This window comes from Ctenocephalides felis, unplaced genomic scaffold (genome assembly GCF_003426905.1).
Source record: "Ctenocephalides felis isolate EL2017-DRISC unplaced genomic scaffold, ASM342690v1 CF-g0.4_SCAFFOLD_01886, whole genome shotgun sequence".
Lineage (NCBI taxonomy): Eukaryota > Metazoa > Arthropoda > Insecta > Siphonaptera > Pulicidae > Ctenocephalides > Ctenocephalides felis.
In genome coordinates, this window is record NW_020538040.1 from 145,593,624 (window position 1) to 145,721,043 (window position 127,420).

Here is a 127,420-nt window from a genome sequence, read left to right on the forward strand (position 1 = left end):
ATTAGACCAATGATTAAAAAACATTCTGGTTCCATAAAAGAGTTGAAGATTAGTTTTTAGGTTGATTCATTTTCTTGAAAACCTTAAGAGGCAAATTCTGATGGTTTTTCTACATACAATTTTTATTTAGGAAACAACTGAGACTGCCTTTTCAAAAAGCAAATTGACTTATGACTTACCCGTTTGTATGACTCAATAATTTTTAACCATTCAAATCGGTTGTATAATTCTCTCAAAAACATTTTTTTTGTTTTTATTTTAACTACAATCTGTCACACTTTAGGACATTCAGTAATTATTTAGACTTTTCTTATTATATGAATCTTAAATGGATGGCAACCCAGTAGTTGTCCAGTCCAGTTATGACTATTATCTATACTCAAAGTATTGCTGACATTTTTTATTATATATGCAACTATACCCACGGTGGCGATTTTCACTCGAGGCTATATTTTGATATCTATAACCTCAAGTGGAAATTTGACATCATAGTTGCCTGATGTCAGGTTTGGCGTAGCGGGAATCGAACCAGCGAACCTGGGACTAGTTGGTGCTAGCCCACCTCTCGAAAACATGAACGAAATAATATATCTGATTGTACATGCATGTATACCAAACACAAATATCAATTTTCTCTAATGCATTCCACAGTGATCAGAAAATTAAAAAAAAAATCATTTTCGATTTATATAACTTACCCCACGAAAAGTTAATAAATAATTCGTTGCTTTCGTACGTTCTCCAGACCACAAACACAGACCCAACGTTGATGATGTTTTGCACGTTTTAAAAACATTATTATTTTAATTTGAAATTAATTTGACAGTGTCAGTGCTGATGAGTTATGACCGAAATAAAACGAACAGAATTGGACATGCGTTCGATGTAGTAACCGACCACATTATGCATATCTGCATAAATATAAAAGCAATAAAATTTATGACGAATGAGAACATTAAGACATGTAACATGTAACGCACGGCTCTTAACAACACATGCACGATGTTAACAATATTATACGATTGCTTTTCTTGATTGCTTCCCTTTTAATGTTTTTAATGAGATGGTAAAGATTTATATATATATATATATATATATATATATATATACCAGCTGGTCCGGCAAACGTTGTTTAGCATATTAAATGGATGGTTTACCCACTGCGACGCATGCCTCATACGTTACTGTATGTAATTGTTTTGAGATTAGTTCAGCCGATATAGCGGATAAATTCCATCTTTTCAGAAGCTCAGAAGAATCTTAATTAAAATTAAATGAAAGACGTTCGCATCAAATAGACGATAATTGATTAGTTATCTTAACAGTTATATTAATATTTTTGGGTTGTACATAGTTCATACGAAAGCGATAGTGTTCTAAATTAATAATTATATAAATCTTTTTCTTCGAAATATTTGATGTGCTAAAATCATGGTATAATTAGGTGCCAATTTTTCGAAACCCCCGACTTCACAATCTTTTACAATTATAACCTAATAACTATTTCTAATTGCTCTTTTTTTTATATATTTTCAAGACATTAATAATATATATTATATACATAATAACTTTGAAAAAAAAATTGTAGTAAAAATATTGTTTGCCCATTTTTACGACCTTTCAAAAATTGCATGAGATTTATGTCTCTAAACAAGAATACCCTCTTAAAGAATGTTGTTCAAATTTACATAAAAAATAATAAAATAAATAAATTTGAAAACGGTATAAGTAATTTTTTTGTTTCCAATATTAGGTTGGCATATTAAAATCCTAAATTTAAATTTTATAGTTAAATATTTAAGTAGCATTTTGAAATATTTTTGATATTGAAAGGTTAATGTGCCTTGTACTATTTTTAAAATTAACTCCTTAATTATAAATGAATTATATGCCCAAGAAATATTTTCATTGGAAATCAACCTGTTTTTCAAATTCATTACATTATAACTGAATAATTTATTTTTCTATATTTAGGAATAGCCATAATTGTGAAATAACCATAAAACTACATTTTTATATATCCTCAATTTTTGGGACATTTTTTATTGTGGTAGAACTAGATAGTTCCAACCAGAAATTTAATATAGCTCAACTATTTTTCTTCATTTAAACAACTCCATTATTTTACTTTTTATTTTTTACTTTTTATTTTACAGAGTTGAACAAATAATAAAACCAATTCTTGATCTTTAATCCATTTTTTAATGGCAAAAGTCTTATGAAACTTTTCAAGAGTTCTGGTTGTATTGAAATTTAAGATTTCCATAATTATATTTGATATATTTTTATTTTAAGTACGGTACGGATGATATATTTTTAATTCGATGCAAAAATGCTGAGGAAAGGCTATTTTCAATTCGAAACAAATTTTAGATCTATATTTTTAAGTGAAAGCCGATTACATTACTGCTTGATATCAAACTTTCCGAGATGGGTATTGAAAATAAATCCTTTGGTTGCAAGATCAAAGTTTTTATCGCTAAACGATAAAGAAGCCATTTATTGAACGACCCATAATTGTTATCAAAATGTTATTTACTTTTTTTTAAAAAAAATATTGTACAATATTTATTGTTAGCAGTCTTTGCTTATTGTTTATAAAAAAAACAGATTGCAGAATAAAATTTGAAAAAAAAATAATATGATAGAATAATATGAATTGCAAATACAAATGCATTGCCTGGTCTTATTTCGTATCAAAATTGTTGCGATTGATTAAGCATTATAGTTTATTACAAGTATTTTATAATTAGTTTTAATTTTTAACTTTTGCTTAATTTTTAACATTCACCTTCACTAATTAAGACTTGCTCATCTCTTTTGTTCTTTGTTAGGTAGGTTTTGGCTATTCATCTAGTATTTAACACACATTTAGCGCCATAATGTACAAAATATAAATAATACTATTCTGCTTTTAAAAACACTCTTTTACTTAAAATTATTGCCAGCTGCCACAAAATAATTCAAACTTCACGAAAATAATCTGATGAGTGCTGCATATTATCTTTGTTTTGAAAACTAATTTCATTTAGTAATTAATTAATCAATTTATTTATTTATTAATTTATTTATTATTTAAGTAATCAAATACTAAAATGGAATTAATGGAAATATTATATACGATATTACGTTCGATGGAAATGTCACTGCTTTTAAAAACACTCTTTTATTTAGCATTATTGACAACTGACATAAACAGCTCATACTTCACCTCACTAATTAGGAAAATAATTTAAGGAGATCTTTATATTTTTCTGCTGTTAAACACAAATTTTAATTCTCAATTAATCTGTAAATTATTATTTGCCTTAACGGAATTACTAAATGTCACTTATAACAATACAGTAGGCATCGACATAAAACAATGTGCAATCGATTGCTGATCACGTAGGCTCGGAACCTTTGTTTTTCATCGAATCGAAGCATCTAGCACAAAACAACAAATGTGAATATTTTCGGGCAGCAATGGATAACAATAATCCACAGAAGGTAAACATCATTTACTTAATCAATATAGAATTTTATTTAACAATAATATTTTCAGAATCATCTTGATTATTTCAACGCTCTGGCATCGTACAGAACCAGATCATCTGTATTCGAGAACCAGCCAGTAATGTTTAAACATGCCCTAGTTAGGCCTTGGACGTTGTGGCACTATCAAAAAGGAGTAGACACCAACTATTCTCTGCATCAAGTACCCGTTGTAACTTTTGACACTGTCGAAGATTTTTGGACGTGAGTTTCAACTGTCAACCTAGGCGTTCTCAATAAATCTGCCTAGCTGTCAACAATTTTAATCATTTTATTTTATTTTATTCCTCTTCTGTTATCATAGATGTCATAACCATGTGAAATTGGCCCACGACTTAGGAAACGGGTGTGCATTTGGTATCTTTAAACCAGGAATAAGACCAGTGTGGGAGGATCCTGCTAACATTCGAGGCGGAAAGTGGGCTATCCATTTGGATGTAGCCCAACGAGATATGGATTTGCACGAAACTTGGCTTAACACGGTAAGAACATTTATGATTATTATAGCATTATTGCATACCGAATATAGTGGGGCGCATGGCATCGTGCCTTAAGGCAAATTGCTGGAACTTTCCGTACCGTAATTAAACATTCAAGAAATGAGAATAATCAATAGTTGTTTAGAATAATTTCAAATAGATTATTTATTATATACTGTAAACTTATAAGTGCTTTTTAAATTAAGCCGAGCGTATTTTATGAACAACGTTTATATCTATGCCATTATATTAATTTAAGACGTATTTTATGCGTATTTTATGAACAACTTATGCGTACGTTTACAAGAGTTCATTTTTTTTAATTTGATTTTTTTAATTAAATTTATATGTTTTTATGTTAAATATATATGTTGTTTATATTAGACTTTCATACGTTTCGAGATCCTTCATCTTCAGCAAAAAAAAATTTTTTAGACATTAGTTTTACTTTACTGTATAATATGATTGTTGGTTATTTTTAAGATGACCTTATTTTTTTAAGTCATAACTGGGGCGGTTATTTTTGGTTATGCTAATCCGGGACGGGGGTTTGGTCTTTTAAATAACATATGCTATTTATATAATTTTTTTTTATATGAATAATTTTTTTTTAATCAGAATTGTGGACTTCCTTAATACATTCTTATCTATGCTATTATAATATGTCTTATATATTACGATCTATATGTTCTATTCAATTTTTTTCAAAATTCGAATAATTTAGAATTTGTTCGTTTGTTTTCATAATGTTTGTTAATTTAACTATTAATTTTCAATCGGGACAAAAAATCTAAATCCGGAACAAATATTGCTTTTAGAAAAACCCGGGACACAAGGTAGAAATACGGGACTGTCCCGGCCAAACCGGAACCTAATTATTTTATTAATTACAATATTCAGTATATTATATTTTGGAGTTTTTTCAACTGAGAATGAGTCAAACTGAAATTCAAAAAGTTTGAAAGTTTAATAATTTTTTTATTTTGGAAACATAATTAAGGTTTCATTGTATTAGCTTTCTTTTCTCAGAAAAAAATATTTATTTAAATTTTTACTTATAAATGTTGTCTACATTTCGGGGGTATGGGAAACTTTTAATTATCGAATCTAACAATACTCATTACAAATCACATGATTCAATTATTGAAAAAAATCAAATGAAAATGCAATTCATAACTCTTTATTTATTAATTTAACTAATATTTTGTTTTGAATAATTTGTATTTATTTTTTCAGGTGTTGTGCATGGTAGGTGAAATATTTGATTATTCACTATACATTTGCGGTGCTTCGGTGAATTTAAGTGAAAACGGTGACACCGTAGGTAATATATAGTTCTTATTCTTTTATTAGCAAATATTATTAACACTTGCGGGACGGCACCGATTTCAAAACAATCTACCGGCTGTAAACTTGATTTCATTGTGTATGTTATGCAATTTGTTTGATAAAAATTTGTGGTTATTGAAAGACATACATTTATAATATTAATTTATTTTTAATCATTTTATAAAGAATGGTGACGTTCAAAACAATTTCCAGAATGCATAGCTGATTGATTTTGACATGATTTGCAATAAAATGTTGTCCGCCGCCTTCATCCTGGTGCTTCTCTGTCAGAACAGACAATACGATCCGTTTTTCTTTCTCTCGCATTTAGAATATGCCACTGATTAGTCAGTATATTTGTTCATTTTTGTGCTGCCATAATGGTTTGTTTTTTCTGTTATATTGTCTAATAATTCATTTGTAAAATATAAAGTAAAATAATCTATTGGATGTCTTATATTGCTTGGTATTTGTAGTCGGGGTGTTAGTTTATGTATGTCAAACTCGATTATTGAAGGAGAATCGGCACATTCGCTAATATCTTTCCGCTCTTCATTTAATTTGTCGAAATTCTTCTTCTTTCTGTTGGTTGGATAATATCATCATCACATTCATCACTATTTTCGGTGCGAATAGTAATTTCGTAAAATTTGTCTGTATGAATGTCTATTTGAAACTCACTACTGCTTAATTCACAAAATTTTGCCATATTTAAAAGCGCTCGGTCGTTTTAAATATTAAAAAAAGACTATATAGCAAAGAACAGGGCTAAAAATACTTCTAAAATTACTTAAAATTATTTTTAAAACACAACACTGTTTATCACTGCTATATGTAATTTATTCAACTTTTCGAAGCAAACTGAGTCATTGTTTATAAAATAGCATGTGCCTCACAGGAAATGTTTGTCCACTCAGGTGGACAGCCGTCCCTAAAGTGTTAATATTGATCTACACAAGTATTATTACATAATTAAAAGAAAATATTCAGGGTGAGTATTTATATAATAAATTTTATGAGTTTTTTTGCATAGATTTATTGCCGATATATATATATATATATATATATATATATATATATATATATATATATTTGTATAAATATATAATCATTGAATGAAATTATACCTTTACCATAGCTTTATGGACAGCCGATGCCGACCACTCCCCGTCAATAGTGGCAATTGGCAGAACCCTAAAACAGCAGTTGGCAATAGCTCCTGGAAATTACATCGGCTACCAAACACACAACAACGCTAAGCTCAAGCACACGATAGTCTCACCAAGATACGCATACTTGATTTGATATTTGAAAACTGGACCAAGCATAGAACTAATTCTACACAATATCCATTTTAACATTAACGTATCGATAATTAAAAGTGTTCGCCACAAGACAAATTATTCCGCCCATTGCAAGAATGTCATGTTCACGTACCCACTTAGATATTACTAAATTATTTTTATATTAGTTTTTAAAATGGTAATTAATATAAATGTTTAAGTCCCAAAAGACTTAAATTTTTAATATATATTTTTTAAATTTTATTCTTTTATTTTAATGAAAACACGCCGTGCACAAAACTGTATATAAAATCCGAGTGTTCATTGGTTCTTCTTCTAATTATTTTATAAAGTATATCAAATTTAGTTATTTTATAAAGTATATCAAATTTTTGTTGTAAATTTTTGAATGAATTAGAAAACAGGAAAACATAATATTATATTAAAACTTGTTCTGAATTATTAACTTCCTGTAAGGTATTACAGTCTTGAGCCAAAAATGGAAAATAAAATTTTTTGCATATCTTCATGTTTCGTAGGTTTCTGAACATTCTGGCATACCTAAGAAAAAATGAAATGCGTGTATGTACGTGTGTGTGTAAGAGTGAGTGTGTAAGTATGTGCTGATACAATTGCTCGTCGACGTTTTCGGTAGTACCGCTCAACCAATATGAATGATTGAAAAAGTGCTGATTAGTTTTTGGAAAAGGTCGGCCCAGCCGTTTGCGAGACACGAAGCAAAGAGTGCAAACAATGGAAATTTGTTTTTTTACGAGAACCGGGCATCCGATTGAAATGATTCAGAAAACATTTAATTTGTGAAGATGGGGTGAAATGGTTATTAGTTTTTGGCAGAAGAAGTCCAGCCAAGATACGGAGGTAAATGTGTAAAAAATGGTAGTTTTTGCGAGAACGACGCATTCGATTTGAATAATTTCAAAAACTGTTTGCTTTCAAAAAACATTTTTTGAATATCGAATATAATTTGGATGTTAATTTGAATTCAATCTACAATAATTTAATTTTTTTTATTATTTTTTTTTCATAGCAAGCTACACAAAGTACATTCAGCCATATTGTTACAGTTATATATTATTTGACTGCGTGAGAAGGATCGCTATCCTGCAATAGCACCTTCTTAGATGTTATGTTATATTTTGTAGTAAATTATTGCAGATTCTTTTTTGAGACGCTTTGGCGGTGAAGGCTAGAGCAGATCTAACGCTAATAGGTTTGGATGACGACTTAGACGAGCTTTTGCAGTAAAGACTAATTTCTTCTTCTATAGTTCGAATTGTGAGATCTTGATGTATCAACCAATTGGGAACGTATTTTGGAGCGTTAACGATTTCTTTCAAAATTTTATTTTGGAACCTTTGTAGAATAGTTATGTTCGATTTACTGGCCGCACCCGATAGTTGTAGGCCGTAGGACCATATTGGTTTAATAATTGTCTTGTATATTAGGAGTTTATTTTCTATTGTGACTTGTGATTTTCAGCCCATTAACCAATTAAGTTGTCTACGTGTTAATTCAAGCTGGTGACGCTTCTTTAAAATATGTTCATGCCAGGTTAGTCTTCTATCTACATGTATTCCCAGATATTTAACAACATTGGATACAGGAACCAAATCACCATTCAATCTAATAGGAGGGCATGAACCTTGTCGTAAAGTAAAAGTAACGAGAGTTATTCACTTTTATTCTCTATAAATAATTTTAACATTGAAATTCAGTTTATATAATTCATAGAATTATGAGACAAGATTCAGGCCGCAAGATTCAATAAATTAACAATCAATATATTTATGTAAGGAAATTCCCCACTGGGGGAATTTCTAAAAGCCCTACACCCATCAGCCAATAACCTCATTGAACCCAAGGTTCAGATTGGTTATAAAAAATAATAATAATAATAAAAATCTAAATTTATATGTTTTAATATTTTGTCTATAAAATACGAAGAATGAATGTTACAGTATTTATAATAATATATTTAAAAACATTTCAAATTTTTCTAATATTTTATTACTGTACGGGAAGATGCAGCAATTTACCTTAAGGCACGATGCCATGCACCACTAGTTTACTTTTTTATCGTTTTTTACATTTTCCTATTTACACGTTAAATACAATCTGTTTTGTTCAGGAAGAACACACACACATACATCCATTTTTTCTAAATATAAGGTATGCCACAATGTTCAGAAACCTTTGAAACGTAAAGAAAAATAAAAAAAATCATTTTCGATTTTTTGCGATTACCATAACTTAAAGTTAAAAAAAATGTCCTATATAAAAATAATAATATTTCCTAATTAAAGTCACCAAAAACAAGTAAATATACATATGAGTAAATAATTATATTTTTATTATCCCAAACTATCCTCCGGTGTCCCTTCCAATCGTTCGCGTCGTGCGAAGACACGGCGATTCGTGCCGCCACTCGCGGCACGGTAGCTGAGAGGAGAAAAAACGGGCGGCCGTTAATTGAGCAATATCGCGCACGGAAATTGGATTCGATGGAAATGTTACAGATATAATTGTCAGTTATCACTATGACACACCATGAAATATCACTCCATCCCACAGCCCACGTCGTTTAATTTATTTTTCAGCACTGTAAATTTTATTCTTGACAGATTTCGTTCCTTTGTTTCGTCAGAGTATATACGTTTTAATGCTTGAGAATGAGATGCAATCCGAGTCTTGAGTATATTATTCTATAAGGCTTGAGTGCAAAAGTCGAAAATTACTTGTTCATTATATAATATATTTACCGTATTCATTAAACGTAATATGATGGGCGACAAACATTTTGAAAAAATGGATTGGTTTCTAATTCAGAACTAGGGCTGGCCCGTAGGTAAACGGTTAAGAACGACGGGCTTGATTCAGAAGTCCCGAGTTTGATACCCACTTTGAGCAGCCTGTTGCATAGCAATATATGTTTCCGAGTGAAAATAGCCCTCACTTGGCATTGCTGTAACGATAAAAATATCGTGCAGAGATGTGACAACTGATTGGGTTTCAATCTACCAAACAGAATTAAGGCAAATCAGCACAACAGCTTATAGAACTATTAGGTTCTGATTGCTGTTCAAAAATAACAAAAAAACAGAAGTATTGGTTCATTTACTGTTGTGATGTGCATTCCTTAATATAGTGTTTCCAAAACGCAATCCATTGGTTGATCATTCTCCTTCTTATGAGAATATATTAAATATGTTTCAAATAGTGACTTAAATTAAGGTGACCATACGTCCCGGATTGACCGGGACAGTCCCGATTTTGCGTCCCGGCTTCTTCTAAAAGCAATATTTGTCCCGTTAAAAATGTTTTGATTGCCAATATATGTTTAAATATATTTCAACGAACATTTGAACCCAAATAATGTGCATATAAGTTTTTAGCTCACCAACACCCCCCCCCCCCCGCTCGCGCACGCATTCCGTCCCGGATTTCATGCAAAAAAATATGGTCACCTTACTTAAATATATTGCAGCAACGACCCCCAAAGTCAATTTTCACTTAATACCATATGAGAGATCTACAATTTCAAGTGAAAATCTGATATCATTACTGCTTGATATCAAGCTGGCTGATTTTTTGTTGGACATTACAATAAATTAATTAATCAATAGTGTATTAGGAAATTATCAAAAATGATTCATTTTTTAAATGCATTTGAAATTTTGTTAACTTTTTGGGTTTCGCCCATCACAATCAATGGAATTCAACTCAAAATCAAAATGAGCATGTAAAACACCTTGGCTTTCATTTGGACAGTCGACTTACCTGGAAAAATTATACTAGCTATTTGGTCCGAAGACGAATCTAACAACTTATAAAAAGATTATGGTATATAAAGTAGACTTGAATCCAATATGAACATACGGCATTTTTCTTTGGGGTAGCGTAAGTCAAACCAGTTTTTTGCTAAGGCCACAAAATAAAATACTTAAAATACTAGATGCACCTAAGTATATCTCAAATTAGCTGATCCGCCAAGAATCCAATCCACTAAGTAACAGAAGAAATCAGAAGACTTGCATCCTTTTTTCGAAAAAAAAATGTTTTCTTGTATTGAATTTTCCGTTTCTCTTTCGTATTATGTATTCACTAAATTAGATTTTTGTCATCTGCTTAATCTTCACCGAAAAAGGACAAAAAATACATGTCACAACCGTACCCATAAAATTTGTAACAAAAAGTGATCTATCTATATACAATTAACAGTTATTATTAAAAGAACTTGAACATGAAAACTTACTTTTTACTCTTTAAAAGCACTTCGGTGTACAGATCATGTTAATGTAAGGCACTGACTGAAAGCAATAATAGGAACTTGTTCGAACAATCATACTTCATCTTTCTCCCTTTGAATCCTATCTCAAAATTAGTATAGTTCAGCTGTTTGACGACTGTACCCAGACACAATTTTACCCAGTCTTCATTATACCCTTTTGTCTATACTTTTTATAGATTCTGAAAAACAAAAAATGATAGTTAAATCGTAAAATGATATTAATATTAAAGTATTTTAAAATTATTAAAATGCTTTTATATGTTGATAAGTACATTTATAACCATTTGTATGTTTTTGATTTTATCATTTATCTAAATTTAAAATTAAACAAAGTAAAATTAAAAAAATTCTATATTGAATATATGAAGAAGATATGTGTAGAATTTGGCATATATATAATCTGTTGTGATAATTATTGTTTTTTGTGATAATTATTTTTTACTAATTCTAGAATGCATCCTAATGGTTATCCAGTTTTATTTTTGTAATAAAAGTATTTTTTATTAAAAATCTACCTTATTGTTTAAAACCAATATTTAAACTATTTGCAGCAATGCAATTGCTAATTTGTTTCAGCTCATACATATTACAATTTGAATTATTTTATATAACAATATTACATTGCAATCCATAAATCATCTCTTCATCAAATTCGCATCTGTGTCTTATTTACACATATTTCACAAAAAAAATCCTCACTCTGTATAATAAGAAGCGGTTCGACACCGAGTATGAAAAATAAATGTAAGTTTTTTTTATAATAATTCGTGCGTCGAATTTGTGTATCGATAAGATGAATGTCTATAAATATTTGGTAAGCATACGTGCTTGCGTCCGGTATGCCCAGTCCATGCATATCATGCGGTGCGGGTGCGATACAGCTTCCCTTGCCTTATCGGGAGCAAGTGACCGTTGACCCTCAACCTTATAGACTGAGAGCTGATGGATTAGTTTTTATAAGATATTTTATTACATTTAATATGAAAAAAATATAAAATCTATAGATTTACAACATGAATATCTATCTTCATTTGATAACAAAACAATTATTTGAACTATAATAAGCTCACTTAACTATTACTTTGATCTAAATAATATTAATTATGTGGCAAATAAGAGCTGATGGATAATACCGAACTGACAATAAAGATTATCGTACCAATATTTACATTACCCATGATACTATTGTGAAGTGATACTATTATGTAGTGATTGGGAGGTACACAAGGAAGATGTATGGAATTTATTGCGAATGATGGGTAACCTATTATTTATAACAGGGCTTCTTAAAGTGGGGGTCGCGACCCCCAGGGGGGTCGCGAGACTACTAAAAAGGGGTCGCAAAGATTTGATACTTTTCAATTATTATAAACAAAATTTTAAAATTAGTATTATTAGGCCGACTAATTTCACGATAATTTATGGCTTCTCAAGCTATGCTATTTGGCCAATATTTTTGATAAAATCAATGATATGAATTTATCAATGCAGGGAGTCTGCGTTAATATGTTTATGTTAAAAAATAAACTTGAGGCCTTTGTTAAAATAATTCTTATATGGAAAAACAGAGTAGAAAGTGGATCGCTCGAAATGTTTCCATTTACTGACGAGTATATAATTAGTAACAATATTTAAAAAAAAAGATACTTATATAACAAAAATTATAGTTAATCATTTGAAGAATATGGAAGTTTACATGCATAGGTATTTTCTCAATGATATCGATACACAACAATGGATTTGCAATCCGTTTTCAATTGAAATGGAAGAAATTAATTTTTTAAACTTAAAAGCACAAGAAGAATTTACCGAATTAACAAGTGATACTACCTTGCGACTCAGATTTTCTCAAGTGCCTGTGCATGAATTTTGGATTGAAATCAAATCAGAATATTCCCTACTATCGGAAATGGCAATAAACAAATTACTGCCATTTTGTGCAACATATTTATGTGAATCAGCCTTTTCTACATTAACTTACATAAAATCAAAATACGTTTCCAACAACTTTAATAAACGTTGAAAATTTATTACGATCTGCCTAACTTAAGTTGAGCCTAGATTTAATTATTTATGTAAAAATAAACAGTCACATTCATCACATTAATATTGTTTGATGTTAATAATAGTTTTTCATAAAAAAAATGTTACAAAAGTTTATTTTTTCTATTGAATATGTAGATATAGTTTTATGTTTTCTTATAAAGAATTTGTTACAAAAGTTTATTTTTTCTATTAAATATATATATATATATATATATATATATATATATATATATATAGTTTATATCAACGTTTCCAATTATATATAACATGAATGAGTACATATCCTTCAATCCTTATTATATTTACATTGTAAAATAGTGCGATAACGGATAATATTTTATTATATTATTTGGAGGAGGGGGTCGTTTAAAATTTCCTAAGCTTGAGGGGGGTCGCTATATAAAAAAGTTTAAGAAGCCCTGATTTATAACTGAGCGCAAAAGTTGTATAGGAAAGGAATTATTCTGAAGAGTAGTATATACCAAATTAACATTTTTTTTCCAATATGATGAATGAGAAAGAAGGATGATCTAATGGATGGCATGATCTAATAAGTTTAACCCCTTAACTTAGGATTTGATTCGAAAATATCGGCCCAAAGTTGATCAAGCTGGCACGGCGTTTGTGACTATTTTCCCTCATAGTGTACGGTTTATCACAAAAATAAAAATAATTTATAATGTTTTATAGTTTCGTATAAATAAATATTTTGTAATACTAGCGTTCACCATACAGGGCCATGCTCGTAATGCGTAATATTGGCTTCTGGCCCGAATATCGTACGCGGGCTATGCCCGTAATATTCACTTTTGGCCTAGCAATCGCACGCGGGCTCTGCTCGTCATTTTAAGTTAAGTTGTTAACAAACCAAAAATAGAAATTTTTGGCCATTAGAATTTTACTAGGGCTTGTTCGAGAGCTTTGCCATGCTACCATGATGCTTCCATTTTCGTCTCGGACAACCTGATATCAAACAGTAGCGATATTGGTTTCCATTTAAAATATAGACCAAAACATGTGGTGCATGGCATAGTGTCTTAAGGCAAATTTCTGGAACTTCCTATACTGTATTATATATATATATATATATATATATCTATATATATATATATTTTATATATACATATATATATATATATATATATATATATTAATTTTGTTTTTTGTTCAAAGCAATCGCGCTGCGTTGTTGTTTTAGAGACGAAATATCAAAGCGCGTAATGCCGCACGCAGTCTAACGGTTAAACGTTAAACATTACAAATCTTGATACGGAACCACTAGAATATTATTGAACAATTAATATTAAAATCTTTATAAAATATCTGATAAATTGTGTATGTGTTTAATGATCATTTTTGACCGCCAAAAGGCATTCTTTTTTTTAAGTTTTTCTATTGGATCTCTGAAACCGCTGGTTCTATTTTTCTAAAAATTTAACCAATTCTCCATTATATCAATGCAAATTATATGTTTTTTGAATCATTCAAACCGGACGTTCCGTTCTGTCAAAACTGCTATTTTTGGTTCTTTTTACCCCGTATCTGCGAAATGGTTGGACCTGCCTTTGGCAAAAACTAATTCAAATCGGTTGATCCGTGCTCTCGAAATTTTGGATAAAAAATTGTATCCAAACTACTACATACTACATACACACACATACATCTGTTTTTTTCTGATTCGTATTAATACGCTCTAATATATAATAAAAATAATAGTAATTATTAAGTATAAAGAACCATTCATAACAATTATCAAATTTTAATTACAGCAATCTGAACTACTATGTTCTATAAGCTGTACTGGTCACTGCTTATTACTAATTATAAGACGATGTTGTTTTTAGTAGGCACTCCATTGATTGTTCTTACTCTATCTGAGACATAGTTTTTATTTTCTATACTAGACGCAGTTAGAAGACAACCCCCGGTCGAGATATTGCAGTAATGGTAATATATTGCTATCTATATTTTCAAATGAAAACCGTTGTCACTACTTAAAAATCCTACAATTTTCACGGTCTTTAGCTAAGGTGACCATATGTCCCGGTTTGGCCGGGACAGTTCCGGATTTTCACCGTATGTCCCGGGTTTTACTAAAAACAATATTTGTCCCGGATGTAGATCTTTTGTCCCGGATTGTCTCTGGTTTTCGAAAAATATATGTTTTGAACTGAATCTTCGCAATTATTTTTTTTTTATTTATTATTCATAGCAAGCTATACAAAGTACATTCAGCTACATTTGTTACAGTTATATATTAATTAATTCGCAATTATTTGATGGTAAAATTTCAACTACCTATCAAATATCCGAAAATGATATATATTATGTTACAATTATAACAACGTTTTCATATTGTCTTGAGACAACGAGTATGCTTATTAATACGTTGAAATGAGAATGAATCAATACATTATGAATGAGAAAATTGACGATTACAAAATTCCAAAGATGGGTTAAAATAGTTTCTCACATTGTTGAGGAACTATTCACTATGATTAATTTGATATAAGCGGACTGTAAATTATAAATATTCCATCACCATAAGATATGTGAATAAAACCAGTATTTAGATTATGATATATATTGATCTTTACTCTACAACCTTCTTCTCTCATTACATTTGCTAGTCTTTCCTATTATTATAAGTTATAGGTATTTATACTCATACAATTGTATCCCCTACCCCGAAGGGTCCCAGGTTAAATAGAAAAAGCCCTGGTCAAATCTTGACCACACATTAATAATTTCGATTTCAATTTCAAGAAAATTAGCATGAATTATAAAAACGGATTTTTGACTGCCTGGCACAAGTAGTAATTTTTTTTCTAATTATAAAAAAAATTGAATAAAATTATATACATGACTCAAAAGTGAAAAAAATACATTACAAACAATGGAACTAAAGGTATTTTTAATAGTCAGTGCAGCTTAGAAAAGGTTTCTTGATTTTTATTTCAAGTATGTGATATTTTAACATCATATACCCTTCCTCATCCCCGTTCCAGTGTCGTCAGTTAGTAAAACTCAAAATAGTCGTCCCCGTTTTAACTTAAGCTCGAATAAAAAGAAGATATTATTTTATTTCTTGAGTTTATGAAAAATAGAGATAAAATTTGGGAAGATTCGACCTGTGAAATGTGACTCAGCCCTCCGTCGAATTGAGTTTTGAAGCGAAAACGCCACGAAATCAATCCCTAGGCACCCCGCCGATACGCGTGTACTCGAGGCGACCATTGTAAAGTTCGAGACCGAGGCTGGTGGGCCGGCGACCGCATCAAGTTTTTACCCTTAACTATGGCCATGTCATATAGTGATTAACGGTTTCAATTAATTACAAGAGTGGCCAACACAAATACATTACTTTCGCACATACGGCCGCGCATTACCGTGCGATTATCAATGTATTACATTATGTATAACCCTTTCGGATACAATACATCAGGCATCGCCTATAACACATAAGTATGAAATATCGCGTCAAGAATGAGTATGCATATGACTACGCCCTTTCGTGCGAACGACTCGAAGGCAATATGACAAGCCGGTCGCGGTATGACATCGGAGATTTAATTTAAATGGGAAAATGTGTTGCGGGAAAATAATGGCGATGAAAAAAAAGCATTAAAGTACGCAGGAATGCTAGAGATTCATACATCTCGTGGAATATGCACAGTGCGGCGATTCACGAACGTTTAACTACGTTAAGTAGATTTTTTGCGAGGCTATTATGATCGCAAAAAAGACAAAAAAAACTTGGCCATATACGCCTGTTGCCTCGATCATATTACTATATAGGTAACTCCGTTTGAATTTTCTGCACCCAAACAAGACAATATGTAAAATATTTTCAAAAAATGCTTAAAGCATTTGTGGGTGAAAACCATTAATATTATTATAGGGGCTTTCGGCGGTATCGTTGGATATGACTTTGTTTAATTGTTAATTACTTGACGCTGTTACATGGGGTTGGATAAGTGATATATGATCATGGTTCGGCCTCTTCAAGGGAGTTGATAAGATGATAACACGGTTATTGTAACCGAGCGTTCGGTCCGTCAACCTTGAACCAGTGTTCTGCCGCCAAATCATGCGCAGTGATGAATTCTATAAGTGTTTAGCACAGTGTTTGAATGAATTATAACAGTATTTAAAATACCTATAAAACGATAAATTTATTGATTAGTAGTATTACCATAAAAATATTATCAATATACGGTATATATAGGGTAGAGCGGGGCTTAAAGGTCCGCGGGTGAAAAGGTCCACCACCGATATCTCAAAAAACACGTAAAGTTAAGATTTTTTTTATAACATAAGTATTTAAAAGTGGAGGGAAAAATATCCATAACTAGCCGTCACCTTGATTCTTACGACGTCACTATCAGAAGATAAAAGGCAATGTCTGGAAATCTATAATAAAAGAATTTTCTTTCGTTGTTATTTTTTGTCATTGTGAACACTGTTGTTTAATTTACGAGATTTTAATATAATTTTTAAATCTACATTATTCACATGTTTTATAATTTTATGTTAGATTCAACAGTTTTTTATATAACCTCTCTAGAAGCTTACAAGTGAGTGGGATAAAAAAAACAACTAAACCTTTATCCTTGCAAAGGTGTAAACAATCAAAATAGTTAATTAAAAAGTAAATTAGGCAATTTTACAAGAGACAAATTAAATAAATAGTTACTCCAACACTGCTGATGATTATTTCTGACTAAATACCAGATCAAGGTTATATACAGTGATACCTCTGTTAAAATGGACCCATGAAAATTTATATTTTGCGTTGGTTGAATAATGTAGCTATTATTTTGTAAAATCCCTTTGAAATTAAAATAAGACATTGGAGCTGTTTGCCGTCCCAATTTACACTCCCTATGAGGCAAAAAGACCAGGTTACAAATTTTTGAAAAACAGCAAACAAAACACATTTCTACAATGACGAATTAGCTGGGATTTTACTGAACATAGTCAGATAGTTGCTTGTTTGATATGTGTTATTTGTTGTGATATATTTGGTTTGGTTTTCACAATATAATTGGTTAAGTTCAAATTGGACCTTTCTGCCCTCTACTGAAAATAAAAACCTAAGAGTTATCATTTTTTTTTGTTTTTTTTTTGTAAATATGTTTGAAAATAAATTCTAAAAATTAAATCCTTTACAAAATTATATCAATGTATATTACAAATTCCACATTACTAATTTTCCAATTATAATAAACTTCAATTAATTCTTATAATTAAACCACTTTTCATAGGCCTATAATATTTTAAGGGGTTCGGCTTGACAATCAACCTTATCACTATGCAAAGTTTCATGAAAATCCCAAAAGATTAAACTTGAGGTTCTCCTTAAAAGAGTAAAATATTTAGTAGAAATTCGTCTCTGATCTGAATGGTTCGTTCTGTATCATTCTATTGTTGTGAGGAACAATACTGATTAGCTAAATAGCTAACGCGATACCCAAAGCCTCCTCGCAAGGCCTGCAGGCGCACGATGCAATCAATCATAGGACAAGCCGTCGCACCGTCCAACACCCACCGCGCGATACCCCGAATTACTCAATTCCACCGCAAAGCCCAATAGCCAAAAGCACTTTTAACATAGGAAGAAAGATCGACATAAATATTACAATAAATTGACAAAATCATAATATAACTAGTGGGGCGCATGGCATCGTGCCTTAAGGCAAATTGCTAGAACTTCCCGTACCAAAAATTATTATTTTTTTAAAAACAATTAACATTTTTGAAAAAAAATTTCTTTATAAAAATTAGATTTTTGAGAAACTATAAATTTGACAAAAAATTACTTTTTTTGAAAAAAAAAATTATTGAAAAAAAATGTTTGCTTTTTTTGACATATTTTGGAAATTCTGAACTTTTTTTCAAAGCAATCGTACTGCTTTAACTGCATAGAGACAAAATGTCAAAGCGCGTAAGCGCCACGTCGCCGTCTAACAGATAAAGTTTGTACGGAACCCATAAGAATGTAAACAAAATTTATACTTATTGTTAAAATCTCTATAAAATATCTGATAATTTGATGTGCATATGTCTAAATGGCATTTTTTTTTACTTTTTTCATTAGATCTCCGAAACCGCTAGACTGCCTTCATGAAAATTTGACCAATTCTTCATCTTGTCAATACAAGTAAAATGTTTTTTGAATTATTACAATCGGACGCTCCGTTCTCTTAAAAACTGAGTTACAAATTTTTGGCACTTTTTGCCCCGTATCTTCGGCTAGACCTGCCTCCGCGAAAAACTAATCAGCACGTCTCCTTATCAATACGAATCGATTTTTTTTTTGAATTATACAAATCGGTTGATCGGTATTCCCGAAATCGTCGACGAAAATTTGTATCCGCACACACGCATACACACACATACATCCATTTTTTCTAAGGTATGAAAAATATTCAGAAACCTTTGAAACGTAAAGTTATATAAAAATTTTCATTTTCGATTTTTTTGCGATTACTATAACTTGTTCTACGAGAAGTTAATAAAGCTTCAATTGGTCGGGCCTTCAGTCTAGTTCGTTCAATAATATATATTATAATTACAAACAAGTGTGCCTAAATACAGATATATATCGTTCATCCTTTAATTCAATCCACAAAAAAAAATTTGTGAATAAGTACATACATGAATAAATTATGTAACACTTTATCATATTGTTATATAAAATCATCTGTAATTTTATAAAATTATGGTAAGGTAGGGCGGAACACAAAGGTTCAATTTGAACTAAACCAAATGAACTATATTGCAAACACGTATCAAACAAACAACTATCGAACTGTGTTCAGTAAAATTGCAAATAAATTCATAATTATGGAGATATATTTTTTACTATTTTACTAAAATTTGTCATCTGTCTCGTTTTACCCCAAAATTCCAATGTTTCATTAACTTTCCTAGGATCATTTATTTATAGTAATTGTCCAAAAATCTAAAATGAAAATTTTTGCATATCTTTCAAAAGTTTCTGAACATTTTGCCATTCCTTAGCAAAATTGATGTATGTGTGTATGTATGGATACAATTTTTCGGGAGCACCGAATAACCAACCGATTTGAATTAATCGAACAACATTCGATTCCTATTGATGAGGAGATACTGATTAGTTTTCGGCAAAAGTTGGTCCAGCCGTTTCGGAGATACGGAGCGAATAATGGGTTTTAAAATCTTTCAGAATTTTCGAAAAAATAGTCCGTTTTCAAAATATTACATATTATTGATGAATGATAATGAATTATAATGATGAGTTTACATTTTCACAAAATTTCATAATTTTCAAAAAAAATCATTTTTTCAACCTTTTCAATATTCAAATTCTTCAAATGTTTTCAAAATTCTCAAAAATGTTCAAATAAATTAAAAATACTCAAAAAAAATCTAATTTTACTTTTCTGAGCTTTTAAAAATTTTAAATTGCGGTACGGAAAGTTTCATCAGGTGGCGGGAATAGCTCACTCAGTAGCATTCTCGACTCTGGAGGAATTCGAAATCGGTTCGAATCTCCAGCAATACGAGAATTAAAATATAAACTATTAAATTAGATTAAGAATTGTTAATTTGTAGAATGCAAGAAAAATTGTATTAGAAGTAAGAAGGAAAAAGAAGTTTACTTTAGAAGATAAAAAGAACATATTGAGAAACAAAAAGAAGAATGGAAATCAATTAAAAGAAAAATTGAATGAAAGATAAGAATATAAAAAGAGATAGTATATATGATATGTATAAGAAATAATATATGTAAGAATTTTATACAATATAATGAAAAATAATATGGATGATGTAGATGGCTAAAATGCTGTGAAGCGGAGGCCAATAAAAAACAAAATTAAAAAAAAAAGTTCCTGCAATTTGATTAATCTACAATGTCATGAACCATTGGTTTATTATAAATGATCATTACAAAATATTAGCTACATCATTCAACACATGCAAAATACAATTTCCATGGGCGCAAAATTTAATACAGGTATCATAATAAACCTGTAAGTAAAAAAGCTCAAAACCAAAAAAAAAAACTACTAACGAAATAAAAATCTTTTGTTACATTGATACTTGGCTTATTATCTCCTGATAGCGACAACGTAAGTATTGGGGTAATGGTAAACCTTAAAATAGTATCGATTTTGAGATAATAGTGATCGATCTTTTTATCCACGGATCTTTATCACCCGCTCTATACTAATATAGTTCAAGAAGTCCTGTCTTGAACAAAAACCTCTTCTTATTTTTAGTCAGTATTTATATTATGCTATCCATAATTTTAACCCGAACCGAATATTTTTACAAATGAGTTGTACTAATTCGAGCACAAGCCATGTCATTATCATCAAGGGTTCCTAACCGATAACAGGCCAAACTGATTACCAATCTCCGTAGAAAGGAATTCGAAAGGCATCCTGAGCGCGTGGGTCAGGGCTATGGTCAGTTCCTACCCCGCCTGCAATGTGTGATGACTTTATCGCCGTATTTACTTAAAAAGGGTAAGTGTTCTGACATACAATACCCTTTTGTTCATGCAATGTATCCGTGTTTGCACACGATTGCTCTGACCTGATTATTCCCGTGCGTGTCCACTTGGAGATTTGTTTTCTGGGTACAAATTTAGCATCAATCACATAATCTTCTGTAAAACCTACATTCTAAACGATAACATTAGATATTTCAGGAGATTATAAAGTTTATTTAAAAAAATACTAAATAATGATTTAAATGAACTAAAATTATAATTTTTGATTTATACCCTTATGTATTAAAAATATAATGCAGTATTATGTACCAACAAAAATGAGCTGTAAAAAAGGATAATTAACTAGTGCGGCATATTGTGGCTTGAGGCAAATACCTAATACCTAATTTGAAAAGTTTGAAATTAATTAAAAGATTAGATTTTGTTCAAAACGATCGCGCTGCGTAGTTATTATAGAAACAAAATATCGAAGCGCGTAAGCGCCGCATTGCAAAATAACGATTAACATTTTGAACCTTGGTACGAATACCATGGAAATGTAAACAAAATTTGTACTTATTATTAAAATCTCTGTAAAATATCTGATTATTTGATTTGCATATGTCTAAGGGGGCTTTCATTAATCACGTGAGCTAGTTTTTAACGATTTTTGGACCCCCCTCCCCTTTGGTGATACGTGGTGATATACAAAATTACCCACCCCCCTCCCCCACCAAACATCGCGTGTATTTTTAGTTACTTGAAAAAACTAAAATTTTTGATTCTTTTTTTGCAAATGTTCGATTTTTTTTGAAAAAATCAGTTTAAAAATAAATACACGTGATATCTTACAATACCTCCCCTCCCCCACGTGATATTTCGTGATTTTTTGTCAAACCCCCCCTCCCCCTAAAAACCTCACGTGATTAATGGACGCCCCCTAATGATTATTTTTTATTGCCAAATTTTGTTTTACCTTTATTTATTAGATCTCCAAAATCACTGGACTCGTGCGGCTCCTCAAAAAAAATTGAATCAATTCTTCATCTGCCATTTTTTGCACTTATTGCCCCATATCGTCGAAACGACTGGACCTGCCTTTCCCAAAACCAATCAGCACATCTCTCTGTCAATACGAATCAAATCGTTTTTGAATCATTCAAATCTGTTGATCCGTGCTCTCAAAAACGTCGACGATTAATTATACCGCACATATACAAGTACACATACACACGCATGCATTTTTTTCTAATAATAAGGTATACTAAAATGTTCAGAAACTGTTGAAACATAAAGATATGCAAAAATTTTCATTTTCGATTTTTTTGCGATTACTACAGCTTACCGTACGCAAAGTTAATTAAATCTGAAAATTATTATTTTTGTAATATTATCAAGAAAAGTTGGAAACAAACAATTTTAGTCAATGAGATGATGCAAGGTAATTTCAAATTAATGAAAGTAATCCGATAAATAATTTATAAAATAGAAGCAAATTCTAATAGAAAATTAATAAATTAAATTATTTATTATTAAAATTTTAAATTTGATAGAATATCTATTAAATTAGTTTAAAAAAACAAGCTTAGAAACTCAAAAACAATAAATATAGGCTTGCACGTTTCTATATAATAATAAAAATATAATTTTAAGCGCATAAAAATACGAATCATTAAATATTTCAAGTACAAATAGATAGATCAATGTAAAAATAAAATGGCTGAAGTTTATAAGTGAGCCTTCATACACTCATGTGTCACATTAAAATATACGTTGTTAAGGCAGATATATAAAATTATACAAATACATCAAATACACGACATAACATATTAGCGATAAGGATCGCGATTTCGTACGCGCACATATCATCTGCAAAAATACTCTTAAAACGATCCCTGGAGCACAAGGCTACTAACGTCCATCCGTGTAACATATCAGTTTTATAATTCCACTTGACTGATATTTACTAAAATTTCCCGACCCCTATCAGCGTTCCTTTTGACATTTAGCAACCCCAGAGAGAATTAAGCGCAAACACACGAACTCACACCCGCCGAAGCTTTCCCATCGGCGGCGAATTAGCTAAGTGAGGCGTAGGAAAGCGGCGAGGTCGGCGAAGGCGGCTCGATCTCGGTCCGTCGGTCCGGCTGTCCCCCGCGGCGCTGACCGCGTCGCGCATTTGTCTTCGGCAATATCTTGATTGTCCCGGTAATGAGCGCGACCACGGGCCCCGGCGACGGACGCGCACCGACTTGGGAGCGTTTCTCAAAACCTACACCCTGGAAGACACTAATGTAAAATGATTAATAATACATAGGAAATGATGGGAAAATGTTTGTTGGGGATTCCGTCATAATCGTTACTACAATTTATGATAATTCTTAATTGAATCCATATAAATGAGTAGGATAGGGCGAGGCACAAAGGTCCAATTTGACTACGACAGTAATTATGTTGTCTAAACCAAATGAACTACATCACAACACATACCACGTATCATACAAGCAACTATCGAACTATGTTCAATAGAATACCCGGTTTATTCCTAATTATAAAAATGTGTTTTTTACTGCTTTTCAAAAATTTGTCATCTGTTTCTATTATACCCCATAGACTGAGTAAAAAAGAATAGCCCAAGAGCGAACAGATCCAGTTTCTTAATTTTAAATTTGAAGGAATTTCACGAAATAATAGCTAAGATTACACCGCATATAACCTCGATCTGGTACTTGGTCAGAAATATTTATCAACAGAGTTGGATTAACTGTTAATGTAATAACTATTTTGATAATAAATAAATAATAAATAGTTGGAATAACTATTTGATAAAAAATATATTCAATAACAATTCGAACTTGTTCTGCCTAACTTAATTAATTTTTTTATTTTCAATTTCTCCAGGGTAAAGTTTCAGTTGGTTCTTTTCACCCTACACATATGTAAGCTTTAATAGAGGTTATATGAAAAAAAACGCTGATTATAATTTTAAAATAACAGTACATCTTATCATACAATTAAATAACGTATACTTAAATATTGCATTAAGGTCTCGTAAACGGGCCAGCGGTGGCGTGGGCTAGCACCAACTAGACCCAGGTTCGCTGGTTCGATTCCCGCTACCGCCAAGCCTGACATCAGGCAACTTTGATGTCAAATTTCCACTTGGGGTTATAGATCACAATATAATTCCAAGTGGAAATCGTCTTTCGCGAACATAGTTGCATCATACAATCATATGCACACTATTAGACATAAGAGCTAATATATAAAAACCCCACACATAGGAGAAGGATGAACCGATGGGTTGCTTCTCATATCAATACCTTAGGTCATAAGTCATGCACAAAAACAGCTTATAGAACAATAATAAAGAGTTCTGATTGCTGTGGAAACAATAAAAATAAAAATAAAAAAATAAAAAAAGGTCTCGTAAACTAAACAAGAGTGCTCACAATCAAAACAACGAATGAAAACACTTTTGTTATAAATTTTCAAGCATTGTCGTTTATCTCGTGGTGAAAGTCATGAAAATCGAATCTTTTGCCCTCTACTTTCAAATGTTGTTAAAAAAAATTCTAACTTCACTTGTTTTTGAAGTATTGGTGGTGGACCTTTTTACCCGCGGACCTTTACGCCCCGTCCCACCCTATAACAACTCAAACAAATAATAATAATATAAAATCATAATAGTTTTTAAAAATGCAGGCTCTTAGCAAATAGAATATCCAAACGCTCGCAAACATAAGTCCAAACTGGAGTTCATCTTCATTATTAACAGTTGTTCTTACCTGTGTCGGCATGATTCAAAGATATAGCTAATTCTTACAAAAATTGAGTAATTCCTTTAGACACAAATATCCACTTGATTTTCATATTTCCTGCAAGAAAAATGAATCCCAAATGCATGCAAATGATTTTTTCCGTGATATTTCAAAGACGCCAAAAAATCTGCAATATAAAATTATTAAAAATTTAAACTTTTTTAAATTATAATTTTCATGATAATAATAATAATAATAAAATAAGCATATAATACGTGTGAGTTAACGTGGCATCAATTATATAAAAATAATAATGAGCACACACAATACAGCACATAAGCCATCATACTCGGACGGCCAATCTTTGGATTGGCATTCAATATAGACATTTTTAGTACTATCAAAAATTTGCTGTTTCTCTATATGAAATAGGTGAAAATAAATAAAAATCTATAGCACAAATAAATAAATAAAAATTCTCGCATTATAATTTTTGGTATTAGAACCAATAAATCATAGGCAAAATTAAAGATGTTGTCAGTCTGCGCTATTTTTAGTTGTCGCGGATAATTCTGGTGTCGCCCGTGGGTAAGTGGTTAGAGTTATGGGATTTGAGTCAGAAGTTTCAGGTTCGATATGAGTCTCGCGCAGCTTGATGTCAAGCAGTAGATGTCATCGGGTTTCACTTGGAAATATAGATAGCCATATGTTTCCAAGTGAAAAATTCATCACTATTACAGATGTAGTAATCAAATTGATGACATAGAGATGGGACAATTATTTGAGTTGCTATCTATAGAAACCAACGTAGATAGTTAAGTAAATCACAACAACTAATAGAACTCTTCAGTTCTGATCTGGTTAGAGTTAATATAAAAAGCTGACAATTCCATTTGGCCCTTAGAGGCGTGAATCCCCAATAAAAAAATATAGTCGCCCTTTGAAGATTACATCTAGTTCTCTCGAAATACTTTCAGGTTGCAACAATGTGTACCAGAGAAGATGGTAAGAATTTGACGTTTGCGTTTGTTTGTTTCTCCTTAATTACATTTTCCCTGTTAAACGTTCGAGCATAGTACATTTATCTTTCGCTCATATGTCTCTGTTTGCTAGAATGAACGAAGTTACGTCTGCTGTGCAACATTGAACATATTTGTGCCACATACAATACAATGTTGCAATTGCAATTTGCTTAGCTCGAAAGTTTTTAAGCAGAAATATAATTGCTCTAAACCATTTATTATTGTGTATATAGATATGTATTTTATTTTTTAGTAATATATACATATGTAATTTAATAGATATTGAGAAAATATGATGACTGGTGCGTTCTGTTAACGTCGTTTTTTAAGGAAAATAATTTATGTTTTAACGAAAGATATTAAATAAAATAATTTAGCTTAGCAAATAATACGCAACAAAAACTCATATTACATTTCATACATACAAAATTCAACATATTCATGTTACATTTAGTCTACCAGTTTTCTTGTCTTCCAGTCTACCTGTCTATATGATTATTTGTCTACTTCTCTAACCGTCTACCAGTTTACCTGTCAACCTGTCTATCACTCAACCTGTTAGTCTGTCAACCAATTCACCGGTCCACTAATTTACCTATTCACCAATTTATCTGTCCACCAGTTTATCTGTCCACCAATTTATCTGTTCACCAGTTTACTTTCCACCAGTTTACCTGACCACCAATTTACCTGTCGATTAATATACCTGTCAACTTATTTATCAGTCCACCAATATAGCTGTCCACCAATTAACCTATATCCCCCAGTTTACCTGTCCACCAATTTACCTGTTTATCAATTTACCGTCTACCAATGTACCTATCAACCTGTTTATCAATCTACCATTTTACCTGCCTACTAATTTATCTGCCAAACAATTTACTTGTTTACCAATTTACCTGGCATCCCGCTTTACATATCTACTGTCTATCTGTTCATCTGTCTACCTGTTTAACTATTTATTTTTTTACCTGTCTGCCAGTTTACTTGTCTATCAGTTTACCTGTTTACCAGTCTGCTAGCCTACCAATTACCAATAAATTAAAAAAGATACAATTACTATAATAATTCTTACAAAATATGGGAGATTAAAAATTTAGGGTTATATGTGTAAATACAAATTGGCCGAAAAAATAAACAAGTGGGGCGCATGGGATCGTGCCTTAAGGCAAATTGCTAGAACTTCCCGTACAAAAAATTATTTTTTTTAAAGATTAACATTTTTGAAAAAAATTTATTTTGAAAAATATAGATTTTTGAGAAACTATAAATTTTTGACAAAAATTTACTTTTTTAAAAAAATTTTTTCTTTATTTTGAAATATTTTGGAAATTTTGAACTTTTTTTGAAGCGCGTAAGCGCAGCGTTGACGTCTAGCTGATGAATATTGGTACGGAACTCATAGGAATGTAAACAAAATTTAGACTTATTGTTAAAATCTCTATAAAATATCTGATAATTTGATGTGCATATGTCTAATGATTATTTTTGACCGCCAAATGGCATTTTTTTTACTTTTTTCACTAGATCTTCGAAACCGCTAGAACTGCCTTCATGAAAATTTAATCAGTTCTTCATCTTGTCAATACAAGTAAAATGTTTGTGGCACTTTTTGCCGTATCTTCAAAATGGCTATACCTGCCTATGCCAAAAACTAATCACTTGAAATCGATTGAACCGTGTTCCCGAAATCGTCGACGAAAAGGGTATGGGCGTGTTTCCATACAGAATTGGCCCCACCCTGGTATTTAAATAATTTTGATGTCATTTTATAGGTATTTTCGAGAAAATACGACATACCAAATTTCAAATCCGTAGCTCATCATTTGGCCTAGATATCAGTGAAAACATGTGAAAGTGGCCCCTTTTTTCAAACTCACTTTTTGTCGGAAATATGAGAGATATCGAAAAAATGTAAACGTCATTCAATTTATACTGATCTTGTCTATGTTGTTCATAACAAATAATGTGAAAAAATTATTTGTTAGTGTGAGAAAAAGTGAAAATAGTTTTTTGTTTTGAATTTTCGGGTAGTGCGGTTGTTTGGACTAATTTTTAATTAGCATCATTAGAAGGGCTATTGAATTTTCTTTTGGCGTGCAAAATTTTGTTTTATTTCATGTGGTAGAACACATTCAAAATTAGAAAAAACCTGAGCAAGTACATGCTCGCGCTCATATAGCGCCCGTGTAAGTCGTCTCTCATTCGCAACGGCTAGCAACAGCATTGCTCGCCGCGCGTGTTGATAAATTAAAACATTTTTAATAAAACACAAGATATATACATTTATATTTTGAATAATTATATATTTATATGTATATGTATAATAACTATATTTTTATATAATTAAATATATATTATTTATATATTGCACAAGTATATTATATGATTTAATCATCATTAATAATTTATTAATTATTAATATTAATTATTAAGACCACTAAATAAATAAAATATAGATTGATAAAAAATATACATAATAATAGTATATCGGTATAGGATTACCATTCATGCTACAGTAATGTATACAAATGCAAGTATGATATACTAAGTTAGTCATAAATATATTAAATAATATCTTGAAGTTTTTTTTTAAATTAAATAATATATATTATTATTTAAATTAAAGATTATATTTTCAATATATTCTATGAAATGGAATTACTCTACTTATAAATACTCATAATAATTATTGAATTACTGCACTATTGTGTATCATCCTTAATTAAAACGATATTTGAAATTTTGCTCGCATAAACCACACATAATATAACAAAAAACAGATAGAATAAAATTAATATAATTTTCGAATTTAACTAATCGCGAAGTTTTTAATAATTATTAAATGAATAATGTTTTTTTTAATTTTTGTATGATCTACACCTTTGTACCAGTCGATTTTGCACTTTTCTTATATTTTAGTATCAATTTAATTTGATTAGTATATAATTTAGTTGTTACCACAATACAATATATAATCATAATGCCGCGAATTTTCTAATATCGTTTATAAGTAGAGTAATTCTATTCAATAGAATATATTGGATATATAATCTTTAATTTAAATAATAATATATATTATTTAATTTAAAAAAAAACTTCAAGATATTATTTAATATATTTATGACTAACTTAGTATATCATACTTGCATTTGTATACATTACTGTAGCATGAATGGTAATCCTATACCGATATACTATTATTATGTATATTTTTTATCAATCTATATTTTATTTATTTAGTGGTCTTAATAATTAATATTAATAATTAATAAATTATTAATGATGATTAAATCATATAATATACTTGTGCAATATATAAATAATATATATTTAATTATATAAAAATATAGTTATTATACATATACATATAAATATATAATTATTCAAAATATAAATGTATATATCTTGTGTTTTATTAAAAATGTTTTAATTTATCAACACGCGCGGCGAGCAATGCTGTTGCTAGCCGTTGCGAATGAGAGACGACTTACACGGGCGCTATATGAGCGCGAGCATGTACTTGCTCAGGTTTTTTCTAATTTTGAATGTGTTCTACCACATGAAATAAAACAAAATTTTGCACGCCAAAAGAAAATTCAATAGCCCTTCTAATGATGCTAATTAAAAATTAGTCCAAACAACCGCACTACCCGAAATTTCAAAACAAAAAACTATTTTCACTTTTTCTCACACTAACAAATAATTTTTTCACATTATTTGTTATGAACAACATAGACAAGATCAGTATAAATTGAATGACGTTTAAATTTTTCGATATCTCTCATATTTCCGACAAAAAGTGAGTTTGAAAAAAGGGGCCACTTTCACATGTTTGCACTGATATCTAGGCCAAATGATAAGCTACGGATTTGAAATTTGGTATGTCGTATTTTCTCGAAAATACCTATAAAATGACATCAAAATTATTTAAATACCAGGGTGGGGCCAATTCTGTATGGAAACACGCCCATACCCTTTGTATCCGCACACACACACATACAACAATTTTTTCGAAGGCATGCCAACATGTTCAGAAGGTTTTGAAACGTAAAGATATATACAAATTTTCATTTTTGATTTTTTTGCGATTACTATAACTTACTCTACGGGAAGTTAGAAAAAAAGTATTCGGGGCAGCCAACCCATACCGCTTGGCTTCAATCAAAATATGCGGAATCCCGTCCGAGGATTTATCATAATTTCCCAAATTTTAACGGCGATTGGACGTAGGGTTTATGAATGCATAACAATTGCACACACAGAGACAGACATACATTCATTTAAACGAAGATTTGCATGTCAGAAAGTATACATATAAATATTGAGATGTGCAACTAAGTAAGTAAGTACTGATGTATGTTTGTTTATTGCTGAACACTTGAACGCAATTCGCAATTCGCAATTGGCGTTATATTATTCTTTATTAGTCGGCATCACCATCGCCGCTCCGCAAACACTGCAAGCATGTTGCAAGACTCCTATCCTATCCCCAGGCGATCTCGGGGGATCTAATTTATCGCCTTTAAACCATTTGTAATTTATGATTGCCGGTTGAATGTTATGATATTATAATAAATTTGTTTATACCCCAAGTGAACAGCCGAGTGGACACTGAGCAAAAGTACGAGAACTGAGGACATAAATAATAACACTGAAGTAATGGTCAGTTCAAATGGAACATTAAAATTAAGCAAAGTGGTCACTTATCATCGTTAACTGATTTATTGCGACTGAGATCGAATAATAAATTTAAGATTTATTAAGATATAATTAAAATCGTTAACGTAACTGGTTTCAGGACAATTGAAAAAATTAATAGTATCTTTTAATTTCCCGTAGGGCAAGTTATAGTAATCGCATAAAAATCGAAAATGAAAATGTTTGCATATCTTTACGTTCCAAAGGTTTCTGAAAAATATTGCATTCCTTACGATTAGAAAAATTTGACGTGTGTGTGTGTGTTCGGACACAAATTTTCGTCGACGATTTCGGGAACATAAATCAACCGAATCGATTCATATTGATAAGGAGACGTGCTGATTAGTTTTTAGCAAAGGCAGGTCTAGCCGTTTCGAAGATACGGGGCAAAGAGAAACAAAAATCGTACATCCATTTTTGAGAGTACGGAATGTCCGATTTCAATAATTCAAAAAACATTTTATTTGTATTGACGAAAAAAAGAACTGATTAAATTATTGCAAAAGCGGGCCCAGTGGTTTCGGAGACCCTATAAAAAATTAAAAGATGCCATTTGGCAATCAAAAATGAACTAATGAACATTAGACATATGCACATCAAATTATCAGATATTTTATAAAGATTTTTAGGGACGGGGTGCTTTCGCGCTACTATATTTCGTCTCTAAAACAGCAATGCAGCGCGACTGCTTTAAAAAAAATTTCGCAAATATTCAAAATATAAAAAATCTTTTTTTTTCAAAATTCTCAAAAATCTAATTTTGTCAAAGTTTTTTAATAAATTTAATTTTCGGCACGGAAAGTTCCAGCCATTCGCGTTAAGGCACGATGCCATGTATCCCCTAATTGGCTTTTAAGTTTAGTATAAAATTCTACACACCATTTTTCGTAATTAATGTTAGAAAGTAATATGCCTTGTATATTTCAAATTAAATCGTATCCTTCGTCCAAAAGCTATTTAAATATGATTTTTTCATTTATTGTTTTGATAAAAATCATAAATAAAAAAGTTATTTGCGTATATCCGCTGTAATAATTAAACTTTTTTTAACCCTCCGTCGGTCGGATATTTTTTCACCTTCGAACGGTCGGAGTGGTCTGGCTGGACCACCATTCATTTTACATGCATTTATATGGGATAAATGAGTTTTTGGTGTCTTATATATTAACGAATATTAGTAGTAAATATTTATAGTTTAGATTTTTTCTTTTTTTACCGTCTTTGCATGTGTTGAACTTGCTTATAATAAAAAAAATTATATATTATATTATATAAAAAAATCAAAGAATATAAAAAAAAAATCGTTGCCTTTTTTATTATTTTTATTTTTCTGTTTTATATTAATAAAAAACAATATTTATTCTTTTTCGGCTTCTTCGAAATGAATGTGAAATTCAAATGAAAACGAAATGAGGTGCGTCGCCTTTGAAATGAGCTGTAAAATTCAAGTTGAAAATATAATTTCACTACAGGTTTGCCAAAAAAAATTCGAACGCAGTACGGGTAGAAAAATTGTTGATAATGTGCGCATTACTCATCCGATTTTCAATGTTTGCGATGACCAATAAGTTTGGTAAGTTTTCAAGGAACTCTCGTCGTGAAAATACTAACATTCATGTTACAACACATAGCAAAGAATATATAAAATGCAGTTTGAATAGAAAATACCAGAAAAAAGACAAAATACTGGTTTACATATATCAAAAAGCGTATATTTCATACAAAATGTATGGGTGGTCTAGACAGACCACTCCGACCGTTCGAAGTATAAAAAAGTTAATATCCTTATAATTATCCTTCTGTACATTTTTTCGTCCTGATTTTTTCATTGATCGACAGCTAATGAAATTTTAGGAAAAGTCAAGAAATTTCAAGTCGATAGGATTACTAGAAGTATTTTTTTTTTAATTGAAGTCGAAAAAAGTCTGGCCAGACCACGCCGACCGACGGAGGGTTAAATAGAAAAAACTTTTTATGTTTTTCTAAACTATAGATTTTGTTGACTCGTTTTTTTTCGCTTTAGGTGTTGTTTAAAATTCTGCACAAATAGAATATTTTTTCATTATCAGAATTGAATTGTGCCTCGTATTTTGATATGCACAATTTTTGCGAACGAAATGCAAAAATAATTCTGGTTGAATAATATAATAAAAAAAAATCTTTCGAAATGAAGGGATCTTTCCGGAAAAATTCTAGATAAAAAATCTTATTTTGCGACAAATAATGCTTCTAAAAAGAAATCAGGAAACAAAGTGAAAATAGTGCAATTAATAAATTTTACTTATAAAAGCAAGTATGTGGTCTACTAAAATAATGATCTTAATTTTAGTAAAATGATTAAAGAACGCAATTTCTTCAATTCGTTTCAGGTAGAAGCATGTGTATTTATTAATTAGATAGGATTGGTTTACATAAGGGTCCATATAGAGACATTAATTATTATATCGACTCTCAGAGAGAAGACCCCACAGAAGGGAGAGTGATACACGAAGTCCTTCGATGATTAAAACGTAACCGACAATTGGATGAAACAGCATTACTGCTGTGCCAGAGGTGAATTTAAAAGAATAAGGAAAATCTTTTTACTATTTTTTTTATAATTTATCAATCAAAGTTACAAAAGTACAGAATAAAAATAAAACAAAAAAAATTAAAAGTTTCAAAAAATAGCAGTGTTTGAAGTGGGGGGTCTCAAAAAGTTGAAACGTGACAGTGTACACGATTGCAACCCTCCTAGTAATCCAAAATGAAAAAAGAAAAAATTAAAAATCTAAACTAATGTCGCTATGGTACATATGTCTAGCCTAGTATACTAGGATTACGTTTAAAACTAAATTTTTGACAAAATGGTGAATCTTACCACTTTTTTCAGTTTTTCGATTTTTTTAAAAATAGTAAAAAATTGAAATTTGGGGATGAAGCTAGTATATATATACTAGAGAGAAGTTTATAAAGAAGATTATCTGAAAATTCCAAGTAAATCGACCCGGTAGAACTTGAAAAATCGTGTATATCGTATTGAAAAAGACAGTTTAGAAAAAAAAACACCTTTAAAGTTGCGCAAAAGGAACGAAACAGAAAAAAATTATCATGGTCAAATTAGCTGTATCTCCGAAAATAAATATAAATTTTAAAAAATCCTTTCGTGCGTATATTCTTAAATAGATAAGTTTTGAAAATATGAAAAAAATAAAAAGGAACGAATTTTTGGGATTTCTATACTAGAATACCCTTTTAATCCCTTACAACAGTGATATTATTTTTAAAGCTAGCATGTTTTCTTAAGTCAATTTGCATAAACTTTCCGACATGTTTACATCAACTGAATCATTAAAAATTAACATTAACAACTTTATTAGAGAAGTTTTTAATTTAACAAAAAGCAAGTATAATTGTTACACCAACACGCGTTATGTACATACACACAATACACAGTGTCCTAAGAGCGCAACCTATAAAATTTCAAATTTGAATGATTTTTATAATTAAACCACTATTAGGCTTATAATACTTTAAACTTATTGCTCGATTATGCCACCATGCAAATGAAAATTGAAATCGTCAAAAAAAAATCAATACTTAACGATGAAACGGCCATCGGCCCATTGTTATTGAAAACTGATCAGCACGATTTTCAAAGTTCTGAATTTCTCAAAATGTGTTTAAGTATTAAAAATTTCAAAATCGGTTCAAGATTGCAAACGTAATCGACCCGACTTCTTATTTATTTTAATGAAATGCCTTTTAAATTTTTTATATCAGTAAATTTTTTTTTATTTTTTAACAGCAGTAGAAGTTAATCCAACGGTTGACCTATTCGCTATCATTACAATTTTTCGATTTGATGCAGCAATGCCGAGGAAGGGTCATTTTACTTGAAAACATATTTTAGATCTATATTGAATTATTGAAAATTGATATTGCTTCTGCATGATATCAGAGTGTTGGGTATTAAACCTGGAATCCTATAATTGCAAGATTACCACTAAGCCACGATAAACCTTACATCGACGTAAAATTTTAAGAACCATTGTGGCTCACAAATTACTACGCTTCAAAATTCGAAAATATTGTATTTTTTTCCTACACGAATTGTTTTAAAAACAATTATATTGTTAATTCTATTTACTAATATTATGAACATACCTGAAAATAGGTAAATAGTAATAAATTAAATAGGTAACATCAAATGCAGCCCTGTATTATATATACGTGACAGAGATTGCTTAATGATGTAAGAAAATTCGTCCGCAGGAAAAGATGAGTTAATGGTTCGCGCCGTAATTTGCAATGTTGGTCAACGGGCACATCAAGTAGAGCAATCATCCCCAAAAACTATTAATGCTTCTTGAGTAGAATGCAACCGTAATATTAATATATATTCATTGTTATTTATTAACTTAACTTGGCATGCTGTACCAAGAATTAATGCCCAACTAGTTGTGTGTTTATATGGTTTCGTTTTTTTCTAGCGCATATGCCATCCAAATATTTTAGAAAAATATATAATGATTTTCTATAATATTTAATTCCACCAAATACATATTATCGTCATAGTATCTATTAACTTCCAGTAGGGCAAGTTATAGTAATCGCAAAAAAATCGAAAACGAAAAATTTTATATATCTTTCCGTTTCAGAAGATTCTGTACATTTTGGCATACCTTAGAAAAAATTGATGTGTGTGTGCGGATACTAATTTTCGTCGACGATTTCGCGAACACGGATCAACCGCTTTGAATAATTCAAAAAACATTTCATTCCTTCCTACTATAAAGAGACGTGCTGATTAGTTTTTGGCAAAGGCAGGTCTAGCCGTTTCGAAGATACGGGACCAAAAGTGCCAAAAATTGTATTTCAGTTTTTGTGATAACAGAGCGTCCGATTTGAATAATTTAAAAAACATTTTACTTGTATTGACATTGAAATTAACAACTGGTAAAATTTGTGTAAAGGCAGATCTAGTGTCTCCGGAGTACCTATAAAAAAGTGAAAAATAATGCCATTTGGCGGTCAAAAATGAACATTAGACATATGTACATCGTATTATCAGATATTTTATAAAGATTGTAATAATAAGTACAAATTTTGTGTACATTTATATGGGTTCCGTACCAATGTTTACACGTTAGACGACTACGCGGTGCTTACGCGCTTTCATATTTCGACCCCAAATCAGCTATGCAGCGCGATTGCTTAAAAAATGTTCAAACTTTTTAATAATTTCTCAAAAACTTAATTTTTTAAAAGTTTTGCAAAGTTTGTTTTAATAATTTTGTTTTTGGTACGGGAAGTTCCGGCAATTTGCCTTAAGGCACGATGCCAAGCACCACTAGTTTATACATTATTTTTGACACAGAAACAGATATATGGATATAACAAATTGAATAAGAACTAGGTGTAAGTTAAATATTCCCTGAAGGCAAGTTGGATAAACTTTCCGATATGTGTAAATATTTATGTTTTATAATAATGTGCTTTCGTAAGCACTCGCTTATTCAACTGCATGAACTTAAGAGTCAGACCCAATATTCGAAAATTTAATGATTTTTTATAATTAAACCACTTTTCCTACGCCTACTTTTAGACCTTTTCACTAGCAAAGTTCTATTAAAATTGTCGAAAAAAAAAAATTTAATTGCGAAAAAACGGCCCGGCCTATTTCTCAAAAAACTAATCAGCAAAGTTCTCAACAGTTCTTCGAAAAGTCTACAAATTTTCAAATTCGGTTTAGAATTTATATATTTACTCATTATAAAGAAACGTCTGGATCAATCGTACCTCAAAATTAAACAACGTTAGTCCTTATCGAGTTTCATCAAGTAGCTTTTAATCAAATTCAAATAAAAGTCAAATTGCCGCTCACAAACACATATATGTTGTTTTCAATTTTCACGTCTAACAATTCAGAATGACTTGAAAAATCAAGCAGTAATAGAATTGGCAAATCGAAGTTCCTGGCGAAACCATTCTCCTTGAGAATTTAACAATCTCATGAAAAATTTATTTAAGCAATGAATTGTAAGATTATTTTGTTCAACTATTTAGGGAAGTCTAATAGACTAAACCACTATTTAACTCCGGAGTTTCCATCCCAGAACTCTATAATTATAGTTGGCAAACATTGTGCCAAATTCTAAATCCTCTTATAAGCTCCAGATCAAGTTCTGTGGTCAATTGTAAGACCTCACAAGCCTAAGATGAAGAAACCCTCAATAATAGAAGTCTATATCGCCATTATGCTCATTAAGTTTATAATTTCGGACCATTATATTCGTCAAATTAGAAGTCACCAAAAATGTTGAGTAACTATAGTTACAGTTATACTCATTATAATGAGTTTTACTTTGTTAGCTTTAAAAGATCAAGCTTTTTTTTATTTATTATTTTTATAGTCGTCATATTATATCACTATATGAAAAATGTACATAACTAAAAAGAAAACGGTTCTTAGGACGTATCGAAAACTAGAACGATAAAACGATCGGTAATTCTACGGACCCGTAAAATTAATTTATTGGAAACTAATATATCAAATGCTTTTTTAATTATTCATAAATAATATTAGTTTTAAAGTTTTCTTCACTTATATTTTATTTTAAATCAATTTTACATATATGATTTTAATTTACACAGAGAATCGATTTCAAAATATTGTAAAAACGAAAATGACTACTGATTTCTAATTAGCGTAATTAGATTCATAAATTCACAAGACTATCAACTATTAACAATTCTTATTTTTATATTACAATAGACAAAGAGCTATGATAATAAACCAGAATAGTAAAACCAAAGAGATCTACGAAAAAATTAAGATTATAAAATATCAAATAAAAAATTGGAAAATAAATTAAAGACAATCTACCCGTATGTGTACTATACTATCTAATATATATTAATACAACAGAACTGATGCTTAGCATTACATTTTTTTCCATAATAGATCTAAAATGCACTTCATAAAACGACAACAACATTAACGTTAATTTTAACGCGTTAAAAAAATCACTTTTAAATATCAGAAGTTATAGCTAAAATAATAACATTTATTATTAGAATATTAACTAAATTCATCCCAAATATTAAACAAACACAAAAAATCACAATGTAGTAAACAATCCAATTAGATTAGAATCAAATTAGTATGAAACCAATTCGAGTAAAATCCATACATAGATGTTATCTAGAGCCATTAAGAGTAGAACATAATAATTATAGTTAAAATGCATAGAATTGCCTCATCAAAAATCAACATTAAATGTTGTATTTCCGATGATTTGAAATCAATTGCACCACAAATTATCTCACCAACAATTTGCTTATATTTATATTTATATTGACATATATTCAGGTAACTACATCTTATCATTTAACAAGTCTCAAATGATGTTTATACACAAATATTGCTCACTCGTTTATTGAATCGCGAACGAAAACATTAAACCTTATAAAAAATGAATAAATATTTTATATATTAACCCTTTATAATTTAATAACCGTCATAGTGAATGCTTATAATTTAACAGTAATTTGAAATTAAAACCTATGATAATGTCTACATAATTCTGATTTAACTTAATAAGAAATGTGTAACAGTAACATTTCAATTAATTTATTATTAAAATTTAATAACATTCGTTATAGTAACCATTTTTATTCATTGTTGGCATTAATTGCTATATTTTAAATTTAATATATAGAATGCATTTGTACAAAAATTAATTGTACCCATATAAATTACACTTGGAATATTAACAATGTACAAGGAATGTGTATTTGCTATTAAGCATTTCATAATTCATATAGTACGAATAGCATTTTTTAAGTAACAATTTTTCCTGCGTACATAAAACCTTAAATCACATAATACACATATTAACTCTCCTATTCATACTTGCAAATTATTGATTGAACTCACATTAATCAGAAGAATTCATATCAAAAAGCACTACCAGTTTATATATAGCATTACTATCTCAATTTAAATTGACATAAAAGAATATTCTGCATACCTTCAACAAATGTTAATTCTATTCTCATTATTATTAACCATTGTCAATTAATTTTGTTAAGAATTTTAAAAAGTAATAATAAAAATTTGACTAAATGAACAACTAATATTGACAATCGTTCCCATTCCAGAGACTCAACAGGTACTTTTATCAAAAACACTAAATAAAATCATTTGTACAAGTTCTAACTATTCAAATCTAAAAATAAATAAGTCAAAAATATTCTTGACATGTACAAAACACTGTCCATGTCTAATAGCATTATTTAATAAGAACCTCAAAACAAAATAAGTAAAAATATAAACAAACATAAATACCTATATTCCAACATTGTAGTTCTTTGTTAGTAGTAAATCAAATTCATTGTACTGATGTTCCGCAGTCTAAACCACCATCTTCCTCTAATTTAGTCAAAAATTTCATAACTCTGAAATTGTCTTCTATTTGTCTCGTCATATCAATTAAAGCCAAAAGTTTTTTAATTCCAATAAATATTCTGAAACAAAAGTAAATGTACAACAAATTTAATGCTTTCATGTAAACAAGTGTTGTTATTTGTTGAATTATATTATGAATATATCAAATGAAACTTATAAATATCAATCTTTATAGTAAGATGAGCATCTTACCTAAAGTGCATTTAAAAAAAAGAAAGTATAGCTATATGAATCTAATCTAATCTAATAAATTAAATTTGTGTGTAACATCAATTTGGAAATCATAATAATAATATTGATGTAATACATGTTATGAGAATCGACTATAGTGCTTTGCTTTTACAAAATATCTTGTGTTTTCCATTATTATTATTAACTATATCCTTCTAAAATTTGTTTATAAAATTGTGCATATATGTATTTAGATTTAAATCTCTAATCTATTTTATTTATTATTTACTTGAATATGAAGTAATCTTTACCTGTGACCTGATATTTTGCTATTTATACTAGCAAGCTGCTTTTTAGAAAATATATCTGAATCCTCCAATACAGCCATAATATGTTCAGGTGATGATAAGTTGTGAACATGCAATACTGCTGTAAACGCTGATAGCATTTCCATATCTTCCAAAACTTGACTAAAAATATATTAGCAAATATTACAGAAACGTAAAGCATTATTCAAATTGAAAATAGTTACAATAAACAATTTCAATTTGAATTCAAACAGAAGTTTGCACAATTATTTCATGTTGTATTTATTATGCAAAACCTTTAGAGTAGAAAACTCTCAATAATATCACCACTAAATTACCGAAAAATGAATACTTACCGTCTGCTGGTAGTGCAGAATATAAGTAGCTTCCTCCCCTTTGGAGGCTGCTTCTTGAGCAGAACCAATAATGCTTGCAATGTGAGATTAGAATATCTGGGTCCAATAGACCCATAATCTAACAATCGTTCAATATTATCTACCAGTATGCAACTCAATGTAGATCTGTAAGCATCATCAAATATTTTTCTTATGTACATACATTTTGCTGACTCAGTAAACCCAACCATTTCTTCTGGTGATATTACTTTAACAAATGGAAAATCTGATAATTTAGCTAATTGAGCCGCTAGGGCTGTTTTTCCAGAGTTTGGTGGACCTTCTAATAAAACAGAAACAAGTCCAGAGGCATCTGGTGCTTTGGCTTGTTGAATAAATAAGGAACCATCTTCTAAAAGATTGGACACTGGAGTGCCCCAATTGATAATACCACGTGAAAGGAAATGTTCTAAAGCTTCAGCTGAAGTTCCAAATGCAGGTTTGATATCATTTTCCAAAGCATGCAAGAAATCAGAACGATTTACTAATAATTTCTCCATTGCTTCTGGATCAACTTCAACTTTGGATGCAGCTTTAATCAATCTATTCATTGCAGTACTTTGCGCAGCACGTACTAAACCTTCTAATTCAGCACCAGAAAAATTCTTTGTCAATGCTGCAAGTTCTTTATTATCGACATCTGGATTGATTTTATTAAATTCTCTCATTCTTTTTGTGTGTATATTTAAAATCTGGTGACGTCCTGCCTCATTTGGGAGGCCTATTTCCATCTGAACTTCTAAACGACCAGGACGCAACAAAGCTTCATCAATCATATCTCTGCGATTTGTCATTCCTATTACAAGAATATTATTCAGCTGCTCCACACCTGTGAAATAATATCAATAAATTTTGAAAATTGAGGAACTTATAAGAATTAATATGTTTATATACCATCAATTTTAGCCAGCAATTGATTTACAACAGTATCGTGAACGCCTGTATTTCCAGCAACAGATCCACGTGATTTGCATATGGCATCTATTTCATCAAATATTATAATATGTAAGCCACTGTTGGGTCCACACTGTCAGAAAAAGAAATAAGTCATAAACTTTTCATAGAGCAATGTAAACTAATTTATAAAACTTGATAAAACTAAACTATATTTGAAAAATAAATCAAAAAAGAAAATATTAAAAAGAGAGATGAAATAAAGGTTTTATAATCTATTAAATTTTTTTAAACAAATACCAATAAAAAATAAGTCTGTAACAAACTTTTACATATTAATTATTGTGTATTAAAATACCCTCTTTTCTTCCTCCTCTGCATCAGCAAATAATCTTCTGATATTAGCTTCAGATTCTCCAACATATTTATCCAAAATTTGTGGGCCATTAACAATTTTTGGTTCTCTTGCATTTAACATAGTACCAATCTGACGAGCCATCAATGTCTTACCAGTACCAGGTGGTCCATATAATAAAATTCCTTTAACATGTTTGCAACCTAAATATGATTAGAATAGATTATTATTGGAGTGCATTGTATCAAGACATTCATAGATATTTCTTTTTCAATAAATATCCAACCTAGCTGTTCAACTATTTCTGGTGGAAAAACTCTTGAAGCAAATGCTCTCCTGAATATTGCATTGAATTCTTTGTCCAAACCACCAATGCCCATTTTACCAAAGTCCCAATTTGGATTGATTATAGATTGTCTGGGCTGTACTCTAAAAATTAAAATATGAGAGTTGAATTTAAGCAATTTATATCAATATCATAATCTACAAAAGAGATAAATGACCCTTTAGATTTTCCAACAAGATTGAGGGAAGAATTTTCTGCTTTTTCAAATTGAATGACAGTATCTGGTAAGCATCGACCCATCTTAGTCTTACGTGGTTTTGCATCCACGCCTTCCTTGATTGCACCAACATCAACAGCTGAAATTTATATAAAAACAAATAGCCATAAATTCCAAGTAAATAAGAATAAAACAGTTAATGTACCTTCCAGATCTTTCACAACCAATCCAAGTAATTTCTTATCTTGAAAAGCAAATGCAAGTTGTTGGCCAACTGTAAATGCTTGACCAGAAAACTGTTGAAGGAAGTGTCTGGCCATTTGATCAGTATCATAAGGTTCTAAAGTAGTCCTATAAAATAAGAATTTATTTTCTATAGGATAAAAAAATAAAGTACTAGAATGATAAACTAATTATTATACATTTTTTCATTTATAGGGTATTAAAATAAAAGTTAAAAACGTAGATATTATAAAAAAAAAGTTAAAAAACATAAAAAAATGCACAAGAAGACAAGAAGACAAATGCAAAACTATTTTTCCAATAAATGAAATTTATATGTTACAATAAATTAAAATAAAAACTTATAAATTAAATTTAAAGGAATAACATATCTTGAATGTTATTATTGTTATAAAAACACTAGAAAAATATCTGTTTCAACAGCTTAAATCATCAGTATACAGAGTTAATATATTTCTTACGTCTTTTTCTGCAAAAAATCGGCTTCTAACATGATATTACACAAACAATCTGAGCTATTGTTTCCAAATCGATATGGCTTGACATCTATTTCTTGATTCAACGAAAGAGCAGCCCACTTTCTTTGAGGAAGAGAAAACCCAACTGTTCCCCTGGGGACTTCATGATGTTTACCAACAGTAAATATAAAGTGCTGAGATGGCCCTGTAGTTACTTCAATGTGTCTAAAACAAAACACGAAAGTAAAATATATGTATAATAAGAAATATCAAGTAATTATTTGCATACTTGATATCATCGCTCAGGTCTGAATTGTTTACAATTGCACAATTTGTAAGTGATAATTCATCAGTAGGGCAACGAGATACTTTCATACGCTGAAATAAAAAAATATATGTTTGTAAATATTCGAATAAGTAAACAATATTTAAATGTGGGTAACTGGTAGCTAATCATTTAATTTTATCTATTTGGTTAAATTTAATTTATTCAAAATGAAATTTGTTTACCATTCCAGCCATTTTGACTTATTATAAAATCAAAATAGTCTTCTGTAAAATCTATTTTAAAAATTTCTCCGCAATGCAGACGATCAATAATCACATCTGCTTGACATTTAGCAGCCCCCTTTGACAGTTGACAGTTGACAGTTGACAGTTTGACGTTTGTGCAAATTTTTGGATAACACTTTGGTTGTGGTTTTACTGCTATGTTGGTGTTACTGTTCTTTTGTGCGAATGGTGACTAAATTTGACACACAATAAGCTTTTTGTAACTTAACCAGGTTCTACACAATTGATATAATGCCACGCACCTAGTTTAAGATCATAATTGCTTTAATTAAAGAAAAAATATTAACTTAATCGACATTTTCAATTTGTTTGGTTTATTTGCTTGCGACTGCAGCGCTCTATCGGGCGTTGTTCGCAACTTAATCATTCTTTTAACTCTAAATGCTTATTTATCTATGCCTTGAAAATGATATCCTTCAAAGCTGTCATTGTGACATTTAGTACAAACGTCAAAAATAATGTGTTCAAAATAAACAACTCCTTGTGAAGTTTAAATAATAAATAGATTAAGTAAATAAATTTATTATACCTAGATAATAAGGCATTATCATTAGTTTCAGTGATGTTCATTCGGTAACAAGTGCAAATTGAAAGAAATGATGATTTTATGACATGGGGTAATATTATCATATTTTATTTATTTATTTCATTTATTTATTTATTATATATCTTTGTAAAATAGGCACAAAAATATAAAGTTAATGTTATTAAGTTTCGCTCACATTATTTTTATTTTAAATGCTATATTTATACTAATGTTACTATTATAGTGTTGCTTACTATTAATGAAAAAACTGGATTTATTAAATTTGCAAAGTAATTAGACTTAATTTAAAACTAGTTTACAGCTGTTTTTCTGGTTGCTTTTTAATAATTTAATATAACAAATTTGGTAAATATAGCTTTACAGAGTAGTTGGACACAATATCTTAATTTTGTTAAACTATTTTAAATCTGATTTCTGGTTGCTTTCTGTAGACTCTGTTTATAATTAAATTTAAAACTACTCACCTACTTTAAATTAAAACGAACCATGCAAATTTAATTTATTGCCACTTCCTTATTAGATAAGTTTTATTAGTGTACACTTAGTTAACTATATATAGTTATAAAGTTATAAAGAGAATAATTTAATCTAGACATTATCCGTTAATTAAATTTTTATTCAAAACCTTCACATCACCTCTATTCTATTCATAAATTAAAATAGACTCTCGATTTTAAATCATTCATATTTATAATGTACTGTTTTCTGTACTGATATCAATTAACAATATAAAAACCTTTAAATTGTTGCCACTCAGAAATTCAACTGAAACATAAGACTAAAACAGTCTGTTGCTCACTTTTAACCAACCCCACTTAACTGATGCAATATTTTAGAGAACTTAAGTAATTACTTGCTCATGAAAGATTTCATATATTCTTGAAACAAATAAAAACAAGTTATTTTATAATATTTCAGTTGTAAAAGAAGCTCGTACTCGATTGATTACTAATGCAAGTCAAAAATTAAAACTATGTATATGCTTTATCTTAAAATAATTCCTTCCAGTGCATCGTACGTCAATTAAAGTATCACTGGAGTGACGTAATTTTATAAATATGTTATTCATTTGTATGTAATGATTCATATGTCTGCATATAAAGAATGACGAACCATAATGACATAAAAATAACGCATACAACTTTTTAATACTGATTAAACCTCGTGGGCTATTTCACCATTTACCATCTTAATAATTGCATATGGCCCACCCGTTATTTTAATGTCCATAATTATATTTATTTTATTATAATATTTTAATTTATTATCCCTAAAATTACTGTGGTGTCTCGTATAACGTGCTTAATTAGTTCCAGAAGTAAATTCTCTAAGTTAAAAATTAGTTATGAAAATTTTTTTGTCCATAGTAACTCTTAACATGTTAACTCTTTCGCCACAAAAGAGTTTTCCGCAAGAGTGGCACTGCTATTTGATCCATCAAGCCGCCCAAGTATTTGAAGCATTTGAAGATTTTTCAATCGTTATCAATAAAAATGTACTCAAAAATTAAGAATTACATTTCTAAGGAACTAAAACCCGCAGTAATAAATAAGTATTTTCAATAATTTGACTCAGAGTGAAAATTTTATGTCATGGTTAAACGACACCCGTACACACAGGTCGTCAACCTGATGCGACTTCCGTAGTAAAAGAGTTATTACAATTGTTCGTTACAGTATGAAATATGGTCAAAATTCAGGCATTTAAAATAAGCATATTTATAACTTATTAACAAAATACGTTAATTATCCTTTATGTTCAAAGGAGTAGCCTTGCTCCATTTAATACTCTTTTAGCATCTGCATTTTTTTAAGACCTACCGAAGATGATGAACAAGCGTATCATTGTACAAATATTTCATTCTATTACCTCAACCATGTTTGGATACTGAACATTTGTGAATTCAATTTGACCAAAATGCAAAATGTCTTTATTACTTTTTTTATTTTTTCTTGCTGCCTTTCACAGCACCTTCTTTTTTGCTTTTTTAGCACCTGCATTTTTAAAGAAACTGTCGTTAGTTGTTTGTTTCTGCATATTTTTTAAGACCTGCCGAAGATAATGAGCAAGCGTATCATTGTACAAATATTTCATTCTATTACCTCAACCATGTTTGGATACTGAACATTTGTGAATTCAATTTGACCAAAATTCAAAATGTCCTTTAATGTTTTTCTCATTTTTTATTGCTGCCTTTTATGCTCTTTTAGCGCCTGCATTTTGAAAGAAACTGTCGTTAGTTGTTTGTTTCTGTATCTTTTTTAAAACCTACCGAAGATGATGAGCAATCGTATCATTGTATAAATATTTCATTCTATTACCTCATCCATGTTTGGATACTGAACATTTGTGAATGCAATTTGACCAAAATGCAAAGTGTCTTTTATTACTTTTCTCATTTTTCTTGCTGCCTTTTATGCTCTTTTAGCGCCTGCATTTTTAAAGAAATTGTCGTTAGTTGTTTGTTTCTGTATCTTTTATAAAACATACCGAATATGATGGGCAATCGTATTATTGTATAAATATTTTATTCTATTACCTCAACCATGTTTGGATACTGAACATTTGTGAATGCAATTTGCCCAAAATGCAAAATGATAATTCTCTTCCAAACTTTTCTCAAAATACTTGGGTGATTATCTAATAACGTAATTGTTGTTTTTTCTCCAACAAGTATCCACTCTTTAAATACAACGTGGGTCACCTAAATTCTAATTGGGTCTAATTGGACTTCCGCTGAGTAGAAGTGACCATATTTTATTTAATGAAATGCGGAAATAAATGAAACGGATTATATTGTGTGAGAGAGCGGGGGTGGGGGGTGTTGGTGAGCTAAAAATTTATATGCACATTTTTTTGGTTCAAATTTTCTAGTAAAAATATATTAAAAAAAATATTGGCAATCAAAATATTTTTAAAAATCCGGGACATTGCTTTTAGAAAAAGTAGGGACGCAAGGCGGAAAATCGGGACTGTCCCGCCCAATCCGGGACGTATGGTCACTTTATGAGTACGGACAACTTATTTTTCACTACAAAAAATGGTAACGATGCAGTACGTTGTGTGAAACATTTATTATATGAAGCGTTTGTTGTGCGATGCACCACCTATTTTTCTGTAGTCTTTAAATTGTTTAGTCATTTAAAAATATATATGCAATTCTACAGGGTCCGGCACTCGAAGTGTAACCAATTGAAAGAGCCATAAATTCAGTTTGGAAAATCAATTTTACTCGATTCAAAGTACAAAATGTGTAAAAATAATACAAAATTTAAGAACAATTCACTTTTGCTCGACATGACCACCTTTTGCTTTGACTATGGCCTTTAGACGGTCCAAAAACAAATCGCATTTGGCCGAACGTGATTTGCAGGTATTTTGGCCCACTGGCGGACAACGGCTTTTTTTAGCGCCTCGAGACTGATGCACCCCTTAGTTCGGACCTTGCTCTCCGAAATGGCCCAAAGAGAATGATCCATAGGATTCGCGTGTGGTGAATTTGAGAGCCATTTTGCGGACGTTTTGAAGTTCGGAACGGTGTTTTTCAGCCATTCTTGGTTCACTCGAGCTTTATGATACGGTGCCGAGTCCTGTTGAAACGTCCATGGTCTGCCACCGAGATGTTGATCTGCCCATGGCTTCAAAGCAACCTTCAGAATACTTTCCCGATGATATCGCACATTTACCTTGACGCCAGGCTCGATGAAAACGATTGGAGATCGCCCATCCGCGGTTACAGCGACCCAAACCATTATCCGTGGCTGGTGTTGCCTCCTGGTGGCCAGTCGATGGTTCAAATTCTTGTCTGAACGTTCAGTCAAGTAAACCCTATCGTTTTGAGAGTGTGCGAATTGCTTAATTATGAAAATTTTCTCGTCGGAAAACACAATGTTCGGAAATTTACCACTCTCGGCCAGGCGAAGCAACTCCTTAGCTCTCTGAAGTCTCACTTGCTGCTGCTTCGACGTAACATCATGTGCCTCTTGGATCTTATAAGGCTTGACCTTGAGATCATTTTTCAGTATGCGGCGGATGCTACGATCAGATGTGTTAAGTTCTTCTGCCATTTAATTGGCACTTCGTCGGGGATTTCGCTCGAGTCGCTTTCTCACTTTTTTGACCATCTCATGTGACGTTGCAGTCTTTTGGTGACCACCTCCATGACGTTTTGCGATACTACCGGTTTCATTGTAACGAGTTATGGTGCGATAAGCAAAAATTTTATTCACTTTAAGGTGTTTGAGTCCTCGAACTATCGCTGGTTGTGATTTTCCAGCTAAATATAATGTAATCACACTGTTACGTTTGAAATCCATTACTGATTTCTTTTTTTCGCGTTCACTGTCGACTAAATACTTTCGTACGCTTATAAACAATAGACTAAACTATCATTTAGCTAACTTACTGACAGTTGGTACACGTGCATCAGCTACGCGAGCTGTTTGAAATTGGTTACACTTCGAGTGCCGGACCCTGTAGTTGCAAGTAAAATAGTAGCACGTGTCGAAGGTATGACAAAAATATGATAAACATTTCGAATTTTGAGGCCAACAAACATTCAATTGTCTATTTTTTGTTGTTCTGTTGGACTAAAATGTTCTTTATAGCTTTTCCCATTTTTTTGATAATCCTCTTCCATTTTTTTTTTAAATCCTTGAGTGATCTAATAACAAGTATCCATTGCTTGTAAGTTTTTTTTCCAACAAGTATTCACTCCTTAAATACAACGTGGGTATGGTGATCAGACATCAACATATTCTGATGTGTTGATGTCTGATATTCACATATTCACGTGGCTCAAGTACATAGCATACTTTAGTTTGTTTTTGATATGTAAAGAAAGTGGGATATTTCTTATACATTATCTTTCAAAGGGGATGAAACCTTTTCTTCTACTGCATTTCTTGCTCATCAACATCGTACATCTTTTTTGCATGTGTTATTAGAACTACAATATAGATATTGGTGACAAATATAGACATACGATATAGATATACATGACAAATATTTAGTGTCGAAACGGCCAAAATATATAATTTTTAAAACCTATCGTTTACTTATTTATATACATGTATTTGTGTTGTAATAGAAGAAGTTGATTGCAGGTTCAAATTAGAAAAATATGAGTTCTACACATTGGCGGCATTTTTGCTTTGTTTCATAATTGCCTTTTTAACATTTATGAATACCAATTCATTAAAAAATGATTACGATACAGGTAAAACACTGAAGTTACACAATTTAATTTACACAATAGTATTGTCTAACATTTTAAATCTATTTGTAGACACCCTTAAACAAAAATTGGTATGTTATTACAATCTACCACATATAAACCAGTCTCTTCAACCTCAACGTTTAGATCCTTTTCTATGTACGCATATTATTGTTGGATTTTTGGAAATCAATAACAATTCAATTATTATTGAAGAAAGGGATATACATGTAAGTTCATTTCATATTGTATATCGCATATATTAATAATTATATATTGATTAAGATATTTTTAAAACGTAAATTCGGATGCTTAATTATGATGTGATAATGCTGTAATATTGACGACTGTAACATCAAATTTTTATTAAAGAAATTACTCTTCATTAGTGCAGAAACGGTATGGGCTTCATAGATAAGCAAGTATGAGCTTGAATCGTATTTAAACGATTTATACGTAGATTTATTTCATAGGTCTTCTTGAAAAAAATCCGATATACCGATTCTCAATTTCCCAGCTAAGGCCCCAAAAATCCAAAATCATTTGGTGATCATTAACGGAGGGCGTTCATTAATTAGGTGAGCCTTAAAGAGGAAGACGAGGTTTGACAAAGAAAAAAAACATAGATATCACGTGCATTTATTTTTTACTTCAATTTAAAAAATACAAGTGATATTTGGTGAGGGAGGGGGTGGTAATTTTAAATATCACTACGTATCACTAAGGGGGGAGATCCAATAATCCTTAGAAATTGCTCACGCCATTAATGCAGGCCCCCAAAAGTAGACGTATATCATTAAAAATTTGCGAAAGTGGCCTCATTCATAATCGTAAAATAATTATGTAGATCAGTTAAATAATTATTTGCTCGTGTATAAAACTGTGGACTAATTGTTTGAACTCATAGCATATAATTGAAATAATCTCGACAAAGGAAAAATGGGTGTAAAATAGACAAAATTAGAAAGTCTTTAGAGGCAAAAATATGTCGAAAATAATGAAATTTACGTATAAATGTAGGTTTTTTTTGATAATTTGTTATACTTTTATATGTATTTTTCATAATTTGAGATATTATGAAATGAGAGATTTTTGTAAAAAAAAAGTCTTTTTTTTAAATATCAATATTTTTTGAGTTTTAATGCAATTAAACTGTTGGAATACATCAAAGTCTTTCCATTCAAATTAATTCTTATAGTTTTACACACACAGAGAATTTTGATGATGTAAATATTGAATAATTAATAACAACTGTAATTATTATAAATAATATTCTTAACACGAATTTTTTTTTACTGAAAACTACTCAAAAACTTATTTCCTTATATAAATATCATACATATTTAAACTCAAAAAACTATTGTCCTTTCTGAAATGTGTCTGTTTTTGAATAATATTAAAAAACTTAAAAAAATGAAGCTATTTCTGAAGACTTTCTGCAAAAATCTTTTATTGGCTCGACTGTAAGTCAAACATTTCTGCACTAGAGAAGACGATACTTACTAAAAGTTAGATATTTCAACATAAACACAAAACACGCACTAAATATATATACTAAATATAGTTTTTGTACTTTTTTTAAGGTATATGAGACTGTAGTTAAATTGAAACAAATTAATAAAAACCTGAAAGTAATGCTTTCTGTTGGCGGAAATAGAGAGGACAGCGAGTTTTCTGCAATGATAAAAAATCATGCAAATCGTAAAGAGTATGTGCATTATATGAATATAGTGCTTGAAAATTATAGTGCACAACAATTAATTATTGCACTGACTAACTAATATACTATTGTACTAACTAATTTCTAATCCAGGTTTATAGGTTCATTAAAGAATATTTTGCGAAAGTACAAATTAGATGGGGTTGATTTGGATTGGGAATTTCCTGGCCTTAATCCTGGTAGTGACGGAATGTTTAATAATCGTGAGAGGCAACATTTTTCACAATTATTACGTGAAATCAGAATGGAGTATGTCAGAGAGAAAAGGGATTATATTTTAAGTACAGCTGTTGCAGCTCCTAGAACAATTGTGGACATATCATATGACGTATTAGAGTTGAATAAATATGTAGACTTTGTAAATGTTATGACATATGATTTTCATTTCTATAGCAAATTCACACCATTTACAGGTTTGTTATTAAAGTATATAATATACTTATTTTAAAAGCATGAGCAACTTGTTTAGTATGCGCAATCCAAAAAGCAATTTCTTAAGGAATATGATAAATCAAGTTTTTCTTTCTGAAATTTATAACACGTCCTGGCATCATTCGGTTATCAAGTATAAGTTCTGGTTATATTCCTTTATAAATATATGGACACGCTTTCATACTCCTCATAAATATCACTATTTTCCTCCATTACTCACTCATGTTTATAATTTATATTTGTTTTCAATTCTAGTTGCGCCGTGCAGCAGGCAGTTCTTTTCCCAATATGGACCGAGTATAGTTTCCTTTTTCTTTAATAATTCTGGTCCTTTCATCTACCAATTTTGAACGCACTTCCCTGTTTGTTGCTTTGTAGGTACATATTATCTTCTTCATATTTCTCTAATCCATTTAGAGCGCTCAAGATTGTTTCATTGACCTTCTTTAGATAATGTAAATTACAGAATAATGTAATTGGTAAAGTATGTTTTTATAAAATTTTGCTTTGTAACATGAAAAATAAATACACTTTTTGACCTCATCATTTACTTCATTAATAACAAATTTTATTTTGTTGCTCTGCTGACTTGTATATTATAGTTTTTATCAAAAATTTACCAATCAAATATTTTATATTCTGTGAGCAACTTAAAAAATAAATGCACTTTTAACTTACTCATATTAGTTTTCTCTCTAAAATTGTGTTTTAAATTATGGTAAAATGTTATATAGCATGATTTTGTACAATATTGGCAAATATTCTATTTATATTTAATGCTACAAGATCTATGAAATGAAATTCACAACAACTGAGGTTGCTATTCAAATGGATATAGTATAGTATGTGTTAAAACCTAATGCTTACTGATCTTGAACCCTTAAAATATTGTTGCATCAATAACCAGTAATATTATAAATACATTTGTACATATTTTAACCAGCAACCTTAAAAACACAATGTTATGTTAACAATTTTGATAAAATATTAAATAGAGTATTTTAATAAAAAAAAATGTAAAATTGATAGCTTTATTTTTTTTTTACTGCAGGTTTGAATGCACCACTATATGCTAGTTCTAATGATATTTTATACTGGTCTACACTAAATATAAACTTCACCATAAATTATTGGTTAAACAGTGGTATGCAAAAAGAAAAGATCATGGTAGGACTCCCAACATATGGGCATTCATTTACGTAAGTGCTTTTGTAATTATATATATATATATATATATATATATATATATGATCATGTAAAAAAAATCCTGCATTAATTAATACATAAAGAAAACTACTTTATAGTTTGTTGAATCCTCTTAATAACAAAATTCAAAGTCCAGCTAGTGGCTATGGACGTTTAGGTGAGAATGGCTTTGTGACCTATCCCGAAGTAAATTGGTTCATCAGACACAATATATTTGTTGATCTTCAATTCGATAAAACTTCATGTTCTCCATATGTATCTGGTGGTAATGAATGGATTTCATTCGAGAATACAAGAAGTATTGAATGCAAGGTTAGTCTCATGAATATTAATTATTACACAATAGTAATAATTCTCATAATAAAAATAATAATTCTATTCAAGTCAAAATATATTAAAGACAACAAATTTGGAGGAGCAATGATTTATTCTCTCAATAGTGATGATTTCCAAGCAAATGCGAATACGTTTCCATTGACAAAAATAGTAAAACAAATATTAAAATTATGATGATAATTTTAGCTACAAGAACTTATAGGAAATCAATATTATAATTATTAGTATACAATAATGAGAACAATATACGAGGAACATACTTCACATTTAAAAATTTGTTAATAATTATTAGTATTTTGAAAAACATTATCACTGGGTGTTTAATTGCATTTAAAAAAATATATACCTTCTGAATATATTTTAGTGCAATATTCATTATTGCAAATAAAATATTTTTCATATTTTGAATAACCAAGTACATATACATTCCACAAATAATTAACTTTAATTCAAATTAAACAGAACTTTTGTCTTTTCTAGCCAGACATTGTACATTTAAAACAAACAAAGATCTTACTCTGTTATGTAGTCTTAAGTTCATGCAGAACCATTTGTACAAATTATTTTGTAAATACATATTAATTCAATAAACTATTGCGTGTTACTGTAAATTTTTTAGAAAATATTTGCACATATACAAGAATATCGATTAATAATTGGAACTATCAGAACTAAGTACACATAAATTCATCTCAATTGCAAAACTAATAAACCTTAAAACATAGCCACAATTGTTAAAAATAATGACTTCCATTTAGCTTATTAATAATGAAATATAAATAAGTAAACATATACCATATTAAAATGTGTTAACAATATTTTATAATGACTATATCACATAATAAATAATTATATATTATGATTATATCTAAATGACTTAATATAAAAACTATTTGATCAACAGAAGAAATTTTTTTACCTGATTACATATTATATATGTAAATAAATGTTTTTGGTCACCTGATTTCTTCCGTAAATAAGTAAAAGAAAAATAGATGAGTATGATTGCTAGTACTTGTTTTTTTTGACATAAAACATGATTGACGTATGTCAATTTAGTGAAGGAATACGACCCAGCCAATTAATCTCAATGTTTGGCCACTTTGTTTGGAGACATGTAAGCATTGTATTTGAAGGGCAAACACTTTTCAAATCACATTCTAGCAGAACAGCCATACCTCGTTGATATGTCACCTATCAAGCAAAATTATATATTAAATATAATATACAACATGATGTCACAGAACTCAACATTTCCTAAAAACTTAGGCAATTGTGTAATTATTTTTGACTAGAGACCAATTATTACGATTACGAATCCAAAGGTCACAGTTTGACCAAAGGTCAAGACTGCACTAAAAAAACTAAAATAAAACTCATATTTTTCAAACTATGCGAGATTTTTTTTTCTAATTTTTTTCATGATAGTTATGATCAATATTATCATTTCTGGGTCACCCTGTATGATATCTTCGTATCTATAGTAAGAAAAAGATATAACAGGTATCTTGTTATTGTCATTAGATCTTGGCAATTCATTATAGTGATATAATGAGACCAATTATTTATATGATCATGAATCCAAAGCTTAAATAAACAAAGTTAATAAAAATAGCCAAAAAATGGTCACAGTTTGACCAAAGGTCAGAGCTGCACTTGAAAACTCAAATATAATTTTCAAACTATGTCAGATTTTTTTTTTCTAATTTTTTTCATGATAGTTATGATCAATACTATCGTTTCTGGGATACCTCGAATGATATCTTTGTAACTATAGTATAAAAAAATGTAACAGGTACCTTGTTATTGGCATTAGATCTTGGCAATCCATTATAGTGATATAAAGTGAAACAATCAGGAGTAGAACGCTTTTCACCAGAAAAAAATTCATCCATAAACGCATTCAATAATATTATACCTAAGTTCTCTGCATCCAACTTTTTACGCATTATATCAACACTGTGAAATAAAAATCAGTTAAAATTGAATTTTTTTAAAATTAATGCATAACAAATGTTTATACTCACTATTCTGGATCACTAACTAAATTTAAAGCACATAAAACATCCTGTAATAATATACTAGAAATGAAGTTATTTCCTTCTGGATCAAACTGTTTAAAAACTCGGCGAGCAGACTCACTGGCTGTCTCTGGAGACACCAGTAACTTCTCAAAACTGAACAGAACTGTATTCAAAAATGCATGAAGATTATGAGTAATATATGACGATATGAAAAAAAATATATAAAATAACTTACCTGTTAAGTGAGTTTCTGAACCCATTACCCAGACAGGATTTTTTGGATTTTTGAAAAATGAGCCAACAGTACAATACCTCATTTGTTCCATGAGGGTTATGAAACCTATATCTGCTTGTTGGTCAATGCCTCGAAGCTCTATAATAAAATATTAAATTAGTCAATTAAAAACTACTGCGTAAAGCTCTTACTTCAATTTAAAAAGCAGTATTTTCTTTCCAAACCATACTCAAAGAAATTTTTCCCATATAAAACCAAAAACGCAAACTCAACATAAAAAATGTATTACTATTAATGTATAGTAAAAATTTCAAATGTTAAAATAATCCTCAGTATATTTGCATGAATAAATTATGACTATATAATTAATATACATTTGAAGTGACAAATTACAAAATGAATCACTATCATCAAACCATCAAAATATTTCTATGGAGGGAAATTCATTGTTACAACTGACAAAATTTTTCATTTCTGGCTCAAAGCTCTTATATCTAAGCAACGATTCACTTCTGTGACGGTTCGTATCACAAAACACTGTATTTGTACAATGTTGATAATTGTTATTTAGTTCAATTCATATATGAAACTAATGGGAAGCTTGTGATAAAACCTTAATATATAATATTAGCCAGGCCTTATTCATTGAAAACAAAACCAGCATTCACTAAAATTTGCCTAGCTTCAAACACCCAGCGTCAGTGAATCGATGTGTAGCAACAAGTTCTTAATGCTGGTATAATAATAAATAATTTAAGCTTTCATATTGAGATTAATGGCCGTCACTAAACTAAAATTTGATATTCAATTTTATTATAACTTAATCAAAAGACAGCTATTATGGTACATTATATGTAGTTCATATTTACACCAGAGCGATGATTGCTGGTTGATTTTACACTATATTGTATTGCATTTCAGCTTAATAGTTTTGTTATATTATTATTTGGTATATTATGTAATTATTGTATAATTACATATTATATATTGTGAAACAAAATTCAAATTCAAATAGTAATAACAATACTTAAATTTAAAGGGTATGGGCGCATTGCCATATAGAATCGGCCCCACCCTGGTATTTAAATAATTTATACGCCATTTTATAGGTCTAAATGATAAAAACCGATATACCAATTTTCAACTTTCTATCTCATCTTATGGCCGAGATATCATTGAAAATATGTGAAAGTGGCCCCTTTTTTCAAACTCACTTTCAGACGTAACCATAAAAGATATCGAAAAAAAATTTACGTGGTTCTATTCATATTGGCTTAGGCCACATTATGTAGAACAATCAATTTCAAATAATCAATTATTATTAGCTGAAAAAGATAAAATAATTTTTCAATTGATGTTTTCCGGTAGTGCGTTCAGTTGGACCACCTTCTAATTACCTTTATTCGAAAGATTATTGTTTTTTCTTTTAGTACTGAAAATATTGTTCAAATCAATTTGAACAATATTGGAACACATTGGAAAATTGAAAAAACCGGAGCCAATACAACCGCGCGTAACGCTAATAGTACCCTGCAATTGCATAGAGTTCGTTCGAACGCAAAGCTGTGCGCGACGCGCCCGAAACGATTTCTAAGAAATTCTGAACTTTCATTTCTGAATCTGAAATACAATTTCATTTATCACTGTGAGTAATTCAATTAAACTAATAAAGGCATTTTAATTATAATATTAGACATAAAAATTTATTGGTGTCTCTTAAAATTTACAAGTGTATCATATGATTTACACAAATACTTCGGTATGCTAAATAAATAAATAATCAATTAAAATTATATTTTGTTATTTTAATCGTCATCACTGTCGTGGTTAATAGCAACCGAAGTTTCCTCTATTATAAAAATTTTCGATAGTATTTCTGATGGACGTATAATACGTGATAAATACCTCGCAAATGACATATAATATATAATAGCTGCAATATGTGAACAGCAACCAACAGTCCTCAATCCATTGGGACAACTACAGCAATACCTTAAAATACTTCGATAGTTGGTGCCAAGCGGAGTATATATTCAATATAAACAGTATATTTTTTCCTATTTATATGCCGTGATTGGACATCAATTCTAATTATATTCCTATGTTCTTTTACGTAATATAACTTCGGCTGATTTTGGTCAGACAGCATTTCAGCCAGGTAAGATATTGCTTGTGATAACTGGTATGACCCTGTGAATAATATTTTAAGTTCTCGTTCATTCAAATGTGGGAAATCTAACAACTGATCTGACTGAAGAAGTTGAAGTGTTTTTGCTCGTCTGGTCCATCGATTTTCAATAACTTCATCATGTAAGGTGTTGGGTATAGTCCGTTCATTCATATAGTTGATCACTTCATCAGCTAAATCTCCATCCGATGATAATCGTTTTCCATACTTATTATGTAAAAAACCTACAATTTTACATAATGTTCGGACTTTAGGCAATAATTTATTATTTAGTGTGTTGTGTAAAAGCCGATATCTTTGCGCAATATTACCATGCACAGCTTCAATAACCCATCGAAGTTTTGTAATTCTTCTCGATTCGTTCGCCTCTTCTGTTGTGAGTTGTTTTCTTCTACCCCTGCAGCATGGCATAAGAGGCACATATCCTGCTGATTTTATATCTGTTAGAGCATCACGAAAACCGCGATCTACCAATAGAATATCATCAGGTTGCAAAAAAGTTCTGATGCCATGCGCATCTTTTAATATAATTTTCATGATTGTGGCGTCATTTTGTGTTGCCAGGTATGGGCCTAAAAAGTCAACTATGAAGCCATTTGTTGTACAAATTGTAAATGGTTTGCATAGTGGTACCCGTTTTTGGCCAGAAAATGACTTTCTTTGGTAATCATTATTTGTGCTCTTTTCGTGTCGTATATATGTACCATCACATATTAATGCCAGTTGCTCATTGGTTAATCCCAGAATTTTTTGTGCGTTGTATGATGTCTCCGATATTAATTGGGTTCTGGTAAAAGACTCTTATCCAAAATTTTGATCCAATATATCTTTTTCGAATCCAATTAAAATTTGTTTATAATAATGAGAGACTTGTCTCTTTGAAATATTAAAAACGCCGGCGATGACTTGATTAGAATTTCCCGTTTTCAATTTGAACAAAAAAATAACTAATGCTTGGAAAACGTTTCGATTATTACTATTTTTCATTGATCTAAGCATTTTACTTATTTCTGCGATTACTTCTAGATTAAAACCTGTTAATATTTTTATTTGTTCAGACGATATAGATAAATTATCTATCTGCTTAAATAATGAAACACTTGTATCTGCCAAAGCGTTTAAAAATATTGATATTTCCTTCTGAGGGACGAGACTAGTGTTTGAATAAATACGTAACTGTCGTATATCTTCTTCATACAAAATTTTTCCAAAAAAATGCTTATTGCATGCACGATTTCCAAGCGGTATATATATATTCTGACTTTTACAAATGCGTGAATCCTGGCTTCTAGAGGAATTGTAATTAGGTCGGATTTATTACTGCAAATAGAACAATGTCTATGCGTCGATGCAACTCGATTGAGACAAAGATCCACGGATAAATCAGTTTTCGAAGGTAAATTACATTCAAATTCACTGCAAGAATCACTAACACATTTGTTTTCAGTACTACTATGCGATAAATCATTAATATTGTCTGTGCTTGCTTCTCCTCTATAAGGAATTAGTCTACAAGTGGAACACAAAATATCACCAATTTTAATTATTTTTCCTATTGAACTACTATACAACTGTTCATCATCCTCGGTTAGAATGATTTTCGTTCTATTACGCATTTTGAATAAATATTTATCACAGTTTTTGCAAGTTTTAGACATTATTAGTTCTACTATGTTAACTAAATCTTAACTAACTAAATCACTAAATCAACTAAATCACTAAAATATCACTATACTCACTAAGTAATCACTATACTAAATAAGCCACATAAAAAATACAAACATAAAAATAATGTAATTTTTTAAATGAATTAACTAAAAAATTTTATGTGATGAAAATAATTATTAACACACTATAGGCGGGCCCCGTAAAAATTCTCGTCAGACCAAACTGATATGTGTAGCGGGCAAATCGCTTGCTCGACACGAGTGCTCTTTCCGTCGCCTCGCATGAACACAACTGGCTGTCACATTGAACATATTTTTTTATAACTCTTTTTTTTTAAAAAAAAAACCGTCTAGTTGTTTTGAACTATAAAAAAATTATTTGATTTATGCATAATTAAATATAAAACTAACAAAAACTAGTAGCATATGGCATCGTGCTTTAAGGCAAATTGCTGAAACTTCCTGTACCATATCGAAATGTTTGAGGAATATTGAGTATTGAATGAAATATGTTTTTCCTAAAGCAATTGTTATGTCAACACAATCAGAATGTTTTTTGAATCATTCAATTCGGATGCTTATTTCTCTCAAAAACTGCCATTTTGTGTACATTTAGCTCCGTATCTTTGAAATGGTTGAACCTGCCTTTGCCAAAAACTAATCACCACTTCTCCCAATCATTACTAATTTAATGTTTTTTAGATCATTCAAATCGGATGCTCCGTTCTCTCAAAAACTCGATTTCTATTTTCTGCACTTTTTGCTCTGTATCTCCGTAACGGCTGGACCTGCGATTGCCAAAAACTAATGAGCACATCTCCCTATCAATAGGAATCGAATGTTTTTTGAACCATTCAAATCGGTTGATCCGTGCGTCCGAAAACGTGAACGAAAAAATGCGGCCACCAAAAACACACGCACACACAGAGACACATCCATTTCTTCTGAGATATGCCAAAATGTTCAGAAACCTAAAAACCGTAGAAAAATGGAATAATTTTCATTCTTGATTTTCCGCCCATTACTATTATATAGGTTAGTTATAACTAACCTACGGAAAGTTAAAAATTTAACGTACAGTAAATATATAAACCACTTTTTACATACGTGAAATTTATGGAAAAAATCACCCCTTATGAAGAGGTGCTGGGACCCGAATAGCAAAAATAGCTGACCACTTCAATTAAACTATTTGGTTTCAAAACAACGCAACTTTGACCCAAAAATGATTCAATAATTGGAGGATTGTCAAATTCTGACCACTCCACTTCTTCATTGTCATTATTTTCAGAATCTCTGGAAATAATCGGCAAAACTCTACGTCTTCTAGGATGAAAAAAAATTTCATCCACATACACTACCAAAATCAGTAATATCAAAATCACTTCCAATTTGTGATAAATTATTGGCGCAAACTTTACTATCGCTATCCGATGCTATTATTTCATTATTGCAAATAACAATGTAAAAAAGAGTTGAACTATACAAATCTGACTAATAACTAAAATATTTGATAAAATATATATTGAACACCTTTTTATTGTTGTAAATTCTGCATATTTATCTACAAAACAAATTGCGAGTAGCTTGAATGAAAAGAAACTTGAAGATAAAACATATTGTTTCTTATCCTTATTCTTATTCTAAAAGTCTTTCAATACGTAAATCAATTGAATCTAGAGAAAAGTATCAGCTATTCTTTCAATATCATATGCAAACCGATCAGATAAAAGTATTTTGACTCGCTTTTAAAGTTAGTCTGTTCAAAGCGTAATAATACCTTGCCCGCCGATAAGCAACAGTCCTCGCAGAGCGTAATTTTACGGGGCCCGCCTATAGTGTGTTAAGATACTTTCAGTATTAATTTTTGTAAATTCCTGAAGTACTATATAGAAAGTTTCCGCATCAAATGGCGAATAATTTTTGAAGAATTTTAAATAACAAAAAGCAAAGAATTTCAGATTACCATTTGTCATATTTCTTTTTGTATTGTAGTATTGAGTAGTACTGATAAAGATAGGCCACAATAAGGGCTTTATAATCACAATGTTAAAATTATCATTCAAAAAAAGAAAGGTTTCTTGGGTTTGTTGAAATTACAATGTTTCATTATATCGTTATTTCATATGAATACATATAACTATATAATAAATATTGTCACATTCAGAATTTCTTAGAAATCGTTTCGGGCGCGTCGCGCACAGCTTTGCGTTCGAACGAACTCTATGCAATTGCAGGGTACTATTAGCGTTACGCGCGGGTGTATTGGCTCCGGTTTTTTCAATTTTCCAATGTGTTCCACCAAATTGATTTGAACAATATTTTCAGTACTAAAAGAAAAAACAATAATCTTTCGAATAAAGGTAATTAGAAGGTGGTCCAACTGAACGCACTACCGGAAAACATCAATTGAAAAATTATTTTATCTTTTTCAGCTAATAATAATTGATTATTTGAAATTGATTGTTCTACATAATGTGGCCTAAGCCAATATGAATAGAACCACGTAATTTTTTTTTCGATATCTTTTATGGTTACGTCTGAAAGTGAGTTTGAAAAAAGGGGCCACTTTCACATATTTTCAATGATATCTCGGCCATAACATGAGATAGAAAGTTGAAAATTGGTATATCGGTTTTTATCATTTAGACCTATAAAATGGCGTATAAATTATTTAAATACCAGGGTGGGGCCGATTCTATATGGCAATGCGCCCATACCCTTTTTAATTAATACTTCCCTAATATTATGGCAACATTAGATTCCTGAATGACTTTAGACATCCTGAATGTGAAAACAAAGAAAGGGAAACACCTATGCATCATGCATTATCTGAAGTATCAACTATAAATTCATCATTTCTTTTCTAAAAAAAATTTTTTAACTAAAAATAAATGATAAATAAAATAACCAAAAACTAAAGAGAAATCTAAATAGGTTGTCTTCTTCCAACATAGATATACAGTACAGGCCAAAAGTTTCCGGACACATAAAAAAAATCTCATTTTCTGAGTTTTTAGCTATATTTTTCATATAAAAATAATTTTATTCAAGTTAGTTTTGTACATTCTATGTAGTATTAATATTTAGTGACTGATTTGTAACCAATTTGTGAGAAATGATAGACTAATTAGCAATGAAAATGTTAAAATGTCACTGCAGTCGATTTTCCTGAATATGACCACCCTTTGCTTTGATCACTGCAGCGCATATTTTTGGTAATCTTTCGACGATTTTTTGCAATGTTTGCGCAGGTATGTTCTTCCAGGACTCGTTAAGGGATTCCACAGGGCAGGAAAGCTGTTTGGATGCAAATCCTTCACGCGGCGCTTAAGCTCGTCCTATAACAGTTCTATTGGATTAAGATCTGGCGATTGTGCAGGCCACTCAATTATTTGAAGTATTTTTGAAGAATTTATCGTCTGAAAAGTTATTTTGAAAGAAACAGGCAAATCATATCGCGATATCGCCAGAATACTACAGGTACTTAAAAGTACAGCACAAAATGCAGTGGCAAGATATCATGAAACAGGCATCAATACTGATCGAATTCGATCTGGTCGACCTCGGAAAACCTCAAATAAAGTCGATGACAAGATATACAACATCAGCAATGCAAATCGATTCAAGTCCGCTTCAGATATCCGGGCTCAAATCAATGAACGGTTAGATGAGCCAATATCACTCACGACGGTCAAGCGCCGGCTTCGAGAAAAAGGTATGATTGGTCGTGTTGCCATCAAAAAACCACTTCTGCGAGCAGTAAATAAACAAAAGAGATTGCAATTTGCCAAAACCCACTTAAATTGGACCATCGATCAATGGAAATCAGTGTTATGGTTGGATGAGTCAAAATTCGAACTTTTCGGAAATCATCGACGTCAGTATTGTCGTAGGAAGGGTAATGAAAGACTCAATTCTAAGTGTATTGCGCCGAAGGTGAAGCACGGTGGTGGTTGAGTGATGGCTTGGGGTTGTTTTGGATTCAATGGAGTTGGCTCGCTTGTCAAAATAGATGGAACTTTAAAGAAAGAACAGTATCATAGCATACTTCAGCGCCACGCCATTTCATCTGGTCTTAATTTAATTGGTCCAAAATTTATTTTTCAACAAGATAATGACCCTAAACACACTTCCCGACTCTGTGCCAATTATTTGGAGGAAATAATTGAGTTGCCTCCACAATCGCCGGATCTTAATCCAATACAACTGTTGTGGGACGAGCTTAAATGCCGCGTGAAGAATTTGCATCCAACCAGCTTCCCTGCCCTGCTTTAACGAGTCCTGGAAGAACATACCTGCGCAAACATTGCAAAAACTCGTCGAAAGATTACCAAAAATATGCGCTGCAGTGATCAAAGCAAAGGGTGGTCATATTCAGGAAAATCGACTGCAGTGACATTTTAACATTTTCATTGCTAATTAGTCTATCATTTCTCACAAATTGGTTACAAATCAGTCACTAAATATTAATACTACATAGAATGTACAAAACTAACTTGAATAAAATTATTTTTATATGAAAAATATAGCTAAAAACTCAGAAAATGAGATTTTTTTCATGTGTCCGGAAACTTTTGGCCTGTTCTGTATGCTCGCATATATATATCACTCAGTTAAAAGTCCTAAAGAATAAACCAAATGTTTAGGCACTTACTAAGTCCTCCGATGTCTTGCACATGATCCCAAACATGAGCAACAGCTTTACCAGTTAGCATAAGATTTATCAATCCTTGAGATCCATATCCGTAAGTATCATGAATAAGAGGTTCCGAAGTGTCATTTAATTCATTTTTAACTTGATCAATTCCCTAAAAAATGTCACTATCACTAAACAGCTGACAAAACATACTGATCAAATAATATACATTATGGTAAATATAGATATATACTCAAGAATCGGAAATGTTGAATTAATTATTGCTAATACTGTAATAATATGTACTAAAATTAAAACTGACAAAATACTTTCACTGAGGTTTAGTTGTAATTTTATGTTTGTAAATTAACTATAAGTACTGTACACTTACAAGGTGTGTTCAAAAAGTACCCGGAATTACTAATAATTAAATTTCGCGGGTCTGGAGTGTCTGATTGTCAAAATTTTTTTTTTATTGTGTTGGTATACATGCCCCTAAAGTATGATGAAATTTTCAGCTATATTCACTGTTTACTTTGTCTGTGGTAGTCGCTAAGGTTCGACGTGTTTTTCTGAGCTCGGCGATTTTTACAATGGAAGAATTGAAAAGTCAAAGAATTTGTATTAAATTTTGCGTAAAAAATGAAATAAAGTGTTGCAGAGTGCAAAAATTCACCAGATATGGCTCCGTGTGACTTTTTCCTATTCCCAAAGTTGAAGAGACCCATGAAAGGACGGCGGTTTTCCTCGATTGAAGAAAATCGCTGAGAGTGCTCAAGGACATATCAAAAAGTGAATATCAAGGGTGCTTCGAAAATTGGAAAAAACGCTGGCATAAGTGTATTATATCTTGGGGGGACTACTTTGAAGGGGACCACATTAATGTAGACGAATAAATAAATATTTTTTTGAAAAAACGAAAATTCCGGGTACTTTTTGAACAGACCTCGTACATTATTCTACTCATAAATTAACTCACTTTCGTTAATCTTTATATTTACACTAATTTTCTAAACATTATGTTGTTTCATGTGCATTTACTAAAAATAATATCTTTACCTTTGTTAGCAGTACAGAATATAAAAACAGCAAAACACCATGCCGGTCAAACAAAACTTTAGGATTATTATTGTAAAATAATTCCACATCTTCGATAGTTTCTAATGTATGAATGCATATCCTTTCATGAAAATTTTTTGCACTTAAAACAGTATCAGCTGCTTCAGGTTCAATTTCAGGGCTTTCTGAAATTTCTGGTTTGTTTCCATCACTATTTACAACCTTATTTTTGGAATGTGCCATTAAATTACTTAAATCTAAAATTTTGTACTTTTTTGATACACATTTAATTAATATGTTACACAAAGCTTGAACCAAAAGTTTATTGCATTTATCTTCGGTTAACTAAAATGAAAAAAATAGCATAAGCATCACACAGGATAAAAATAAACATAACATTCTTACATCTTGAAAACTAGGTCCAGATGATTCAGATAATAAGGTTTTCAATAGGAATGCTTGCACCGGAGCTATAACGGCGCAAGGGCCGCCTTCATTCTGTACAAGAGCGCTGGGTTCATCAGGGCTGAATGAAAACCCTTAAAAAAGATCTCCGTTAGTTAATGATCAATTTACAATAAGCATTCTTATATACCTTGTGACCAACGTTGAAAAACTTCTTGCTTAATTTCTGAACCCCAAAGAAGTTGGAGCACAGCAGAGACTTCTTGCATTTCTTGAACTCTACTGCTTTCCCCAATATCATTCTTCAATTCCATAGCTGTCAACACACTCATTTAGTTTAAGGTTATTGGATTAAACCAATTGTTATTGAAAGAATTAAGTTGTAAAATAATATAACTTCACACAAAATCATTTAAATAAATAACTATCTATGGTTTTCAATATCTCAATAATAATTTGTTACGCTTAAAACAGACATTGATAACAGGCAAAAATAAATGGTAAGACAAAAAGCGCCATTTTTAGGCAGTATGTATTATCGAAAGACAGTTTCGATAGATTGAATAACTATCGTTAAGGCATGGGCGAGAATGGTAGCAATGTAGCAATGTACAAGAATTTTGAAATTTTCCGATGACAACTTCACAGTTATTTGGTTGGCACACTATGCATTATTGCATATATAACCGCGATTTTTGTTTCGAGTCAATCCTCAAATTGAATTCAATAAATGATTTATATAAAATATAAACGATAATATGAAATTCCATTTTGCCATGGAATCTTTATATTAAAAAGTTTCATAGGTATTTTATTATAAATATATAGAAATAATATAATTTTGCTTTTTCAATTTTGAATTGTCCACATTTTAGTTATATATTTTACATTATATTCATTTAAAGTTTGCTATACATTCAACAATTTATTCATAAATACTATGATGTTGATTTATTTGAAACTGTTACAGAAAAAACATTTGTCTTTTATCTGGACATTTTTATATATGAAAAAAACTATGATTCTAGAATGTCAAAAGAAAGTGAGATAAAATAATGAAAAGGCTTGAGCACATTATGCCTATACCATAGATAAATAAGGCCTATATCAATATATTAGTAAAAATAGTTCCATCTAGAGAATAAACAGGAGTATGCAGTAACTGGATGTTATATCCCCCTCTTCCGGAATGGTTTTCCTACAAATACAATAAATTATAAATTGCACATAATGAATAAAAATTATTTATACAAGTAAGAATTACTTACCTATAATTTTACTCTTCTTTTCATTAAAGAGTGGAGAACTGGGGATAGAAGATATTTTTCTTTACGGAATAGCGAAACATAGATTTCTGAGAAATTGAAAATATATGAAATGTGAGAGCATTTGAAGGTGAAGGCTAATTGAGAGGTGATACCAATCATGTGTACCACGCCTCTAAGAGAAAAGATGGGCAGGAGCAGAAGGAACATTATGATGATGAGTGAAATAGTTTGTTAATGAGTATTTTAGTTTAAAAATTTTGTTATGGAAGTCACAGATGTTGGAATGAACAAGATTCCTACTCATATTTTTTTAAATATTTCAGTATAAGGAGTTTCGAGTATACTATCTATGACTAATGAATACATATATGTTTAGGACGAATGCTCCGGTATCATTTTATATTATAGTATGAAGTACAATTTGTGTTAGAGCAATATAAAATTGTTATAATTATAATAATTATAGGGATGTAAAGAATGAAATTATGAAATTGTACTAACAGACAAAACATATAAAAAATAGTTACTTCATTATTTTGTAATCATCTTGTTCATAGGTATAGTTTTTTCATTAATAAAATTAATTAAAAGTTATGCTTTTTTATTAACAATATTTCACAACTGCATATGCAAAACTTTTTTGTTAATTGATTTATGAAAAAAGAATTCATACCATTCTATTGCAAATTTTATTAATATTTTTATGAAATATGCGAATTGAAAGATTTCAAAAAGGTGAAGATGTAAATAAATAATTTAGATATTAATACTGTCTATGCTCTTATTCACTGCTTGACTACTATGAATTATTAATTACTGAAGCGTGTTAACTAGCTTACATTTATGACCAATTGTGAAGGTATTTTTGCAGTAAAAATATGATTTATAAAATCAATAGCATGCAAGATCTTCACTGTACTAATGAAATGCATAATTTATTTCTTTAATTATTTTTTTATTACTTATAATGAACCGTAAAATCAGTCTTTATGAGACTTTTTTACAATATAATTTCATATAAAAATAAAATATAAATGAATTTTCTTTTCAATTCATGTGTGAGATGAAGGTGGCAAAAACTTATATAACACCTAACTTCACGGATCTTTGCCCTCTCCCAAAAAAAACTAAATGATTTGTTTTCAATCTTTGTACACTTTATTAAATAATTAAGTTCAAAGTAATCAAAAATACATAATTAACTATTTAATAAAGTGATTATATAAATCAGTAAATTTAGAACACATTTCACATAACAATATTATGTACATTAAACCTAGAGTTCAAAGTTTTTAACTTTATAACAAATCTTACAAAAATTTTAATCTAGAACAATTTATCTGCTGGATGACAAACATGTAATTACAAGTTAAAATGATTGTACCAATAATTACATTTAATTGAAAGTGTCATTAAAATATTGACCATGCATTATACAAATTATATTTATAATTATAGCGTTAACAAAATAAAATAATTTTGTGCTAAAGCCTCTGCAATAAAAAGAACTGACTCATATGTATAAAGATTTAATTGTATAAATGCAATACAAATTAATTACAGTTAAAATTTAAGAACATATTGCATGACAGTTTGTTATAAAGCATAAATGACTGCTTAGTTTTTTTTTTTTTAATGAAAGTTTAAGACATCTATTATAGGAAGATATATGGCGGAAACAGAATCATTACATATACATCAACATCAATGTGCATTACTTTTTTTTTTAATTTCTCTTCAGATAGAATACGATGAATATAAACATAAGTATGAATTATAAAATTGTATTGTATACTGTATAAAATTAAATGTACATGTCTTCAACCTTTTGTAGATCTAAAATTATTTTTTTTTTTAACTAATAAAACCTACTCATTTGCTTTTCGAGGATGTGTTTAAAATGTACATTAAATCATGCACAGCAATACATTTAATTTACCATTCATAAACATATTATATATGTTGCAAAAAATAAATTGGAATAACAAATTTTCTAAGTCACCAGATTTATATTATGCGATATTGCAAATAAGGATGCAAGTTGCTTAAATTTAAACCTAATATATAATTATTATTTAATCCATTCTATGAATATACAGAATAAAAATGTAAAAGATATTGGAATAATATTCAAGCCCCTACATTTTCCTTATCTTGTATAACTTTATATCCATAATTTCAACCAGTGCGCACCTTCTTCAGCATCAATATATGTGTTGACTTGACAACTTGTTTGAGTTGAAAAGTATCATTATTTCTTGAACTAAACCTTGTAATAACTGTCAATAATATTACGTCTTTGTGTCTGACAATAATTATATATTTATATATTTATATAATTTCTTCATCTTTTACAAAAGTGAACAAATAGATTTCTTTTTCTGTTTCTGTTTCTTTTCTGGAGACTTTTTATTTATTTGCCGAACAAGATCAAAAAATATCTGAAAATAATGATTTGTTAAAGAAGTTGTTGAATCATAGAAACATCATAAACAACAAATGAATCATACTAACATCATAAACAAATATCTTTGCCTTGGCAGATGATTCCATAAAAGCGCAATTAAATTGACGAGCTAAATTAACTCCTTGATCCTTGCCAACCACACGTTCATCTTCTAAGTCGCACTTATTCCCCACTAGCACCATGGGAACATCATCAGTATCCTAATAAAAATTGAAATTAAAATAAAGAAATCTTTAGATTTTATTAGCAAGTATCCTTTTTTTTGGAAGATTTTATTTTAATCACTTTACCTTTACTCTTAAAATTTGCTCCCTCAAATCTTGTAAATCATTAAATGTAGACTGAGCTGTTATGGAATATACCAGCACAAAACCCTGTCCATTCTTCATATATAAATCTCTCATGGCAGTGAATTGTTCCTGAACAAATTTTTTTGTAAATTATGCACAAATTTTAATTTTACCTAACAAAATTGCTAGTGACTTACAGTTCCTGCAGTATCTAATATTTCAAGCATACATTGCTGTCCATCTACTTCTACTTGCTTTCTATAACTGTCTTCTATTGTTGGATCATATTTTTCAACAAATATACCCTAAAGTGATACATTTAAAATATATATTATAATATACATATGCATACATATGTGTACAAGCATAACTATAGACTAATATAAATAAAAAATGATATTATTGTACTTGTTGACAATTTTGAAACTGACATGATAAGAATGATGTTCATGTGTAAATTTATAAATGTTTACACACATAAAAGAAAGTTTTGAGTAAGTTGAATTATAACTTAAAAAAATAAACATTATTACCTGCACAAATTGCACAGTAAGTGCTGATTTTCCCACACCTCCACTTCCTAAGACCACAATCTTGTATTCACGCATTTTAGTTTGCTATAATATTGGTTATGGTGAGTCCTTACACGATAAATTCTTCACCTAAAAAACAAATATGTATGATAAATATATTTAGCAAAAAATATTAAAAATTGAGTATTTGAAAAATACTACTATATCTACATAAACTATAAATTTGTGTAAAAAAAACTTCCAGCATTCTATTCCATCCATAAACTATAAATTTGTGTAAAAAAAATATCCCAGCTATTCTATTATTACATGAACCCACAAAGTTCAATATCAAACTCTACTTGCACTGCCCGAACTAATCTCAAAAGTAGTTGGCTTTAATTTACCAAAGTCTATAAGCACATGGCATTTTATTAAAAAATAAATATTGCTATGACATTTACTAAGTTTTATTATTTTTGGCAAGCCTTCACAGTGAAGAGATAAAACGCTGTAATATCGCAACATTGTCAAACATGTATATAACAGGCAACATGTGAACCTAAAATACGCATTGAGTGCTGATGCATTAAATTTTGATCATGTTCAATCTAAAACTATGATGACCATATGATCAATTTTTCAATTGTAGATAAAACTATCATGCACACTGCCACAAATATATACATGTTGTAAGACTGACTACATTACGGGAGTTTTCAGATATTTAAAGCTTCTGGAATAACATATGAGTTAAAAATTTTATGTAAATAGCATAGTTTAAAAATTTGTTTATTATTGTAACTTAAAGATATCTTTACTCATAATTTTTCAAAAGTAAACAGCAGCTGAAATTTTTGTTTATATTTTACTAAATAATGTATATTTATAATAATATGTATTACATAAATAAAGAGATCAAATCAACTCTTCAAACTTATGATACTTGAATATTTGACAGACTTGGATATTCAACAGTAGCAACGGTGTATTACCATAATGTCAGATATAAAGATTGGTAAATCTTATAAAAGGACTTACAATGCAATGCTACTAATTAATTATGAGTCACAACTGTGATTAATATTTAATGTTGCCAATCTCTTAAATTAAATCATAATATTTGTATTATTAATATGTATTTATTAACGAGCATCTTCAGTGCAATATTTAGGTGCACATCAAGAATACACATATTTCAAGAAAGATCAAATAGTTGAATTTGTGTTATTTTATTTTATCTTCTAGTTTAGTATTAAGGTGAACATCAATATTACACATATTTTACTGAAGAGAAAACAATTGAATTCGGCGTTTTTTTATTTGCTAATGAACCATTTTATACTGGTATAGTTTTTGTGTAAAAAATAATGTACTTTGTTATTAAAAGTTTTCCGATTCGGGCCCTTGAAGAACTAATATTTTAGTAAGTTATTTTCTATTTTTTTATGTATGTAATGCGGCTCGTAAAATGTTTTAAATGCAATAATAGAAATTTTTACTTCGGATGCTAATAAAGTTCTCACTACACAGCCATTCCATATAAATTGCTGTCAAATGATAAGACAAATACCACACCTATAAATAAGTTTGTCGATCATTCGTTACGAACAGCAAACTAAAAATGAAAAACGATATCAATTTAATCGTGTAACGTGCAGGGGCTTGATATTAATTAATACACACACAAGTGAAACATTTTTAACCCAGAAATAAATTAAAATGACATTTCACACAAAGATCGATTATAAAGCCAAAATATACAAGTTGTGTAATTTTATTACCTCGAATAACTCACGATAAAAATTCTTTGTAGCAATAACATACAAAATGCTGCAAAGCATTACACTTTAAACTCAATTCTCTATTTAACAGTCACGGGAACTCCACTTGTATTCAGTAGCGCTGACACAACGCCATGATTTTTCCACGCAATTATCAAGTGACGCACAAAACATGGAGTTATTTGTCATAAATTTTGCACTAGCACATCTTTTTAGAGTCGCGAATTTTGCATTCGAACACTTAGTAATTTCATTAAACCAATTTTTATGTTATTACTTACACTTACCGTCGGATCAACACACTTTATGCTTGGGCGATGGCCTTTTACACTTCCGTCGTTCGGCGCATGTGAGGTGAGAGAAAACGATACCTAACTAAAACATTACGATTTCGAATATATTTCAAATTACAACAAACATCTAAGCGAAAGATTTCTACTGGAGACTTCTAATGTTTACTCTAAAATCATTGATAACAAAATTAACAGTCCTGCCCAAAAATATTACTTGCCTCATTTATGGCAACATTGCCATAGAGAACGAAGAATGAAATTTTTATGCCAGGGGTGGAAAACTGACAACTCAGCCATGATCATTCTTTAGAATACAAAGTTTTTATCAAAAAGTTTTCTTTAACGAATAAATTATAAATATAGTGTATTAATAACGAAAAATTGTTAGAAAAGTAGTGTCAAGTCGGCTTTTTCCATTTTTAATGAAATTTTAGAAAATTTGTAGAAGGTTTTCTCAATTTCTAAAATTACGGGTAGCAACTGCGATTTTGTTAGCAAGGTATGCTTTCACATTGGCCTTTCAATGCTTCTTCTTTTTTGCTTGGTACATTACATATGGACCAAATAGTCTAAATAAATATGTTATTATTCATTATATATAATTAAAAAAGATTTAAAAGCTTATACACATATGCACACACATATTTATAAAAATATTACTTGCATCACTTATGGCAACATTGCCACAAAGAACGAAGAATGAAATTTTCAATCCAGGTGTGGAAAACTGTCAATTCAGCCATCATATTTTTTTTAGAATATAATGTCGGTTTTTGTCGAAAAGTTTTCTTTAACGAATAATCTATTAAAATAGTGTGTTAATAACGAAAACTAGCAGGAAAAGTAGTTCCAAGTCGGCGTTTCCCATTTTTAATGGAATTTTAAAAAAAATGTAGAAGGTTTTCTCAATTTCTAAAATTACGGGTAGCAATTGCGATTTTGTTAACAAGGTATGCTTTCACATTAGCTTTTCAATGTTTGACTTTTTTGCATAGTACATATGTATATGAACCAAATAGTTTAAATAAATATGATATTATTTATTATATATAATTAAAAAAGATTTAAAAGCTTATACACATTGCACACACATATTTGTAAAAATCATTTGTGGCAACACTGTCACAGAGAACGAATAATGAAATTTTCACTCCAGGTGTGGAAAACTGTCAATTCAGCCATTATATTATTTTAGAATATAATATCAGTTTTGATCGAAAACTTTTCTTTAACGAATAATCTATTAAAATAGTGTGTTAATAACTGAAAATAGCTGAAAAAGTAGTTCTAAGTCGGCTTTTTTCATTTTTAATGAAATTTTAGGAAAATTGTAGAAGGATTTATTGTTTTCTAAAATTACAGGCAGCTACTGCGATTTTGTTAACAAGGTATGCCTTCACATTAGCTTTTCAATGTTTTCCTTTTTTGCATAGTCTATTACATATGGATCAAATAGTCTTAATAAATATGATATTATTCATTATATATAATTAAAAAAGATTTAAAAGCTTATCCACATATGCACACATATATTTGCAAAAATTTTACTTGCATCATTTGTGGCAACGGTGGCAACATTGCCTCAGAGCTCAAATAATGAAATTTTCACTTCAGGTGTGGAAAACTGTCAATTCAACCATCTTATTTTTTTAGAATATAATGTCGGTTTTTATTGAAAAGTTTTCTTTAACGAATAATTTATTAAAATAGTGTGTTAATAACGAAAAGTAGCAGGAAAAGTAGTTCCAAGTCGGCGTTTCCCATTTTTAATGAAATTTTAGAAAATTTGTAGAAGGTTTTCACAATTTCTAAAATTACGGGTGGCAATTGCGATTTTGTTAACAAGGTATGCTTTCATATTAGCTTTTTAATGTTTGCCTTTTTTGCATAGTACATTACATATGGGTCAAATAGTCTAAATAAATATGATATTATTCGTTGTATATAATTAAAAAGGATTTAAAAGCTTATACGCATATGCACACACATATTTGCAAAAATCCTTTGTGGCAACATTGCCACAGAGAACGAATAATGAAATTTTTACTCCAGGTGTGGAAAACTATCAATTCAGCCATTATATTTTTTTAGAATAAAGATCGAAAAGTTTTTAGAGATCGAAAAGTTTTCTTTAACGAATAATCTATAAAATGGTGTGTTAATAACGGGCAATATCCGAAAAAGTAGTTCCAAGTCGGCTTTTTTTCATGATTTAACCGAGTTTTAGAAAATTTGTAGAAAAATTCCTTATTTTATAAAATTACCGATAGCCCCTGTGCCTTTGGTGACAAGGTATGCTTTTTGCTTTCACATTAGCTTTTCAATGTTTTCCTTTTTTGCTTGATGAATTACATATAAATCAAATAGCCAAAATAAATATGACATAATTTATATGTAATATATATGACATAATTTATATATATATATATATATATATAATCACAAAATATAAGATTATGCACGTATGCATAATAGTTACAAATAAAAAAATTAACTTAAAAAAATATAAGCTAAAACCAATAAATAGATTTTTGCACAATTTGGACTATAGAATAATATAGATATAAACCATATAGACTATAAAGTAAAAATTTTGTTATCTTCACAGCATATAATTTACTTATTATTATACATATATGTATAACTGTTTGAAATATTCTTTTGCCGGTTCAGTGTCCAAGGGATGAAAAACCTTTTCAGCTTCGTTTCGTTTACATACATATATTATGTTTTTTTTATAATAATTCAGTTAAAGTCTAAATTTACCTTTAAACATAAAAAATCAAATATCGAATATATATTTATTCATTATATCTTTTATAAAAATTTTCTTACCTCATTTATGGCAACATTGTCATGGAGAAAGAACAAAGAGTTAATTTTTTTTTCAGGTGTGGTAAACTGGCAGTTCGGCCATGATAATTCTTTAGAAATAAAATTTTTAATCAAAAAGTTTTCTTTAACAAATAATGTGTTAAAATAGAGCATTAATAACGAGAAATTGTTAGAAAAGTAGTTCCAAGTCGAGTTTTCTCATTTTTTAATAGAATTTTGGAAAATTTTTGGAAGTTTTCCTTAATTTCTAAAATTACGGGTAGCGACTGTGATTTTGTTAACAAGGTATGCTTTGACATTAGATTTTCAATATTTTGCTTTTTTGCTTGGTACAGTACATATGAACGAAATAGTCAAAATAAACATGATATTATTCATTGTATATAATTGAAAAGATTTATAAGCTTAAGCACATATGCACACACATATTTGGAGGATTAACTATTATAGTTACCAATGAAAATTTTTTATCTAGAAAAACATCTAACCTAAAACCAATAAATTGACTTTTTGCACAATTTGGATTATAGATTACTATAGATATAAACTATATAGACTATAATCAAAACTGTTTGTTATCTTTACAGCATATATAAACTTATTACATATATGTGTAACTATTTAAAATATTCTGTTGTCGGTTCGGTGTCCGAGGGATAAAAAACCTTTTCAGCAAGCCGCCATTTTTTATGTAGTTGAAGTCTAAATGTAACTTTTAACATTAAAAATCTGATATATATATATATATATATATATATATATATATATATATATAAATTTTAACGGCCCATTGGCCGAAATACAAAAATAAATTGAGAAAAAATAATTATACTGATAATATAACAATAAAGTTAATATATTAACTATTAACTATTCAATTATCACTATTCAACTACTCAACTACTTACTATCCACTATTTTACTATTTAACTATTTCACTATTTAACTATTAACTATTTAGTTATTTAACTATTCTCTTATCTCTATTCACTATTTACTAATTAACTATTTAACTATTCACTTATCTCTATTAACTATTTACTATTTATTATTAACTATTCACTCATCACTATTTACTATTAACTATTAACTATTAACTATTAAATATTAACTATTCACAATTTAACTATTCACTATCCACTATTTTATTATTCACTATTTAACTAACTATAAACTATTTAGCTGTTTAACTATTCACTTATCTCTATTCACTATTCACTATTTACTATTAACTATTCACTGTTCACTATTTAACTATTCGCTATTTAAATATTCACTATCCACTATTTTACTATAAACTATTTAACTATTTTCTTATCTCTATTCACTATTTAACTATTTAACTATTTAACTATTTACTATTAACTATATAACTATTTATCTATTAACTATTTAACTATGTAACTATTCACTTATATCTATTCACAATTCACTATTTAATATTAACTATTCACTTGTCACTATTCACTATTTACTATTTACTATTAACTATTCACTATTCAACTATTCACTATCCACTAATTCACTTTTCACTATTCAACTATTAACTGTTTAACTATTCTCTTATCTCTATTTACTATTTACTATTAACTATTCACTATTCACGATTTTACTATTTAACTCTTTACTGTTAACTATTATCTTATCTCCATTCACTATTTACTATTAACTATTCACTATTTAACTATTTAACTATTTACTACTAACTATTTAATTATTCAACTATATACTAGTTAACTATTAACTATTCACTATTTAACTATTTACAATTAACTATTTAACTGTTAACTATTTAACTATTTACTATTTAACTATTTACTGTTAACTAATTAACTATTAACTATTCTCTTATTTCTATTCACTTTTTGCTATTAACTATTCACTATTTAATTATTTAACTATTTACTACTAACTATTTAATTATTCAACTATATACTATTAACTATTTAACTATTAACTATTCACTATTTAACTATTTACAATTAACTATTTAACTGTTAACTATATAACTATTTACTATTTAACTGTTCATTCTTAACTAATTAACTATTTACTATTAACTATTAACTATTCACTTATCACTATTCACTATTTACTATTAACTATTCACTATTTACTTTTAACTATTCACTTATCACTATTTACTATTAACTATTTACTATTTAACTATTTACTATTAATGTGGAATGTGAATGTGAAAAATCATATGATCAAATTTCAATAAAAATAACAAATTTTGTGTAATAAGAATAAAATAAGTGGGTCATGCTAATAGCGATAAAACTAGGTATAAGTGGCATTTTGTTTTGCGAATTGCATAAAGTTCCCAATTAGTATATGACGATAAAATTTACAAATTTACTTTTATTTAGAAAATTCTAAACTTTATTGATTTTTCGTAGGCATATTATATGCCTATTTAAGGATGTCCGATTAGACCCTATAGACAATATAATAATTGATTAATATAATATAATTAATTAATGGATTTGACCATGAACTCTTATTACTATGGATAGATTCATTAAAATTGTCAATAAATTACAAAAAACGGCATTTTTAAAATGGGTTCAGGATTTTTGCAATCGGTACAACCGTTTTTGATAAAACGTCAACGAAAGGTCAAACTTTGCCTTACATACACACACACCCATGTTTTTTTCAATTTTGGTCTCGAAACATTCAGAATGCTCTAAAACGTCGAGAAAACATAAAATGAGAAAATCAAATTTTCTAGCGAAAACAAATTTCTGCTTCAGAAAGTTAAAAAATAAACAAGAAATATTGAAGTGTATGTTTTTCAAAATGATTCAAAATGAAATAATGCATGAGAGAATAGTTTATTTACAATTATCATGAAATATTCAGTGATAATTTCTCACAAAGTATTATAACCAACAATAAGTAAAAAAGCGTTTTATTTATAAACATATCCCGCGTATTATCTGTTCAGATATTTCATTTCTAAACGGTTTCATACTGTGTATGAATGCACCCGATAAGATTCGATATGAATGCAAAACAATGTTTTTTATTTTTAAAACATATGACACTCATCGTTTTTCGAAGTCATAATATAATACTTATCAAAAATTCTTAATTTAATAACATGGTAAACTAATCATATTATTTTTTATTATCATTTTTATTATAACCATCTTTTGAAGAAAGTAGTGACGGCGTTAGGCGATGGCCTCGCGCTTCAAGGGGGCCTTTAATTCATCAAAATTCAAGTCTTTAATTTTTTTAAAATTTGTGTAATTTTTGTCATCATTTGATTAGCAATAAATCTTATTCACTCATACGTTAGTTTAACTGTAGTGCGGAAAAATAATTTAACGTTTTCTTTGACTGAAAAAAGCGAGGCTTAAAATTTTTAAAAAATACTTTTTTTTATAATATATTTTAACGGCAATCAGAACCTTACGTCCTATGAGCTGTAGATGGTAATCCATCCATATTTGATGATTTTTTGTTATTAGATTTAATCTAATAGGGCTGTCTATTTATTGGTGCAGCAATGCCAGGGCTATTTTCACTTGGAAATATATTGCTATCTACATTTCTAAGTGAAAATCGTTGTCACTGCTGCCTGACAACACGCTGCTCGAAGTGGGTACCGAACCCAGGACCTCGGATTCAGGTCCCGTCGCTCTTAACCGCTTACCTACGGGCGAGCCCATAAAAATACTGGTTAATAAAATGTTGAAATAGTTATGATTTAATTCTATAGCTAATATATGGCGTGACCACAGTAATACAAATTATTTATTTATGAAATAAATATTTGGATTGGTTGGTATTATAAATAAAACATAAAGCAATTAAAAGTTCTCAAATTTATCTACCACAATAAACAACGAGAAAATTACATACACACACACACACACACACATATATATATATATATATATATATATATATATATATATATATATATACAATAGTAAACAAAATATTTTTTATACAAGTCCAATTATTAATGAAAAATAGTTATGTTTAAATAGTTAAATAGTTAAATAGTTATATTTAAGAAAAATTAATAAGTCTTCCATACATTTGTATCATAGTTTGATTCTGCTTCAGTGGATAAAAAAATGTAATAAATGTCTAAAATTTGTACTGTAATCGACAGAAAAATAAATTAAATTATATGGAATAAATAATGTTGAAAAAATAATAAACGCACAATTAGAAAATGTGAAAACAATCATCAATAGATTGCAAAGATAAATAAATTGAAATAAATTTAGAAATCTCACCACAAAAATTATTTAAGAAAATAGAATATTACATATTAATGAAAAAGGTTATTAAATTACTAGGGCTAATAAAAATATTAAGTTTTGTAATGAAAATTTAATAAAAAAATCATTCTTTAAGCTTCAAAGAATCAAGAATTAAAGTTGATAAAAAGAAGTAATACGTCTCGCTGTTTATAAATTTATATTTAATTGTAATAACAAATTATTTTTTAATTACCTGTTTTTATGGAATATGTATCTATCTGTCCATATTTGTTGCAAAAAAATCGGGATATATAGTTTCATATAAAATTCATTGTTGTCTTCTATTGTTATTTTTGACAAAGCTATTGTTACCTGCACTCTTAAACATTCGATGCATTTTGTTTAAACAACAGGCAATATATTTCCTACCATTTATAAAATATTGGTACACAAATGTGTGATGTTTTTAAAGATGTGACAATGGACGGATTGTATTAAACGAACAAAATGCAGAGGATATAAGATTAATTATCATTATAAATCTTTCACCTGTGGTTATAGTGTCGTCTTCCACATAATTTCGAACTTTTTTTTAGAAAATATGTATTCTCAACTAACACTTTCAAAAAGTTTACTTTAATAGTTTTTAGTGAAGAAATATTTTTACAAGTTGCTTTGATCTCGAAGCTTTTTCAAACCTTTGCATAACGCGGGTGTACAAAAATGGGATGGCTGAAGTTTGAATCATAGTAAATAACATAGTATATTATCGTAGACAATATAGTTTCTCATATATTTTCATCACTTGATAATATGTATTATATATGACCATATACATTAACACGTTGACTGCCAACTATGCGATAACTCGTAGATTGCGATGTTCTCTTGTACGCCAAATACATATATCGTAGAGATAAAATATTATTTTAATTATTGTAAATAATCTTTTTGTAGTTTTGATGTAAATTATGCTCTAGAAATAGAGTTTTTAATAATATAATACGATTAAATATAATTGTCATTTTTGGCCAGATTTTTTAAAATTGCCACGGCAGCTAACGTGTTAAGCACCACAATTATAGTAATGCAACCGAGGAATGAAAATTATATATTTATATATATATATATATATATATATATATATATTTGATATAATTGGCAGCTACTTCGTCGAATTAAAGAAATGGAATTACTATTTTTACTTGTTTATTTAAACAGTTTTGGCTCCAGATATGTGTCGTCATTCAATAAATCAAACCAAGAAAAACCAATACACAAAACTAAAACAGTTTTTAATTGAAAATTTTAATTAACAAAAAAACAATGAAACCAACTATATTTAGTTGTATACAATTTTAAAATAAAAAGAACTAATAAATAACATCCTAAAAACTTTGGGAAAACAAAATTTTGGTTTGTGTAAATACTTTAGGCTATTTTAATTTTTTTAACTTCTCGTAGGGTAAGTTATTGTAATCGTCCAAAAATCGAAATTGAAAATTTTTACATTTCTTCACGTTTTGAAGGTTTCTGAACATTTTGGCATACATGGTGTGTGTGTGCATGTATGTATGGATACAATTTTTCGTCCACGTTTTCGGGCTCACTGATCAACCGATTTGAATGGTTTAAAAAACATTCGATTCCTATTGATAGGAAAATGTGCTGATTAGTTTTTGGCAAAGGCAGGTTAAGCCGTTTCGGAGATACCGAGGTAAATGTGCAAAAAATTGCAGTTTTTGAGAGAACTAAGCATCCGATTTGAATGATTAAAAAAACTTTCTGTTTGTTTTTACAAAATAATTGCTTTTAGAAGAAAAAAAATCATAATTTTTTTTACAATTTTTTTTCTCACAAATCTTGTTTTCAAACATAAATTTTTTTTGCCTACCAAAAATAATTCAGATTTTAGTTTTAATTCTGGCTAAAGTTCTAAACATCACTCATATGCTTTAAGTAAATAATTTTAACTTTGTAATTCAGTTTATATAACTCTTATAAATATTAGACAAAGTTACAGTATTTATAATAATCTATATGAAAACATTTAACATTCCTGGAAAATTTCGTTACGGTACGGGAAATTCCTGCAATTTGCCTCAAGGAAAATAAAATATTATTTTCTTTTTTTCATTTGACGATTTGGCCACTTAATACTTATTATTATTATTATTGTAACAATGTTATGATATGATTATTGAATGTTGTGTCTTAACCGACAAAGGTACGTCTATTGTAATTTGTAATATTTCGCGTTCGAACTACTTGAGCGCTGCACCCGGATACGGTCGACATTAACTCTCTATAATAGGGCAATAGTGCTTTTCGTATAGTGCTTAGATATACGTAAGTAAACATTGATTTTTGACATATTTTAGTGAATTTAATGGTTAATTATTCGAAACGAATTTATATCAATGAGTTGATTGTGCAGTTTGTGAATATTGTTCGGAAATACAGAAAGTCATTATTTTCTATGAATTATCTGTGTCGTGCATTTGACTTGCGAGACAAGTTGCATAAATCTTTATAGGTGCGTAATGAAAAGAGTGATTTTAGAAATAGTATTAGATACAGGACGAAATTGTCTATTTGCCCTATGTGAAACAAGTGAATGTTTCTAAAATTGCCAAATTATTTGATCGCACGTAAATAGAGTATGGATTTACAACATGGCATATTGAGTGACAGTTGAACAATAAAAGTTCATACTCGATATATATTCAATTTGTTTTCTTCAAAACGAGTTGGGATTAGTCACTGAACTTATAGTATGCCAGTGACTGATTATTAACTCTAAATAGTTAAATGTTTTTCGAGTTAATGACAATGTTTAATAATATCGATAGTTGAGAGGTATTGCTAATGTTACATTTGATGCTTTTTCAGGTTAACATCTGAACAATTGTGGGCAATTGTCGGAAGTTTTTTGTAAATTTCGGAATTGATATTTTCTTCCCGCAATCATTGCTGTGTTTAAACAAAAAACCATTAGAAAGATGTCTATGTTGAATATGGTGGGAGATGATGTTAAGGAATGTCCCTTGTGTTTAGAAGTGTTGGAAGTGGACGATGTGACATTCTATCCTTGTACATGCTTGTACCAGGTTAGTGATTTTGTCATATAAAAATAACTTTATGGTGTTGATTGTTTCGTGATTGCTTTTTCAGATATGCCGATTTTGTTGGCACAGACTTCGAACAGATGGTAACGGATTATGTCCAGCATGTAGGAAAGCTTATCCTGAAAATCCTGCAGATTTTACACCCTTATCACAACAACAAGTAAATATTGATGTTGTATTAGGAATTTTGCATTACTTATCAAGACCGTTTATATAGAAATTTATTTTTATTGTATATATTTTTTATATGTAAAAGCTATTGAAATTAAGCATCACTATAATTATATTTATTATATATTTATTATATATATATATATATATATAAATATATATAGTTATATTTTTATTGTGTTGTTATAAATATTATGTAACGGTATTAATTATTTTTATAGATAGCAGCCCTTAAAGCTAAGAAAAGACATCAAGATCAACAACGGAAGCAAAAGATATATGAGAATAGAAAGCATTTAGCTAATGTTAGGGTATTACAAAAGAATTTAGTATTTGTTGTTGGGCTGCCCATGAGGTTGGCAGATTCTGAAGTAAGTCTGAATTCTTACTTATTAAATATGCTAAGTGCACAAATACTTTAAAATATAAGTCAGTTTTAAAATTAGTGTAGATTAAAATTTATTAGTATCTATGTTAATACAGCAGATATGAAATAATCATGTTTCACACAAACAGTTTCATTTTATAATAGGTTGTCAAATATCTCCCTTTCGCCTTTTTGTATTATAAACCAAGAGCAAAAAAGCGGAAGGGAGATATTTGACAACCTAATATAAATATCAGTAATTCTTTGAAATGTATTTCATTCAAAGTATTTTTTCATTAGATGTGATAATCTACTTTTTGATAATTGAAAAATATGGTTATTTACTTGAGGCGTTTGTATAAATGCTTACTCATTTTACGGATTGATGCTTCAAAGAACACGTTTTATTTTAAATTTGTTGCCAAATGTGTAATATTGATTATTTAACACGTTGAAGACTACATGTCTACCGGTGGTACACAATGTACTAACATGACCGGATCGCGTGGCCACCGTTGGACAAAAGATGTGTGTTATCTGGAATAGACTGTCATTGTTACAGTCCCCATGAGTAAAGCACGATTTTCGATGTGGTCTTCAAGGCGTTAAAGTACAATATTGATTATATAGAAGTTGGCATTAACGATTTGTAAACGATTACTCTTTTTAATTTCAGATACTGAAGAAACATGAGTATTTCGGAAAATTTGGAAAGATCTTGAAGGTTGTAATTAATCAGAGCACGTCATATGCTGGACCACAGGTTGATCTTATGAAAAGAATTCTTTTTTTGTTCAAATAATTAAATTGTAATTTATTTAGGGGCCATCGGCTAGTGCATATGTTACATATTCCCACAATAATGATGCATTACGAGCTATTCAGTCTGTAAACAATATTACAATGGATGGGAGACTTATTAAAACGAGCTTAGGGACTACTAAATACTGTAGTCACTTTATGAAGAATTTACCATGTCCAAAGCAAGACTGCATGTATCTTCATGAGCTAGGTTAGAATAATTAATTATGATATTCTTTTTTAATATAAGTTAATTATTTGCAAAATTAATTATGTAAATATTGGTTTAATGTGTATCAAAATCCTTTTTTAGCAGATCCCGATGCCAGTTTTACAAAAGAGGAGATGCATCTTGGTAAACATCAAGAATATGAAAAGAAACTTCATGACACATTGATACAACAAACAGCTAATAAATCCGACCGGTTTGTACACATTACATTTATTAATGTAAATTTTGCCTTTTTGCATAATTTTACAATTACTTTTTCTTTTATTATTAAAGAAAGTTGTATTTAAATTTTTGACTTGGGGACATAAATTGTACTAAATTTCATTAATATTAGTACTTTTTATATTTTTATAATATAAATTAGGGTTTTATTATAGAATTTAATTGAAATTCATTATAAGAAATATCCATAATTATTTTTTATGCATATTCTTACTTAATTTTGTGTATTATTTTGTAGCTCATTAAATAAGCTACAATTTCAGTAGAGCATTTATGAAATGAAATTGTTAGAAAAATTAAGGGGGCACAACAATTATTTTAAAAGAACGGGGTGGAGACGTTACTTAAAGGTTGGAAACCACTGGGTTAATTATTACTTCAATACTCTTGATAGTTTTTAATAAAATTTCTCAATAAGTGTGAACAATAAGTGAAATCGTATTACTTTGAGTAATAAATTTTTATTTCTTTTAGTACTCCATCTGTTACGACAAGTAATGGCTTAGGGACTTCCACTTCAAACACATACAAGAATAATTCTCCAACACAATTAGCATCTGATAATGGCTCTACAGTGCCACCTTTAATATCTTCACAAAGTAAAGAAGCATGGCCTAGCTTGAACACAATTTCACCAAGTGGCAATAATATATATAATAATGCCAAAGACAAAAAATCTCAATCAACGGGAAAGGAGAATATTAATTGTGCGTTGATATTTAGTTTAATTATCTTGAATGTTTTATTTAGATTTACAATAATCTACTTCCTTGCAGCTAAGTCAGACAAATTACAAAAAGGTGAAAAACAGTCTAAACAGAGTAAGTCGTCAAAAGATACTAAAGTAGGAAAATCAAAATTAAAGTGCAGTGAAACAAATGGACAAGTAAAAAGTGTTAGTTCTAAATCTCCCGATAAAGATTCATGTAATTCATTACAAAGTGGAAGCAGTGGAGAAAGTACTCCTGAACCATGCAATCATATTAACAATGATATTAATTCTCCTAATGATGATCCTTTACAAAAAAGTGATTCAAGTACTGAAAATGAATTACATTTTAAAACCAATAGTGAAGATCTTAGCCTTAATAATGGAAATAGCAATTATCCTATAAAACCTTTTGTACTGAATGATGCAACAGGTAATTTTATTCAATGATAATTTATTGTGAAATGTTTTTAATCTTTATTTTGCTTTTGCAGCAGACCTCTCCCGACTCTCAATATTTGATGATAATAACAGTTTCTTTTCTACTCCGTCGTATAAGAAATATTTAAATACTGAAAGGCCACTCAGTAGTTCTGTAGATAGTCACAGTTTGAGTCCTGATTCCTTGTGTGGGCGATCACCATTTGAAATGGCTGGGGACACCAATGGAGTGGATGCCGAAAAATCTGTAGTGAAAGAAATTCATAATAACTCTTCAGCAACATCTGATAACATTGAATATGCACCAACGTTGACAAATATAAATTCAAATCCACCAAGGCAAATGAGCATGCTCAATGACTTTTTGCCTTTAATCAATTCATCAGAAGACTGGCAAGCAGCATTTGGATTTCCAAATACGGCATCAAATCAAATTGAGCAAAGATTGTATCATTCAGAGTCGCCGAGGGGCCTTGGGCATCTTACAAATGGCGTAACACATGCCAATTTACAAGATTTCCAAGGTTTGCATCAAAATGGTATGTGGTTTTGAAAAATATTTTATTTATTGTTAAACTTTGATCATTTATTTATTTCTTTTTCCAGGTGACTATTTAAATGGAAGCAGTGATGTTCAATCCGATGTTGAAGAACACCATCTATTAGACAATAAATTATATGAGCCACATAGAGTTTCAAATTCTGTTTCACAATTTTTAACTGATTATTACAAAGGAAATTCCAAATATCTTGAGAAATTTCTTGAAAGTACTAATCCAGAAGTACAACAGCCATTATTTATGAACAATGGTTGTGGTGAATCTCCTAATCAGAATTCTAATCAACTTGATAGTCATCATCCACGAGAATACATAGAGTATTACAATTCTATGTTGAATGCTCAAAGACCTCCTGTAAACCTTGCTGAATCAAAGTTCTCTGATCTACATAGCCATATCAACGCACAAAACCACGTGAATCAACAAAATATATCCTCATTTAACTCTACCAACTCAAATGTGCAATATTCTAATCACTTACCTTCCTTCAGATCGAATAACCATTGCCATACATCATCTGATGATGATTTAGGTATTGCAGATGTTATTTTATTTTCATCAGTCTCATTTAAAACTATTATTAATTTGTTCATATTAATATAGGTTTTGATCCCTTCCAAGAGACTCAGAAAGCATTTGCATTAATGGAGAGCGAAATGGTTCTTCAACAAAACTCCAATCGGTAATTATAATATGTTATTTTATACATAAATTTGTAATACAGAACCTAACTCTAATACTATTTTTCAGAGGGCATAATAAATATGGAGAAAATCTTAGTCAGAGAACTCGATTGCCACCACCAGGTTTTTCACATATGAATGCTTTTGGAATTGGAGTACCTCGTGCACAACAAGGTTGATTTTTTTTTTCATTGTCACCATAAACAATAAATTTTATAATATGATTTGATTTAACTTTTTAAAAATATAGCAGGCAACAAAGCTCTACCTCACTTAAATGTAAACAACACACCATCTGCTAATTGGGGTTCAATGTCATATCAGCAACAAATGCAAAATTCTTCAGCACCTCTTCCTTTGTCACAACACCAACAACATATTAAAGGTATATAAACTAATACAGTTAGTGTATTTTAACTAGATTTTTAAGGAAAATAACCTTAATTAATTATTTGTGAATTGCCATTGTTATTAAACTGGACAAACTAATGGTCTAAAATCCCACAATACATATACTTGTGGGATTACACTACAATATACTGTAAATATATAATACTTATTTTTTTGGCCTTCAATAGCTGCTTCCCAAATATTTTATCTGTAAAATTATTTTAATAACTCATCCTATAGGGTGTTGAGGTATTTAAACATTCAAAGCAAACTGCATTTAATCATAACTACGATTGAGCTGTTTATTGTGAAAGTGGCCTAAGTCCATTCATCTTAAGATTGAGATATTTAAGGCTTTGCATTTCAATGAATTTAAAAATATATGTTTAGGACATTAATCAGTCGTACTGCTTAAGTGTATCTAAGGGTTTTTATAGTTCCTAAAAGAGTGGCAATTATTAAGTGAATAATATGCGTTTTTGTATCAAGAATGAGGTTAGGTTATTTTCAAAATTAACAATCAGATTCAACATAAAAGTTGAAGGTGCCAAGTCCATTCAACATTATTTAAGATAGATGCCTCAAATTGAAAAAACAAATAATGAATTTATTTTAGATATCGTTAAAATACTTCATAACATGCAAAATTACAAACAAAAAAATTGCAACAAAACAATTTACTACTTATCTACATTTTGGGCGTATACTCATCTACATATTGGAAGTAATAATGATGTTCCGGTGAAATATATCGTAATAATTCTATTATTTCTTTGAATTTTGCTGTTGTAATTTGTCTGATATTTTTTATACAGTGGTGTTAATATCATATTTTTTTATATATTTTGGTCTTTTTTGTAAATAAATTCAGGACTTGACATTTTTTAAAATCCTTACTTACTTTTTCTTTTTCACTATCTATCTGAACTAAATAATAGTCTTGTTACGTTTTTTTCCATGGTTGAAATTATTTCTAAAATTTTATAATAAATTTTAAGTTTTATATTAATTAAAAGTACTGATTATTCAACTGAAACAATTGCCCAAAAACTGAGGTTAACTTAAATCAGTGCTTTATGACAATAATAGTAAATTTTATAATGGTATACATTATCTTTATTATCTATGTATAAATGGAGTTAGGCCATTTTCAAACTACACGATTTGTTTATTAAACTAACTACGGAAACTTATCAGATTATAAGCAACCTGAAATGCTTTACAAATAACAAAGTTGTGTTGCATAGCCATGAATACCAGAAAAAATTTAAAAACGAAGTCAGGCCTCTTTCAAAATCCATGGCTCAATTAATATTACTTAAATTTTAAAACAAATAATAAGAAATTGCAGAAACCATATATTATATATATAAATATATATTTGTAATATTTTTGCAGCCCAATCGTCGAATTAAAAAAAAGATTAAATAACAAAATTATTTATTCCATTAAACGTTTCGACACTTGATGTGTGTCATCATTCAGTAATCAAACTTTTAATGGAATAAATAATTTTGTTATTTATTCTTTTTTTTTAATTCGACGATTGGGCTGTAAAAATATTACAAATATGTATCAACGACGAAAAAACTATCATCATATATTATAAATTAAACCTGATTACTTTCTTTTACTTTATGTATGATATAATAAGTAATTTCTTTGTTTAAGGTATGAACATGGTTCCTGATTGGACAACTTTGGACCCAGCTATAATGAGTACTTCTAGAAACTTTGGTCACAGTTTGATAGATAAACATGATGCTAATGATGGATTATTCCTTGGCCAAAAATCACTGTATACCAATAGCAATGTGAGCCAGCAACAAAACCAAACACAGCAACTAACTCATGCTTTAAATTCAATGAACAGTATTCATGCTCCACACCCATCAAATGGGCAGTTTGGGCACTTTGGTAATAATCAAATCCATAATCATAATGCTCTAATGGGGACACCTCAGCATTCAAATATGAACTCTAATATTATAAATACGGATTCGTACAATATAGGTCATCATAATGTTAATATGTCTATGCCTATGTCACTGCAAAATCAGTGGCATAATTCGGAGCAAAGCTTTTATGCAAATTCTACATTGAATAGCGATATACATAAATATCAGATTTCAATGCCACCCGGTTTTCAGAATAGCACATCTGGTGGAAACAAGGCTAATAAAACAGAGTGTATAGAATCTAATTAATATAGAAATAGCAGAGATGATTGCAGTTCCAAACTGCTACCTGTATTCATTTTTCAATGTATTTTTAGTTTCAGGCAACATCTTCTGTTTTTTTTTTTTCATATATATATGTTTAATTTTTATTTATTTAAAGTATTTCCATAGAATTGATATGGATCATTTTGTTAATTTATCGTATAACAGATATCTAAAGTTCTATATAAATTATATCTCTGTATATTTAAATGCTGTTTGGTCTTTTCAAATTCAATGGACCTGATTGCAAAACGAACCTGAGTGAATTGTATAAAGTTATAATTGTAAGATGTGATAGAGAGCCTTGATTCAACTGTTTTGTGTATTTTTTATATTTCATAGCTCTTTTTGTTAAAATAATATATGTAATTGGGGCTGCGATATCATCACAAATTAAGTACTCTATTGAGACTTGATTTATGAAAGACTAATTAATAAAATCCTTACTGTTGCATACAGAAAGGGCAAATGCCGATAAACCTATGAGCTGAGATATTTGGCAAACTATTAGAAGACTATATTTTATTTAATATTAAGAATATATCAAGTGATTTCTGAATGAGTCGATTACCTTCGAGAAATTTATATATAATTCATACTTACATTCTTATAATTGTGTGAGTTTTCATTCACCAATCTCGTTATGTATATGAAAACAATAAATCTGATATATACAATTTAACTAGTTTTTTGCTTTTTGAGTAATAATAATTATTTATTGTACACTAACTTCATACATTACAGATATTCTTCAAAATAGTTTCATTATCTGACAGAAGAGAACTCACAGCACTGCATTAGTTGACACAATTTGTTAACATTTATAATTAATTTTATTTATTTATTGTTTTTGTATGCTTTGAAGTTATAATAAAATTATTTTAAACCAGTGAAATGGAAACTCTTCATAGAATCAATATATTTATATTTTATAATTTATAATACAGATACCAAAGAAATGATGATTAAGCATACATAATAAATTTAAATATTGTACTAAAATACAATTTTTTAAAATTCTGAAAAAATAAAACGAAATAAACTAATAATGTGGACAACAAATAATAGTGTATGTGTATATAATGTATTATATCATACATATGTTTATATCCGTATAAACATAAAAATGTCTATAGTATAATATACATAATACATGCATATATGTATTATATACATATACATATATACATAAGACAACAATCAGTGGTTAGCTCAAAAGCATGCGAATTTCCTTGTGCATATGACATAGAAAATCAACATAGCTTGAAGAACCATCAGTTCCACGGTCTTCCACTAAGAAATGCTTGCAAACAGGCTCTAGTTTATCTCTTTGCCTTACTAAGGTAAGCTGTAACAAAAATACAATTAGTTAATACTAAATAAATCAAGATACACTTTAACAAATTACAATACTTGTATATAATAACAAATATAATTCATTTATCTTACTCTCATGCAGCGATGTCTTTGCTTCCTGACATTATTTACTACATTTCGTACACGCTCTGAAATTGGGTTCTCAAGAATTGGTAATGCAACTTTATCTGTATCAATTTGTGCACAAGTTGGGACACCAAATACAGCTTGTACCCATTCTGGACTTAAACCAAGTCCCAACCAAAGGAACATATGAATACCATTTTCTACAAATCAAGTAAGTAAAAATTTATATGTGTGTGTGTGTATATATATATATATATATATATATATATATATGTGCATGTTTGTATGTTTGTGTATCTGCAATATGTTAATAAAATGCCATAATACCTAGTAAATATGCACCATCATCAGTCATTTTATCAATAGAACATCTTATTGGAGATGGTATGTTGGTATCTTGAATAGATAAATCATGCAAAGATATTAATCGTGGATAGAAATAAGCTACCGATGAAGGCAAATCCATAGTCATTACAGCTTGCATCACAAAGGATCTATCATCTATTGTCATATCTGCACCTGAAATCAATGTTGTTTTTTGATGATATTAAATCAGATTGGAACAAATAAATATATAATAATAGATTAGTTAATACCTCCTGACAATGCATCACTCTTCAGTAAGCAATTCATATACAATGGAAGAAGTTTCATACACTCAGGCAGTATAAGTTGTCCTGCAGAAGATGGAGATGCACAATTTTTACGATAACAAGCTAATATCTGTGCACATCGATTTACTAAGTCCTCTTTATATGCTTTAGGAGTGCTATCCAACATTTTGATCATTGCTAAAATAACAAATGAAACATATTTAAGACAATGTGTTGTATATTGAGTTGAGTTATACATATAAAAGCAACAGCTTGGATAGGAAATCTTCAAGTCAATGCAAGAGTGCAATTAGATTGACAATTGCCTAAAAGTATGAACCAGTTTTGATAAAAAATGATAAAGTTCCTAGGAGGCTGTATGTTCATCACTGTTGTTGAAACACACCTGAATCATAAAATCAAACAACCAAAAATTTCTGTTTTGTTAAGTTACCTTGTTTAGCAAAATAGTTGATTACTGTATCCAAATCACAACTTCTGTATAAATCAGTCATTTGAGAACAAGTTTTCAAAGAAAGGTTTATAATTCTTAACCGTCTTTGACCACCACAAGATGTGTATAAAAGTGCAACCTGTATATAAACGCCTTCTTCTTCAGACAGCTTATCATCATGTTTTATTTCTATGGCAATTGCCTTGTCACAATCTAAAAGTAATTGAATCAAAACAACTTGTAAAAGACCTTCATCAAATTATAAGAATATTTCATCAAAATAATTCAAAAAATCTCAATTTCAATCTTTCCTAAATATTTTGAAACCATTCATTTTTCAATAAAAAATTTATAAACAAATTTAAAAGTTCACTATCTACATCTCATTAATTAAAAAAAAAGTTAATTCATGAAGTTTTTCTGACATGTATTACCTATGCTTGCTAATTCCATATCTGTAGTATTAGGCATGTAAAAGTGACCAAAGAAATCAGTTGGTCGAATTCCAGTGGAAGTTCGAACCCTCATAATCGCATCAAAAGCAACAGGCCTAGATATATTATGAACAATATCTGTAATAAGTCGTTGTCCATCCATATCCGCCTACATAAAAAACAGTGTCATCAAATAAATATGTCACTAAAATATTAAATCACTTACCAAAAAATAAGTATACTTGTAAACTTCTCCTCCAGTTATTCTGGACACCTGACCAATTGTTGCAATGTCAATGTAACTATTATTAAAGAGAAACAGATCAACACTGCAACCTGCAGAAACACACTCTTGACCAAGTTTTGTATAATCATTACATTGTGGGGCTAAATATAAAGATAAAATCATGTTTTATCATAAAAACCAGTCAAAAGAAAATCATGGGAACATTAAGCAAATTCTTAATTCAATATATACTCACTTAATATAGATTTTTCTTTGTCTGTTCCTAAAAGTTTTCTATCATCCCTATTTTTAAGTTTTCCTGGTGCATCAGCCACAGGCAAAGTTGAATGGAATAAAAGTAACTTTCCTGTACATTCTGAGGCCTTCAAAGCTGCTAATCCGGCTTCTATGGCAGGTGCTAATAATGTTTCTGTTTCTCTTGTGCTAGCAAACATAGCTGGAATTTGTTGCATCAATGTATCAATAACCACATCTGATTCCTCGGGATCACATAAAAACCCATCCAGCAAAGGCATAAACATTTCTTGGATATCACCCACTACTAACATTTGAGGCTGGGCTAATGTTGACTTATAAAATAATAAATTGTTAATATAAACATTCATTATTAAGTGGTAAAATAAGCTGCCAATGATAGGCAGTAAAGTAAAGCAAGTGCATACCTTTATATTATAAAAGTGAACAGTGTTATTGTAAGTGATGAATCCAACTTTCATATTAGATTTGCTTTGTCCCTGATCAGTAGGCAAATTTTTAATAATATTTTTCATTTCAGAACATAATAGGTTTACTAATCCAGATTTTATATTATTGTATGAGACATCAATAAGAAATATTACTGCTGGCGGTTTAGGAAATTGATTATTCTATAAAAATAAATAGTTCTCATCATATTTATATTTATACACATAAAATTAAAAATTTTGTGTAAAAACTAACTCGGCAATAATCCTTAGTAGCAACAAATTCATAAGTTCCTAGCATTAATTCTGGCCTTTCATACCTATCCATCCTCAAACCATATTGGTCCAGATGTTGAAAATACTCATTTGGAACTAGAATACAAAAAAATCTTATGTAATTATTAAAGGAATTGTGTTTAACTACATATAAAACAAGCAATAAGATGTGTAAAGCTGGTTTGAAATAAGATCATCATAAGCAAATAATATATGGCTTAATGGCAATTCTGGTTGTATTACATTAATATATAAATAAATAGTATGAATATATTAATTATAAAAAATACCTTCCGTTGTGGCTTTGCAGAATAAACATTGAAATCTTCTTCCAGAATCAATAAATTGCATAAAAGGACACATGTATGCTTTACATCTAATACATCTGACTGGTCCTAGTTCTCCTAGATTCACTATTGGTGGAACAAGTTCCTGTTCCAAAGTTTTAGCAAATGGACTAATAATTAAACCGAAAGGTACAGACGTTTGCTTCATCATATCAGATGTTGTAGCAACATTATACATTGATGATCTAATATATCTAGGACTGGCATTTCCTTGGTCTTGAACAATGAAATTTGTTGTTACAAGTGGAGGAACTGCTCCTTTTTGATCTGTGGCAAAAACACCACCCCTCGTCTTCTGATCATCATTAGTTACTTGAATCTGTCACAAAACAATTTAACCTTTAATATAAATATACCATGACCATATTTGTAAATTCTCATTCACTCTAAATTTCTAACTGGTAAATTTTATAGAATTCTAGTAATATATTTTCATAGCATTTTCGAAATAAAATATAATCTCAATCTATGAACAAAATTAATACCTAAAAATATTAAATTATCATCAAAATTAATAATGAATTATAATTACTGGACTAGGCATTTGGTCTGGATCCAATCTCCTGGCTTGCTGTTGTGGTTGTTGGTATGGGTTACTTTGTGATGGATATGGTGCTGGAGCATAACCAGGCTGTGTAGGTGGCATCATACCAGTGCCTGCCACTGGATACATTGGTCCTCTAGGCTGAACATACTGAGCATTTTTTGCCTGAGCTTGGACATTATATGGGTGATTCATGTTACCTCCATATGGTAGTGGTTGACCTCCTTGAGGTGGCTGTGCCATTTGATCTGGTTGTAATGGTACCTGTCCCATATTACTAGTATGAGGGGGTATTGAACCATAAACTTGTTGGTTTTGCATCGTTTGTCCCATAGGCATAGAATTTACTTTAGGAGGCATTGAATTAAATTGCTGAGGAGGCATCATGTTCATTTGATTCGTCTGATATAAGGTGGGAGCTACAGAACCAGGTGGGCTTTGCACTTGCGGTGGTAATGCAGATGGCTGTGTTGAAATTTGTTCAGATCCTGCTTTTCCAGTCACTGGAGGAGGCATATGTGGTGGTATCATTGGATTCACAGATTGTTGTGAGACGTTTGGAGGACCAGACAAAAGAAAACTTTGTTTGCTGACTTGCACTGTTTGATTTTGCATTTGAGAATTCTGTGGTGGTAAATGTGGAGGCATCTGTTGATTTGGTAAAAACTGTCCAGGAAGTAAATTCGATCTATTTTGATGTAAGAGACTCCCATGAGTGTTGGTTTGATCAGCATTTGATACTGGATTTATTATTGGTGATTGTAAACCTACTGGTGGCATAGACCCTATAAGAATAAAACACAATGAAATAAAACAATATAAAAAAATCTCGTTTTATATATAAAAAAAGAATAAATAATAACCTGGCTGTTGATTTGGCTGATTTGGTAAAGGCTGTTGTGGTAATAAGTACTTTTCAGAATTCACATTAGCATTAATAAAGTTTCCATTCAATACTGCTGGAACTGAAGATGTGGGTATATGTGGTGGACAGTTAGACACCATATTTGTACTTTCTGGTTTGTTACCCATTTGCCCATTCATAACATTATGATCTCTTGGCAAATTGATATTTTTTTCATATGGATTGTGTATGGACATATTTGACAATTGGTTCATGGCAGCATTTACATTATTGGCCATGCCTTCACTGGTGTTTAAGTTTGGTGGTGCAGTATTTGACAATAAAGGGTTATGCAAAGCATTAGTCCTCATTGGGGGAGCCATATAATTGGGATTCATATTTAATCAAATTCATCTGCAACGAAAATACTAATGATTTATGGTGTTATTTGAGATAAAATTGATGTTTAACAAATACTCACATAATATTTAACACTAAGAGTGGCAATTCCTGCTAATATATACAAATAATATAAGGTAATTAAATGAAAAAACAAAGTGTTATTTAATATAAATCACGCCACGTCATCCACTACTTGATAATTCTCACTGTAGACACAACACATTTAGAATGTTCAATAAATACACATACCACAGTCAAAAACATTAATACTAGAAGTGTTTATAATTGTACATTTGCAGTTTTTGTAAAAGTTTCTTTAATAACTAACAACAAGTCCACATCCCACACGACCCTGACTCGGGGAAGATTTTGACACTTCGTAACTTCTGAACATGCAATATTGAAAATACTACAAACACAACATCGATAACGGAGTGAACTCAGCATGTGTAAATCGATGTGTGGGTTAATACTTATTCGACGTGACGGTACATATATGAACTCACATACACATGCATGATTACCCACGAATCGATTTTACACACGTACGGTTACATGAGAATCGATTTCAAAATATAAATTAACACATCATTCTCCAAGAAAACATAAATATTTTTATAAATCACTACCAAATTGCTTATATATTCTCAATATATACTATTGATGATGAGATTAATATACGATAAATAATTCTGCTTAAACGTATTATCGATAAACCAATTGTGTGACAAGTCATTGTGCAAGTTTTTTATTTTGCCGTTTACATGTTCTTTGTTCATACATTTTATATTTTTCATTCCTGAAAGTTTCAATTTGCTGTACTATTAAATCGATATATTATCGATCGTTAACGTTTTACTTTAAATAGTTTGCGTGAAACTGTACAAAAAACTAGTTGGTATTGGTAATTTGCCTTGAGGCAAGTTACATGAACTTCCCGATAAGTGTAAATAATCGACTTAATCAATAAAAAATAAATTAATTTATGAGTGATTAAAAGTATTCCGAGTGGATTTATTACACATAATTGAAAACGAACAAACTCGGAGTATTCTAAAAGCAAATTTTCTAAAATCAACAATTTTTATAATTGAACCAGTTTCCGTAGGCCTTTAATGGTTTAGTATGTTCATTAAGACCAAGTACTCTATCGGTATACCGAGTAAATCGTCTAATTTTAATTTTAACAAACGTCAAATAAACTATACGGCTTGGTAGATTTTCACCTAACACTAATCAGAATCATGCCCAACTAATATCTTTAGAACAGTTTTTGATTTTTTAAAATCGATTTGGTAGTATGAGCTTAAATAAAAGTATAAACAAAAATGCTTAAATAAAAAAAAAACAAAAAGTCTAACACTTTTTATCAAATTACAAAGAAACGACTTGACAGATCGTCGCACAAAACTAACAAACCATAGTCCTCAACCTCATTGAGATACATCAAATAGCTTTTAAATTTCTGAAATCGGTTCAGGCGTTTTTGAGCAAACGTCGATGAAAGGTCTAATTTTGACAAATGCCAAAAAACGATACTAATTTTTGCAAACTTTGAAGAATTTTTAAAATTAAACGACTTGTCGTAGGTCCGTAACATTCCAGTATGATCTATAAGACTATGGTATCTACCGTCAAAAAAAATCATAACAATCACCGAAAAAAAAATTTCAACAATTTATTACAAGAAAACGGCTTGGCCGATCAAAAACTAATCAACATGATTCCCAACCAATATTCCTTGAACAGTTTTTGAATTTTCAAAATCGATTCAGAATTGCGGGCTAAAACGTGGACGAAAATTTTTTCACTTTTCTGCGATTTACAAAGAAATTGTTCGGCCGATCGTTGCGCAAAACTGACAAACAATAGTCCTCATCGAGATACATCGAATCATCGAATGGCTTTTAAATTTTCGAAATCGGACCAGCCGTTTTTGAAAAAAACGTCGATTTACGGCAAAAAATCTGTTCATACACACACACACATACTTTTTCAAAATTTGGTCTCATTCGTTTCAGAATGGCTTGAAACGTCGAGAAAACATAAAATTAGCGAATCGGTTTTTTTGATGAAAACATAAACTCTTCTTCGGGAAGTTAACAAATCAAACGCAAAAGAAAAAACTTATTACTAAAAATTTTAGATTAAGGAAACCATAAAGATTATTAATGAATTATTATGTGTAGTGAGTTAAGTTTGATTCAATATGTATAAATGATATATTACTAATTAAATGATATATGTATAAATGGTATAAATGATATAATACTCTTCTTTTATTCACTCACATTCACATTTACTCACATTCACATCAGCGTTGTCAGCGAAAATTCAGGGAGCAGCCCATAGACAAATAAATATAAATAGAGCAGAGCAGCAGTCGAAGAATACAAAACAGCCATTAGTCAGTCATCTACGGAAAATCATGATTATATGTTCTATGGCGAACAGCCCCTGTCAAATTTTATAAGTCAGTTTCGAGATTGCAAAATGCCACATATTTTGAATGCAGATTACATGTAACGTTAAGAAGTATCTCTTATTCAAAATTCTTTTCAAGCAGCCGATTTCAAGTTGTTTAAGATGGTACGAAATGATCGAATTTTATTTTTATATTAAATTTTGTGGCCGATTTGTAATTTTTTCTAACCTATAACTATATAAAATTTATAACATAAATGTATTTATATCTATCTTAATTAAGATAAACTGATTAATCCTATTATTTTAGAATTTTTTGGGTTTTGGTCAAACCGCTGATATTGATATAGTCTTCGATGGAGCTGCTAATCGAAAAATGACTGATGTGAAAATGGAAGATGGCAAAAAAGAACGGCAATTATTATATTATGACGGTGAAACTGTCTCTGGAAAGGTGACTTGAGATTATTCAATATATATTCAATATTACAATACAAATATAATCATAATAATATCAAATAAAACCAAACACATTTGCTTATCTCAAATTTTTATCACAATCTTTATTTGCATATGTAAATTTTGGAAACAAATTTAATGTAAACAAATTTCACATGATTGCATAAAAACTGATTTTAAGGTAAATAAGGAAATGTTTTTATGTTATTAAAATTGTAGGTAAATGTTACGTTACGAAAACCTGGAACCAAATTGGAACATCAAGGAATTAAAGTTGAACTAATAGGTAATTATATTATTAATCATCAAGTCAATATACTTACAACTTTAAATATTATATAAATTTATGCAATGATAAACAAAGAAACAAATTTCTTGAGTTTACATTAAATGAATTTAAATAAATTTTTGCATATCTATATACAACTAATTTTTATAATATTTTATTAATAGGTCAGATTGAACTCTATTATGATAGAGGCAATCACCATGAATTTACTTCTCTCATTAAGGAATTGGCTAGACCTGGTGACTTATTGCAGAACACAAGTTATCCCTTTGAGTTTGCAAATGTTGAAAAGCCTTATGAAGTATATACAGGAGCTAGTGTTAGATTAAGGTTAGTGTCAAATTGAAGAAAGATTCGAGGCTAACAAAAACTTCAAGAAACTTATTTCTGCTTATGATTGTTATATGTTCTTACTCGGATTTAAGCAAAACTTTATTTGTACTTATTTCTGTGAAAAGTTCTATTATTTCAAGTGAGAGTATTTTTGTGTCATCTGTACGATAGTGAACTCCCAGATATTCATATTCAATTACAAATGGCATTTAATCATCAATTATTTGTTTGTCACAGGTTTCTGTGATTTCTGAAATAGATGAAAATTTGTTGTGGATGTATATTCTGAAAGATAACCTTAATATTGAAGACTACATTTCCTAATTTGAGGGTGATATTATTTAATCCCTAGATTTATTTTAATTAAAGTGAATGATCTTTCGGTGAGAAGTGGTCTTTAATATGTTACGCATTCTTCACAATGCTTCTGAAAAGTTTTGGGTATGGATTGTGGAAAAAGTATTCTAGAATTTTTAAGACAAAGCTTATGTTAGGAGTAATTTTTCTTCGTACAAGGAAGGATAAATATGATATCAACACCTGAAATTCATGGCAAACTGATAGAAATAATTTAATTCTTAAGCGCTGTATTTTAATAATTTTGCAGATATTTTTTGCGTGTAACTGTTGTGAGGCGTTTGAGTGATATAATTAAGGAAATTGATATAGCAGTTCATACATTAAGTAGTTATCCGGAAATGAATGTTCCAATAAAAATGGAGGTTGGAATAGAAGATTGCTTACATATAGAATTTGAGTACAATAAATCCAAGTAAGTATAATTATCTATTCAAAATGTTTATAATTTTAACTCCTAATATTTTATAAAAATTATTAGTGTATAAAGTCGAAGACTGTAAAACAGTTCATGCCAGAGAATAAACAAAAAGAAATATTAGGCAATTCTAGTGTCTTACAATTATTTTCTGAAAATCTGTAACAGATTTCAGTTATGTTTATTATTTGTATTGAGTTAGAAATTTTGTAAAAAGTTTGGAATCTCTAGAAAAATTTGGTTTAAAAAGACTAAGTAATTGGACAATCAATGTAATTAGAATGGATTACAATCGATAAAACAAAATTTATGATTGGAATAATGCCTAATCTCTATTTTATTATGTTATAAATCATCTACAGAACATGTATTTATAGTATGTGTACATGCATTTATTGCTAATAGTTTGCATAATTTTATTTAATAGTGCAACTAAATATAAAATATCTTTCAGATATCATTTGAAAGATGTAATTGTTGGGAAAATATATTTTTTGTTGGTTAGAATTAAAATCAAACATATGGAAATAGCTATTATTAAAAAGGAAACATCAGGTTCAGGTTTGTAAATTAATAAATTGAAAAGAAAAAAACAACTTTTTGGTTTAATTTTAAAATTGTTCTTATTTATTTTAGCTCCAAGTCCATTTTTAGAAACTGAAACCATTGCCAAGTATGAAATCATGGATGGAGCACCAGTAAAAGGTGAACAATTTACTTTACTAAATATTATATGCACATATATGTACAAACACACAGACACACACACACACACACACACATATATATATATATATATATATATATATACGTGCATAGATATAGACATACAATTCATAAATAATTAAAATTCTAAAATTTTTTATTATAGGAGAGAGCATTCCAATAAGAGTATTTTTAGCAGGCTATGACTTAACTCCAACGATGAGAGATATTAATAAAAAGTTTTCTGTTCGCTACTATTTGAATCTCGTATTGATGGATACTGAAGATAGGCGCTATTTTAAACAACAGGTATGACTAAATTATAATTGAAGTAATTTTTACCCATCTTAGCGTAACTTCTATTACATAAGCCTGTGTTAATAGATTTTAATATCATTCATCATTTTATTCATTTAATTAATATCATTACATTTATTTCATTGATCATTGATTATTATATTGTAATTGAAGCCAATGTGGGGTAATAACACATATATCAGAAAAGAAATAACACCAGAGTATGAATTAAATTGAGCTTTTTTAGGTGGTTAGTTTAACGACATTTATGCATTGACACGTACCTTATTAATGAAATCATCAAATGAATTTGTTGAGCTTGTGCATTTCATTTCAAGTTTCCACTTATAATTTCATTAATTTTCATATATGTTGTATATGATACTTACAATTGAAGAAGTCAATCAAGTTCACTTTACTGAAATGCAATAGTAATAAAATTCATTGTTTTTTGAAATTATGGTTTATGGCATAATGAAATTAGTAATTTTTATTGAATTTGCTTATCCCATGCTACTCTTGTTAAAATAATGGATAGATTAATAGTGGAAATATGGACAAAATGGTGAATATCGAAAAAATGACTCAGTGGCCTTATTTAATCATTGGCTAGTTTTATTAACGTTTATGTGACTGTAAACCCTGACAAAACTGTCAGACGTTGAGCGTTGTTGTCACAATCTTATTTCAGTAATCAGTCCAACCGGTATCGAGCCTTTAAAGGTTTATTTTCATATATCCGATAATTTGATGTGCATATGTCCATTACTATAACTTACCCTACGGGAAGTTAATTATTATATATAAAAATTAGCATCAGTATGTCTTTATCCTATGTCATTTTGTTCGTGCTATATGAACATTGTGTGTCGTTTTTATAATCAATTTCATTAATAAATATGTTTTTAAAGTTTAAATTTATTAATTTCATTAATAAATATGTTTTTAAAGTTTAAAGGACTATGTTACTGTTAGTCAATGAACCAAAGATTATTAAAAAAGATTGAGATTGGTAATAATAACATTAAATTAATAAATATTACTAAGAATTAAAACACCATGTCATTTTGTCTGTACTTCCTCTACATGGAAATGCATGTGTTATCACAATTATTCTGTACAATTATCATATTATACATATACTAATCTGTGTTAGAAAACTAAAGATGATATTTAGCTTGCCAAAATGTATGTTGTAGTGTTAAATACTTAATGCTTAGCGGTATTATCTTTTAGTTTTATATAGTTGCAGTTTTGGAAATAAAGCTGAAATTATTATAAAACTACTATCATTTCTACTTTGTTAGGAAATAACCTTGTGGCGCAAAGGTGATAAATCTCGTAAAACGACCGCAGCAAACCCTCATGTGCCGAGCCACTTGGTGGGTGCTGACGGGAATATAATTCAGCACACGGACAATGCTCATCCCATCCCCGCAACAAATGCAGGTTTGTTCAGCGAAGGAGAGAGTCCAACCGAAAATTTGAATCAGCCTACAAACGCGTCGTCTAACAAACAAGCATTAGTTGAGGATGATGGTAACTTATTCAAAAATTCATCTCCCCAAAATCAAATATCTGAATAAACATTTTCTAAAATTGATTTAATGAAAGTTCATACATAAAATTCCCCTTGGTAATCCTAAATTAAAGCACTAAAACGATTTATCTTCAAATTCAGTTTGATGAATAATTTTTGATTACGTAAATAATATATTTAAACATATTACAATTGGTCAATTATGTTATCATTATTGCCAGGTAGGTCATATAACTCGAAAATATCTGATTGCATTAGTTATATGCTAAATTATTTTCGCGATATAGATTTATATGAATCTATAGGATATGATAGATATAGTTCATATTAATCTTACATAGCATATATTTATTTTATAAAAATGAAAATTTCTTTCATAGTTTTATGTATCCGCAGCATCATATTTGAAATGATATGTTCTGCAATGTTAAATCTGATTTTGTTTCTATAGAAAATTTATATTAAAAAAATGATTCCTTTCAATTATGAATATTCCTTGTATGCATGTATTCATTTGAAATCTAACGCATCAGATGCTCACGTGTGGTCAATATTTCATTATGAGGATAGCTCTGAATACTATTTTAATTATAAGATGATATTGTGTGTAAGCCTAGAAAGTCTCACTTTCATGGTTTACAATTTTCATTCGAAACCATCATTTTATTGTTGTAGCGAAATGTCGCTATTTGTGTGTTGAATCAAATCAACATTTGGTGATTTTTTCACCAAACGTACGTACTACTACTTGTATATGATTAATCTGTATATAATGTATTTATATACAAATATATATTTAATTGTTCAACAATTTTAAAAAATTGTATATTTAATAAATAATTGAATAAGCTCTAAAACAATCTCTTTGTGGAGACAAATCTGTATATAGAAGCATTTAAAATAGTTCGGGTTTTAACTTTTTTATCAAATCAGTATTATCATTATCAGATTGGAATACTACAAGCAATTTATATGCAAGTGAATGAAGCATTAACTTAAATAATTTTAAAAATTTGTCATAAATCACCAATGATAATAGCATTCATATACTCAATTTTAATAAGTTCACAATAATGTTCACACCCATATATTATTTTGAATTCTATTTATTGTTTTTGTTGTTACTTAGTTAATTGTTCTTAAAAAAAATGTGGAAAATGAAATATTTTTCTAGCATACTGATTTGTTGGTAATATATTATTTGATATTTAATAGTAAGGTTTTATTTGCGGATTGTTGATGCTTGCATGTTTATATCATGAGCGAAACTGAAATTGAAGTCTATTAACAGTAATATATTTTTAGTACTGTTTGTAAATGACAAAGATCGAGCTTATTCTTTATTTGGAAATAAAGTATCACCAAATGCTTATTTAAATTTTCTAATTGTATATAGTGATATATTTAGATAATATAATCTATTTTAATTGAACAATTATCAAAATTATCATCATGATTATGATTATCATTAATTCTAATTATTATTACTGTTATTACTATTATTATTATTATTATTATTATATAAAGGAAAGATTAAGTATATATTAAAGTGAATTATAATTAGAGAGAATTTATGAAAGTGTAGAAAAATAAAATGTACGTTCTTTTATGATTAATAATTTTGTTTTAATTTGAGAATAATTTATTATAATCAGGAATATATTTAGGTGATCTCGGTCAGCTTATTTCGGTTAAAATTATATGGCATAGATTGGGACCCTCTGATTCAGAAACTGTACTTGGGACAGAAGGTAAAAGTTCGAATAAATCAGGGATATACAGTCAGCGTCGAAATAAGTAGAGGTGTGCGGCAAGGATGCTGCATGGTACTAATCTTGTTCAACTTGCACGAAGAATGCTAGTCAACGAGGTACTTGAAGGGACTAGCAATTTTTGATTAATGAAAGAAGAAACACCACCATATGAACACAGATGATGTCGTGGTGATATCGATGACCAAAACCGAACTACAAAATATGATTGGCAGAATCGTCGGAGTGGGTAGAAGATACGCAATTGAGATCAACAGTGACAAATTGAAAGTGATGAGAATATAGAAACTAGATGAGTGTTTGAGGATACGGGCAGGATATAGGGAATTGTTAGATGTGATCACTTCAAATACTTGGGAACCATTCTGACCAGAAACAGATACTGCACGTGAGAGATCAGGGCAAGGATAGCAAGCGTCCAAAGCGGCATTCGCGACAAAGAAAAAGAAAATGGAGTTTCGACTTGCGGAAGTGGCTAATAAAGTGGCTATAATTGCGGATCAGGGACGTGGACTCTAAGAAAGGCCGACAAAAACTATCTGGAGAGTTTTGGAATGTGGTGCTGGAGACAAATGGAGAAGATAATGGACAGACAAGATGAAAAATGAAGAAATGCTAAGAAGAGTGGGTGAAGAAAGCATGATAATGAAAAAGGAAGAAATCTGGATCGGTCTTATTTTGCAGAAAGAGTGCCTCCTACTCGAATATGAAGAGACTAAAAGGATTGAGGAAAAGAAGAAAGCAGATGATTGATGGCTTACGCGGGAAGAGAAAATACAGGGAACTCTGAGCCGAAATACAGAATCAGAAAAAATGCAAGCAGAAGTTTGAATAGGAAATTGCATAAAAGTGTATAAAAAGTGAATAATGGCAATGAAATAATAATGGGAATGATGAACAAAGGAAATCATGGCTCTCACACCATGGACCTGCCTTCGGCATTGATTATTATTGTTATTTCGGCCAATGTCGCGGCTCTTTTTATTATATATAACAAGAATAAGTGATACCTTTCAAGTGTTAATAATTAAAATAATTGTTGCTAGGCATTACTATAATGTTGTATCTTTGGTTCAACAAGAGCAACGAAATTGATTTACAATTTCAGATTCATTTATTAAGAATCTTTCTTGAGTTGCCAAAGTCGAGTTTACAATTTTTACACGCACACATTTTTACGGGGGAATAACTTCTAGAGGTACTCTAAATGAAAATGGATTATTTATATACAAACGTCTTTATTTTTAGCATATGAATTATTCGACAATTTCTTATAGTAGTTAATAAAATAATACACATTGTTAAACAGAACTATGTGACGAGAATGCAACTTTTTTTTATTGTGGCATAGATTTTGTGGTTTGCTTACATGCTAATTTAAAGAATTTCTAAACCCTTACGCTACAAGCGTCGCCTATAGACGACAACCGCTGGACGACTTTTGTATGCGGGTATCGCCTATAGACGACATCATTCCGAGTTAAATTATTGAGAAATCTAACTTATTATTGCGGTTTTTAGTTCCGTAGAAGTGTAATTTTTAATTTTGAATTCTTAATTTTTAAATGCATTTTTATTGGTATTAATTGAAAAATTGTAAAATATTTTGTGTAAATGTAATATACTCGGGCAGTTTATCGGCTTGTACAGTGCCACTCTTGCGAAAAACACTCTTGTAGCGAAAGGTTAAATATGTCTCTTTAATTTTCGGTTTAGAAATTTTTATATATTTATAAATATCATTTTTATGTATAATCATGTCCATATTGAACACATAAGAATTTAATTCGAAGAGAATATTTTTAATTTTTGGACACAATTTAGTTTTTTTAGTTGTGGATACTACTTAGTATTTTATCTTTTATTCTAAAACAAGACTAACTAAACGAGCTCTAAGCTTTATCACGAAGTTCAATCACCATCAGGCGAGGCTAAATTAAAATCTAATTGTTCATCTGCTGTCAAATAGCGCACTTCGCTGAATTCTTCATCGCCTCCTCTCCGACAGGCATGTTGTCGGCTTCGACCGCTTGAATTTTTATATTGAAAACTACGTCTTCTGAATCTCCAAAAGGCAATAGCTGCAATCCCACAGGCTGCCATGACTCCGCCAATTGCTAGAAGAGTCGGAAGCATATTTCCTTTCCAACCCGTTACAAGTTGTTGCTTGGATTCTGTAATTTCTCGATTTCCTTGGTCTTCCAGGTAATCGGTCACTGGAATAAGAAAACGTGATTTTAGACACAGCGCTGAAAAACTTATTTGGCTTTATTTTATAAAAGAAGAAAGTTTGTGATGAGAAATGAAATTGCAAATTTTATAAGCTTTATATGAAGAAAGAAAATACTAGGTGCGTTCCAAGATAAATGAAGAGTATGTCAAACATCAGTTATTATTTATACGTGGGATAGCGCTTTGGCAAATTACATCTTTTACCATTTAGTCAATTTTTTTTCTGCGACTTCTTTCAAGTCGGTGAATTGCATTTGGCCAAGATTGTTTTTCACAAATATTTTGAAAAACGTTTTAATTAATAGTTAAATTATTAACCATCAAAGATCGTATTGCTGTTGTTTCAGCCCCGTTTCATTCGTATTGCTGTTGCTTCAGCCTCAAAGTTTGGGGGCCCTCTCAAGATTTTTTTTTACAAAATTTAAAAATACACAAATTAAATGAATATTTATTTATCATTCTAATTATTTATATATCTAGTTTTATCTAAGTTTCTGAATTTTTCACAAATGATTCCATATATATATTCACTCTTCTTGCCCTTAACAAAAAAAAAAAAACTGAATTATTTAGCGATCTTTCAATTTTATAAAGTTTCTATCCTTAGGAACATATAGGTCTGGTAGACATTTCTATACTAAAGTTTGTACGTAATTTTTTATTTAATTTTTTTTTTAGCAGTTGCGATTGTAACTGGAAGGGCCAAGAATAAAATGCATACTGTTATTTCGTTGGGAAAACTGGATGCAAGCCTCCATCATTGTACCTTAATGAAAAAAATTCTTGGATTTCTGTATTCAAATCTATTCTGGAACCATCAATATGAGATATTTTTACAGTAATTCATTCAACAGTTTTCCGGAAACGTTTACTAATTCTCGATTTCAAAAGGACAAATGTTACTACTTACGTCGCAAAAGTTTTGAAATCTTTTTTTTTTGTGAAATTAATATATTCAAACAGCAATAGTATACATTAAAATAAGATTTCGGGTCTAAAATTCTCTCATCTTGGGATAAATCATCATAATAACGCTTCATTATCTTTTGTCTCTTTTCTTTAAAATAGCTATTGCAATCCTCCATCTTTTTTGCAAATTATTTGGACTTCTTTAGTAAACTGATTCAATAAGTTTTCATATCTTATCGGATGTGCAAAAGCTTTACTAATTGAATTGATTGCTGGAGCTTGCAGAAATATTGCAGTAGAAATAAATTCTCTTAAAGCGTTAGCTTACAAGTTGAAGTTCAATACCACTCGATAACAAAAGGAAATGCAAACTACGTTAAAATTATTCAATTTTTTGGAAAATTGTTGTTTTGCTTTCTGCTTGTGCTCGTTGGGGCCGCTCTACCCCCATACCCAAAACAAAACTGCCAAATAAAAGTAGATTTTGTAAAACCTAATGTATCCATAAACCATCAATCTAGGGTTCCTATTTATATTTTTATTATTTATATTTTTTTAGATCTATAATATCATTAATAAATTTTAATAATTGGTAATATGATGATCATAATTATTAGATCATATTTCAAAATATAATCAATTTTAAATGTTCAATAAAAATATAAAAATATCAAAATTTTTATAACGAAATTCATCAAATTTTTGTTGGCAAGTCAGATAGTTTCAACAAATTTACTTTATACATGATACATGACTACTTTCTATGTAAAATCTATGCATAATAATACTTGTCTCAAGTGCATCACTTGGCTTTTCTTCTAATTCTCGATCGACGACCGTAATCGCTTTTTCTGCAGTTTCGCGCTTGGGAGTTGTTCTTTTAGCAGCAGCTGTCGAAGCAGCAGTTGTCGACATGGTAATTTTTGTCGTTGCAAGTGGTTTTTCAGTAGTAGTAAGTTTGGTTGTCGGCCTAGTTGTCGGCCTAGTTGTTGGCCTAGTTGTTGGCCTAGTTGTTGGCCGAGTTGGTTTCTGTGTCCGCAGATATGTAGTGTTTAAAATTTTGATAGTAGTTTTGCTCGTGCTTGTAGTACGAGGTGTTGTAGTCGTTACTTTTGGCTTTTCAGTTGTTGTTGTTTTGGTCGTATAAGTTGTCAATACTGTAGTTTTTGTAGTTAATCGAGTAGTAGGTGTGGCGGTAGTTGATTCAGTTGTCGGTTTATTAGTCATTTGAGTCCTTTGTGTCGTTTCTGGAGGTACATAAGTCGTGTATTCACCTGTGAAGTCACCATTCACATCAGTCGTTTCTGTTGCAGGCGTACTGTCTGAAATTAATTTTGCTGTCAGTTAATGTTATTTAAATGAATATTTCACGGTAATACAATTTGGTCGAAAGAGACATAGATTAATTCAGATCATGCAGCAGATTGTATAATAATATCAGTGCATTGAATGGTCGACAGTGTGAAAATTAGACTTCGTTTTATTTATTCCCGTTATATTCAGAGTATTATCACGGTATTATCTTCTGATTATGTAATGCACATCAAAATTGTAAGTATTTTTGTTTGTTCGTGAATGTGGAACAATTTAAACTGTTACTTATCCCTATAGTTTTTATTTTATCCTATGTTTTCGTTTAATGTTTTGTTCCTATTTTATACCTATATTGTCGACAACGGTAACGATGGTGGTATTGATTTCGAACCTAAAAACTATTAAAGCTCTTATTCAAATTCAATTTTTATCCAAAACTCAAAGAGTATGTCTAACTCTTTGAAATTTAGAAAGATGAAAAAAAAGAAATATTTATGAGTGTGAGCATGCCCGTTGCAGAGTTTTATACTCCACGGTGATTACAAATTTCATCAGTAGATGTTCTATCACATTTTTCGATGAAACAATAAGAACCAAAATCGAAAATCTTTTTGTTCGTTTGGTAGACCATGTAAATATTTGGTTGCACTAGTGTTATATAATGTAAATATAAAACAATAAAATATTTTATGAAATTGATATTTTACTCACCGAATACACAGACATCAAAATAGTCCAAACAGCAAGATTGTGTTTCATCACAATCAATCGTACAATCACAAGCTTGAATTGAAGGTCCTGTTGTGGTAGAGTTACCATACGTATCACATCGATTTGCACAAGATTGAACGTCGATATAACCACCTGAAAACAGAAAAAATAAAACAATCATGGTTGGTTCAGTATTATGATCTATATCGAATTATTTTTAAATCAGGAATGCATCTTATGTAATTGTGAAATCATTTTTATTTAAACTATTATTATATTAGTATTTTTTTCAATTTATACATGGTCTATATATTCGTTTTTGTATGTTTCTAAAAATAGTATTACCTTCTTCTTCGGTTTCCACAATTTGCAATGAAGAAATATTTGCGCACATGGGTTCCTCCAAAATTTCAACGTCATCAACAGCAATATCACTAGTGTAACTGGGACCATTGACTCCTTCTATGACTATCTGCAACAATTTTTGTCATCAATAATTTATTTTTAAATTAAATTAAATAGTATATAGTATTTCGTTTTTGGTGTGTATATGTAGTTATCTACTTATACTTTATCTACCATATAGGGTTTTACAATTAGTTTCTCATATGTTGACCTCTTATGGCAGATATTTTTTTTAGGAGAAATGAAATATTGTTACTGATCTTATTTGTTAGCAGACACTTGTTTATGAACATGAGTATGTAACATATGTTAAACTTTATAAACTTTACAGTTCATACACATTTGTATATTGTTTGCGCCAGTGGCGTCGGAAGCAAATTTTTGATGGGTAGGCTCGTTTTTTTTTTTTTTTTTTTTTTTAATAGACAGGCAGTAGGTTCGTTTTTTTAGGCATATTAGCCCATATAATTTTTTGAAATTGATGGGTGGGCTAAGCCCCCCCCATCAAAATTCATGGGTGGGCTCAAGCCCACACAGCCCACACGGTTCCGACGCCACTGGTTCGCGCCATATCAAAGGGTGCGATTTATATTGATATAAACAAAAAATCATCAATCCAAAATCATATAAAAAATCAAGTCAATCAATACGTTTTCAAAAACAACATTGAAATTATTATAAATACGATTATAAATTGTAATTAACATAAAATAAATACATACAGTTACAAATTAAAGTGTTTATAACAAAGGTCCTTCAAAATTCAATCAAACAACCATTGAAAAAAACATATATGGTAATTAAATTTCAACAATGTCTTGTCCAATGATTTATAATAACGGGTATTAATGAAAATTCTTTTCAGTTATGCTTCTAGAAATGAAAGTATTGTCAAAAAGGGCTAAACGACGCAATCATTGATCTGTAATATACAATTCAGATCCCAAGTTGGACGTGAAAAAGATGTTAATCCGAAAAAAGAAATTTGCGGTAGATTCTGGATTTCGTATCGTAAGGTAAGAACTCAGAGAAAAGTTATTATTATATAACCAAATTTTTTAGTACCTGAAAGTTTTCCCCTGTTGAATTCAAGTAGAAGAATCCCATATGCCATGTGTTTCCTTGGTTGAAAGATTTCTCAAACTTTCTAAAAACATCTGCATTTTCTATGAGGGTTTTTATACCTATACCTTCTGGTTTCAAATAAACATTTAACGATCCTATACTTCTACCGTACATATGGTAGTAGAAAACAAAGCACCTTTCGACTTCGCTGCCTCTGTACAAAGGTGAAAACAGTCGGGCCGTTTGATTTTCTTTCCTTGACGAACTTTCGATGTACATATAATGCCCTGTAATAGAGATAGTATCAAATTTTTAATCAACCAGTTTCAAAAAAAAAAAATAGTTAAGTTCAATTTTTGCACCAGACAATTTGCCTAACCATCGTCAAATTTATTTTGATATGGTTATGAAAAAAAAAACACTTTTTATAATAAGTCATTAAATGTAACTAAAACTGCAAAATTAATTGAGAAGTGGATGATTGAAAACAATTTAATTGGTGTTAACAATGCGTAAAAACCACTGATTATTAAGAAGTGTTTCGAATATACACAGAAAAAGAACATAGGTTATTTATTGGCCAAAAATTTGTATTTGTCATATGTTTATTATTTATTAGATTTACTATAGAACACGTAGCAACACACATCATTTATTAATTAAATTTTATATGGATCTCCTCGTGGGTTAGTCGTGAGTGCTATAAATTTTCAATAAGTGGTTTCAGGTTTGATACCCGTCTGATATCAAGTAGTAGACACATATGTAAATATAGATAGCAATATGTGTCCAAGTGAAAATAGCTCTTGCGGTGCATCAATAAAAATTATCACTATTACAGAAATTGTGATAGGACCTTTAAGTTCTGATTACTGTTTAAATAATAACAAAAAAATATTTGTCCCAAAAATTCTCACAGAAGTGAGAAAACATCTCCTCCTGTAAAACATCTGAAATTTATGCAGACATATTGCTCGCTTTCTAACTGTCTAAGCCTGCATGAAAACTTATAAATTTTATAATTTGCCTAAGTTAACGATGAATAAACAATTTTGCTAACCTAATTTTATTATATTTTTAGTAGATTTTCAATAAAGTTCAAAGCATTATATTATAGGTTTTTAGAAGTTTTCAAATTTTTTGAAGTAAAACTTCTTTAGGCGCGACTAGGGTGTAAATCTGCGAAAATGCAACGGAAGAGCGTTACGCTCGAGTCTTGTGGCAATGATTCGTCATTCGCTCTTCATGAGATCACTTCTATACGGGTCGATTGTGATTGGTCGTCTAGTCGCGTGAGTATGATTACCTTGATTATATGAGAAGTGAAACAACTGGTCTCGTTCAAGTGTCAAATCCTACAATTTCATTTTACTGATCCTGAACGTAAAGTATTACAAAGGTGCATATTTTTATAAATAATTATAAAAAATGAAGAATGAATTGATATTCAGATATTTATTACTCTAAACAAGAAATCAAGCACAACACTAGTTTGTGTGGCTGTGTGTCATTTATATTCAGATATACTTCATAACGGATATCTATGCAATTTATTTTTTGCTAGTGCTAATGAAATTACTGAAGATTGTTATATTATAGCTATCCACAGTGTGAAGGAATATTATAGATAAAATTTACCTCCTTTATTTTCTCCTAATGTATGATCGTGTTGTGGCCCAGTGCCCACAAAACTACTAGGAGTTGAATAGTTATGTCTTCTCCAGTCAAAATCATGAGTAGGATCATGAGTCCATCCACAGATATCTTCTGATTCGAAATCACATGACAATGCTGGTTCTTTGAAAGTTCCTAATAAACATTGGAAAAATATTTGACTTTACAACTGTAGATAGATTTAGTGTAGGACAATTCTGAAAATGTTGATGAAAGACGTTTTATTGTTAGATAATCGTCCTACGTCACTACGTCCTTTATCATACCAAAAATCATAAATTTTTATCAGATCTTCATAAAAATAAAATTAGTTAATTAAATCATTTGAAAATTACAATGGATTTATGATATTTAATATTAAATTTGATAATTACCATCAACAAGCATTAAAACATTACTGTATTTAGCATATAAGGAGCCCGCCGTGGCGTAATGGTTAGGGACGAGGGCTAGCAAGAACTAGGCTCGGACTTGAACCTATCCTTGGCCAGCTCGATACCGGACAGCACGATATCAAGTTTTCACTTGAGGTTATAGATCTCAAATATAATCATAAGTGAAAATCGCCATTCGTGGGCATAGTTGCAATTGAAATACGAAGTCCAAAAATGCTATTAAGTGGTGTCATAATAAGTAACTAAGATTACTTAAATACCTTTGCATTCAGAAAAGGTCCCGTTCCAAACTTGTCCATTGCAATAAGCCATTGAAAATCCATCTATTTCGTATCCTGGGTCACAAAATAACATTGCAACTGATCTGTCATTCGTGTGATAAATCATCCCATGTTCAGGTTTAGCATGTGGCGCACAACCAGGTTCTGTTAGTAAATTTGCAAGCAATATAATTCAATTCAATTTGCTTATATTGCCCTTATATCATATTCAACAAATGCAGAATATTTGCATGAGGACGTATATAAAAAGTAAGAAAGTATGCATTCAGCCCCCCTATAACGCGGTTAGTGCGTACCGTTTATGAAAAATTCGGAGTACTTTATATGAAAAGAGGCTTTTGCGTTGTTTCGCGCTGTAAGAAACTTAGAATCAGTGCAAATCACATCACTTGTACTGCGTTATATGGAGACCAATAAATACAAAAGATAGGATAAAATATATGTTGTTTTTATTGAATTGAAGAGTTATATAACAATATGATATTAAAAATGTAAATTATTTTTATTGATTTAAAAGGTTTATATTAGGATATAATAATAAACATATAAATAATTTTTATTTATTTGAAGCATTTATATAAGAATATGTTAATAAAATTGAAACAAAAACTGTTTCCAACAAAAGAAAATTCAAGCACAATTTTTTTTACTAAGACCAACATTCTGTCACACTACAAAACCGATGTCGTGCACAGCTATGATATAAAGCTTGTTTAAATAAACATATTGTAAAAAGTAAAATAGTCAATAAAATAACTTATATTAAAAACATTTATAATATCTAGTTATTATAGAGTCATTCATAGATTGCGCGGAAGAAACTCATACGTTATATGAAGACTGATACGTTATATGTGTAATTTTACCTCCGCGTAATATGAAAACTACGTTTCCAGACTACCGCGTTATAGAAAGGTTGACTGAATATTAGGGTGGTTCTTAATATAGATGTTTTCGAATTTCCTTGCTCCCAGGGGCTCAAATGCTTCCAAATTGATAAAAAAACAAGTTTCTGAAAGTTTTAGCTCTTAATATTAACTTTAAGATAGTCCGCACTCCAACCAAAGTTTTTTGGTTCTTTTTCCTGAGTAAATAATTATTTGATGAAATATATCAAATTTTTGTTGTAATTTTCTTATTTATGATCAAAATAAGTAAATACAATGTTATTCTCAAAATTTTGATTCACTTGTCGCAAGTTGAACAAATGAAATTTTACCCATGTTATTTCCATAGAAATTAAGTGCTAAAACTTTCAGAGAATTGTTCTCTATCAATTTGGAAGCATTGTGATTGTAGTTCCATATTAACTTCTAGAAGAAGTTTGTTCTCATCAAAAAATTCAATTTGCTAATTTTATGTTTTCTCGACGTTTCAAGCCATTCTGAATCGAATGAAACCAAATTTGGAAAACGAATGTGTGTGTGTGTGTGAACAGAATTTTTGCCGTAATTGACGAGCCGGTTCTTTGTAATTTGGAAAAAGTGTTAAACTTTTTGTCCACATTTAAGCTCATACCACCGAATCTATTTTAAAAAATCAAAAACTGTTTGAAAGGTATTAGTTGGGTATGATACTGATTAGTTTTAGGTGAAAATCTACCAAGGCGTTTTCTTGTAATTAACTGTTGAAAAAAACATTGAAGCCGATTTTTATGGAACCTTTTTTAGTGATATATATCATGGACTTATAGAACTTACTGAAACATTACGGCCTTACTACAAGTAGTTTAGTTCTAAAAATTCATCAATGAGTAGTTTTTTTGACGTTTGTCAAAATTAAAATTAGACGATTTACTTGGTATAACAATAGAGTACTTGGTCTTAATGAACATACTAAACCATTAGTCTTACGGAAACTGGTTCAATTATAAAAAATATTTGTAGAAAATACTCCGAGTTAACGTGTTCGTTCAATTATGTGTAATAAATCCACTCGGAATACTTTTAATCACTTATTTATTTAATTTATTTTGTATCTATTAAGTAGATTATTTGCACATATCGGGAAGTTCATGTAACTTGCCTCAGAGCAAAATAGCAAAATACCAACTAGTTTAAATTTCCACTTACTAGCACAGACCGGTGATTCGACATCCCATTCTCCGTTTTCGCAAACGGCGTGTTTCGGCCCAATTAGCATATATCCTGAATTGCATGAAAACATCGCAAACCGACCCTTTTGCCTGGTCCTTGATTTCCCATTGACGGGCCTAGGAAGTGGCCGGCAACGTTGGCTTGACTCCAGGTTCTGCAACGGCGGGCCTATGCCATGTGAGCGCCAACCCCAACGGCGGTCGTACGTCGACGAACGCGTTAATGAATTCGGTCCTATTGGATTCAAATTAGCATTAATATTTATTAATTTATGCGACTTTATACATACACATATGTATATACAGGAATACCCCGTTTAGCGCGGGGGTTACGTTCCATCAAAGTAGAGCGCAATGCGAAACAGTGCTAAACGAGGCTACCTTTACATAAAAATATTGGGGTTAGGGAAGGACGGCTAGGAAATTGGTTCGGTATTAAATTTAAAAAGTATGTTATTTTTACTAAAAATAAAACCTAACATTTATTGCTTAAAGCCCAAATTAATACCACATTATTATTTCTTGCAGAAATAAAAACAAAATATAAACAACAAAACGAATATTCTTGAATCAACAAATAACATTCTAAGTCAGTTATATTTAGTTAGTTTTCCGTATTTTCAGTGTTTTGCCTTTTTGTGACAAAAGCATCTAATGTCGTTTCACTTTTTCTTTTGCGTTGTTCTTTTAAAAGGCGTTTATAAACGGATAGAGCATCTCTCACACCACGCCTTACTTTAGAGTTCCTGTCATAATTTGGATCATTTTCAATGAATTGATCAATTATTAATGGTAGACGAACTGCTTTTTACAATTACCATCGAAAGTTCTTTTTGCTTTTTCGCTGAATCACTGCTGTCAACATTTTTGTTTTCTTCTTGTTCAGTTCATTACTTGAGCTCACCATTAGAGGGCCTGCTCTGCTTCTTGAATTATTTCTTCAACATCTTCCTCATTTATCCCTTCAAAACTTGGGTTGAAATAAAAGAGTGCTAACCGAAACTGCGCTAAACGATACGGCGTTAAACGGAGTATTACTGTATTAAATATCGACTCGAAAATTTCTTTATTCAAATGATTTGAATTAAAAAAAAAACAAGATTTGAATCATGATTTATATCAACTCGAATCGAACTTATTTGTAGACCAGAAGACGAAAAAGCTCTCTCGATGTATTTATTTTATAAATATGATAAAGAGTGTTGAATTTGACAAATACACGCGATAACTCAAGATTTTAAGCATAAGTTATTATAAAAAATATTTTACAAAAATTATTAACCTTTAACGAACGAGCACATTTTCTAAAAGCATATTTTTCCGTAAAATTCAAGTAAAATGTGATTCGAATAAGGTTGTCAAGGGCTTGATTCGATAGTATATATTTCCGCCATTTTTTGTTTGACTTGGAAACATTTTCTTAAAGTTTTAGCACCAATACTTAAATAATTAAGATACTTATAATTAATTGAATGTGCGCGATTAAATAACCGTATATATTATAATTTTGACATTTTTTATTCATGCAGAATAAACAAAACTAATTGCGGCTTTCTAATATTATTAAAATTGAACAAAATTTTTAAATATAATGAAAGTTGTATAATTTATACCAAAAATAGTTTGTCAAGACGGAAATAACACAACAAAATAGTCCAGTCACTTAAGCTTAAATTAGGTAAGGGTCTCGGAATTCGAGATACCTAGCTGTAAGTCTGTAAATATTTGTATTACGCACCCTAAAAGTTGTCTCAAAACTTGCATATGGAAGGGTGTACGCAACATATGTAGGTTTTGAGACAACTTGGCAAAACGTAAGTATTTACTGACATACATCTGGGTATCTCAAAATTCGAGGTGTACCTTACTATAATGACTTGACTAATAATGATACAACTATTAAAATAAACATATTTATTATATGTATATTTATGCATGTATGTTTCGATACTAAATATGTGTCATTATTCAGATGTTCTAAAATAATTTACGACAATTACAAAACAAATAGCAAAAAAATATTTAAACATTTCAAAGAAAATTATAAAAGAACCGTAATAGATGAAACTTTTTCAGTTAATAATGAACACAAAATCAATAATTGAAAATAAGATTTTTAAAATTATTTTTTCATTGAAATTATGATCTTACTTCTATCGTGTCTCAACACAAGTTCTAATTAAACAATGTTCAGTCAGAATATCAATTATTTATGTTTTATCAATGTTTGCTTGTAGTTTGTATTGAAAAATGATTTTAAATAAAAATTTTAGATTTTAACCAAAAGAAAAAACATAATATATTTTTTAACAATATATAATTTAAATTAATAGATCTTTGAATAAATTATTGTAATTTTGATGTCAGTTATATGTGTTTTAAGAAAATTCAGTTACTCAAACAATAAATTAGCTTTTGGCGATAGACAATTTGCGAATTATAATACACATAAATTCTTCAAAAAATATTTATTTAATTTATCAATTCTTTTATTCAACGTCTGGGGAAATGGAATATCCCCTTAGAAACTATTCATAAAAAAATATACATTTATACACTTGTATGATCATTCTTACTTAATTATTTTTACTTATTCAATTATTTTTACATCGAATTTTAGCTAAATAACTAAGAAAATTGTGCGTTTTAATTCTTGCGTTGCGTTGAATGTTTGAATTGGAAAATGTTTAATTATTCAGATAAAAAGTGAATTATTTCAATTGAAAAATAATTAAATAATAAATGTTTTTTTACACTTCAATATATTTTTCAATATAACTTTTTTTCCAAAAATGAAGAATACATGGAAGATTAATTCGTCATAAAAATTCTGCAAATTTATTTATCTATGTATGAAAAGTAGCTGGACATTATATGGTTAGCTTAAATAGCTTAAACCTCTTGAAACTTTTTTATAGTGAATTTAAAATTTCTGGATTAAAATCTACAACTATAGTTTCATTATTTGATGATCTCAATTATTATTAGCACATACAGACATTCAGGTGATATTATTACAAAACTCAAGTAACTTGTTTATTTTTTGATAGGATCAAAATTATTTTTCTTAATATTATAAATTAAAATATTTTAATTTATAATTAAAACTATATTTATAATAGTAGAATTATTAGAATTTTTATATTTTTTTACTCATGCAGAATAAACAGAACTAATTGCGGCTTTCTAATATTATTAAAGTTGAACACAAATTTCATATTTGATTAATTTATACCAAAAATAGTTTGTTAATCACATGTAGTTAGTAGGTTTAATGATAAATTATTTCGCCCTTTATCAGTAACAAAAAATTGAAATGAATGACTATATGAGGGAAGTTTACCTTGATAACGACCAATCATCTTAGAAGAAGTAAATCCAAAACCGATCAAAATCACAAAAATAACTTGGTTTAAACAACTAACCACCATCATTAAATATTAATAGAATATAATATATTATTTTATTAAATAAACAAACAAATCTTAAGACTAGGTAGTGCTTATTCAAATTTTCAATCGATCGTCACCGAATGTCGCGGGCGATATTAACGACTTTTTGACTTTTTTGTTAGCCCGGGCGATAAATAAAAACTGATTTTAAAACTCAAAAATTAAAACTAAAAGCGCTTCTCTCATTTTTGTGCGATATGGAAGTGGTGAAGTAAGTACAATGTGTCCATAAGCGATATGATATATCAGCAGTCGCATCCGTTCCAAGTTATTGAAAATATGCTCTTGCCTCGAAACGCACTTGAATGCCGGAAATTCTATGGAAATTACCAAAAACAATTAAGATGCAATATTTCATTCAAGAAATATTATATTAAAATAAATTTATCCTTTGCTATCACGTATTAGACCTGGTTAAGCGCCATTTAAGTTTAAACTGCTATCCGACAATTACTGAAAAATACTACAAAGCAACAAAGTAACATTATGTATTACTACATAATTTGACATGAAGATTTATCAGAATTATTTTTATTTGAACAGCGATCAGAACTTAAGAGTCCTATATTCTGTTGTGATTAATTGTTCTTAACTACGAGATTTTTATTTGAAGATTTTTTTTATTATTACTTCTTATAAATTATTATTGATGCAGCAATGCCGGGTATTAGCTATTTTCACAGGTTGCTTTTCGCCAACATATTGCTATCTATATATCCAATTTGAAACCAAGGTCACTACTACTTGAGATCAGGCTGTTCCAGGCGGGTATCGAATCTGCAACCTTCTGGTTGGAAGGACGTAGATCTAACCACTAATATTCAAGATTTTAAAAGCCTTCTGCATTGCAAATAACATGATAAGTTTTCAATCAGTATCATCATCTAAAATTAAAATTTGTTAATTTGATATATTTTTTTTATTCTTTCTACTTGAGAATATTTTTTTGATACAGCAATTCCGGGTAAGGACTATTTTTACTTGGAAACATATTGCTATTTATTTATATTTACTAGTGAATATCGATATCACTACTTCTTGACATCAGGCTGAGGTGGGTCCCGAATTTGCAACCTTCTAGTTGGAAGGACGTTACTTTAACCACTAGGCTGCAGGGGAGCCCAATTATCTGAATAGTATTCAATGAATTTTTAAAAGCTTTCCCATATTGCAAATAACATGATAACTTTTCAATCAATATCATCATTCAAAATTAAAATTTGTCTATTAACTAAATAAGACAAATCGGATAATTGGAACTCTAAGTATTTGATTATAATATTTTATTCTATTATTTTTGCACAAAGTACTCGTATTTAATTTTAATTTTTTGCCCTAATGAAATTATTTGAATAATCAGAGAAAGATAAAATATATAAGGTTATTTATTGCAATTCATTTATACAAAACCTTTAATGCACTTTTTAGATATAGCTGTGTTTTTAGTTTTGTATACATAGTGAAATTAAAGAAAACTGTTATCAATCAATATTAATCAAATACGTATTATCTTGTTTACATGTGCAGGACGTGGCGACGCTATATTAGTATCCTTCCTGTGCATATATCCTTCTATACATTTAAAAAAATGTACGCAATATTTGGCTCTAGCATTGATTGTCCTTCAATGCTGTCCAACTAAATATCTAGCAGTTAATTTTTTTTACGGTTCAGCGCACTTTCTTGTGTGGATAGGTAGTGAGTTTGTACCCTCGTTCTGGATGTCATGCAGTAGTGATATCAATTTTCATTTGAAAATATAGATTAAAAATATATTTCTAATTGAAAATACTAGTCTATTTCCGGGCATTGCGGTGTGAAATAACAATAGTAAATCACACACTATTCTTCCTTGAATCTAGTTGGAGTATAACTCAGCCCTAGGGCGGCGCTGTCCTTTTTATCGAATATTCAAATCATTTGAAAAAAATATGAAACTGCTTTTGTGAATGTTTGGTACCTTATTTAAACCTTTTGCAAACTATTTCCGCCCCAAATAGGAATTAGTAATAGATAACTTATCTTTTTGCCCATCCGTCAACATTAGATAACGCGCATATGAAATTTAGTACCTGATAGGTTAGCAGTAGCGGCGCTAGGCGTCGGCGGTGTCGGCGGCCGCGAGAGGCCCCGGAAAAATTTTAATTATTTAAAATTTAGTTAATTTTCATACGGATGTGCGAGTAAAGAAGGTGATTAGTGGTTTACAGGCACTATCATTTTACTCTTTTATCTTTTATGGACATTATCTAACATCGTCTGTCAACACTATAGATTTTTTAAATCTAAATAACTTCGCGCAGGTTAATTCTCTGGTTGCTTATATTTGTGTATTTCTTATGTGAGCACTATGTAAATCATCGTTCTTTTTGGAAATACATACGAGTGGGAATCTTAACGTATCGAAACAGTAATTAAATATTCGAGGAATAAAAGTAATCAATGATCAATAAAAATTGATCAATGAGAAATAACAATGAGATAATAACAAAAACTGTTAATTTGAAACTAATCATTGTTTCACACCGTCAACACAAGCAATATATATTTTTAAACATTCTATCGGGATGATCAGTTCTTTCAAATAAAATTGATAACCTTTTAAACTTTTTTTGTATCTCCGAAACCGCTAAATCTGCCTTTGACAATTTATCAACACGAATCGAATGTTTTTTTCAATCCTTTAAATCGGTTGATCCGCTCTGATGTCGTCGACAAAAAATCTAAGCGTCTTAAAAAACGATATTTTGACATTTTTGAACCAATTTTAAACATTCAAAAACTGATCGAAAGTTTTCAGTTGGCGATCGTGCTGAATTGTTTTTCGTCAAGATCGACCGCACAGTTTCTTCGTAATTTATTGTAAAAATATTTTTTCAAAAAAAACTTCGAACATAAATTTTATGGAACTACGATAAATGATTAGAGATTAATGAGCTTTTAGACCATGTCTACCTACTATGTGATGTTCGGATTTGTGCACTCAAATTAGTATGAACATAGATTTTTTAAATCTAATTAATCACTTGCAGATTGCAAAATTTTATCTAATTAGTTATTAAGTCGGTGATTTCCAACCATTTTTTATTCATAATGATCGAAAAAACATAAAATTTGCTAATCAAATGGTTGGGCAAAAGGAAACTTTTTCGCGATAATTATCGCCATTTGGCATATGCACATCAAATTATCAGATATTTTATAAAGATTTTAATTAATAGTGAGTTAAGTTAGACTGCAACGCGGCGTTTACGCGCTTCGATATTTCGTCTCTAAGCAGCTAACGCAACGTGATTGCTTTGAAAAAAAGTTCGAAATTTTCAACAAAATATTTCAAATTAAAAAAAGTCAATTTCGTTCACTTTTCAAATTTTTTCAAAGCTTTTCAAAAATTTAAATTACGGCACGAAAAGTTTCAGCAATTTGCCTTTAGGCACGATGCCATGTACCACTAGCAACTTGCAACTAGCAAAAAAGGGGGGCCTCGCAAACGAATTTCGCCGACGCCCACGAATGGTCTAGCGCCGCCACAAGGTTAGTAACATGTTTTGTAGTCCAAGTCTTGGGAAAACGTGACTTTGTGATAAGAGCTATGGCCTTGCATTCTGATTTAAAGTCAAATCCTGCATTGCGTGCAACCTGACATCAAGCAGCAGTGATATCTATATTTACTTTAGAATAAAAATGAAAAAAAGTTTCATAGCGAGAAAGGCCCTTTCGGGCATTACAGACCAAAGGAAAACCTTCTAATAAAAAAAGGATATGAAAATTAGAATTGGGGAATTGGGAATTTCTCTTCTACTAGCAGTAGTAAAAATAATCATTTTTACTACATCACAAAAGCTTTTAGAAAACTAAATTCTAATAGGAGAATATTTTATATTTCTTTTAGGTTTTGTACCAAAGAATATAATTGGATCTGTTGGTTGCTCGTGAAAGTCATAATACCCAAGAAATTCGACGATTTTGTTGTGTAAAGTAATTAATAAAAATGGTAAATCTAGCTGGATAGAATATAAAAACATTGGTAAGTATTATATTTACTTTATTCTATAACTATGACTTTTTACTTTTTTTGAAGCTATGTTACTTTTTAATATATCATATTTTTTAGTAGGCGGTGTTAGCAATGTATATACACATTTATTAATAATGCAGAAATTTTTTATAAAATATCTTCTATTATGTATTTCTTTGCAATGCCTAAAGAGATTAAAGATAACACAGATCCACAAAGTTGTCTGTATTGGGTGTGCGGCATATGTTTTCCAATGTAGTTTTTTCCGCTGAAAACAATCTAAAGTCAAAATTGTGGATCAAATGACAAAAAAATGAAAAAGAAATAAAAAAAAACAAAGTCTCTTATCTAGTAATTCTTCCAGGCTCTTTTTACTTTAGATGACTATTGAGTATTCACTTAAATGATCTATTAATTTTTTGTAGCTTTCAGCAATAATTTGCAAACATATTTTCAGATAGCCAATTGGGATTACCCAGGGGCAATGGGAAGAAATATGTTTGCAAGTTACTGCAGAATTATACAAGAAATAACTCAATGAATCATTTAATTGGATCTTAATAGCCATTCAAGGAAAATAGGAACTATGTAATTAAAACGACTTCTGTATATTACCTACATAAATAGTACTTAGTGTAGGTGTAGATGGGGCAGGTCTTCGATCAGAATAACACTTGAAACGGCACCTAAATTTTCGCTTTCGCAATTTCTTAATTTTCAATATTTCTAAGAATTTTTCCAACAGGAAGATATACAATGACATCGCAAGGTGAACCAAGTGAATTAGAAAATTGTTTGCCTTGTTTTCAGTTCAGTACTTACTATTAGATTGGCCGCAAATACTAAGAGGATATGATGTCAGGGTTTGGTTTTGATACAGCACAGGATGCCAGATTAAATATCGCAAAGTACGTTATTAATTCATGTATGTTATATCGTTAATAATCTGATGTCTGTCGAAGTTCTAGGTCAAGTTTCATAGTATTTCAAATTTTGATTGCTTGCGAAACTGAACAATCCAGCCTGTTAGCGCATTCTCATAGGGTAGGGCGGGGCTAGTTGAGCAAATTTTTACTTAAACGGATGTAGCTCCTCAATAAATTGCTATACGGCTTAATGGATTTGTTGTTTATCGCTTAACAAAAGTGTTAATACTATTTTTTGGTAATAACTAAAATTTAAAAGCTACAGCTGTTTAAATGCAAAAAGTCAAGTATGCTCAATGTATCCCATAGGTGGGGCAAGTTGAGCACTAAGAAAGAATAATGAAATCATAGGTTCAATGTCGATTAGTGATGAAATAAAATAAGTTTTTAATAACCAGTTCTATATTTATAGTCTTTATTGACAGAGAAAACTATTATTTTGTTATTTCTTTGAATAATTAACCAAAAGTAGAATCCACAAAACAATATCGTATCTTAGGAATTATTTTACCATTATATTCAGTATTTTTGTTCAAAATTATTATTTTGAACTAATAATTATTATTAAAAATAATAATTAATTTCTGGAAGTTAATGATAATTGTTTTAGTGACAGAACAAGTTTAGCAACTATGCTTAACTAACCCCGACTCGGAATTTCAAAATAAAAGTGAATTTATAAAAAAACCGTGAGATTTATACCCAGAATCTCTGTGCATATTAAAAGTACTATAATTATATGGAAGAATAACATTTACCTGATTAAAAATAAATGACATTTGACTAAACCAGACGAAAACTCGTGATGAATTACTGTTTTACTTTTTGGTCTCAAAATAAACAAAACGCCCGTGAGCCTTACTCATTTGTCCAGCGGCCACTAGCGATCGCGGGATGTTTATTTCTCCCAAAAGTCTATCTTTCCGCCATATAATGCCTAAACGGACGGTGAATAGTTTTCGAGATATTTTGATTGCTCAACTTGCCCCTATGCTCAACTAGCCCCGCTCTACCCTATAGAAAATGAATGGAAAAGAATGCTTTGTTAAGGACGTAGGTTATAAGGTGGTACTTGTCATTTTAATATGCTTTCTTTTAATTTTATATCTTATACTACTTTAATGTATACAATTGACATTTTTCTAAGATATTTTTATTAACTTCCCGTAGGGTAAGTAAATCGCAAAAGTAATCGCAAAGAATCAAAAATGAAAATTTTTATATATCCTTACGTTTCGAAGGTTTCTCAACATTTTAGCATACCTTAGCAAAAATGGATGTATTTGTGTGTGTGTGTGTGCGTGTGCGTGTGTATGTGCGGATACAATTTTCGTTGACGTTCCCGAGAACACGGATTAATGATTCAAAAAACATTCAAACTGACAAAAATGATCATTAGACATATTCACATCAAATTATCACGTGTTTTATCGATATTTTAATTATAAGAACAAATGTTGGTTCCGTACCAACGTTTATCCAAGAAACAAAAGTTCAAAATTTCAAAAAGTATAAAAAAAAAATTAAATTTTTCAAAAAGCTCAATTTTTCCAAAGATTTTAAAAGTCTCAAAAATATATTTTTTTCAAAGTTATTTTTTTTTTTAAATTAATTTTTAGTACGGAAAGATCCAGCAATTTCTCTTAAGGCACGATGCCATACACCACTAGTTAATTAAGTGTTCTTAAATATTACTACACTACAAACGTTCCGCAAGCTATCAAAAATATCCTAGGTGATGAGAACGCCACCCAGAATACATTTCTGTAAAATTTTATTGATAACGATTCCTCTGAACATAATCAATCGAACTCTGAGCCGACTCATGTCTCAGTTTGAGGTTAGAATTTATTAAGTGAAAACATGGTCCCACGGTCGCAGTGTTTTACTTCTGTAAGTTTTTATTTGTCATTTGTAATATTTTTCTGAAATAACATTGTACTACAAAAAGTACAATCGTGATAATAATATTAATATTAGACGCCAAATATTTGTTGTGTTTATTATCATACATATATATTAATTTGCTGTATTAATATTTATTTTTATATATTTTTTCCAAACTTCGGATTTTTATTTGTAATCATGCGAGAAAAACACGTATTGTAGCTTTTAAATTAAATTGCATTATTGAATTTTTTAAATTATTAATATATGTCAGTGTTTACCAAAGGTTTCTTCGTATATGTTAATAGGTGTAATAATCTAGCAGGCGTAATATAATTTGTAAGCAGAGTGTAAATAGCATGATAATAACCACTTATCTAAATAATTATCATAATTTTTTAATAATTATTTGTTAAATTTAAATAATTATGCATATGCATAAAATAATTATTATTAAATACACACGTTTATCATATTTATATATTTTAATTTAATCATTTAATATTTTAATTTATATATTTGTTATAATTAGCATCCAATTCGTGGATTAAAAAACCACTTTTTTAGTAATACGTTTCGACACTGATGTGTGCCACCATCTTGTAATCTAAATTACATTATTTATAAAAACAATAAATAGAATTTAAAATTAAATTGGGAAATGATTTTTATAAAATAATATTAAGTGATAATGATATGTATGTTTTTTTTACTTAAAAAAACAATTCAAAGTATATTCAAGTTTTGTATTTGGGTTTTCTGGTGAGGCATTTATATATTTTTTAACTTCCCGTAGGGCAAGTTATAGTAATCGCAAAAAATCGAAAATGAAAATTTTTATATATTTTTACGTTTAAAACCTTCTGAACATTTTGGCACACCTTAGAAAAAAACGGATGTATGTGTGTGTGTATGTGTGCGTGTATGTGTGTGTGTGTGGATAAAAATTTTCGTCGACGATTTCGGGAACGTGGATGAAGCGATTTGAATAATTCAAAAAACATTCGATTCGTATTGATAAGGAGACGTGCTGATTAGTTTTTGGCGAAGGCAGGTCTAGCCGTTCCGAAGATATGGGACAAAAAGTGCCAAAAACGGTAACTCAGTTTTTAAGAGAACGGAGCGTTCGATTTGAATAATTGAGAAAACATATTACTTGTATTAACAATATGAAGAATTTATCAAATTTTCATGAAGGCAGGTTTAGCGGTTTCGGAGATCTAGTAAAAAGAGTAAAAAAAATGCCATTTGGCGGTCAAAAATGATCATTAGGCATATGCACATCAAATTATCAGATATTTTATAGAGATTTTAACAATAAGTATAAAGTTTGTTTACCTTCCTATGGGTTCCGTACCAATGTTTATCCGTTAGACGGCGCTTCGATATTTTGTCTCTATGCAGTTAAAGCAGTACGATTGCTTTGAAAAAAAGTTCAGAATTTCCAAAATATTTCAAAATAAATTTTTCTTCAAAAAGTCTTTTTTTTCAAAAAAAAGTAAATTTTTGTCAAAAATTTATAGTTTCTCTCAAAATGTATTTTTTTCAGAGTAATTTTTTTCAAAAATGTTAATCTTTTTAAAAAAAATAATTTTTGATACGGGAAGTTCCAGCAATTGCAGGGATGCCATGCGCTCCACTAGTACAACTTATTTTGCAAACTTACTTTTTTAATCGGAAACCTTTTTATATTTTCTACACCTGAAATTTGGCATCATTTCTACTTGATTCAGATCACGATTCTGAATTTCAAAGAATATAATCTGTATACGCACATATACATGTATACAACTCATATATGTAATCACATAATATATTTAAATACATTTTAATTACACATATAATAGATGGTACATTAATGAAAAACGTACAAAAATACATCAGCTAATTTTCGTTTTTATAGATGAATTTCTGTTAAATTCTTCAATTTATATCTCATATATTTTTATTTATACGATATATATATATATATATATATATATATATATATATGTATATTAATTCTTCTTCAAATTCTTGAAATTTAGATCTCTGAATGCTAAGAAGATTAAATATCGCGGCTTTAAAATATTTCTTCAAGATAATTTAATGGTGTAAATTAGTGTAATGTAATATCTTTTACTAGAGATTATACTAAACTTATAATGGATACAATTATTTTTTATTGATATTTTGTCGCACACTTTTGAAAGTTTTATTAGAGTAAAGCTCTTTTATAGAAAATAAGAAATTAATATGGCAATTCTTCGAAGAAAGCTCGTTTAAATAAACATATATTGCACGTTTCAAATTTGCAATGAAGCAATAATGTTCATTTGGTAATAACACCGAAAATTCTACTTTATATTGATAAAGTGAGTAAAAAATTCGTTAATAAAAGGGCTTCAGAACTTTTTACGACTGCAATCTAATATTATTTTATAAAAATATGAGAGATTATCAAGAGTTATTTAGTACTTCCATTGATTAAACTTCTATCAACTGTACATACTGATTCATTCAGTTCTTTAATTCCCGGATATTAAAAATGATCTTTCTGCGAATTATTTTGTTGAGATATTGTTGTTTTTTTATTGCTTCCATGTATATCCAGATATCATTGAATTTCATACAAATTCTT

General features: G+C 29.7%; 10 protein-coding genes across 17 annotated transcripts in view; 4 read left to right on the top strand and 6 right to left on the bottom strand.

Moving 5' to 3' along the window:
- LOC113376031 (ubiquitin carboxyl-terminal hydrolase MINDY-3 homolog) overlaps positions 1 to 796 on the bottom strand; it is a 6,530-nt gene extending 5,734 nt beyond the window's left edge. Inside the window, exon 1 of the mRNA XM_026615961.1 lies at positions 737 to 796. Coding sequence (XP_026471746.1) covers positions 737 to 796 — 60 coding nt within the window. The remainder of the gene's footprint in view (positions 1 to 736) is intronic.
- A 2,400-nt stretch (positions 797 to 3,196) lies between these two features.
- On the top strand, positions 3,197 to 6,770 carry LOC113375828 (eukaryotic translation initiation factor 4E-1A-like). Its single transcript, XM_026615776.1, has 5 exons — positions 3,197 to 3,489; positions 3,545 to 3,738; positions 3,839 to 4,016; positions 5,250 to 5,337; positions 6,481 to 6,770. The coding sequence occupies exons 1-5, from the start codon at positions 3,466 to 3,468 to the stop codon at positions 6,645 to 6,647; spliced, it is 651 nt and encodes a 216-aa protein (XP_026471561.1). The 5' UTR covers positions 3,197 to 3,465; the 3' UTR covers positions 6,648 to 6,770.
- Positions 6,771 to 39,201: 32,431 nt separating this feature from the next.
- LOC113375826 (vesicle-fusing ATPase 1-like) lies at positions 39,202 to 43,451 on the bottom strand. The gene is made up of 11 exons (XM_026615775.1): positions 43,236 to 43,451; positions 43,015 to 43,103; positions 42,729 to 42,950; positions 42,230 to 42,375; positions 42,025 to 42,163; positions 41,808 to 41,950; positions 41,525 to 41,724; positions 41,167 to 41,299; positions 40,234 to 41,101; positions 39,881 to 40,039; positions 39,202 to 39,457 (listed from the first exon to the last, which is right to left on the bottom strand). The coding sequence occupies exons 1-11, from the start codon at positions 43,245 to 43,247 to the stop codon at positions 39,322 to 39,324; spliced, it is 2,247 nt and encodes a 748-aa protein (XP_026471560.1). The 5' UTR covers positions 43,248 to 43,451; the 3' UTR covers positions 39,202 to 39,321.
- Positions 43,452 to 43,778: 327 nt separating this feature from the next.
- LOC113377763 (chitinase-3-like protein 2) lies at positions 43,779 to 53,069 on the top strand. Of its 2 annotated transcripts, none has more exons than XM_026618182.1 (8): positions 43,779 to 43,915; positions 48,951 to 49,063; positions 49,133 to 49,290; positions 50,644 to 50,768; positions 50,874 to 51,193; positions 52,264 to 52,411; positions 52,502 to 52,730; positions 52,803 to 53,069. In XM_026618182.1, the coding sequence occupies exons 1-8, from the start codon at positions 43,911 to 43,913 to the stop codon at positions 52,926 to 52,928; spliced, it is 1,224 nt and encodes a 407-aa protein (XP_026473967.1). In that variant the 5' UTR covers positions 43,779 to 43,910; the 3' UTR covers positions 52,929 to 53,069. The 2 variants fall into 2 exon arrangements, with proteins under 2 accessions (XP_026473967.1, XP_026473968.1); XM_026618183.1 differs by having other exon boundaries at positions 52,517 to 52,730.
- A 642-nt stretch (positions 53,070 to 53,711) lies between these two features.
- LOC113377224 (ubiquitin carboxyl-terminal hydrolase MINDY-3 homolog) lies at positions 53,712 to 65,455 on the bottom strand. The gene is made up of 8 exons (XM_026617461.1): positions 65,162 to 65,455; positions 64,972 to 65,105; positions 64,567 to 64,911; positions 63,526 to 63,679; positions 55,014 to 55,151; positions 54,782 to 54,941; positions 54,554 to 54,713; positions 53,712 to 53,948 (listed from the first exon to the last, which is right to left on the bottom strand). The coding sequence occupies exons 1-8, from the start codon at positions 65,301 to 65,303 to the stop codon at positions 53,805 to 53,807; spliced, it is 1,377 nt and encodes a 458-aa protein (XP_026473246.1). The 5' UTR covers positions 65,304 to 65,455; the 3' UTR covers positions 53,712 to 53,804.
- A 3,054-nt stretch (positions 65,456 to 68,509) lies between these two features.
- LOC113375135 (ras-related protein Rap1) lies at positions 68,510 to 71,798 on the bottom strand. 3 transcript variants are annotated; one of them, XM_026615084.1, is made up of 6 exons: positions 71,574 to 71,798; positions 69,530 to 69,658; positions 69,194 to 69,301; positions 68,997 to 69,125; positions 68,754 to 68,906; positions 68,510 to 68,680 (listed from the first exon to the last, which is right to left on the bottom strand). In XM_026615084.1, the coding sequence occupies exons 2-6, from the start codon at positions 69,602 to 69,604 to the stop codon at positions 68,591 to 68,593; spliced, it is 555 nt and encodes a 184-aa protein (XP_026470869.1). In that variant the 5' UTR covers positions 69,605 to 69,658; positions 71,574 to 71,798; the 3' UTR covers positions 68,510 to 68,590. The 3 variants fall into 3 exon arrangements, with proteins under 3 accessions (XP_026470869.1, XP_026470867.1, XP_026470868.1); XM_026615082.1 differs by having other exon boundaries at positions 71,580 to 71,797; XM_026615083.1 differs by lacking the exon at positions 71,574 to 71,798 and adding an exon at positions 71,293 to 71,526.
- Positions 71,799 to 80,915: 9,117 nt separating this feature from the next.
- LOC113377831 (uncharacterized protein DDB_G0283357-like) lies at positions 80,916 to 89,110 on the top strand. Of its 5 annotated transcripts, none has more exons than XM_026618261.1 (15): positions 80,916 to 80,998; positions 81,542 to 81,759; positions 81,824 to 81,937; positions 82,170 to 82,319; positions 82,992 to 83,078; positions 83,138 to 83,327; positions 83,430 to 83,541; positions 84,045 to 84,277; positions 84,347 to 84,712; positions 84,774 to 85,259; positions 85,327 to 85,812; positions 85,884 to 85,962; positions 86,031 to 86,137; positions 86,214 to 86,348; positions 88,025 to 89,109. In XM_026618261.1, exons 2-15 carry the CDS (start codon positions 81,652 to 81,654, stop codon positions 88,558 to 88,560), a joined length of 3,189 nt encoding a protein of 1,062 aa, XP_026474046.1. In that variant the 5' UTR covers positions 80,916 to 80,998; positions 81,542 to 81,651; the 3' UTR covers positions 88,561 to 89,109. The 5 variants fall into 5 exon arrangements, with proteins under 5 accessions (XP_026474046.1, XP_026474049.1, XP_026474048.1 ...); XM_026618264.1 differs by lacking the exon at positions 80,916 to 80,998 and adding an exon at positions 81,010 to 81,185 and having other exon boundaries at positions 84,774 to 85,244; positions 88,025 to 89,110; XM_026618263.1 differs by lacking the exon at positions 80,916 to 80,998 and adding an exon at positions 81,010 to 81,185 and having other exon boundaries at positions 84,777 to 85,259; positions 88,025 to 89,110.
- A 617-nt stretch (positions 89,111 to 89,727) lies between these two features.
- LOC113377221 (protein transport protein Sec24C) lies at positions 89,728 to 95,280 on the bottom strand. The gene is made up of 14 exons (XM_026617457.1): positions 94,922 to 95,280; positions 94,460 to 94,854; positions 93,585 to 94,381; positions 92,996 to 93,371; positions 92,686 to 92,801; positions 92,409 to 92,612; positions 91,982 to 92,315; positions 91,726 to 91,886; positions 91,500 to 91,668; positions 91,066 to 91,278; positions 90,615 to 90,809; positions 90,346 to 90,537; positions 90,025 to 90,218; positions 89,728 to 89,923 (listed from the first exon to the last, which is right to left on the bottom strand). The coding sequence occupies exons 2-14, from the start codon at positions 94,836 to 94,838 to the stop codon at positions 89,783 to 89,785; spliced, it is 3,471 nt and encodes a 1,156-aa protein (XP_026473242.1). The 5' UTR covers positions 94,839 to 94,854; positions 94,922 to 95,280; the 3' UTR covers positions 89,728 to 89,782.
- Positions 95,281 to 97,286: 2,006 nt separating this feature from the next.
- LOC113377479 (vacuolar protein sorting-associated protein 26B-like) lies at positions 97,287 to 101,884 on the top strand. Its single transcript, XM_026617819.1, has 9 exons — positions 97,287 to 97,431; positions 97,577 to 97,720; positions 97,945 to 98,011; positions 98,179 to 98,344; positions 98,955 to 99,119; positions 99,577 to 99,683; positions 99,759 to 99,827; positions 99,994 to 100,136; positions 101,432 to 101,884. Exons 1-9 carry the CDS (start codon positions 97,429 to 97,431, stop codon positions 101,708 to 101,710), a joined length of 1,143 nt encoding a protein of 380 aa, XP_026473604.1. The 5' UTR covers positions 97,287 to 97,428; the 3' UTR covers positions 101,711 to 101,884.
- A 3,463-nt stretch (positions 101,885 to 105,347) lies between these two features.
- On the bottom strand, positions 105,348 to 117,879 carry LOC113376032. The gene is made up of 9 exons (XM_026615962.1): positions 117,861 to 117,879; positions 114,495 to 114,752; positions 112,402 to 112,566; positions 111,711 to 111,881; positions 110,073 to 110,359; positions 108,948 to 109,074; positions 108,603 to 108,755; positions 107,366 to 107,899; positions 105,348 to 105,652 (listed from the first exon to the last, which is right to left on the bottom strand). The coding sequence occupies exons 1-9, from the start codon at positions 117,877 to 117,879 to the stop codon at positions 105,348 to 105,350; spliced, it is 2,019 nt and encodes a 672-aa protein (XP_026471747.1).
- Positions 117,880 to 127,420: the final 9,541 nt, after the last annotated feature.

Excerpts from the sequence above, each read along its gene's own strand:
- LOC113375828 (XM_026615776.1), top strand. The coding sequence starts at position 3,466 with ATGGATAACAATAATCCACAGAAG. Across the intron at positions 3,490-3,544 it reads ATAACAATAATCCACAGAAG|AATCATCTTGATTATTTCAA; the intron begins GTAAACATCATT and ends TAATATTTTCAG. Across the intron at positions 3,739-3,838 it reads ACTGTCGAAGATTTTTGGAC|ATGTCATAACCATGTGAAAT; the intron begins GTGAGTTTCAAC and ends CTGTTATCATAG.
- LOC113375826 (XM_026615775.1), bottom strand. Across the intron at positions 41,951-42,024 it reads CTTGTTGGAAAATCTAAAGG|AGTACAGCCCAGACAATCTA; the intron begins GTCATTTATCTC and ends TTTAATTTTTAG. Across the intron at positions 39,458-39,880 it reads AGCAAAATATCAGGTCACAG|AATATTTATTGGAATTAAAA; the intron begins GTAAAGATTACT and ends CTTTTGTTTCAG.
- LOC113377763 (XM_026618182.1), top strand. Across the intron at positions 49,291-50,643 it reads TTGAAGAAAGGGATATACAT|GTATATGAGACTGTAGTTAA; the intron begins GTAAGTTCATTT and ends ACTTTTTTTAAG. Across the intron at positions 52,731-52,802 it reads CAAGAAGTATTGAATGCAAG|TCAAAATATATTAAAGACAA; the intron begins GTTAGTCTCATG and ends ATTCTATTCAAG.
- LOC113377224 (XM_026617461.1), bottom strand. The coding sequence starts at position 65,303 with ATGAGTGTGTTGACAGCTATGGAATTGAAGAATGATATTGGGGAAAGC. Across the intron at positions 55,152-63,525 it reads GCAAGACATCGGAGGACTTA|AGCTTCGAGGCATTGACCAA; the intron begins GTAAGTGCCTAA and ends ATTTTATTATAG. Across the intron at positions 53,949-54,553 it reads GATCTAATGCCAATAACAAG|GTGACATATCAACGAGGTAT; the intron begins GTACCTGTTACA and ends TTTGCTTGATAG.
- LOC113375135 (XM_026615084.1), bottom strand. The coding sequence starts at position 69,604 with ATGCGTGAATACAAGATTGTGGTCTTAGGAAGTGGAGGTGTGGGAAAA. Across the intron at positions 69,302-69,529 it reads TTACTGTGCAATTTGTGCAG|GGTATATTTGTTGAAAAATA; the intron begins GTAATAATGTTT and ends GTATCACTTTAG. Across the intron at positions 68,681-68,753 it reads CAAAGATATTTGTTTATGAT|ATATTTTTTGATCTTGTTCG; the intron begins GTTAGTATGATT and ends CATTATTTTCAG.
- LOC113377831 (XM_026618261.1), top strand. The coding sequence starts at position 81,652 with ATGTCTATGTTGAATATGGTGGGAGATGATGTTAAGGAATGTCCCTTG. Across the intron at positions 83,079-83,137 it reads CGTCATATGCTGGACCACAG|GGGCCATCGGCTAGTGCATA; the intron begins GTTGATCTTATG and ends TAATTTATTTAG. Across the intron at positions 83,542-84,044 it reads ACAGCTAATAAATCCGACCG|TACTCCATCTGTTACGACAA; the intron begins GTTTGTACACAT and ends TATTTCTTTTAG.
- LOC113377221 (XM_026617457.1), bottom strand. The coding sequence starts at position 94,838 with ATGAATCCCAATTATATGGCTCCCCCAATGAGGACTAATGCTTTGCAT. Across the intron at positions 94,382-94,459 it reads TCAGCCAAATCAACAGCCAG|GGTCTATGCCACCAGTAGGT; the intron begins GTTATTATTTAT and ends TTATTCTTATAG. Across the intron at positions 92,802-92,995 it reads CTGCAAAGCCACAACGGAAG|TTCCAAATGAGTATTTTCAA; the intron begins GTATTTTTTATA and ends TTTGTATTCTAG.
- LOC113377479 (XM_026617819.1), top strand. Across the intron at positions 99,684-99,758 it reads AAAGGAAACATCAGGTTCAG|CTCCAAGTCCATTTTTAGAA; the intron begins GTTTGTAAATTA and ends TATTTATTTTAG. Across the intron at positions 100,137-101,431 it reads GGCGCTATTTTAAACAACAG|GAAATAACCTTGTGGCGCAA; the intron begins GTATGACTAAAT and ends CTACTTTGTTAG.
- LOC113376032 (XM_026615962.1), bottom strand. Across the intron at positions 112,567-114,494 it reads CGAATCACCGGTCTGTGCTA|AACCTGGTTGTGCGCCACAT; the intron begins GTAAGTGGAAAT and ends ATTTACTAACAG. Across the intron at positions 109,075-110,072 it reads CAACAGGGGAAAACTTTCAG|ATAGTCATAGAAGGAGTCAA; the intron begins GTACTAAAAAAT and ends AAATTGTTGCAG.